Source organism: Prionailurus bengalensis, chromosome A3 (assembly GCF_016509475.1).
Source record: "Prionailurus bengalensis isolate Pbe53 chromosome A3, Fcat_Pben_1.1_paternal_pri, whole genome shotgun sequence".
In the NCBI taxonomy this organism is placed as follows: Eukaryota; Metazoa; Chordata; class Mammalia; order Carnivora; family Felidae; genus Prionailurus; species Prionailurus bengalensis.
In genome coordinates, this window is record NC_057354.1 from 79102551 (window position 1) to 79210187 (window position 107637).

The 107637-nt window shown below is 37.3% G+C and overlaps 2 protein-coding genes across 2 annotated transcripts; one reads left to right on the forward strand and one right to left on the reverse strand.

The window, feature by feature from the left end:
• Positions 1-3692: 3692 nt before the first annotated feature.
• Positions 3693-77532, reverse strand: PUS10 (pseudouridine synthase 10). Its single transcript, XM_043603452.1, has 18 exons — positions 77324-77532; positions 73482-73622; positions 70140-70403; positions 69316-69402; positions 42038-42072; positions 38185-38296; positions 35993-36054; positions 35702-35747; positions 33211-33275; positions 31772-31857; positions 30573-30698; positions 23953-24009; positions 23030-23106; positions 22881-22936; positions 21713-21830; positions 14693-14835; positions 11532-11631; positions 3693-9454 (listed from the first exon to the last, which is right to left on the reverse strand). The coding sequence occupies exons 2-18, from the start codon at positions 73605-73607 to the stop codon at positions 9416-9418; spliced, it is 1599 nt and encodes a 532-aa protein (XP_043459387.1). The 5' UTR covers positions 73608-73622; positions 77324-77532; the 3' UTR covers positions 3693-9415.
• A 331-nt stretch (positions 77533-77863) lies between these two features.
• On the forward strand, positions 77864-98090 carry PEX13 (peroxisomal biogenesis factor 13). Its single transcript, XM_043603453.1, has 4 exons — positions 77864-78031; positions 91069-91763; positions 92528-92653; positions 95212-98090. The coding sequence occupies exons 1-4, from the start codon at positions 77940-77942 to the stop codon at positions 95508-95510; spliced, it is 1212 nt and encodes a 403-aa protein (XP_043459388.1). The 5' UTR covers positions 77864-77939; the 3' UTR covers positions 95511-98090.
• Positions 98091-107637: the final 9547 nt, after the last annotated feature.

The window sequence follows — 107637 nt, forward strand, 5'->3', positions numbered from 1 at the left end:
CTGGCAAGCTTAAACACTGTTAGAATATCTAAGTGGATTTTCATTAAATAAGCAATTGACTTGTTTCGCAGTTTGGGATTTTTTTTCTGTGTAAGCCCCATTAAGATACTGCAACATCTGTGTTTAGAGTATTTCCAATGGATTTCTCATTTTTCAGGTGCTATTTACTGATTGTAGAATTTATTTAAAAAAAATTTTTTTTCAACGTTTATTTTTGGGACAGAGAGAGACAGAGCATGAACAGGGGAGGGGCAGAGAGAGAGGGAGACACAGAATCGGAAACAGGCTCCAGGCTCTGAGCCATCAGCCCAGAGCCTGACGCGGGGCTCAAACTCCCGGACCGCAAGATTGTGACCTGGCTGAAGTCGGACGCTTAACCGACTGCGCCACCCAGGCGCCCCTAGAATTTATTTTATAATTTAAAAAGAATTTGGCAGCCTGCTTCTCCTTGATCTCTAAATGTATTTATGCTCTCACACGTAGTTTCCAAGGAAAAGGTGCCCTTCTGCCTTTCTAAATGAACTCTACTTGTACCTTGGACTGTCCTCTATCTCCCATCTTGTTTTTGTGTCCTCATATCACCATTTAGTGCTGGTTTTCTTTGTATAAATGTGGTAAATGTCTTCTCTAGTCTAAAAAGAAAGGAAACAAAAATCTTTCCTACCAACTTCATGCCCTTTCCTTCACATCTGGGCTTGGGAAATGCTTTCAGCCTCCCATTTCCTCAGCTCCCATTCTTTGGCTTACTGTTTCATAACATTCTGGGGAAAGGGCCAGTCACTGTCCTTTTCAAATCTAGTGTCTTTTTGTCAGTCCTCACTCTGCCTGACCTATTCATAACCTTCTTCCCTATTGGCCACTCCCACCTTGGATGCTCCTCCCAGGCTTCTGTGGTAGATAAGATTCTCCAAGGCTGACATTTTTTCCAGAGTCTCATCCCCAGCCCTCATTTGGTGCTATTTTTCCCCCTGGGTAGCCTCATCAATGCCCATGATTTCAGCTTTCTCTCATGCTGCCCACACTTACCTTTATAAACTGGCTCCCCCTTTGGATTCTCTACTTTCCTTAATGGGATTGCCATTTACCCTGCCAGCCAGAATAGTTAATAGGAACTTCAAAGTCACATTTTATTCCTTTTCTCCCTCCCTCACACTCATACTTAGTTATCTGGTCTTTTTAATTCTGCCTCATAAAAATGACTTGCATTTTTCCCTCCTTCCTTCCTAGTGCTTTCTTAGCGTAGGTCTTCATTCCTTTTCCCCAACAAGAATCTTCTGTATACTGTGGTTAACAATAATACCACATTCTCCTTAAGCCCTATTATGTAGCTGGCATTCCTTGAAAAATCTCTCAGGCTGCCAGGCCTCCATGCCTTTAACATACTCACTTGGCCTCTGCTCTTCGGCAACAACACGTATCCTTTTTTTTTTTTTTTTAAATATAAAAATCTGTATTTATTATAGTTAGCATAAAACATTTTTTGCATCAATTATTGTTGTAATTTAGGCTGAATAACTCCAGCTATTTTGCTACTGTGCCGAAGTCCTCTTTTGAACCTACAACGAAGAGCCTGTAATACTTATGGAAAGTGTTACCATAGCAACCTATATTGATGTCACAAGCTCAGGCTTCTGACTTCATTGCATAATGCAGTAGCAACTGGGTTTGCAGCAGAAACACCCTGCTAAAGAAAAGTACCTTGGTTCACAGCAAAGGGGACAAAGGAAAACAGCAAGATATAGGGAGTTGAAAGAAAGGAATTACTAATGCCTTGTAGTAGGTAACTAGCTCACAAAGATGAAGAGGACACTTTGAAATTAAAAAGCATATAGGGGCACCTGGGTGGCTCAGTCACCCGGGTGGAACCTGGGTGGCTCAGCGGACCCGGTGGCATCCGGCTCAGGTCATATCATGGGTTGGGGAGTTCAAACCTTGTGTCAGTCTCCACACTGACAGTCCAGAGCCTGCTTGGAGTTCTCTCTCTCTGCCCCTCCACCGTGTGGGTGCCCTCAAAATAAACAAACTTTTTTTGAAAAAGCATATAGAGTTTTTTATTTTTTGAAATAGTAATGGGTAAAGGATATGATTGATGTCCTAATCTTAATTTTAATAAAAATGTGGAGAACTCTTACATCAATATGTCATATTATATAGCTAGATCTATTTAAGTGAAAGATTAAACACTGTTTATCAGTGAAAGATTATATCTGTTAATGAGTATTTTGCTTCTTATACTGGGTACATTAAATCATCAGTGTTTATTTTACCATGCAAATATTCATCCTCATTAGAAGACAAATAAGTGACATGGCTCTGCTCATTTAAAATAAAACAAAAATTTGCAATGATAACCTTTTTTAGACAGGCCTGATCTTTCCATTGGAGCCTAAAGCCTGTTCATTATGTCAGCTGGTCTAGATTTCTATCATAGAGTGAATTTCCGAATTGAGATTTTGGAATTTGAAAAGGCATTTACACTAATAAACTTCCTCACCAGAAACTAAGCAACACATATCCTTTAAGACTGGGCTTCTCCTCCGTGAAGCTGAGTCCTCCCCCAGTTGAGACACAGCTCGGTGCGTGCGCCTGTCGCCAAGATCCTCTCAGTCAAGTACAGTCCTTAAAGGTTTGTCTCATTTGGCTTTTGGACTCTCACTTGGCACCATCCGTGGCATCGTTGGTGTTGAATAAATGGTAGCTATTCATTAAAGAGGGAAGGATAAAACTGACAGAGGATTATAAAATGTGGACAAGGATATGATTTTTAAGGGGAAAGGTTAAGCTGGTAGGAAAAGCAGTGATGCCAAGATTACCCAGCTTGTGAAATACTTTACTGTCTGCTTCCTATACTGTCAACTGTATTAGGTAGAAACTTTAATAGTTATTAGGATTGCTTCACATCTCTGACCTGGCTCCTTTTCTCTGCTGTGTGTGGCAGTTTTAATCTTCTACACGTTTCTTCAACACCGTACCCTTGCACAGACACTCCAGTATTAATGTAATAAATCACATGGCACATTTTTAAAAGTTTATTTATTTATTTGGGGGGGGGGGCAGGGAGAGAGGGAGACAGAATCCCAAGCAGGCTCTGCGCTCAAACTCATGAACCGTGAGATCGTGACCTGAGGCAAAATCAGGAGTCAGATGCTTAACCGACTGAGCCACCCAGGCGCCCCTTTTTTCCCTCACAGAGCACATTTTTTTATGTCTAATGTGCAAAGCACAGTGTTAGGTGCTAGAAATGAAACAGGTGATGGAGATGAATCTCCTGCTCTCACAGATGTCAGTCTTTTTCTTTTAAGAGGTAAAATACTCTGCAAAGTACAGAAAGTGGACTAGTTTTAAGTGTACAGCTTGATGAATTTTTACATATGTAAACAATCATTTCCAGTATCCCAGAAGTTTCCTCCATGCCCTTTCCAATGTACCTATATCTCAAAACCACTATTCTTATTTCTGTCATCAGAACCTACTATTATAATGGCCTTTTAAATTGGTAACTGGGTTTCTCTAAAAGCTGGGTTGTCAGTTTTAAATCTAATGTTTCAGAAAAAAATTTGTCCATGTTAAGAGAGACTTGGAATTGGTGATCTAGGCTGCCCGGTAGTGCCCAATAACTTGTCATATAATAGGGGATTAAAGAAATTGCCACATGATGTTAAATAGCGTGGGAAAATGGAAAGAGTAGGGACTTTGTCGGAACATCTAGGTGTGAATTTTCAGCTCTGCAACTTACAGGTTATGCAATATTTAACAAATCATGCCTTCTGTGGGCCTCTCTTCAGATATAAAATGCAGATAATACCTTCTTTACCTACCTCACAACATGTGTTGTATTAAATAAATAAAATAATGCACAAGAAACTAAGTAGTGCTAATGAAATATTAATAAACCAACATCTATGTGTATCCTGTGGCCCTGAGTAATCTCTAAATCCAGACATTCCTTCTGTCTAATATATGGCAGAGTGAGAACTATGGAGTAGATTCCTTAGCAGGAACCCTGAGATGGGTTTCTCTTTAGAGTGACCATCTGTTGTGCCCAGATCTGGAGGCTGTTCATTTGGCCTTACTTTTAACAGAACCATTTTCTACTATATTCTATTATATAGCAAACCTAAGATCATTTCCAGTTCTGAAATTCTAGGATCCTTAATTTATTTGCCAAAGTTGATTATGAGTTGGGAGTTGTAGCACTATCTTCCTACAAGGGAGCCTCATCATAGCTAACGAAGTTGCCACTGAAAGATTTCTGATCGTTTCCCCACCCCGCCCCCCCAGGGGTTGAGTATGAAAAGAGCAAATTTAGGATGCTTTTCGTAGCACACAGAATAAAAAATTTCATGCTATTTAACATAAGCCCAGGAGTGGGCAGCTAATGAGAGCGAAATATATGGTCTGTGTCTGATCTTATGCCTTTGTCTAAGATTTAGTCAAATTGCTATTTTAACTAATACATCTTAGCAGAATTTAAAGCACAGACTTAAAGTCATTGGATAAGATTGAATTTCAAAAGTAATTGTAATATTTTTCATGATACAAAAGTATAGGTTAAGAAAAAACCTTTATGTCCCCACTACTGTCACTAATAAATAAAACACAGATAAAAATTTTAAACATTCATTTCTCCTAAAGATTTTCTAAATATGTTTCATTTCGAAATGTCTATAGCTTTAGGAAAAAATACCACCTGCTAGTAATTATCTATTTAGAGGGGGTAGAATTTATCATTTGTCACTTACCACTCATTTCCACTTCAGTTTACGATTGGACTTTCAAAAGTTTAAAGAATCTTAAAATTTTAAAGAATTGAAAGAATTTAAAATTTTTCCTTAAATAGTTATGTGTGAACAGTAATAATAATTAGTAAATAATGGTGCTTCAGTAAATCGAGTTTTCAGGGATATCAGCAGAGTAAATAAAATGTGTTTTTGATAAAAGTAAACATCTTGGCTGTTTTTCTTATTACATAATCAAAACAGTGTAGCTTTGCATAAAATGTAGTAATAGAGAAGATGGGAGTATTTGGGGATCTACTTATGGAATTTAGTCTCAGGAGACTTCATTGGAAGTACCATGTCTAGACGAACCCTTTATATGTCTTATGTTTTAAAAGACTGCATTAAAGCGGCACCTGGGTGGCTCAGTAGGTTGAGCATCTGACTCTTGATTTTGGTTCTGGGAATGATCCCAGCACCATGGGATCGAGCCCCACGTCAAGCTCCATGTTGAGCATGGAGCCTACCTAAGATTCTCTTTCCCTCTGCCCCTCCCCTGCTTGTGCTCTCTTTTGCTTTCTCAAAAAAATAATAAAATGACTTTAAAAGAATGTACTTAAAAATGGTGTTAACTAATGAATTACCCTTTTAAGGGCTCTAAGAAATTTGAAGGCACTGTAAAAAGTGGTTTTTGTTAAGTTCTCAGGTATTCAATTATTTATGTTAAATGTCACATCAAGATGTAATCATTTGTAAAATGTCAAGATGCTTTTTGTTGTACAGAATATTTTATTACCTTTGTAATATCTTTGTATACAGTGATTTTTTTTTTCGTGGTAATAAATGGAAAAAACTCAAAGACTTAAAATTTTGTTGTCATTTGACTTAAACTATTGATGAGATTTTGTTGTTTATAGCATCCTCCTTGGGAAAGGTAGTTGGGTTGCTTAGAAACATTAGGCATTTTTATGGAAAGCTATAACTGAATATACCTGCATATCTAACTGTTCTGTGAAATGATAATTTTTGTAGAGTACTAAAATGCATTTTTAAAAGATTTTCATTTTCTGCCTTCCTGACTTATTTCCTGCCTCTCTCCCTTTCTGTATAATTCAGGACAAAAGTCATTCACTTATTCTGAGCAAGGTACAGGTAAGTACTTTGCCACAGGAGGCAAAGGTGGTGTCCTAGTGTGGGACTGCTGGGTGGAGCTGAAGGAGAGCATTTGAGGGTGGTAGAGAGGGGACTTTCTGGGATCTGGAATAAGAAATAGGAGATTGGTTATTTAGGAGGGGGACTGATCTATCAAGTAAATAAATAAGGCTAATGGGAGCCAGATTTCTGTCAGAGAAAGGTATTACAAATATGAAAAGGGAGAAAACTAGAATAAGGTTGGAATTGGAAGTACTGGTATACAACTCCCAATTTTCAATATGTGTAAAGTAATGTGTTTGTGTGTGTATGCATTTGCATTCATAAGTAACAAATTATAACCCGTCAAATAAAACAGGAAGCCACAAATCCACAAGAAGGGAAACTTCTACCTTTCAGTGGAATGGTAACCAAGAAATGTAAAAGAAACGGTGAAATTAGAAAATCAGTATTTGACAAATCTTCAGTAAATGCTAAAATTAATAGATGAAAGTGTGATGATCTTATAAGATACTCATTAATTAAAGGGAAAAAAGAGTATAAAAGTGGAGGAGACTGGCAGACACTACCTTCATTAAGTGATTAAAATCCAGTCGTCAGCAACTGCACAAATCAAAATTGTAGAATACCTGATAAGATGCAAGAAGATAATATCTCCTATGGTACTCTTGCGAGGAAGGTACAACCTGAGTCTAATAATAAGGAAACATCAAGCAAACCCAGATGTAGGAGCAATCTACAAAATAACTGACCTGAAATCTTCAAAAATATTAAAGTAATGAAAGTCAAGGAAAGACAAACTTTTCAGATTAGTGGAGATGCAAAGTGTGATCCCTTGCCCGTGAAAGTCACCGTTGGGACAACTGGTGAGACTTAAGTGGGGTCTGTGGATTACGCAGTCGTAATATCTATGTGAACTTCTGAGTTGATGGTTCTGTTGTGGCGAAGAAGAATGTCCTTGTTTGTAGAAATTACACACTAAAGTATTCAGGGTGATGAAGCATCACTGGCTCAATGGTTTAGGGGGAAAAGGTTCTTTGTACTTGCAACTTTCCTGTAAAGTTGAAATTATTTCAAAATGAAAATAAATGAATATCATAAAAGTGGTATTTTTTTTTTTTCCTCCATAATAAAAAAAAACAGCACCTAGGGGGCTCAGTCACTTAAGCATTTGACTCCTGATTTCTGCTCAGGTCACGATATCGCAGTTCGTGAGTTTGAGCCCCATGTCAGGCTCTGTGCTAACAGTTCAGAGCCTGCTTGGGATTCTCTCTCTCTCTCCCTCTCTCTCTCTGCCCCTCCTGTATGTACTTTCTCTCTCTCAAAATAAAAAAACTTAAAAAAAAAAAAGGAGGGGGGTACCATTTCAGAAAATCCAAAAAGCTTGTGTCAAAGCTCATTCTTTTTACGTGGGCTTAATAATCAAGGATAAAGATCCAAAAGAAAAGATCAGCCTAAGTAAAATGTTTTTCTCTTTGGAAATGGAAATTTAACTTCCAAGTTTATTTCATATAACTTGTTAATGTCACCAGTTACCTTACTTGGGATATTTTTTTTTCTTTTTTTCTTTTCCAGGTATTCAGAGTTGTTTTTTCTCAACTAAATCACAGACTGTATTTGGAACAAAGAAATACTAAGAAGTACAATAGGCCCTTTCTTTAAGTGTTATTAAAGACTTCATTTAAACAAAGCTATGAGGGGAGATCACAAAACTAAAAATAATTTTATATGGGCAAAAGTGAAACTATAGCACTCATTACTTAATATTCCCAGCTCTGCATAACACAAAGACCTAACGTTAACTTTTAACAACCTGTGTCTCATAATATATGAACATATGGAATAAATAAAGTATAAACAGCTAATGTTTTTGCTTAAAACTTTGCATGTCAGGAATAGAAATTTAAGAAATAGAAATCTGTTAAGGAAGTTCTTAATTTTTCCAGTTTGGAGATTCCACTAAATTCAAGGCTGAGCCACAAGAAACATGCAAAAGACTATCTCCCAAATTATTTAAATCTTTTGTGGCAAAACTTCCCCAGAAATGGAGAAACACACAAAATTTCTTACCTGTTTATCAGAAGTTTATTTCCATTATCCCTTTCTCACTTTCTGGCATTGAAAATAGTGAAAAAAGTTTTTGCTAGTATTCACATACAGAACTTCATGTCAATTAAATAATTTTCCTGATTTCTAAAATGAATAATACATCTTGGTATCTATGAAGTAGGTTTAATGAAGAGATGGAAAACAATAATCCAATACCATCCAAGTCACATGTGTTTTAAAATAAGCTCAGATAGTTGAATCAGGGTGACAAATTATACTTAAATCTCAAATTTTAATGAGATTGCTGAAACATTCCTCTTAATGACCCATCCATTTTCTTTAGGTTTGGCTTATTTCCTGTTCTCTCTTCATAGTACCCACTTACTAACAAATGGTCATCATATGAGATCATATGAAATATACTTGGGCTATTTTTTTGGTAAGCTCCTTGATTTGGCATCTGAATTCTAAAAGTCAATTCTCATGGTTAGTGCATTTAAAGGACATTCTCAGGTGCCTCCTTTACACAGTGGGTGCTCAATAACAAGGTTTATTAAGAAAGGACCTTAAAGACCAGGACACTTCAGTTTTAGCCCCTCCTAAGGAAGTAACTAACAATTTTAGACAAATCATTTAACTTTCATTCTTTGGTTTTCATATTTATAAAATGGAAATGATGAAATCCTATCCACTTGATGCAAATGTGTGAAATTGGATAATATATTGAAGCACTCTGGAATATATCAGATTGTTTAGCAATCTTAATTTTTCAAAATCTTATCCCTGGGTTTGAAATTACTGAAGGCACTTGTGTCTCCTTATTTAAAAGATTTATGGAAGTCTCTTACCAGGGTACACCTCAATTCCTAAGTTTCACTTTCCCTCCCCAGGAAAGGTATTGATTTTTTTAGGTTGTCAAAATAGTAACTTGAAGTCATTAAGATTTGTGACAGATTATACCAAAGAGTACTTCTGTTGACAACGGCTTGCTTGAAGTTTACCGGGAAAAATATTAATGATGTCAGATTTACATTTGATATCTTAGGATATTAGAGGATACTGTCCTGTGTATCAATCTAGATCTTTTGTCAAGATCATTTAACAAATTTAGAACATGATTTTGAAGGTGGTATGTCTTGTGCAGGGAAATTGTGCTGAAAGAAATTCTAGCTTCTCAGATTATCAGAATGCATCCTGTTTGTGTACTTCTCTAAATGGAATAATTAAGAGAATGTTTCCATTATTCATAGTTTGGCTTGTGGGGGTTGGAGAGGGAACAAGAAAAATCATAAGATATCCTTAGAACATTTAACACAAAATATACACAAATATAGATCCTGAGATGTTACAACAAATGTTAAAATATATAGATCAACATGATCCAAATGGTTTCCAAGACACTGTTATGGTGAGTAAACAGCCATCATACAGTGTATGCTGAACGGATGTCCACATCGTGCCACGAAAACCCTACTCTGTGTTTCCAAGTTTGAAAGCTAGTCATCCAGAGCAGGGGGCCAGTCAACATCTACAGACTAGAAGGAAGAAAACAAGACATTAAAACATTACTGTTCCAGTAAGCATTTGCTGATAATGCTTCTAAACTTAATAGTGTTAATATAACACAACAGAAGAAACTGCATTTGAAGAACAGTCATTAAATACCACAGTTCAACACTCTAAAATCCACATGAGGCCTTGAGATTCTTGGGCCCAAGGTCTGTTTCTGAATTCACAGAGTATCTGATTATCAGCCAGTTATTAACTGTACCTTTGAACAGTAAGAGACTAGAGTACCTCTAAATTTTCTAAATGTTATTTATGGGTAAAGTAGCAAACAAACTCAGGGAGCAAGACCAACTTTCCCTCGGAAGTCTCAGCAAATTTTACTCTTCAGATCATTTTCATTTTCCCATCTTACATTTAACAAATACTCAAGCAGTTTATACACTTATAGTGTTATTTGTAACCTAGCAACCAAATGAAAAATAAATGAATATGAAAGAGCGCCTGGAACTAGAAAAGAATAAATGATCATTGAGTATCATTTCAGAAGTTTTGTTTCTTGAAAAATCAAATTTATCTATCTCTACTCACCTGGTTTGGCTCTTCTAGAACAAAACCTTTAAGTCATAGTGAAATTACAGTAGCAGACAATTTTTTCTCCACATAAGCAATCACTTCCTAGGCTTTACAAGTATGAAATTACACCTTGTCTTAACTACCCTAGAGGGCCTAATTTGAGAGAAAGTTAAAAAAAATCCACTGTACCCATGTCTTGTTTTGTTTTGTTTTTGAGACTTAAATTTTAAAACCCAGTATGATTTACTAGACATGATTTTTTTAAATTAATCTACAAGTTACTACCAGAATCAGGAAAATTGGGTGTGTGTGTATGTGTGTGTGTATTTTTTAGAAATCCCAAGATATTTTGGTTCTGTTTCAGAACACAGCCATGTACTTAACACCCATATATAAGTTCATGAGTTGTCTCTCATGCCTGAAAACTAAACATTTCAGACCATGATCTTGTATGTGTTGAAAGCAGGAGAGGTTTCAAAAGCTCCCTAGGTGATTCCAATGGACAAACAGGGATGAGGAACATTGGCCCGTGACTCTGATATTCCTAAACTGTTCTAAGAACTGAAATCAAGGAAGATGAATGCAGTTGAGATTTTCTCCAACTAAAGGTTGTCTTCCTCAAAATAAGTCTCATGAGAAGGCTCCCTGCAACCTTGAAGGTGCTGTCACTGGCTATACTGCAGGAGCTGTATAAAATCTAATCTGAAAGCTCTGAAGAAAACTGCCAGTAAGGTATTAATGCTCCAGTGATCATGTGATTACCATAGATGTTTTCACACTAGGCAGTTATACCCACTTCTTTTTATAACATCAATCCCAGGTGCAAAATGCTAGCCTCCTAAAATTGTTTTTGTTGGGGGGTGGGTTGGGAGAGGGACCACCTTCCTCAACAGGTATTTGTCAGAGACACAACTTGTGACTCAATACCTACTGATGCTCAAATGAGAAAAAATACTTATGGAGAATTTCCTGAACGACCTATTCATGCCACTCTTCTAAATACTTAAGAATTTAACCGTGTTTCAATTCAGACTTAGAGCAGAGAATTTGTACCACATCATAGAGGTCCCTTACAGAACTGCTTTTATAAATAATCGTTGGCTCATCTCATTTTCTATCCCTGTCCTGAATGTATGTTTCTGAGCAATCTGAAACTCCTGAAACAAAACAGGTATGGGAATTAACTCTCTAGAGTCCAAAGGACATATGAAGGGCTCTTAAGCATCATTTCCTCACTCCGTTTAAGGGTTTAAGATCTCATGCCACATGTAAAGCAACTTGGTTAACAAATTAGCTATATATTTGCAAAAATCACAAATGAGACCTTGTATTTTTTAAAAAGATAAAAATTCCAAAGAGTCCCTCCCTGCAATACAATGCTACTGTGAGATTTTGACTATTTTCAAATACCTATTACGGTGAATAGAGATAGGTACCTGTTTGGCTTAATGCCCCCCCGCCCCCCCCAAAAAAGCAGAACTTTGTTGAATTCAATGTACAAACAGGCATTTCCACAATAAAATGGTTTACCTCAACATCCAGCTCAAGAATGTCTGCAGTCATATTCATTAGAGAGCCAACGTTCGGCTTGGTTCTCCCAAAGTCTCCATGTACAAACTCTTTAATGTAGCTGGGATTTGTTTAAGGAAACAATGGAGATAGCTATGCAGCACCAACTGTTTGGTGAGATTTGATAGGTAAAAGGGAAAGGACAGACAAAAGCAGAAATGTTACAAGGGTGAGGTTATTTCCGAGCTGTGACCAGTGATGTGTGTCTTAGAAAATAAGCTCTGGGGGTGCCTGGGTGGCTCAGTCAGTTGAGCGTCCAGCTTCGGCTCAGATCATGATCCCACAGTTTGTGGGTTCGAGTCCCGTGTTGGGCTACGTGCTGACAGCTTGGAGCCCGGAGCCCGCTTCCAATTCTGTGTCTCCCTCTCACTCTGCCCCTCCCCTGCTCGCACTCTGTCTCTGTCTCTCAAAAATAAATAAATGTTAAAAAAAAAAAAATTAAAAAAAAGAAGAAAAGAAGCTCTGGCAAACTGGTTCCCACCAGCCTGGAAGCCAACAGCAGGACTCAGCACTAAAAGTCATGACTTTCTTTTTTTCTTTAGTTTACCTCCAAGTGCCAAAGTTTAGCTATGGAATTTTTTTTTTTTTTTTTTTTTAGTTTTGTTTGTTTGTTTGTTTCAAGTAATCTCTACACTCAGTGTAGAGCTTGAACCCACAAACCCAAGATCAAGAGTCGCACACTTCACTGACTGAGCGGGCCAGGCGACCCTGGATGTACATTTTTTTAAAGTTTATTTATTTATTTTGAGAGAGAGTGTGTGTGCATGCGCCTGCACACGAGCAGGGTAAGGGACAAAAAGAGAGGAGAGAGAGAATCCCAAGCAGGCTCTGTGCTGTCAATGCGAGCCCCAGGCGGGGCCTGAACTCACAAACTGTGAGATCATGACCTGGGCCAAAATCAAGAGTTGGACGCTTAACCGACTGAACCACCCAGGGGCCCATGGATATGGATTTTTTTAAGTTAACTGTAGTTCAATACTAAGTAAAACAAAACCTTAGCTATTTTTTCTCTGCCACAAATTCCATTTTGTCATCTTTTTGGCCTCATTTTTCAATAATGTCAGCTGGCATCTGCCAAATGATAAGTTTCCACAGGGTCACACACAGAGTAACCTCGATGATGGCTTTCCTGGTAATGTGACCCAGTGACACAATAGGAGTAGGATGGGAGGGACAATGAGAATATTAATTTAGTCTTGAGAAAGGTCCTTCAGAAGGATTATCAAAGGACCTAAGTTCTTGTTTGCAACTCTTGCATGGTTAACAAGAGAATTAGGTTAATTCTTCTTTTAAAGGGGCAATTTTGTGTTTCCCTCATAGGTCTTCGAATTTTGAAGTCAATGGTTAATCCTAGAATTACTTATTAAGATTATATTAATATTCCTTACACAGGACTCTACTACAGGCTTGAAAATATTTATCTGAAAGATATAATTTTGCTAGCATTCAGTAAAAACTCATTTAGTGTTATGTTGTGTTCTATAAACCAGCACTTAGTATAAAAACTTGATATAATTTGAATAGGAAAAGTAAGTTTATTCTTAGATGATAAAACACTTCCACCATTAACATGCTGATATGATGTCCTCACTTTCTGAAAGTTTATTCACTCTACTTTCACCAAATGTTTTGACTCAAGGATAAGACATATAATTATCTAGTCACTTCCTTCTTTACTAAATGCATAATTACACAACAGTTATAATTCTTTTTCTCTCACTTTCTTTAGAGAATGCTACTTCTGAGGAGCAGTGATGAGGGGACATGACCAAAAAGCCCCAGAATAACCAACTGGAAGGGCCAGAATGTTCTTATTCATATCCAGAAGGATGAGGTATAAGTCAAATGAACTAGTTCAGTGTACTGAGCAATGTATGTGAAAAATCCACATACTTCTGTGTATAACCACATGGTATCTAAAGCTTTACCAAGTAGTCTTTCTTGGCTAATCCCTTAAATTCAGGTACATGGCTAGTCCTAAAAACGTTTTAGTAAGATTGAAAAGATACTTGTTTCTTCAAAAGACCACTGCATTTCACCTGAGCACACTACACCTAAACTGGAATTAGGTAAAAAGAGTGGGAACAACAACAACAAAAAAGAAGTGATTTCTTTGACATTCCATCTACAGTAGGCAGATGTGCTCCAAACAACAGAATTACAAAGGTCTGCCTGCTGTCTTCTCAACAGATCAATCCCTCGATCTAAACCAAAAGTTGAAAAGATTTTAAGAGTAAATAACATACACCTATTTCACCTTTGTAAATTCTGGTTGCTTCTGGGATGTCAAGGGGCAGGGTGCGGGAGGAGGTTGGTGGGGAAAGAGAGACAGACTAATTACAGCAATATGGTGACAATGCTAGTTGGTGGTTAAAATAACTTTTTTTTTTTTTTTTTGCCTTCGATCCATAAGTAGATCGTTAGTTTTATTCTAGTTAAGTATTTTATCACTTCATACTATTGGATCACTAAATAATATAAAAACAAAAAGCAAACACACAAATATTAGGAGCACTTTTGAAAAGTAAACTAGAGCTAGGACTAAGGCAACTGCCAGATGTATTTTAACCAGCAGCTCAGGGTTAATACAAAACCATACAAGGCAGAGCCCAATATGAAGAAGTGATCATTTGTGGACTGTTCTCTTGTTTTGGGCCAGTGGGCAAATAAAGTGTAGATCAGTATGTAAAGTAGGGCCACTCCCATCTACTATCAGTGTTTAATAATCTGGGGCAAATGCTCCAAATACTGAAAGGACCCAAATGTCGTTATGAAAACGCGACTTGCAAAGTTATGAAGACACAAATCAATAAATGAATCAATCAGAACTGTTTCCTGAGTACTTACTATGCAGTGGGCATTGTGTGAGACACTGTGACTATTTTAAGGTTCACACTCTATTGGCTGCTGACTCATGGTTTAAAAAGTCATTTTGAAAAATACAAATTAAATGGGACCCCCCCCCACACACACACACCCCAAAACAGAATTTTTCTCCAACCTAATCCTTACCCTAATTGTTCCTAGATCAAGTTGAACCTATCTTCTGGGGCAGCGTGAACTCTTCCACTAAGGTTCCGCTTAGATTACTGCTGGGCGAAGGGCGAAAGGCGAAAGGATACGTGCCAGCTTGAGTCTTCAGGTAGAGGTGGAAGTGATGTTCATCCACATAGCGCGTCTCCATGGAGTGAATGATGCGAGTTCTCACAGCCAAGGGCCTCCGATGCAGGACTCGGAGGGGTGTTTTCTGATCAATCTTTAAGTCCTAGAGGAGGAAATGTTACACAACCATGGAGTCAGCTTTGCTCCCAGGGCACCCGGGGAAGCCCGTCTCAGTGTCTCCTTTGTCATCCATGGCTCACCACAGAGGTCTTCTTTGGTGGACCCCATCTATCACTGTCAGGGTAGATACTGGTACTATAATAAATCGTACCTCCAAAGGTTCAGGCTCTGTGGAACTTCTCATAACCTAGTCCATAGTTACTCATTTTCTGGGCCTCCGTATGCCATTAAAAAAGGATTTGGATGGGGCACCTGGGTGGTTCAGTCAGTTAAGCCTCCAACTCTTGATTTCCGCTTTTGGTCATGATCTCACAGTTGGTGGGATCTGGACCCATGCTGGGCTCTGTGTTGACAGCTCGGAGCTGGCTGAGAATTCTCTCTCTCTTTCTCTCTCTTTCTGCCCCTCCCCTGCTTGTGTGCACTTGTGCTCTGTCTCTCAAAAATAAATGAATAAACTTTTTTTTTTTAAGGCTTTGAAGTAAATGATCCCCAAGGTCTCTTTTACTCTAATATTTAACAAATTGATTAGGACCCCAGAGTTCTAGTCTATCCTTTACTTTAACAGAGCTCTTCTAGAAGATCTGTTCTTACCTTTTTTTTCCCCTGACCCAACAGATGATTTAACAGTGGGGTGAATGGCTGAGATGAGAAATGGCTTTCTGTAGAAGGTGAGACCTTGGCATCACTTGTGTGTATGTGCAGTGTGCAAGTTTGAAGGACAACCATATACCTACTCACTAGGTTTTTTTTTTTGGTTATATGAAAAGATGTATCTGGAAAATTAAGTTACATCACTGTTTAGGGTAGTATTTTCTTTTTTTTTTAATTTTTTTTTTCAACATTTATTTATTTTTGGGACAGAGAGAGACAGAGCATGAACGGGGGAGGGGCAGAGAGAGAGGGAGACACAGAATCGGAAACAGGCTCCAGGCTCTGAGCCATCAGCCCAGAGCCCGACGCGGGGCTCGAACTCACGGACCGCGAGATCGTGACCTGGCTGAAGTCGGACGCTTAACCGACTGCGCCACCCAGGCGCCCCTAGGGTAGTATTTTCAATATAATAACTACAAAGAAGTGTGTACAATAAATCAAGACCTCTCAGTATCTGTAAGCCCAGTTCAAGTTACTTGAGAATAACAATACTACATGCTTTTGACAATTTAGATTTTTTAGGGGCACAGCCTTGTTTTTCTTCAGAGATTTCCTTTTGTCACAAGACATAAAATAAGAAATAGAGATTAAAATTGTAAAAGGTCAACTAATTCTAAGTTTTAAAAATAGATATTGGATATAACCAGAAATGTAGGTTCATGAGAACTTTGAATCCTCTGCCATTTCTTGTTGGAACAACTCCTTCCTAATTTATACGACTTGGGAGTGCCTGAAGCCATGCTAAGAGAACAAAGATTTCTGTCTGGTCTCCCCTCTATCAAGTTTTCCACCCAGAAAGAAAGAGCAAGTTCTGACAAAGACTACACTTGAAATGGTGTGACTGTTTTGATCATAGCAGTGAGTCAATGGCCCCTCCTAACTTGTAGGTTTTATGATTCCATAATTCTTGGGTTTAGAAGCATGTTGTTCTGCTGAGATATGCTGTCTACATAAGGTCTGACATTTCTCTGGCCAAAGAGACAAAAAAAAGGACATGGCTGAACTGTTAAGGAATCTGTACAGATACAGCCTTCACTGTAGAATACAGAAATAACTGGCCTTTAAATGAGTGACTAAGGAATGCTCCTCTCCCTGTACTAGTACTCACTCCCAGTCCTAGTCAATGGAAGTACTGACTGAGCTGGGAGACCCACCACTGCTTCCAATATAACTCTCGTTCAGCACACACTCCTGTGTGTTTTGTGTCTGCTTGTTTTCAGTAGACAAAAGGAAACTATTTACTTTAACATTGCATTCTTCTGGCCCCATTCTGATGAATTTTCAGAAATACAGACACATATGCAAACAACTTTTTTTTTTCCTTAGAAATAGAATACTCTTAAAAAAGAAGAGACAACAGACTTCAAGCTGTATTAGAAAGCTGTAATCATCAAGACAGTATGGTACTGGCACAAGAACAGACACTCAGATCAATGGAACAGAATAGAGAACCCAGAAATGGACCCACAAACATATGGCCAACTGATCTTTGACAAAGCAGGAAAGAATATCCAGTGGAATAAACACAGTCTCTTCAGCAAGTGGTGCTGGGAAAACTGGACAGCGACACCCAGAAGAATGAACCTGGACCACTTTCTTACACCATACACAAAAAATAAACTCAAAATGGATGAAAGACCTAAATGTAAGACAGGAAGCCATCAAAATCCTTGAGGAGAAAGCAGGCAAAAACCTCTCTGATCTTGGCCGCAGCATCTTCTTACTCAACACGTCTTCGGAGGCAAGGGAAACAAAGCAAACATGAACTATTGGGACCTCATCAAAATAAAAAGCTTTTGGACAGCAAAGGAAACAATCAGCAAAACTAAAAGGCAACTGATGGAATGGGAGAAGATATTTGCAAATGAAATATCAGATAAAGGCTTGGTATCCAAAATCTATAAAGAACCTATCAAACTCAACACCCAAAAAACAAATAATCCAGTAAGAAATAGGCAAAAGACATGAATAGACACTTCTCCAAAGAAGACATCCAGATGGCCAACCGACATATGAAAAAATGCTCAACATCACTCATCATCAGGGAAATACCAATCAAAACCACAATGAGATACCACCTCCCACCTGTCAGAATGGCTAACACGAACAACTCAGGCAACAACAGATGTTGGCGAGGATGAGGAGAAAGAGGATCTCTTTTGCATTACTGGTGGGAATGCAAGCTGGTGTAGCCACTCTGGAAAACAGTATGGAGGTTCCTCAAAAAATTAAAAATAAAACTACCCTACGACCCAGCAATTGCACTACTAGGTATTTATCCAAGGGATACAGGGATGCTGTTTTGAAGGGACACATGCACCCCAATATTTATAGCAGCACTATCAACAATAGCCAAAGTATGGAAAGAGCCCAACTGTCCATCGATGGATAAATGGATAAAGAAGATGTGGTACATATATACAATGTAGTATTACTCAGCAATCAAAAAGAATTAAATCTTGCCATTTGCAACTACATGGATGGAACTAGAGGGTATTATGCTAAGCGAAATTAGTCAGTCAGACAAAGACAAATATATGACTTCACTCATATGAGGACTTTAAGACACAGAACAGATGAACACAAGGGAAAGGAAGCAAAAACAATATAAAAACAGGGAGGGGGACAAAACATAATATGGAGAACAAACAGAGAGTTACTGGAGGGGTTGGGGGGGGATGGGCTAAATGGGTGAGGGGCATTAAGGAATCTACTCCTGAAATCACTGTTGCACTATATGCTAACTAACTTGGATGTAAATTTTTAAAATTAAATAAATAAATAAATAAATAAATAAATAAATGTGAAAAAAACAAAAAAGAAGAGACAAATAGTAAATTTGAAGTGACTTTTTCTCAAAATGGGGTAGTAACTCAGTTTTTCTATTTTTTTTTTTAATGTTTATTTATTTTTGAGAGAGAGATAGCAAGAGCAGGGGAGGGGCAGAGACAGGGAGACAGAGGATCCAAAGCAGGCTCTGTACTGACAGCAGAGAGCTCAAACTCGTGAAATATAAGATCATGACTTGAGCTGAACTCAGAACCTCAACCAACTGAGCCACCCAGGCGCCCCTCAGTTTTTCTATTCTTGATGACAATAGGAATATTTGAAAGTAGTTTTAACCCCAACACAAAAAAATTATTAGAAGTCAGCTAGTCCCATCAGTCCATTTGAGCTATGAATCATTAAAATAGACCCTTTCATTGCTTACTCTGTACCTACAAAAATTATCTTTCACATTATTCAGCATTATTTCTAAATTAGCTGTGAATAGGGCTACCTTCAAACTATGAATGCATTTTTTTTAAGTAATCTCTATACCCAACATGGAGCTTGAACTCACGACCCCAAGATCAAGAGTCACATGTTCTACCAACTGAGCCATCCAGGTGCCCCAAATCTATTTTTTTTTTTTAATTTTTTTTCTTCAACGTTTATTTATTTTTGGGACAGAGAGAGACAGAGCATGAATGGGCGAGGGGCAGAGAGAGAGGGAGACACAGAATCGGAAACAGGCTCCAGGCTCCGAGCCATCAGCCCAGAGCCTGACGCGGGGCTCGAACTCACGGACCGCGAGATCGTGACCTGGCTGAAGTCGGACGCTTAACCGACTGCGCCACCCAGGCGCCCCCCCAAATCTATTTTTTAAATGAGTTCATCTTCCCCTCAGAATTCTGAATGACTTACATATGTGGTGAAATAGTGGTTTAGAAATTTGTTTTCCAATCTTAAGAATATCTGTCTAAACTATCATTCTAAAGGCTGCAGATAATGGGTTAAAAACCAAACGGCTTTTGATATAGACTCATGGAACATAAGATCTGGAGGCCCACTGGGGGTGATCTAGTCAACACCCACCCCCGTGTTAGGGATGAACGTGTCTAAACAGGTGAATGATTCATACTATAAACATTATTCTGCACTTCACTTTCTTTCTCATAATGTCATGTGTATTTCTGTGAGTCATAGGTGTGGACCTACTTCTATCCTTTTTTCCAACAATTTTAGGCATATATACACACAATAACATAAATGGGATCACATGCTGCTTTAGTTTTTTTTAATAACTTTATAATATTCCAGCTTCCTCTGCCATTTCCTTTTTTTTAATTTTTTTTTTTATTTTTTTAATGTTTATTTATTTTTGAGAGAGACAGAGACAGAATGTGAGTGGGTTGGGGCAGAGAGAGAGGGAGGCACAGAAGCAGAAGCAGGCTCCAGGCTCTGAGCTGTCAGCACAGAGCCTGACGCAGGGCTCGAACTCACGAGCTGTGAGATCATGACCTGAGCCAAAGTCAGACGCTCAATCGACAGAGCCACCCAGGTGCCCCTGCCATTTCCTTTCTGAAGGAAGTTCACTTTGTTTCTAGCTGTGTTGTTGTTGATTTTGCCACTTTGAATAAAGTCAGTAAACATCTTTGTGCACAAATCCTTAAGCCCTGGAGTTTTATTTCTTCAGGACAGATTGCCAGTAGTGGAAGTGCTGGGTAGAAGACGAATACGTTTTTAATTTTTAGAATCACTGCTACATTATTTTCCAAAAAAGGCTAAACACTTTACATTTCTACTGACAAAGTATGCAACTAGTCTTCTCCGTGCCAACCAATAGGTGCTAGTCTCAGAGGACTAAAGTGATGTCTTATTGTTACTTTAATCCAAAGTGGAACGTCTTTTCAGATGATCCTTGGCCATATGCAGTTGCTCTTTTCCAGCTGCTTGATCCTTTGTCTATTTTTCTCTATTGGGTGTTTGCATTTTTCATAAGTAGAAATCCTATTTATGGTATCTTTTGCCACACGATTTGTTTTCTACATAGTTGCATATATGTGTATACAGAAACACACACTCATGTATATGTTTTAATGTTTATTTATTTTTGAGGGAGAGAGACAGACAGAGCATGAGCGGGGGAAAGGCAGAGAGAGAGGGAGACACAGAATCTGAAGCAGGCTCCAGGCTCTGAGCTATCAGCACAGAGCCCGACATGGGGCTCGAACTCATGAACCATGAGATCATGACCTGAGCCCAAGTCAGATGCTTAACCGACTGAGTCACCGAGGCACCCTTCTCATGTGTATGTTTAAATCACAATGTATCACCCAATAAATACTCTTATAGCTTGTTTTCTTCCCCTGAGCATTTATCAGGAACATTTTCCTTTGTCAATAGTCATCTACCACATAATTTCTAACAGCTGGTTAGCAGTAGTCCATCATACAGATAAGCCATAAGATGAAGTCTGTCTCCTCTAGTAGGTCATCTAGATTATTACAAAATATTGCCCATTTTAACAACGTTGTGATAACTATACAGACCTCTATATCCATTTATGCTCATTCCTTGCATTTGAGAGTAAATTATCCTTACAGGAAGAGATGGGGATAGGTGGGAAGAAACATGCAAAGGAGCAGGCAGATCCTCTACAGTGCCGTATGCTCATGTGAAGGAAAACCTAGCACATGCCAAAATTTGTGCTGTACATATATTATCCTTCTTAAAAATTTATAACATGTTGGGGCGCCTGAGTGGCTCAGTTGGTTAAGAGTCCGACTTCAGCTCAGGTTGTGATCTCACAATTCATGGGTTTGAGCCCCGTGTCGGGCTGTGTGCTGACAGCTTGGAGCCTGGAGCCTGCTTCAGATTCTCTCCCCCTCTCTCTGCCCCTCCCCCACTTCCATTCTGTCTCTCTCTCTCTCCCTCAAAAATAAACATTAAGACAAATTTATAACATATTTTATTTATACACTTTATCTTAGCATCAATTCTATTAGACAATTCTATTTCATATTTCCTTTCTACGGATGGCCAAATATAATAATAGCATTGCTCACGTTTTCTATGTACCAGATACTGTTCTAAGTGCTTCACATGACAACTCATTTCATTCTTCTAATTCTACAGATGAAGGAAACAAAGCATAAAGAAGCCAAGCAACGCGTCCAAAGTCACACAACTAGGAAATGCAGATTCAGGATTTGCAGCCAAGCAATCTGTGCCCAGAGGCAGGATCTCAATCACTAGCAATGCTGCCTCTCAAACAGGTTCGATGAATTGCCCAGTCATTCAACCAGTAAATGGCAATGCCAGGATTTGAAAGCAGGTCTCACATTCCCCCAAGCCCATGCTTTATGACTTGCTACTAACAATCTAAAAGACAAAGAAATATTTTATAGGCAATCAGGAAAAAAAAAAATAGAGCATTTAACTACCTTTATGTCATTTAGGAATTCAATGTCTTTTTTCTGTATGGCTTTATTTGTCCATATTAAGGCACTGTAGGATTTGGTCTTTTCTTCTTCACCTTCTTTCATATGTCCTATTGCCTCTCTAAACAAAAACAAGAAAAGAAAGTTTGTCTAAACACACAAAATACACTTAAGCCTTGACCCAACTTCCCTTTCTTCAAAAATAGCTTTACCGAGATAAAATTTACATACAATTCCCATTTTAACTGTACGATTCAGTGATTTTTAGCATGTTTAGAGAGTTGTGTAGCTATCACCATAATCTAATTTTAGAATACTTCATCACCCCAAAAAAGAAACCCCATCCCTATTTGCAGTTCCTTCCCATTTCCTGTTTCCCCTAGCCCTTGGCAACCACTAATTGACTTTGTCTCCATAGATTTCCCTACTCTGAATATTTCATATAAAATGGAAGCATACAATACGTGGTGTGTGGTGTCTGGTTTCTTTTACTTCATAATGTTTTCAAGGTTCATCATGTTGGTGCATGTATCAGTACTTTATTCCTTTTTATTATTGAATAATATTCTGTTGTATGGAGATACCATATGTTACCCATGGACATTTGGGTTGTATCTACTTTTTTGCTATTATGAATAATGCTACTATGAACATTCATGAGCAAGTCTTTGTGTGGGTGTACATTTTCACTTCTTGTGGGTATATATCTAGAAGTGGAGTTGCTGGGCCATAATGGTAACTCTACATTTGACCTTTTGACAAACTGCCAACTGTCTTCCAAAGTGGCCACACATAATCTCACAGCAATTTCTTAGGGTTCCCATTTCTCTACATCTTTGCCAGCATTTGTTTTTTTCTGTCTTTCTGATTATAGCCATCCTAGTGAGCCACCCTAGTGAGAGTAAAGTGGGATATCACTGACGTTTTGACTTGCCCTTCCCTAATGGCAAATGATATTGAGCATTTTTTTTTTCATGTATTCATGCATAAACATAATATCCTCTTTGGAGAAATGTCCACTTAATCATCTTCCCCATTTTTAATTGGGTTGTTTTCATATTACTGAGTTGTAAGAGTTCTTTATATGTTCTGGATACAATTCCCTTAACAGATACATGACCTACAACCAAAACTTCCATTTTCAGTTCGTCTCCAGTGAGTCTACCCTTACCTTGTGACAAGCTGCAAGTCACGGACTTGGATTTTGTTAGACGAATTATTAATTTTCTGTAGTAGCAGAAAAAGAAAAACAATTAGTAACTCTAGTTCAGTTACAGAGTTGCAGAAACATGACGATTTCCATGTCATGAAGTGGTTTACCTGCTGAAGTTCCTTAATTTCTTGTGAAGTGAAATGTACTCTATGAGGATTCACCAGCTCAATTGCAAAGGGCCTTCCTGGCAGCACACACCCCGTCATGAAACAGAAACGTGTTGATGGAGTTAACATTTGGGCCAATGCAAGAGGGTTAGGAGGTGTGAAAAAACGAGTTGAGCTCTAGAGGACTGAAAGTTTAGTGACATGACTACATCCGGGGGAGGGAAGAATGTGTGAAAAGAATCAAGGGGCTTTTTGGGGGGCTGCTAAACCCCAGGACAGGCAACATGTAAAAATGACTGCTCTCCCAAAAGTCCATGAACAAGCCTGTGTTAATTACAAAATAAAATCCAAACAACTGCTAATTGATTTGGTTACACAAAGGTAACATTATTACACACAGCAATGCCCAGGTATACCAAGCTGAAATCCATCCTCCTAGCCTAATCCACTAGTGAAATGGAAAAGCTGTGATTCCATAAGGGGAAGGGACTATTAACTCTCAGCATCTTTCTTGTAATGCAACAATGCAAAATGAGAGAAATGAAGGCTAAGAGAACAGAATCACTTTTTAAATGAAGATGTGCATTTTGAAAACTGTACTGGTACTGCTGAAATGTTAGCAAATGGAACAATTAATAATCAAACTTTTGGAAAAACTTGGTTACCACCTTGTTAATGCACATAAAATTCCCTTAGAACCTATAGGTATGCAATAAGGATGGCTTCTGAACACATGATTCCTGTTAAGACATAATCATATAATTTATAAAGGTAGCTCCATAATTCGCAAAGCCTCCTCACTGGGAGAAGCTCTGGGCTTTGCCCACTTTGGTTTTAACTGAGCAACTACAGTGAACCTGCTGTCTGAGAAGGGTGATAGTCTGAATGTTAGTTCTAGTCAAGTGATGCTGTTGCAATCTTACCATTTCCTAATGTTCTCACATCTACATCTTCTCTTCCAGAGGAGGAAAAATTAAAACCTTTGCAAAGGAGATAAAGAAAAATAATCAGAAACATAATAGCCCTAAGACTTTCATTCCCACCCGTTGGTAGAAACCCCATTTGTCTGAAATAATCTACAGGAGAACTCCAAGGGATAGTCGCCATCCCACCTCTAATCCCAATCTCTAATAAAAATAGCAATGATAAGAAGTACCATTTATTGAGCACATATATGCTGGGCACTGAGCTAACATTTTGCATACATTATTTCATTCAATCCTTATTAGAACTTTATGATGTAGGTATTAAATAAAAGAATACCAAGCTTCTAAAAGGATAAGTACTTTCATCAAGGTCGCATGATTAAATGGCAGACAGAGCTAGACATTTCTGATGTCAAAGCCAGACCTTAACTATCACCTTATGCCACCATCCCATGGGAGACCAGAGGCAGAGCACTTTTTAGAGGAAGGCTCCACAACAACCCTGGTCACAGGCTTACGGTGAAAAATCTGTCATTTTCCTTCTTTTTTTTTTTTTTTCTTGAAACAAAACAAAGCAAAATCATTTATTTGAGAATTAAACTCTATGAAAGGAAGAGGAGTGGGGGGGAAAGGGTTTAAAAGTAAATTCTTTGTATCAAGCAAAGCCTAAACTGGGACCACAACAAAACTAGTGTTCATTCTAAGATAAATGGATCATCCTAGACTAAAAGCTGCAAATATTAGAATGGGAAATGGTGTAAAAAAAGGTGGGGGGGGGCAGCTGTTGCATCATAACTTACTTAGATACAAAACTGACAATTTCACCATCATTGCCATAGCAAACATTACCACAGGCAGGCATTATTCTAAATTTTTCATAGATGTTAACACTATAAGATAGGTACTATCATTATCCTCATTTTACTTACAAGGAAAATGACCCAGACAGGATAGGTAACTTGCCTAAGATGACATTATTGGTAAGTGGTAGGGCCAGGATTTGAACCAAGTGGTCTGACTCCATCCAGAGTCTCTTAACCACTGGTTTATACAACACCACCAAGAGATAGGCAGACTCCACCAAGAGTTCAGACTCATGCCCACAGGGAAAGCAAGACTGGTCTTCTTGGATCAGGGATTAGAAAAGGCTGGGACGTTTGGAGAACTCTGGTCAGTCATTAGAGTTTGGTAAAGTTTAAGATCTCTGAACACATACGTATATTAGAGGCTATACAAGGCACTGTGTACGAGGCACTGTGCTAGACACAGGGGAGATAAACAATATGGACACGGTCCTGATCCTCACAGGGCTTACTGTTTGTGGAGGGATAGGGACTGTAATATAGTGGGTAGGGCTATGACAGGAAGCACATAGCATTATGAACACATACAGCACTAAGAGCACAGTTGCAACATGAGCTATGAGATTTGTATTTATTCCTCAATGGTCCAGCTACTTTGGAGAGCACAAGATGAGGAAGAACAAGATAGCTGGAAAGAGCAAATGGGAAAGGCGGAATAGTGAACACCATTTAGACAGCCACTTTTTTCCCAGGAAAGAGTCTATATGTAAAGGTCCCACGTAGATTTTAGAAAAAGGAAGGTTAAAAGGCTTGGAAAGGCCTATGAAAACTACACTGAAGATTAGCCCTCTTTTTGAAGATACTTAGCTGGGAAGAAAGTAGGATTTCACCCTTTCCTCATGTCTAAAAGATCCCTTTGGCAAGCCAAGGTCAACACTTTAGGGAACATAGGTTCTGAACTATTGTTTGACACGTACTGTCAGGGTAAAGTGGGCTCCTCTCTCCCACAGGGCCCAAAGCTATGGGTCTCATAGAGAGGAGTAACCCAGTACTGGTTAGGTAAGGGCCAGACAGCCAAGGTAGGACTAGAATTTAAGCTGAATTTAGGCTCAGAAATCTGGGTAAATTGGGGCACCTGTATGGCTCAGTCAGTTGAGCATCCAACTCTTGATTTTGAGTCATGTCATGATCTCATGGTTCATGGTATCAAGCCCCACGTTGAGCTCTGCACTGGCAATGTGGAGGTCTTTTTTTTTTTTAATTTATTTATTATTGAGAAACAGAGACAGAGCACAAGCATGGGAGGGGCAGAGAGAGGGGGAGACACAAAATCTGAAGCAGGCTACAGGCTCTGAGCTGTCAGCACAGAGCCCGACGCAGAGCTCAAACTCACAAACCACGAGATCATGACCTGAGCCAGGGTCAAACGCTTAACCAACTGAGCCACCCAGGTGTTCCAGGTGTCCAGGTCTTGATCTCAGGGTCGTGAATTCAAGCCCCATGTTGGGCTCCACACTTAAAAAATAAATATAAATAAATAAAAATAAAAAGAAGCCTGGATAACTTGTGCTGCATTAATACCTAAGAACTGGCCAAGTAAGCAGCTATGAGAGCCACAGGGTCAGGCTTTTCTTGAGGTGGAGAATCAAGGCCAGGCAAGGAATAGGATTCTGTGGACCACTGAGTCCCAAAGAACCCTCCACTCCATGTTTAGACTCCATTGTTAATAAAACCCATGGTAACATCAGTAGCTTCTAGACAGACTCAACAGACTCAAGAGTAGCACTAACTAGGGGTGGATAGCTAAATGGGGAATTCAGAATGGCAACTGGGAAGCTGAAAGATACTGACTCCCTGGGGCTGTGATCTGTCTTATACCTGCCCACCTCCATCTCCAAACCAGCCATAATGTCAGGGAACCAGGGGATCCACAGTGACTGAGCCATAACCTGTGACTGATGGGGGAGAAGGGAAAGAACGGGACACAGAGAGGTAAGTCGAACAGTGACAGCTAAATCAGACCAGAATCTCCAATTCATAAATTAGCCCATAAAATTTCCACAAATTCCAGAGGTGTAGGATCCCAAGCTAGGCCCTTGGGAAGTCCAGAGAAACATTAAATCCAGACAAAGGAAGAAGCGATTATTTATTATATCTTTTAGGAAAATATCTCAAATTTGGACAATACATTGAGAAATATTTTTGGGGGTGGCACGCCTGGATGGCTCAGTCAGTTAAGCATCAGAATCTTGATTTTGGCTCAGGTCATGATCCTAGGGTTGTGGGATCGAGCCCCACGTAAGGCTCTGTGCTGAGCGTGGAGCATGCTTAAGATTCTCTCTCCCTCTCCTTCTGCCCCTGTCCCCTGCTTGCGTGCTCTTTCCTCCTTCCTTCTCTGCTCTAAAAATAAATAGATAGATAAGTACATAATAGAAAACTCACTTAAAAATACTTTTGGGGGTAACCTTTAAAACTTTATTCGTATGCAATTATGAATAATAGCTAACAACAAAAGGAAAAGGAGTTAAGTATTAACTCCTTAATACCTTAATACCTTAAGTATTAGGAAATACATGTTTAAAATTTGGGTGAGTTTTCATTTTTTTTTCTTTTTTTTTTTTAATTTTTTTGATGTTTATTTATTTTTGAAGGAGAGAGGCACAGCATACGTGGGGGAAGTGCAGAGAGAGAGGGAGACACAGAATCCGAAGCAGGCTTCAGGCCCTGAGCTGTCAGCACAGAGCCTGATGCGGGGCTCGAACCCACAAACTGTGAGATCATGACCTGATCTCTGAGAGCTAAAGTCGGATGCTTAACTGACTGAGTGACCCAGGCGCCCCTTTTTAAAAAAAAAATTTTTAAGTTGATTTATTTTGAGAGTGACAGAGACAGCACAAGTGAGGGATGGGCAGAGAGAGAAGGAGAGAGAATCCCAAGCAGGCTCTGCACTGCCAGCACAGCCTGATGTGGGGCTCGAACCCACAAACTGTGAGATCATAACCTGAGCCGAAACCAAGAGTCAGACGCTCAACCGACTGAGCCACCCAGGCGTCCCTTCTTTTCTGCTTTTTTAAAGATTTTATTGTTAAGTAATCTCTACACCCTATCAATGTGGGGCTCAAAACTCAGACCTGAGATCAAGAGTTATATGCTTCACTGATTGGGTCAGACAGGTGCCCTGGTTGAGTTTTCTAAATTCACATTATGCCCTGTCTTATCCCCATAATCCTGTGAGTTCCTTTTGCTCAAAGGAACAGAAATTGTAAAAACAAAAACAAAACCAAGTGCAAGAATGATCAGGAACTATCAGCAGTTCAGCTAGTATGTAGTGGGTAGTGGCCCTCATACGCAGAACACACAGATGATGGAACTGAAAAATGGGCAGAGGCCAGATGATGAAGGCCTCAGAAGATCAAGTTCAATAGTTTGGATTTTATCCTGCATGTAGTCATTGACAAGTTTTCAGTAGGGAAATAACATGACAGATATTTATTCAATAAGTGAAATAGCAAATGTATTAGGGGAAAGTTTCTTAGACACAGTGACTTTGAGAGTGTGTCCAAGCTTACTACTCATTAACCAGGGGATTAGCAAATGGATAATATGATGTGCCAGTTTGAAGTGACTGAGAAATCTCCCATTTGGGGGAAGGGACCTTTATACGAGTAGCTAGACTGCCTCATATAATACCACTTATTTTCAAAGAGTTGTAAAACATAGAGGTACATCAGTCAGAACCATCTTCCCAGAGTTGTCACATGTTATCTGCAGAAATGATGAGTAATATATCTGAGATACACAGGTTTAGCAAATTGATGCTATCAATCAGGCATTTCTAACAACAGGTTTTATCCCCTGACAAGGAGCCAGTTAGCACCAAGGCCCAGAGGTCTGCTTTTTCTCAAGCAGCTCTCAATAAATTTCCTCAGGACACAATTACAGATGCTAAACACACAGTTTGCTTCATTTTCAGTTTGGGGACAATTTCCCCCGCTCAAATGGAAAATGAAACCAAGCTAACTTCATGAAAGATTGCAAGGGGGAAACATACATCTGTTTCAGAGCCTCCTGACGGCCCTCTTGGCAATGGGGCCTTCCTTGAGACCCAAATAATCAAAACTGAAAGTTTCTTGAATCATCTTATACAAAGAGAGTCAGGTGGCTCCAAAAAGAGTTTGAAAGAAACTTTTTGTACTAAAGCTTAATTTTCACTTCTTTATAATTTGGATAAATCTTACAAGATACCCAGTATGTAGATATTAAGCAAGTAAAAGCTCATGGCAATATCCCAGAGTCCTTTTTTTTAAAAGTTTATTTATTTATTTTGAGAGAGAGAGAGACAGACAGACAGACAGACAGACAGAATACATGCACACACAAGTGGAGGAGTGGCAGAAGGAGAGGGAGAGAGAGAATCCCAAGCAGGCTCCACACTGTCACTGCAGAGCCCTACATGGGGCTTGAACTCACAAACTGTGAGATCATGACCTGAGCCAAGATCAAGAGTCGGATACTTAACTGACTGAGCCACCCAGGTGCCACTTATCCCAGAGTCTTTACTGCTGAGATTTTGGAAAATGTTAGGTTGCTAGGTTAATTTCTTCTTTATTCAGTAAACAATTCTTAAAGACCCTTAAAAAGAGAGTCCACCTACCTGGTAGGCAACAAATTATAAGAGGGATGTGTTTTATTTATTTTTTTTTTTAATTTTTTTTCAACGTTTATTTATTTTTTGGGACAGAGAGAGACGGAGCATGAACGGGGGAGGGGCAGAGAGAGAGGGAGACACAGAATCGGAAACAGGCTCCAGGCTCTGAGCCATCAGCCCAGAGCCTGATGTGGGGCTCGAACTCACGGACCGCGAGATCGTGACCTGGCTGAAGTCAGACGCTTAACCAACTGCGCCACCCAGGCGCCCCGAGGGATGTGTTTTAAAGTGCTTGTCTTCCTTCTTGACAAGCCAGAGAGGTGGAAGGAACAGCCATATCTCATCTCAATCATCTGCTTGCCATTCCTAAAGCAGTCTTGTCTCAAGGTTTTTCAGAGAGAAGAGTAGATATCTAGTTGCTTCCTCAAAAAAAGTGTTCTAATTATGCTAGGAGACCCACTTTAAAGTAAATCAATCATTGCTTATGGCCTACAGGTTTTCCTGTTGTACAACATGACTTCCTGCAATTGAAATCTTAGCCCCTTCCCTCTAGCCTAATCCTAGGTGAAATCACAGGCTCTATGTGGTCTGCGACCTGGCAGACCTACAGAGACAGAGAAAACCTAAGCCTGGCAGGATCTGACTCATCCCACAAACCTGGGCTCATTAATACCTGGAAAATTAAAATACAACACAACTATCATGAAGTCTTCATGAACTGGTAGCTGTTGACCTGCTTTCTCTAGGCTTGAACTTTATCCCAGGACATTTTAGCAGTTAAGGTGGAAGCTAGACATTTGCCAGTGATTATTCTTGAACAAGAACTGGATGTGCAAGTTGTGTTTTAATTTCCTCATATTCCCCCAAAAGAGGCCAAGTCTGAGGTGTCCCAAGGTCAGAACTTAAGTGCATTCCCTTAAAACAGTTTCAGTGGTTTTGAATTTGCCCAGGAAAGAATAGTCATCTTGAGAGACAAAAGAAATCCTCGGCTCAAATCCAGCCCAAGCCAGAGGTGCTCAGGACATGGTGACCCTTGTTCATGGGAAGCTGCCAGGCAAGGAGTCTAGATCTGGTGATTTACAAAATTTAGAAATCTTTCCCGCCACCTCAAAGAAACCTATTCATGAATGACTATGTATTTAAAATATGAATATTATAATACTTACTCTCTGCTTTGAATACTGCCAAAAGATGATCTGAAATTAATTCTTCCACTGAAGATTCCAGCTTCCTTTCTCCATCAATTATCCAAGGAGTTTGCGGTAGATTCCTGGAATATTTATTATATCTCCCTGTCAAAGAAACACAAGGTAGCCTGGATGGAATTATATAATTAACATAATAAGATAAAACAACTATACATTGAGTGCCAATATCCTAGGTGCCACGATACAAAGCAAGGCTTACCCTTCAACTAACTTACAATCTAACTTGGGGAGCCAGCATACAGACATATAAATAATTAAATTAAAAGATTTAAGGTAACAATAGAAGAGATGGTTAAAGACATGATATGAATCATCAAATGAGCTCTGAAGAAATGCTCAATAAAAAAAAAATTAAATGCTCAATATATTTATTAATCCGATTGGCTGGCTGAACAAGTTATATTATGGAACACACCAAGGGTCATTACCAAAAAACCCAGAAACTACTGCTTTTATGCCTGATTAATAATACTTTAATGCAATACTCATTGGTGATAATATATTCCAAAGAGTTCAAATACGGGAAATTTTGAAGTTTTTTAATTAAAAAAAAAAAAAACCAAACAGAAAATGACTCACTGCTTTATGAAGAAAGCTGCACTATGGCAGGTAGCTTTCATTCCCACAGGGCAGAGTATTATAGTTAAGACCACGAAACAATTTCATTTCAGCCATTACTATGAAATAGATGTAGCTTTCAAAACAAAAACTATCTGCTAGATTACCTCTTGGGAAGGTCAATGCAACAATTTTTTATTTTTAAGCAGAAAGTCAAATCTTCAGTCATTCTGCAGATAATAAAATTATTTTTTTCAAGTTTGCTTTTATGCTTTCTGTAGCTATGTTTCTCCCGATCAGTTTCGGGTCTCTGCATCTACCCATATTTCTATGGGTATTGGCCACCTCTGATGGAAACTATTAAAACTTAAGAAGTGTCATTTCCCTTTGGCATGGTATTTCAAATAACCATTATGAGTGGACCTTGAGAATACCTACAGAAGCTAAAATAAGCTTGACTATCAGTCCTAGTTCTCAAAAGAGTTAATTAATCAGAACCTGATAACAAAAATTAAAAGGAAACAGAGGAGAGGTGACTTGAGTTTTCAGAAAGGATAGTAAGTTGACAGCATAAGTATATTCTAGACTAAATATTTTACCAGCCACAAAAACAGCACCATGAGCACACTCAATTTCAAGAACAGTGCATACAGCCTTTGGTGAGTTTGGAGGACAAGGAAACTGCCTGCAAAACAAAATAAATTTTACAGCTACTATTTTCCAGAAAAGATATTGAACCACATAACTAGGATGAATCAGCATTGTCTGAGACACACGGAACCCGAGTCTCTCACAGACTAAGCCACTCCCTAACTTTAAATTTTGAAATCATAAAGATCTTTTACACCTCAAGTACACTTTAATACACGAGAGTGACACAAAGTGAATCAGGGCTCTGCTACTACCTTTCACTGAGGGGGCTGCATGTTCCCAGATGATAATTTCTAATAGCCTTGAGATCTGAGAGAAAACCCCATATTTATGAAGTGGAAGCCTCTCCAGGGTCTTTAGCCATCTTGCTCCCTATGAACAGTTGGTGCCAGCTTAAAAAATCATTAATCATTTGGGTAAAGCTGGTAAGTCCCACCTGTGGGGAGGGTCTCCACCAGTTTTCTCTCTTTCTCTTTCTCATTCCAACTATGACCTTGGGAATTAGATCACACACAGGGCCAGAAAAAGTGGAATGTGGCAGACTCTGCCCTTTAAACTAAAAAACTTCAATCTGAGGACAGAAAAGAGCAATGTATGGCTTTATTTTCTGTCTACCATCTGGGAACTTCCAAAGCCATGGACTGGAGTCTACCTGTAAATGACTCAATGTGGATGGACTCCAAATGCTTGGCTTGAAAATTTCATACAGTTTCCTAAGATGTCTTAACAAAAAAAATGACTTAGAAGTTCAGGACCTATTGCTTGCAAAGAGAGGCTGACTTTACTTTCTAAAATTTAGTGTAAGTATTTCCATTTCCTGAGACTCACTTTTAGTCAATAAAATATATAAAACCTTCCTCACAACTTTATTGTTTGAAATTTATTCAAGGATATTCTGGAAAGATAACCATGATATTTTACTGAACAAGATGAATACAATGAGAATTAAAATATGAGGTTTATTGTATTTCAGCATATTTTAACAAGTGAAGGGCCTTTTTCTCCCTCGTCTTCAGATGGACAATACTTAAAACAGGGGATGTAATGGGACCAACTCTGGGCTGGAGAGACAGGAACCCTGGCTCTAAGCCTATTCTATTACCCAGTTGAAATCTTAGGCAAGTCAACTCCCTCAACATGCTCTTCTAAAGATAAAGAAGTTGGATTTGACTCACCAATTCAAATACCAGTCCAATAAACATTTACTGAACACTAGTACATGCCAGGTACTGAGCCAGGGATTTGGGAATATAATAATGACTAAGACACAATCCTCATCCCTGAAATACATCCAGTCTTGTTTTAGAGACTGGATGTTAGATTATCTCTAACATTCCCTTTATTCTAAAATTCCATGATGCCGCCATGTTTCTATACTTCTACTCACTTGCGGAAATCCTCTTCTTTTATCTTATTCAACGCTTTCATAACTGCCATTCTAGTGAACACTGACTATATAAGGTAAAATGAAAAGAAAAGACATTTTATCACTCAGACAAGAAAACATCAAAGGTGAAACACAGAACATAGTTGGGGAAATTACATCATTTTAAAGGAGAGAAATACTTAATAGCTTCAAGAAGGTAAAACATAAGCATTTATTCCAGCAGTTCTCCCCACAGCCTTTCTTTTCAATCTAGTCTGCGTCCATAACACCATGTAGGTCTAGCAGAACAGTTCAGCAGTTGGTTGCCAGGCTAAGAGTAAATAGAGCCAACAAGCCCGCCCTGGCATCTAGCAGCTCAACACCACTCGCCAACCACAGAGAAAGTAAACAAATTCACTGTAACAGAAGGGCATCTATAACAAATGTCCCACTTAGGGGTTTTTTTTAAATAAGAAAAGTCAAACCATATGGTAGACATGCTAGAACAAATTAGTGTATATATACATGGCTTACTATGATAAATTACAATTACTTCTTCTGTTTTGTGAAATTACACTTGACTAAAAAGAGGTACAATGTAGGTCTCTCAACAGTTTATCATCAAATCAATGATTTTCTAAACCATATTTTGGAGAACCCCAAATTATAGAGTTAAAACTGAAAATTCAGTGCCTATTTGTTAAGATATGAAAACTTAAGCCTGAAAGAATCTCAAAAGGTTATTTAATTGGCTCTCAGCAATAAGGCAGGAAAACTATATACATTATACCACTGGCCAAATGATGTGGTATCTGTGATGCTTTGACAAAAATTTCCTTGTTCTACAATTTGGTGCTGGTACCTGTATATTTTCTCAAAGATAACAAACAATACAATGAGATCTTCAATATAAACATGGCTACAGGTCATTTGGGCAGAGCTTTCCAACTAGTATGGCAAAGCAATGAGCTACAGTTGTGCCAAGATGTTGAGCCCTCTAATTCACAAGGGCCAAAGAACCCCTAGACCAATTGCTTCCAGATTAGAGCAACTTGTTAACTTCAGGGTGCTGAAAAAACATGGTAATGTTCTAGGTGTATCATGATGTGAGAAAGGTGGGAAGCAGTGCTTTAGACTTTCTCACATTTAGACTTGCTGCACAGGGAATTTGACAAATGGTGCCAACTCTGTCTCCCATCCCTCAACACCCCCTCCCCCTACCACCCCCTGGTTCCAAAAGGCTCAGCAACCAGTCAAAGCGAGAGTAAAGACTAACAGATGTATCTTTGGCAATGAATACACACACACACACACACACACACACACACACACACACAAACACACATATATGTATATATACGTATATATATGTATATATACACCATGTATATATACACTAATTTGTTCTAGCATATCTACCACATACACACACACACACACACACACACACACACACACACATTTTTTAGAGCATGTACGTGCATGCTCTAAACCAGATAACCATGTTAGCAGGGTAGGGGCAGAGGTAGAGAGAGAGAGAGAGAATCCCAAGAAGGCTTCGCACAATCAGTGCAGAGTCCTACGTGGAGTTCAAACCCACAAACCTTGAGATCATGACCGGAGCTGAAATCAAGAGTCAGACACTTAACCGACTGAGCCACCCAGGTGCCCCAGGAGAGAGAATCTTAAGCAGGCTCCACGCTCAGTGCAGAGCCCAATGTGGGACTTGATCCCATGGCCCTGGGACCATGACCTGAGCCAAAATCAAGAGTCAGACACTTAATAGACTGCACCACCCAGATGCCCCAAGTTTATATTCTTTTTAACGACCATAAGGGTAAAATGGATGTCAGTAAAAGTAATGCCTGAATCTTCACATAAAACCAGGTAAGTATCTGTGGCATGAAAGCTTGCCAATATCGTTGCCTTGCCATTCTACCCTGGCACAGCAGAAACTGAAATGCATGCTAACTATTTTGCTCATTAACATGAAAACCAGCTCACATCAAATAAAGGGGAGTTTGTATAAAATGCCCTTTTGCAAATGTAGCCTGAAATAGGCATATTAATTCAGATTGTCCTAAGTAAAATAATTTATTTTGGATTATATTTCTTAAATACCAATTTCTAGAAAATGAGTATTAGACAAAAGTTTGGAATGCTAATAATTAACATGGATTTTCCCCAATGATGCAATTTTGGGAATAAAACCTCAAAGTTGAATTTCCCCAAACGGATAACAGTAACATCATTGAAACACTGGTTCTAAATTTAACAACACCAGGGAGACAACCTAGACAGTGAGACAAATATGAGATTGTTTGCGTTATGACTTCCTAGCTAGAGGCAAAGGTGTTCAGAGTTGAAAAAAAAATAACTGTAGCAAATGGAAATATTTAAAGAATGATTAAAAGATACATTGACAACATTTCTGACACATATCATTTTGTTGTTAATTTGAATATTCAGCTCAAATAAAACTCAATAAAGAATAAAAAGGAGGAATCTTTACCTGCTTGTTTTTGGCTGGCTTGAAGCAATCTGGGCATATTGCACGTCTAAGTAAAATCCAAGTTAATAAAGAAAAGTTAATGAGTTTATTTTGGGGTGAATATAACTCAAATATATTTTATATAATATTGCTGCTAAATTCAGGATATTAGGAACAGACAAAATGAATTTCTATACCAGCTGTATTGGTTTAATCTGCTAAAACATGACAAGTTACAAAGAGGACTGTTTCATGAAAATCCAAAAGCATTAACAATGTTACACAATTGACATTGTTTACGTAGCAACTTACAGGAAGTGGCAATCCTCAACTGTTTCTGGGTGAGCAAAGATCACACTCACTTCAAACAAGCTCTAAAAATTATAAAGACAGTTTAAAAATGAGCAAAAGGAAACCAACATCTAACCACTTATGAATGGAAATAGAAATTAACTCTCAAAGATTGGCTTCAGAAAACGAATGAGAAGGAAAACTGGAATACTACTGTTCTCAAATCAGCTTGTTCACAGGGCCATTGAAAAGGATATAATTTTGTTGGGTTTTTTGTTTGTTTTTTTGTTTTTTTTTTCACTTCAAAGCTCAATTACTAGTGATTCTACCAAAAAAAAAAATTTAACAAATTTTGAAATAAATTTGTATGATTTTTGTGCATGTATATAAATTCAATGTGAACATGAAAGAGAGTTCAGGGAACTGGAAAGAGACAACTGAAAGAATTGTTCCTGCCAGTATTATGATTAGGATTATTAGCAAGGCAAAAGCATTTTATTCACATACTTAAAATCTCTGTACAAGGCTTTCTTTTTTTATTATTTTTGTGTTAAGGCTTTATTTTTAAGTGCTCAAACTTCTTAATGGATTTGAATTTTAAAAGAGAGATCTTAGCTTCTTATCACAAAAATGATACATACAAATTATAAAATAATCAAACACAGAATGGATTTTTTAATCCCACACCACTGAGGTAGAATGTAGTAACCGTTTGGCGTGTTTCCTTTTAGCTATTTTTATAATATAAACATAAATGTATATACTTCATGGGATATTAAACATACTTTTGGAAAATTACTTTAATTAATATGCCAGGGACATCTTTTCAACTCTAGGGACTGTTGGACATTTAAGTTGTAAGCTTTTCTGTTATTAAAAAATGCTATAATGAACATCCTTGCATACAAAATAAGCACAATTTCATACTCTATATACATTAATCTCCACAGAGAACAAAAATTCAACATAGAGAAAAACAATAAATGCCACACCATGTAACAATTTATTCTTCTTTATTGAGTATTTCTATATTTATTGATTGCATTGAATCATCAGCAAGCATATTAGCTACTCTAGAATCACAATAATGAATAGCTAGGTTTTTTTCTCTCTCTAATCTACAAAGTAAAATTAAAATCACAAGACATTCCTTTTACTCAAGAAAGCTTCACTCATTCTGAATCTATTAGAACACTGGCATCTTTTTGTTTTCTATTTTCTGTTCTCACTGGTTCAACATGTAAAATTACTTATGCTTCAAAACTGAAGTTTGAGGTAAAAATATTTTGCATCAATAACTTCTCTAATTTCCAAAGTACTTTCATTACCTCATTTCCTCTCCGTATATGTGTGAAGTGGTTTTATTCTCTATTCTATCAGTTTATCAATTCTCTATTCTCTATTCAGTTTAAAGGACAGAGTTTATTCATACTAACAGAGAGAAACACAGCTAAGAATTTTTCTGAATGGTGAAAAAAATTGTTTAACTATTTAGCTTTGAAGGATGGTTTGGTGATTTTACTGGAATAAAGGTGTATCTGATATTCAGGGAATTTCCTTCAAGCAAAATGATAAAGCTATGAGGCCATACTATTAAAATCTAATTTAAGAGAAGCTGGTAATATGTCCTGTTTCCACATCTGGAAACCTGTCGAACTCTCCCCTAAATTCAATCCATTCTGGAGACTGAGGTGAGGTCTGTTCTGGAATAGGGCAGACAGCTAAGTGTTCTGGTTTCAAAGGCGGTGTCTACCTAAAATTGAAAAGGAGGGACTTGAGATACCAACAAGGTGGGATAGATTGGATCCTCACTCACTGTAGTTGATTGATTATATCTGAAAATAAGATTAGCCACAGATAACCAGAGTTGACTATTTAAGTTACATAAGTTACTCATAGTTACTTATGTATTGCTCTGTATTAATATGTGTCTCTCCAATTAAACTATAAATATATTAAAGGCATAGATTAATTTCTAATCTTTTAAAGTCAGTTAGGGTACACTATACTTGTTATACACATAAATGTCTTAGATCACAAAGAAGTCTTAAAAAAATAAAAACTTTCTCAATTTAAGACTGTTAGAAATTAATATGTTAAAAGTTTAAAAATCCTCTATTATTTAAAGAGAAGATTATTTTGACTAATCAAAACTCTGCCATATGATGATGTAAAACCAGCGAACAAAATTAACAGTGCTGATGATCAAATACCTTTCCATCAATGGGAACACCCAGTTCCTCTGAAAACAGGGGGTGAGTTATCCATTTGTAGGCTTCTTTTAGCTGTACTATATCGTTTCTTCCCAGCGACAGATTCTGCTTTCTGAATAACATAAAAATTAATTCACTGACATGAAAAATTTCACTTTTTCAACTAAAGGCAAAAATTTATGCAATTATTTAAAAATATTTATTGAGTGCCTACTATGTGCCAGGCGCTATTTTACATATTAGTTAGAAAGTAGAGAACAAGTAGACAAAAATCCCTCAGCTCGTGGACCTTGTCATCTAGTAGAATCAAAAAACAACATTTTAAATGGTATGAAATAAATAAATAAATAAATTAATTAATTAATTAATTAAATAAAATAAAATGGTATATAAGATAGTTTTTAAGCTTCAAAGACAAAAGAATACTAATGACCTTTTCTGAGCTATCATTGCCAGATTCCTAGATTTATACATCAGAAGACAGAAAGGTGTAATAGAAGGGATTATGTATTGCTCAGAAACAACAAAACTGTGTATTAGGATAACTCATCCAGACTAAAAATGTTTGCATCTACTCTCCTGATAATGGGGCTTACTTTTGGGAAATCAATGTACAAGCTGTATTTTACTGCTGAAGAAGAAACATTAAATTCTAAAATATCGATGTGCTGAAATGCTTGTCAATTTAATATCAGAAAAATGTCTGAATAAAAATCTGACATTCCCCCCAAATCTACTCATGAGCCAATAAATAGATTTGGGGAAGTCCCAACTATGATTTCTAGCTTTTAGTTTGAGTTTGAACAATTTTATAACTAAAGTTGTTATAGAAAGGAACTGAAGGGGGTGCCTGGCTGGCTCAGTCAGTAGAGCATGAGATTCTTCATCTCTGGGTCATGAGTTCAAACCCCACACTGGGCATGGAACCTACTTAAAAAATAAAAAGAGAGAAAGAAAGAGAGAAAGGAAGAAAGAGGGAGAGAAAGAGGAAGGGAGGGAGGAAGAAAAAAAAGAAAGGAACTGAAGTGAAAAGAAAAGAAAAACATGCATGCTATGATATTATTAAAACTGCTTTGTTATGCTGAGTATAATATTATATCACTAATACATTAACAAGTCCACTTCATTCAAATTATTAAAACTACAAATCAGTCTTACAGCTATATACGGGGCTTCTTTTAACAAAAGAGATGTTAGGGCCAACTTGTGAATCATTTCTTCTAATGTACAACTTTCACTGATAGAAAATGACTACTTATATCAAATATTCATTGTAATTTAATTCTTGAAGACCAAAAGACACTACTAACTGCAGGTAGAAAACAAAAAATAATTTAGCTAATGGCTAAATGTAATTGATCTAAAAAATATGTAAAGATGACTTTCCTCTAGAAATAAAGTTAAGAAATAATTGATGTACCAATTCGATATCCAGTTGAAAGTATAACTGATTACACAGAATGCTTTCATATGCTTTGGAATTGTGGTTTAACAATGAAATACCCTGATAAACTATATCTGACAAATAATCATATTATTTCTCTACATTTAAGAACTTATTGAAACACTAAGTGTTTGAGCTTCATAAACTGTTCCCAATTCTCTGAATATTAGAAACTTTTTAAGTATTTTAAAAGACTATTTGATGTTGTATCAACAGTTTAATGATATTGGCATAATATAGCATCACAGTTGAAAAGTAAATAATTAATGTATGAGAACACATTTTAAAGGATAAAAAGTTGAAACAAAAAAATACAAGAATAGAAAACCATTTAAACATTGTTTACACCCAAGAGAGTACAAGGGGTTACAGCAAAAACCAATCCTAAATATGAGTTAAAACATTACTCATGTATTTAAGAAAAGTGGCATTTTAAACCCTTCATAGTCTTTTAAATACATTTAGATATCTTAGTCCAGTTAAAAAAAAATTCCATTATTTTTTCCTTCTAGATTAAAGAGCTGTTAGAAAGGGTTAATAGACAGCTTGGAAACCTTAATATATAAGGCAAATAATTAACACTTAAAATGCCAGATTTCACTTTCTGCCACATGAATGTGGCTAATAACTTTTTTTTTAAGTTTATTTTTTTGAGAGAGTGAAAGAGGGAGAAAGTTGGGGAGGGGCAGAGACAGAATCCCAAGCAGGCTCCATGCTGTCAGCAGAGAGCCCGACATGGGGCTTGAACTCACAAACCGTGACATCGTGACCTGAGCCAGAATGAAGAGTCCGATGCTTAACCGACTAAGCCACCCAGGCACCCCATAACTTCTCTAACATAATGTAGGGTAAATGTTTTCATAGAAGTCCTTAGCATATGCTTGATGGTCCTTTAGAGGAATTAGTAGTCATTGAATTAAATTCAGTCCCAATTTAGTACTTAGTATCACGTTTCCCTCTCTCCTGTGTCAGATAACTACTGATAAGGATGTCAACTGCAATCACTTTTTCTATCAATACAACATGACAGCCATTCCAGAGGAAAGATGAACCAAAATATCCAAGCACAATTAATTTTTCTTAATTCATTGAATCAATTCTTTAATGGCAATTCCTCTACAATATTTTGAATGTAGAATGAACTATGGACACTGAGGGAAAAGATTAGTAGTTTATATTTTTTCTGTTCCAGTATCTCTATATTGAACAGGATCTTTTGAAGAGCTAAGCTTAGTTTAAAATTCTTCAATAAAGGATAACAACAGCAGCTCACAAGCAATGTGGATGGAAACTGGAAACATTTAGAAAATAGCATTCTCTGTGCTAAAAAATTTCTCAAACACAGGATCAAATTTTATCATTCCAGAAACACAAGCATTTGAGACTAATCTAACACAACCTAACTAAACGCCAAAACCTTTGACAGATATATTGCTATTACCCTCCCAGAAAAGCAGATATGAAAGAGGAAATAAATCAACAAACAAGCCAAATCAATTACTTTTTTTATAAATCACTTAACCAAGTATAAGATTCTAATACAGAAATCTATACTTCTCTCTGTGCTTTTCTCTCCAGAGTACACAGGAACCTCTAGTAGTCACATGGCCCTTTTTATATTGGTATAAAATTTTTAGTTTCAAAATCCAAGAGGGTCTGGAAAGTTAAAGATTTTTTTCTTAACTTGGTAAGCAAACACTGACTTGAACGTGTGAAGCTTTTTAGAAGCTTTGTGTATCAAACTTAGTGTGAATATTCATGTTTCACTGCAGAAATATAAATGTGTTTGATTACAGAGTACCACCTCAGACCATGAGGGGAGGGGTATGTTATATATGGTATCTAACACCATATTGCATTTCTAAAACCTAAAAAAATTCTAAGTTCCAAAACATATTTGGTCCCCAAGGGTTTCAGATAAAGGACTGTGGACCTATGTTTTATATGTTTTATCTGTGTATAAACTCAACTGTTTTTCTGCTTTAGTTAGGATTTTACTTTGTATCTTTTAGAGCATAGTTTTATAATCTAGTTTCTAAGACCAGTATAAAATTTATTCTTTTATAACAGCTTGCCAAACTACATTATATAAGTGCCTTATATAAATGTAAAATATGTATTTACATTCTTGTTAAATCTACAAAAAAATGAATCCACTTTAATAGACACTAGTAAGATGCCATGCAAATAAACTAATTAAATAAGGTTGACACCTAAGTCATACCATAAATTTGTTTTCTTTCTGTTAATTTCTCTAGGAGCTAGTGAACTCACTCTAAAAAAGGAGGCAGTAGTAGTAAAAGTACTTTAAGAATCAGGTAGCTTAAAATAAATAAACATTTAAAAAAAAAAAGAATCAGGTAGCTTATATTTAAATGGTAGAAAAAATTCCCTACCTAAATTACTTACCCCATTTCCTGTTTTACCAGCAACCATGCAGCATGCTGTAGGCAATTTAGTCACACCCAGAAGAAGAGAAAAGGGGGAAAAATGTTCATTGAAATGAAGTTCCAATATCATTACTAAAGTGCTTAACTAATTTGCTAATCAAACTCTTTTTAGGGGAGTAGTAAGTATTCAGAAATGTGGCAATGACCTCAATCTCATTTAAAGTCAGAAATGAGGTAAGATGCCACTTTGCAATGCTGGGTTACTGTGGCCTAGGAATTCAACAGGGGTATCTCCCTCCTCCCTACAGATTTCTATCTCATTAATGAGATACAAGTTTGTAGCATAAGGAGTTTACTTTTTTTCTTAAAATATCTTACTTCTTCACAGAGGAAGGCCCAAAGTAATGGAGAACAAACTATGTCCCCCAAACAGAATTAAAGGCCTCAGTTTTGTTTTTTTTTTAAAGAGGGCTACACATTTTTAATTCTATCTAATTAATGATATCCATATGTAAGTGTACCAACATCTGTAAGTCACTTTGGAATAAAACTAAAACTAAGATGGGTGGATGGATAAATTGATGACTAGATATACAATAAAGGAAATATAGAAAGAGTAATAATGATAGAATCCAGGTAGGTATATGGGAGTTCGCTGCACAATTCTTTCAACTTTACTGAACATTTAAAAATTCTCATAATAGGGGTGCCTGGCTGGCTCAGTTGGTGGAGTGTGCAACTTTTGATCTTGGGGTTGTAAGTTCGAGCCCTATGTTGGGTGTACAGATTACTTAAAAATAAAACCTTAAAAAATGCTCATAATAAAATGTTAGAGAAAATGTTCTGGGAAGAGTTAATAAAAACTGAAAAAGTTGCTAAAATGGAGACAATAACATTCACAATCATGGTTGTTATAAGGATTAAGTTCATGCAAAATGCTTGACACAGTAAGTGTGTGGCACTAAGATTTCTCAGTCTGCCATTGACATCCCGTAGCTGTCACCTTATAGAAAGCAAATGACAAGTCCTACCTCAGCAAATAGCATTTTGTGAACATGACAGAAGCACACGTGTATAAGTCAATAAAATACCATATGTAGTCTCTGCATCCACATGTCACAGGAGTGGCCATTCATTATTGCTATTAGACTAGTAGACCCGCCCACCTCTACACACATATTGTGGTTCATATGTAGAATCCTGTCCTTTTAAACTTCAAAAGACCAGAGGGACACTAGATACTTTTAAAGATTTCTACTCTTTCAGAAATCTTAGGTGAATTACTTTGTTCAGACATGAGCCAACTAGAACTAGAGCTGTTCCCAATGCCTAAACATCTCATCAGTACCTTCTGATTCAGTAGTTTACTTTGCTAGCTCAATCTAACACCTTTGATAGCACTACAAGTCCCCATCCTTCTTTCCTTCATTTACTCAAGCCCTCTTTCAAAGAATGTGGGCATATGGTATAACACACAAATTACTAGGAGTCCGGAGACCTGGCTTTAGGCATTACTAAATTGCTGGCACTCAGTTTCCTAATGTGCCAAATGAAACAATTAGACTAAAATGAATGAACTGAAACTTTTCTGGATGGCAAAAGTCATCATTAATGGGCATTAGTTAGTACACTGTTTTGTAACAGAGGCTATTAAGACTTAAAGGACTTTATGATCATAGAAAAAAGTGAATAATGGTCTCCCAAAGCTGAAACTTGCAGTCAATATTGCCCCACCTTCCTTTAGCCTTCATATTTTAAGAGGTCAATAAATACTTGTTTTTTCATCCATAAAGGGGTATTAATACTCCCCTTCAAGGGACACTGTGGGAATTTAATGAAGTTGTGTATGTAAAGAACCAAGTAAGATTCTTGGCATGTACTTAACAAATAGTAACTATTATTGTCATTTTTGAATTAAAACCTTAACTGCAATTCACAAATAATAAAATTATTATCCCTTAAAAGATTTCCATGACTTGATTCCCAAACTGCTCTGCCATAGGTAGTTCTGGAACTTCTCTCATCAATAAAATCCTCATGGGTATCTAAGCTATAGAGAACTATCTATCCCTTCTTTAAGGGGACTCAGACTCTTCTGTCCTTTTTTAAAAAAAAATTTTGAGAGAGAGAGAGCATGAGTGGGGGAGAGAAGGAGAGAGAGACACAGAGAGAGAGAGACAGAATCCTAAGAAGGCTCCAACACTCATCATGGAGCCTGATGCAGGGCTCAATCCCATGACCCTGGGATCATGACCTGAGCCAAAATCAAGAATTGGATGTTCAACCAACTGAGTCATCCAGGCACCCCCCTTTTGTCTTCTTTTAGTGAACTTTTCATCTCTGCTTTTAAAGCAAATCCTGTTTTCTACAGTCACTTTCAGGTGATGCCCATCAAATCTGCAACATGTCCTGCCATCCTCTGATTATAAAGTAGGGCAGAACTGGAGGTTGCCAAGGGAGACCAGATTACCATGTGTAACATATAAAATTAAATCAACTGTCTTCAGTACCTGAGATTTGCTAAAGGGTTTTTCCTTCCTAATCCTCTGCAGGCTTCCTGCTCAAGCATGCCAGCAGGTTGGACAGAACTAATCACACAGCAGGGGCTGGAAGACTGAATCCCAAAGAAGTCAGTGTTGCTCAATTATTCAATTTTTACTACGTGCTAATAATGTCCTGGACCTGCTTCTGCTGAGGAAGAAAAGTACATTTCTCTCTTTCAGGTCACCAAGATAATTTTAATAAATGTTCTATTCCTTAGTCAGTGGGAAAAAAATCATTCTCTAGAGTAAGCAATTTAATTCTTCCTCCCCAACAGAACCAAATGGCATTAAAGTTATCAAGTTTAATCAAATTTGGTACCAAAGGCAGTATGTTATCTCCTGAAAATTCAGGAACCACACAACTTAATCCCAGACTCTGCTTTAACTGTATTACAGAATTCTGGGCAAGTGCTAAATGAAGCAGAAGAACATGCTTGCTAAAGTGCTTGTATATTGTGGTAACCCCCCCCCCACACACACACACACCATGGGAAGTCTATGCCTCGGAATGGCTTTTGAGCTTAGGGTTCTGAGCTGGGGGTTCATCTAGCACCAGTGAGAGTGGGTAACAGTAGAGCCAAATTGACACCGATTTAAGTAGAGGTGGCAGGTGGGAAGGACAGAGAGAAAGAGAGGTGTTAAAAATGGCATGTTGGGGAGCTACAATTCAGTAAAACTGGTGCTCAGGTTATATATAACGTGCACATAAACGTGAGTAGGGATTCAACAACTAGAGATGAAACTCGAAAGATGAGCAGGTTTTAAGTGCCATGCTAGGGCATGACTCCGAAGCATGAAACCATAACAGAAGAAGTGCCACATTTACGTATGTACAAAGTCCCATGGCAGCGCAAAGAATGAACAATATTTGATCTTCTTTAATTAAGTCACAATAGCCATCATCTGCACACTATTATTTTTCTTACATGGTAACTTAAGAAAACAAGATAGTTCTTATACCAGAAGGCCTCATTATCCTACATGGGAAATATAGTGTGGGAATGGAGAGGAGTAAGCAGCTTTAAGAGGTAATGGAGAGAGACAGGCAGGACTTGGCGACCAGCAGTGATACTAGGGTTTCTAAATTACCACTAATGCCCTTTTTAAAACTCTAAAAATCCTTTGAATTCTACACATCTCCTGGACTCATTTATGACTCATAATAACAAAGAAAATGTACCAACAGGAAAATGACAAGAGTTGTGTGGAAAGCTGGAGGTATTCCCCCCATTCTCTCTTCTCCTAACACACACACACACACACACACACACACACACACACACACACACATTTATGTATGTATTCTACCTTCACACAAACAGGCAGCAGGGAATCAGGTTCAACGACGAGGTCAGTAACAACAGTAACTCTTCTTTCCTCTTCCCAGCATGCCTGCCTAACCTTTCCTTCTCCTCCTCCCCATTCCCCAGCTTGCTACAGCCGTGAGCATCTGCCTCACCGGGGCCTGCTCCTCACTTCGCGACAGGTTTGGTGTCTGGCGTAGTGGCAGAAACAGGAAGGTAAGAGAGGAGGCAGGAGAATACATTCTTATAACCATTGCTGGGCTCCCCCACCTGGCTGAGGTAAAGACCCCTCCTCACCCATGTCTCCTCACCTCTACCACCTCCCTGCCTCAATCTTATTCTTCTTCTCCGGAGTCTCTGATCTCACATCCATGATGTAATGACTAACAGAATGAGTCTGGGTGTCTCTTTTGATGAATAAAAGTTATGTCAGCTCTGTTTGAAAAGCCACTCATATCCTCTACATTATCTTTCCCTATAGGGTTGAGGGAGAAAAAAATGAAGTGGGGGATTAAACTTTCTCACTCCAGCCCTCCCTAACACTGCCGGCAATACAAGCTTTGGACAGCATTAAGAAGACTGAGCTTTTTATTTTTGACAAGACAAGAGGGAAAAGGCAAAGACAAGTCAGCAAAGACAGAATGCCCCAGAATCTGCGAGGCAAAATTAGGGTGTACAGCTCTACTGACCCAGTTCCCAGGAGAATCCTATTTCTAAGTTCTGAGGTTTAAGAAGGAGAATTCTTCTTGTATTTTCCAATATTCTAGGTGCTGATGTTTGCCTAGCTCTGAAGGACTTAATTGGAAATAACCACCAGAGGAAATTCTGTGGGGGTGGGAAGGTGGGGTAGGATGGAGGAAGGGAGATGACAATGAATGAAAGGCTCTGGGGTAGACATAAAGACAAATATCGCTCATGTGGAGTCTAAAAAACCCCCACAAAACCATATGAGTAAACAAATAAAAAGCAGATTCAGACCTATAAATACAGAAGACAAACTGGAGGTTGCCAGAGGGGAGGAGAATGAGGGATTGGTAAAATGGATAAAGAGGAGTGGGAGATACAGCTTTCCAGTTATGGAATGAAGAAGTCATGGGAATAAAAAGCACAGTATAAGGAACGTAGTCAATGATATTTAACAGTGATGTATGGCAACAGATAGTAGCTACCACTTGTAGTAAACATAGCATAATGTATAAACTTTCTAATCACTATGTTGCACACGTAAAACTAATGTGGCATTATGTGTTAACTGTATTCAAATTTAAAATTTTAATTAAAAAAAAAAAAGACAGATATGGCTCAGTCCTGTCCTTTAATGTCATATGCTAATGAGAGGATAACTTGGCAACTAAATTTCAGGTAACTCTGAAGTTAATATCAGTGAAGCGAAGCTATCTCAACAAGTATCTGTTAGCAACTGGGTGTGGCTGAGGGGATGCAAATATATTTCCCCCTAGAATGTGATTTTAGAAAAGTAGCATCCTCACTGAAATATCAGTTAACATAAAGTGAACTTGCAGATTCAAGAGACTTCAACGTATCAAATATAGCTCAATTTCAAGACATAAATACAATTTTACCTCAAAATTACTACCAAGAAAAACAGGTTTTTAAAAAAATTTAACGTTTATTTATTTTTGAGAAAGAGAGAGAGACAAAGCACGAGTAGCAGAGGGACAGAGAGGGGGACACAGAATCCACAGTTCAGGCTCCAGGCCTACACTATCTCTCTAAATAAATACACTTGAAAAATAATTTTTAAAAATTTTGGTATTACTTTATAAATATGCTAAAGTAATTTGTTACTATAAAATAAAGATTTATGGCTTCAAGGTGGTAGAATAAAGCCCTTTCTGTCTGCTTCTTCTTTGGAAAACCATCTCAACATAAGATGGAGAATGAGAAACAGAAAAACAAACTCCATCTACAATGAAACAAAAAAATAACTCATCACCCCAAGTCTCCATACATGAAGACAAAAAAGAAATGCAGGAATGGAAAGTAGCAGAGCATAGGAAGTGGATTCTTAAGTGTTGGCAAAAGGAGATACTTGCCCCTCCAAACCCAGCAAAACTGAGGACTGGACGTGTAAGACAACAGAGTGTGAAATGGGCTAACAGGGGAAACAGCTTACAGGTGGTATGAGGAATGAACAGAACCCAAGGTCCTCTCCCTGACACCATGCAAGGGCAGATTTATACTCTGGGTACCAAACTAGAGGTATTTACACTCAGAAGCCCCTGGCAAGAGGACGGCTGGAGTAAGGCCCTGCAAGGAAAACAGAAGTGTTCAGTGAGAGTTTACAGTCTGCATAGAGACCTGCAGTTCCCTCTCTCACCCTGCTCTGGGTACTGAGGCAGCCAAACTTATACTTCTGTGGACAGAAGATTAGAAGATTCATTGTTGAATGAACTAGATGGTTTCTGAGGGAAAAGTTTCAGAAAGTGATATGTGGTCTCTCCATATAAAAAAGTCAGTTTACTACCTGTTTTCCTCCAATAAAACCCAGTCCACAAGCACCACTGTCCTGCTCTATACAGACCTAACTTTCGATCGCTTTTAAAATGCCCTATGCTTAACAATGAATGAACAAAGATCACTTACTCATTTAGAGAAAATCTCCAACATGAAAGGAAGAAAATAAAACAACACATAAATAGAAAAAAGTAGAAAGAGTAATACCTGAATTCCCGTGTACCCTTTGAGCCAGCTTAAAGTTATCAACATTTTGCCAATCTAGTTTTATCTATCTCCATTACCTTTTTTTTGTAAAGAAATGACCTCAAGTTTTTATTTTTTTATTAAAAAAAATTTTTAATGCTTATTTATTTTTAAGAGAGAGAGACACAGAGCACGAGTGGAGGAGGGGCAGAGAGAGAGAGAGAGAGAGAAAGAGAGAGAGAGAGGGAGACACAGAATCCAAAGCAGGCTCCAGGCTCTGAGCTGTCAGCACAGAGCCTGACATGGGGCTCAAACCCATGAACCACGAAATCATGACCTGAGAAGATGTTGGATGCTAACCGACTGAGCCACCCAGGTGGCCCCATCAAGTTTTTTGTTTTTTTAAAGAAAATCCAAGACAAATCATTTCACCTGTGAATACTGTCCAATGGAAGCATTTTTAAAAGTGACATTCTTAACTACCAATTAAACTTATAATGGAAACATTTTAGACATTGATTTCAAAACATGTGAGGGAGTACATAGTTTCTCAAACTTCTTTTGGGGCAGCAGAAGGGTATATAAGCAAAAAAAGTCTGAAAATCACTTACTGCACCTTAGTTTAAGCAAACAATAGAAATGAAAAAGGGACTAGAACCACATATTTGGAGAAGGTTTGGGGTTTTCCCCTTCATTTTGTTTTATTCTTTTTAAATAACATGTTAGAAAGTACAGAATACACTGTCATTTATTTTGGAACATGATTTTCTCTGTCTCTTTCTCCACTGTATATTATCTCAACTTCAAAGGCTTTCTGTTTCTTCAGCAAAGAAAAAAAGTAGGAGGGCCCCAGGCAGGGGAGGGCAGTAGGGGAGAACGTAGGACCTCCTTCCTCCTACTCTCCATTTCTTCCTTTTAATCTGACCTTTGGACAGACATAAACTGCACTGCTGCTGCTGGCGACTTGGGCAGGACGTGCTGAATATGGTCCAGAGTGGCCACACCCAATGACAAGTAATGTTGTATGCCCATGTGTGTTAGGCATATATTAGTAAACAAAATAGGCATAAACCCTTGCCTTTGTAAAACCGATGGCCAAGAATCATAAAACAAACAAAACAAAGAAATCACACTATTTTATGTGATAAATGCAATGCGAAGTGATAAAGACAGTGGAGAAAAGTGAGAGGAACGAGGAATGGAAGAAGTGATCTGCAATTTCCACTACAGTAGTCAAGGAAAGCCTCACTGTGAAGGCAACATTTGAGAAAAGATGTGAAGGCAGTGAGGGAATAAGCCATGAATATATCTGAGGAAGAAACCTTTCATGCAGAAGTAACAGCAAGCAAAGGCCCTGAGGCAGAAGTTGTGCCTGGTGTATCCAGTGAATAAGCAGTAAGGCAGCCAATGTGGCTGAACAGTCAAAGAAGACAGAAACAGGTGAAGAAGTCAAAGAACTGAGGTGTAGTGCTAAGACAGGGCTGCTATAGGCCCTTTTAAGCAATTAAAGGAGTTTGATTTTACTCTGAGGGAGATGGGGACAATAGGAGAGTGAGCAAAGGAAGGACTCGAAATGATTTACTTTTTTTTTTTTTTAAATTTTTTTTTTCAACGTTTTTATTTATTTTTGGGACAGAGAGAGACAGAGCATGAACGGGGGAGGGGCAGAGAGAGAGGGAGACACAGAATCGGAAACAGGCTCCAGGCTCTGAGCCATCAGCCCAGAGCCTGACGCGGGGCTCGAACTCACGGACCGCGAGATCGTGACCTGGCTGAAGTCGGACGCTTAACCGACTGCGCCACCCAGGCGCCCCAATCCCAGTCAAAATTTAAGCCAAATTAATGAAAAAAATAAATTGATAAGCAGATTCTAAAATCTGTATGGAAATGCAAAGGACCTAGAATCACCAAAGCAAATTTTATTATTTTTTTTAATGTTTATTTATTTTTGAGAGAGGAAGAGAGAGTTAGAGTGTGAGCAGGGGAGGAACAGAGAGAGGGAGACACAGAATCTGAAGCAGGCTTTAGGCTCTGAGCTGTCAGCACAGAGCCGGATGTGGGACGAACTCATGAACTGAGTTCATGACCTGAGCCAAAGTCGGACGCTTAACTGACTGAGCCACCCAGGCACTCCTCACCAAAGTAAATTTTAAAGAGAACAAAGCTCAAAGATTTGCTGTTTTCAAGACATACTATAATGCTGGAGTAATCAAGACAGTTTACTATTGATATACAATCCACTGATGACATATCAATGGAAGAAAAACACACACATATATATACACACATATGGTCAGTTTATTTTCTACAAAGTTAGCAAGGAAATCAATGGGGAAACCAAGGCTTTTTCATCATATGGTACTGAAAAGAAAAACAAACATCAACATTTACCTCACAGTATATTTAAAAAATTAACTCAGGGGGCGCCTCGGTGGCTCAGTCGGTTGGACGTCCGACTTCGACTCAGGTCATGATCTCACGGTCTGTGAGTTCGAGCTCCGCGTTGGGCTCTGTGCTGACAGCTCAGAGCCCGGAGCCTGTTTCGGATTCTGTGTCTCCCTCTCTCTCTGACCTTCCCCCGTTCATGCTCTGTCTCTCTCTGTCTCAAAAATGAATAAATGTTAAAAAAAAATTTTTTTTAATTAACTCAGAATGGATCAGAGATATAAACATAAAAGCTAAAAGGAAGAAAATTTTTTATTTTATTTATTTATTTATTTATTTATTTATTTATTTATTTATTTAAAATTTTAGAGACAGAGAGAGGATGAGCAGGGGGATGGGCAGAAGGAGGGAGGGAGAGAGAGGGAGAGAGAGGGAGAGGGAGGGAGGGAGGGAGGGAGGGGGAGTAGGAGAGAGATAGGGAGAGAGAGGGAGAAGGACAGAGAGAGAGAGAGAGAGAGAGAGAGAGAGAGAGACAGTCAGAGAGACAGAGGATCCCAAGCAGGCCTCTATGCTCAGCATAGAACCTGACACGGGGCTTGATTCCACGATCCTGGGATCATAACCTGAGCTGAAATCAAGAATCAGAGGCTCAACCAACTGAGCCACCCCAACACCCCTGAAAACTTTTATAATAAAACATAGGAGAAAATCTTTGTAAACTTGCAGTGTACAAAAATTTGTTGGTAGGATACAAATAGCATGAACCATATGAATAAAAAGCTGGTGAACTGGACTTTATCAAAAGTAGGAAGTTGTCTTCTTTGACAAATATCATTAAGAAAATTAAAGAACAACCCACAACATGGTAGATAATATTTGCAACACATATATACATAATAAGGATGTGGATCTGGACTATATTAAGAACTGTTACAACTCAATGAAAAGAAGATAACCCAAATTTTTTAAATGGGCAAAATATTTGATAAAGTCACATGTGAAGAGACTTCACAAAGATATATGAATGGCAAGTAACTACCTGAAAAGATGCTCAACATTATTAGTCAGTAGAAAAATAAATATATAATCTCTATACACCCATTAGAATGGCTCAAATGAAAGAAAGTGACGATACCAAGTGTTACTAAGAATGTGAAGCGACTACAATGCTCACATACTGTTGGTGGATTATAAACATAAACTGGTAAATCTACTTTGGAAAATTGCACGGCAGCTTCTCATATGGTTAAACACATACCTACCATATGACTTAGATTTCCACTCTAAGGTATTTACCCAAAATGAAAATATACACACAAATGATTACACATAAAAGTTTGTATACACCAGCTTTATTCAAAGAACCCGAAAACTGTAATGCATGAATGTGCAGACGTGTAGGAATGTTAGACATGGTTGATTAATATCATTAAGATATTTCATATTGTTAGGCCTAACTGGCTTGAGGTGGAAAAAGCAATACTCTTTTTTTTTTTTTAATGTTTATTTATTTAGTACAGAGAGAGAGAGACAGACAGACAGAGTGTAAGCAGAGGAGGGACACAGAGAGAGGGAGAAGAATCCCAAGCAGGCCCAGCACTGTCAGCACAGAGCCCAATGCAGGGCTAGAACTCACAAACCATGAGTTCATGACCTGAGCCAAAGTCAAGAGTTGGTCACTTAACCAACGGAGTTATCCAGGCACCCAACGGAGTTATCCAGGCACCCGAGAAATAATCTGGTTTAAAGCTGAGCAATAACTTCAGGGTTTGAATGGTTATTCAGTGTCAGTTTGAAATAATTTTTTCTTGGCCCAATAAACAAATATTGTGGGATGAAGGCATATGAGATGATAGTTTTTATGCAGTATGGATATAGATTGCTTTCATAGATCTTAGAAGTGATAACTATGATTGGTAAAGTTAACATAAATAGTGAAATTAGTATAGAAGAGGTGAATAGATTTATTGCCTTTATTTGGAGTTGTACCAACTTTTTGGTTCTGAGACCAATGGATTATTACTTCTAGCCATTAAAAGTTTAAAAAAGCTGTTATTATTATACATGGAGGCATGAATTAATTCTTGCATATTTTCTCAGTAAAAAAGATGTTTTGGGGCGCCTGGGTGGCTTGGTCGGTTGGGCGTCTGACTTCGGCTCAGGTCATGATCTCACGGTCCGTGAGTTTGAGCCCCGCGTCGGGCTCTGTGCTGACAGCTCAGAGCCTGGAGCCTGTTTCAGATTCTGTGTCTCCCTCTCTCTCTGACCCTCCCCCGTTCATGCTCTGTCTCTCTCTGTCTCAAAAATAAATAAACGGTAAAAAAAAAAATTAAAAAAAAAAAAAGATGTTTTGAGTTTCTATTATTAGATTCACAATCTAATATTTTTATTAAAATATATTAAAATATATTTTATTAGGTAAAATATATTTAATTTTATTTTTATTAAAAATGGATGTCAAAATAATTTGGGGGTTAACTGATATAAGTCACAGGGCAGTAAATGTGGGGCTATGAGAGCATTTTCTCATGTGAATGATGGTTTGCTCTATTATGTTTTGATTAATATATAAAGGGACTATAGGGTAGTAATAACAATGTTAATTCCTATTAGGATAATGATAATGTTGGATAATGAAAATGATGATGTAATGAATTACAAATAGTTCTCCAATTAGGCTAATTGTTGGGGATAAGACCAAATTGGTAAGGTTCACTAGAAGTCAACATGCTGCTGTTAGTAGAAGGAGAGTCTGTTAATCCCTGAGCTAGAATTATAGTTCAGCTGGGAATTTGTTCATAGTTTGAATTTGCCAGGCAAAATAGTGTTGACGTAAGGCTGTGGGCAATTATTAGGGCTGTAGCTCCTATGTAACTTCATGGTGTTTAGATAAGAATGGCTACAATTATTAGTGCTATGTGGCTAAGAAAGGAATATGCAGTGAGTGATTTCTTTTTAATGTTTTTATTTTATTTTTGAGAGAGAGAGAGAGACAGAGTGTGAGCGGGGGAGGTGCAGAGAGGGAGACACAGGATCCAAAGCAGGCTCCAGGCTCCGAGCTGTCAGCACAGAGCCCGACGTGGGGCTTGAACCCACAAACCGTGAGATCATGACCTGAGCCAATGTCGACATTCAACCAAATCAAGAACTAGATACTGTTTCGGTTCAGGATTGAATTATTAGAAAGTTTAATGAACCTGTAAGATTTTGGATAAAGATTAGGGCAATGAAAAGTGGGAGTGATCCTACTAGAATATAAAATAAAGTCCTGCTTTTAATCATTCTATTTGGTGTCCTTAGTGGCTGATGATGATTAGGATTGGAATTAATGTTGCTTCAAATAAAATATAAAATAAAATTCATTCTATAGCAGTAAAAGTTGTAATTAAGAATATTTGTAGCATAACTAGTATTGTAATATATAGTTTCTAAGGAAGGTTGGTGATTCTTTCATCTAGTGATAGATGAAACTGACTGGCTATGGGTATTAGTGGACAAAGTCATATCATTAATGTTAATAAGGGCACTGACAGGGAGTCAGAAAATATTAGTGAAAAGTTAAGGCTGTTGTCATTAAGTTGATTTAGGAGGAATGAGCTAATAAAGCTGATTAATAGGCTATAAATTGTAGTGTTAATTCAGATTATATTATTTAAATGTATTCCCTATGACTCAGCAATTCCACTCACAGGCATATAGCCTAGATAAACTCCTACGTATGTGCACTAGAATACAGCTACAAGAATGCTTATGGTTTTACTGTTGGAAGTAGCCAAAAACCAGAAATGAACTTAATATCCATTTATAATAGTATAAATAAACTGCAGTATATTTATGCAACTGAAAACTGTATAACAATGAAAGTGAATAAATTATAGCTACACATAGCAATATAGATGAATCTCTTAAAAATAATACCAAATGAAGGAAGCCAGACACAAAAGATATATTATGTTATGATTCTATTTTATATAGATCAAAATCAGGCACACTTAAACTCTAGTTTTAGGGGCAAAGACAGGGGATAACTACTGATGAATATTAAAACAAAACTTAATAAAATGAAAATGAAAATATTTCTATTCTAGAATAGAGGGTAGAGTTCAACTTCGAGGACTCATCATGTAATCTGTGTTTTCTATAAGGCCATTACTTAAATATGAGAAATGAATGACTAATCAAACTAGAATAAGACTTTACCTAAGATGTCCAGTAAGTTAACCAACAGACATACCGTGTCTCAAGTTCAGGGGAAAAAAGGTCTATGTGCTAATAGAATATTGTTTATCCGGGGGGCACCTGGGTGGCTCAGTCGGTTAAGTGTCTGACTTCAGCTCAGGTCATGATCTCATGATTCATTTCATGAGTTGCAGCCCTGCATCGGGCTCTCCGCTGTCAGCAAAGAGCTGACTTCAGATCCTCTGTTCCCTCTCTCTCTGCCTCTCACCCATGCTCACTCTCATTCACTCTCTTTCTCAAAAATAAACAAGCACTAAAAAAACAAAGAGAAGACACATGTGGTACATCTTAATCTTAATTGCAAAATAACTCAGGTTACATCATGAATAAAAATTTTATCCAACAGAAGTGTCCTTAATACATACACGCATTTAAAAAAATCTTACCATTCATACATGGTTACTGATCTACTAAATAGGCTTGAAATGCATGTGTCCAATTCCTTGATAAGTAGAGGGTTTCTGTGATGCTTTCAGAGCTATGATCCAAAGTCTCACTAAAATCACTATCTCATGGTTTCTTTTTGTTTTAAATGTTTATTTATTTTTGAGAGACAGTGAGTGGGGGAGGGGTAGAGAAAGAGGGAGACAGAATCCCAAGCAGGGTGCACACTGTCAGCGCAGGGACCCATGTAGGGCTCAAACTCAAACTCTAAGAACTGAGCCTAAGTCAGAGGCTTAACCGACTGAGCCACCCAGGCGCCCCACTATCTCATGGTTTCTAACATGAATTTATAGTGACAATACACCATAATCTCCAAGCTTCAGAGAAATTTTAAAGTTTACTTTTTTACTTTGAGAGAGAAAGCACGTGCACGTGTGTGTGCGCATGCACAGGGGAGGAGAGAGAGAGGGAGACAGAATCCCACATGGCCTCTGTGCTGTCAGTGCAGAGCCCAATGCAGGAGTTGATCTCACAAACCAGGAGATCACGACCTGAGCGGAGATCAACAGTCACATGCTTAAATGACTGAGCCACCCAGGTGCCCCCTAGAAAATGTAAATCCTAGATATGAACTGAATTCTGAAAAGATTATGAGTCTTGATACAAGCATAAAAGGGCTACTACCTATGTTGACACCTTTACATCTATTTCATGATTTCATTTCCTTTTGCATGCTTCACGACTACCTTTAATTTAAATAAAATCCATTTTCTTTTTCCCCACCCAAGTTAGTTCCCCTTACAGTATCTCTGCCCAGATACAGCAACATTTTTAACAATCACTTCAGAGCAAACTGAGATCCTAGCAGAAAAAAACATCAAGAATTTCAGTTGCAGCAATACTTTAACAGTTACTTACATGAATAGCTTTTAAATTACGATGTAATGAAAACAATATATGCTTCTTTAACTTGCTATATATATATATATATATATATATATATATATATATATTATATTTGTGGGGTTTTTTAAAATAAAAAACCTAACCTCTTCTTTCTGCTAGTGCCTGCTCTGAGGACTCTTGCCACAACTGTACAGACTGACATGCATCCAGCTAATCTCTGACACACTAATTGTTAAACCAAAAGATACAAGCAGTAGAAAGGAAGTAGTTCTGAAAACTGACAACCCAGTGTACAACTGAAGTCTTTACATGAGAGTGTTAGAAATGATTAGAGTATCCAAATTGGTTGAAAATATTTATAGCATTAAAATTGGATAACTATGCACAATAAAAGTAGTGGCAAGGATTTTACTCATATGTGGAATTTAAGAAACAAAACAAACAAGCAAAGGGGAAAAAAGACAAACCAAGAAACAAGAATCTTAACTCTGGAGAATAGACTGATGGTTACCAGAGGGGAGGTGGGTTGGTTGAGGGATGGGTGAAATAGGTGATGGGGATTAAGGAGTACACTTCTTGTGATGAGCACTGGGTGATGTATGGAACTGCTGAATCACTGTTTTGTACACCTAAAACTAACATCCACTATATGTTAACTATACTGAAATTAAAATAAAAAAAATAACAACGGTAAAGAGAAAGACAGTTTTTCTTAGAAAAAGATTTCTCAGATAAACATTCCCACAAAGGCCTTGAATGGTATCTACTCTAGAAAGTGGATTCCATTAGTATTGATCCAGTATTAATATCAGTGAAGAAAACCAGAGCAGGTTTTACTTAAAAGGGAAGATTAATAAAGATAACTTCCAATATTTTAAGCACTACAACCTAAATTTTTAAATGTTTATTTATTATTGAAAGAGAGAGAGAGGGGCAGAGGAGAAGGGGGGCAGAGGATCCAAAGGCAGGCTCTGTGCTGACAGCAGACAGCCAGCCCAACACAGGGCTCAAACTCATGAACTGTGAGATCATGAACTGAGCCAAAATGAAGAGTCAGACGCTTAACAAACTGAGACACCCAGGCGCCCCAACCTAATTTTTTAAAAAAGCAGGAATAGCTGCAGCACTTCCATTAATCAACACTTTTTAACTGACTGACCTAATCTAAAACTATTTCGTTGATCTTGCCTTTTTCTAAAAGAAAAGAAAGTACCCGTAGCATTTCTTAAAAATGAGGTTTCTGACAAGTCAGTAATGAAGTTGGACGAGTCTGACTTCAGGGTGGCACCTGCACCCAGGCCCTCTTCTTGGACATTTGGACATATGTGTGACTTGGCTGAACACGTTACTGGCACGCCCACCTCCAATTATTAAGGGACTGCAACATCATAATTCATCGTGTCACACACACACACGTACCAGTCGTCCTAAGATCAAAGGAAAATCAAAAGTAGCTCCTCACAAAAATGACTGGAAATTCCTCTATTTTAAGATATCTGCTGTAATAAAATACTCAATTCAAAATGTCTTCTCCACCTACTCCAGTCATCTGATAACCAAACTTGAACCCAACTGTGGTGGGAAAGTCTTAAAAAATGTAATTTTAATTTTATTTTTAAAAACCATATTTTTAGAAAATCACCAAATAAACTGGTGATTTATCCTCATTCTTGTTAAAATATTACGAGTTCTGGTTGTGTGTGTGTGTGTGTGTGTGTGTGTGTGTATACGTATATATATATATATATATATTTTTTTTTTTTTGACCAAGTATCCTTTCTCTGACTTTGAAGATATTGTACCCTCTGAAGAAACAAAGTACCGGTGAAGGTCAAAACCTAGGCTAAGTCTCTCCTATAAACACAGCAACACAATAACCCACTTTTGAAATCTTACCAAATCACAATTTAGGCAGTGGGATATAGCAATAATCAAAAGCATAAACCTTAGAGTGGACAGATGAGCATTCAAATCCTAGCTCTGTTATTTATTAGCAATGTGATCTTGAGTTTCAGTTTCATCATCTGTACAATAGGGATAATAACACCATCTACTTCAAGAGGTTGTGGTGATTAAATTACATATATTATATATATATCAAATTATACATACCAAAAACAATCATAACTTCATAGGTTAGAATTAATAAGTCTAAAACATGGTGGTGACATCAGAAAAAAAGGACAGTTGACATGACTTCTCTATGTAACAAGAGAAACCCAAATCTGAAATAGGCAGAGCCTAAATTAGAAGTTCCCTTTTTCTGAAACTTAGTTTACTAGGCCACAAAGTCCTAAAATTAATGAAAAAAAAAAAGTTTGATAAGGAACTCAACAGTTGGTAAGTAGCAACGTGATAATATGTTGCATTTGATGGGGAAACTGACTTTTAAAGAAAAACAATTTGCTTTACTTTATATTCCTTATTGTATTTATTTCTTGTATTTCTTCTTGTAAATTTTAAATATGCAAAAGTATAACAATTCACAAGAAGGGACCATACAAATTAAAACAATAAACTTCAAAATGTAAAGGCTGCCTCATATTCTTACTGCACCCTACTACCTCTCAATGACCTGCATGGGTTGATAAGACATAGCAACTCTTCTTTCTTGCTGCCTTCTCCACCTATACTTAGCTAGTTCAGACCAAGAAAAAAACAAAGCTAGGAAGTAAGCATATGCATATTCAAGTATTTAAACATATGTGTGAATACCCTGCCAACTTCATTCCTTTTTTTTTTTTTTAATTAATTTTATTTTAGAGAGAGAATGTGCATACCCAGGGGGAAGACAGGGAGAAAGGGAGAGGATCTTAAGCAGGCTCCATGCTCACCATGGAGCCCAACTCAGGGCTAGATCCTATGATCCTGGGATCATGACCTGAGCCTAAATCAAGAGTTGGACACTCACCCAACTAAGCCACCCTGGAGCCTTGCCAACTGCATTCTTGAATTCAATATACATATTATTACTGTGATGGTCTTTAGAATTAGCCTTGTTTCTATCCTACTTCACCATGACATCTCCTTCCCAGGAATAGGATCCATTCCTCTTTGCTACATGCTGCAATGACCTCAGGAAGAGGTTTTTGTTTTACATATTGGGCTCCCCTGGGCCTGCATCCCTAACAATGGGTTATTAGACCTCTTCAATACCTGCTCTGACTCCTTGACAGCTGGACTTCTGACTACCCATTCTAACCAGGACTGGGGTTCTGTATAGACTTTGACTAATTGCATATTACTCAACATTTCTCCCTTGGAACACATGTCCCAGATAGGCACTGAGTAACAGAATCCTGAACCTACTACCATGTCAAGTCCCATGTTCCCCCTAACACAGCACCTTTGACTAGATTCATCATTCTGGTGAGCCCTTGATCCTTGTTTGTGTTCTTGAGTGGATGGCTTAATAAGTGGAGTAGTTTAAAAAAGTAATTTAAAAAAGGCAATGCCCATAGAGCATTAGGTAAATAACCACACCTGAATGTAACAAGATGAAAAGATGGTATGGTCTAAAAACAAAAAAGAGCCACCCCAAATTCCAATAAATATGCCACATTAGGCAAGCTTTGGTTTTTCTCCTCTTCAAGTGAGGATAAGTGAGATGATTAGTGAAGCAGTACCAATCTGTGAGGCAAAAAAAAATAATCCAAGCGTATCTTTTTTCTAAATCACAGATATAGGGGATTCATTGAACTGTGAGAGATTAAAAGGGGATCACCTTATACACAAAGGTTGGGAACTCCTGGATTCTCCATCAGAAATTCTGAATGGATTTATTTACACTGAGGGTGGGGCATGGTCAGAGCTCTGACAAATCACAGCTATATACACATCATCGTTTTTCAGTGAGTACCATAAAAAGCTAGGAGTTTTGTTCTAGTTCACCAGGGTCTCCTACAGATCTATGATTCTGTGATTCTACTTACTTGTTGTGCTCACAGGGACATGCTTTGGGAGTTACTTTTTATAAGGAAGATAGGTTGAAGTTGTTGCACGTCCTCTGAAGGGTTTTTAACGTTGCAGCCTGTGTATCTAAAACATAGCAAGGTTACTATCCCCCCCAACCTGTCCATAAAGAGTCTATTGAAAGACACCTAAGGAGCAGAGACAGTGATCTCTGTAATTTCTGCATGTTTTTCAGTGTCTCATTCAGCAACCTTATAAAAACACATTCTGGGGGCGCCTGGGTGGCGCAGTCGGTTAAGCGTCGGACTTCAGCCAGGTCACGATCTCGCAGTCTGTGAGTTCGAGCCCCGCGTCGGGCTCTGGGCTGATGGCTCAGAGCCTGAAGCCTGTTTCCGATTCTGTGTCTCCCTCTCTCTCTGCCCCTCCCCCGTTCATGCTCTGTCTCTCTCTGTCCCAAAAATAAATAAACGTTGAAAAAAAAAAATTAAAAAAACAAAAAAACAAAAAAAAAAACAAAACACATTCTGCATGATTTAGTGGACCACACAGGGATTGAAGCAAGTTCTAACCAACTAACCTAATAAAAAAAATAGGGCTACAAATTCTGAAATCTCCTTAGTAAGCTCAGAAAAAGTTTGTTAGTCAAAGTGAACCTTGAGTTGCTCTTAAATGGTAGGTGAGAGAGAACACAAACTGATTTAGGCCAGACGCCTGTCATGCAAAACAACAATGTGAGAAGTCATGGAACATGAACAAAAAGCTGAAACTACATATGCTAAATCAGAGTCAGGTTAATGAATGAGCCTGCATACATAATATGAACTTGAAAGCATAGTCTCTGTATTTGAAGTCAAAGTGATTTCAACATAATTAGAAAAAACATTGCCCTTTAGAAAAAGTAACTACATCAATCAGTTGGAGGGGGGAGGTTCTGGAGTATTTGATCAAGAAAGATCCTAGATTAATGGCTAGGAGTTTAAGAGGCCCTATAAGTATATGCAAATTTTTGAATATACACATGTCTAGGAAAGGGATTCAATTGCTTTCTTTAGATTCTTAATGAGATGATGATCCCAAATTGGTTATGAACCCACAGATTTAAGTAAAAATCCAATCTTTTGAATATCCATTTGTCATAATTTAAGAAAAAATTGTAAATATAAACTGCCACCACAGAAATGGTACTGCTTTTATTTTTGGTTAGTTTTCTAGAGCTGTGTATAATTTATAGTACTTAGTGCAAAGCATGAAGATATTACAAGTACAAAAATGAAAGTGTGGGGAGATCCTGGGTGGTTCAGACAGTTAAGCATCTGCCTTCAGCTCAGGTCATGATCTTGTGGTTTGTGAGTTCGAGCCCCGTGTCAGGCTCTGTGCTGACAGCTCAGAGCCTGGAGCCTGCTTCGATTCTCTGTCTCCCTCTCTCTGTCCCACCCTCTCCCCCGGCCTCCTGCTCATGCTCTGTCTCCCTCTCTCTCCAAAAAAAAAAAAAAAAAAAAAAAAAAAAAAAATTAAAAAAAATGAAACAAAAAGTTTTTGATTTGACAAATGCAACTCCCAACAAGCTGCATAAGAGTCAATTAAGTGAGCAAACTGTTTCCACACACTACCAAAAAAAACCAAACTGATAGTGCAATATTGCCCTCTACTGGACCACACTAGTAAAGATAAACCTAAAAGAACAGGACTTTAAAGAGTTTACTTTTAAAAGGACTAAATGGAATGCTTTTTCCCATAAATGTCAGTTTAGCCTAATATTAGGGTAAGTCTGGATCATTCATTCTCTCATAATTTTAGTGTGGCACTAATTTGAATGTGGTGAAGAAGTTTAGAGGACTCAATCATGAATATAAGGTAACAAAAAAATAACTAATGTAATAAATATTTTTCTTAAAACTATATAGGATCTTAGAATTGAAAAGCCTGAACAAAGTTTCTAGTCTAACCATCTATATGGCGTACACTTTCCTTCTATATATCTCTGCCAAGTAATTGCCCAGCGTTGGCTTAAATATTCTGGTGGAATATACCATCTCTGAAAAGTCTATCCTGTTCTGAATAGTTCCTTATAGCTGAAAATGATCTCCCTCCTGATTCCATCTCTGCAACAGAAAACCCCTCAAATATTGAAAAATGGCAAATTCATCCCACTACTCATACATTCTCCAAATTAAACGACCCAAGTTCCTTCAACAGTGGCTCCCTGACCAGGTTTCAGATGTGTCCACCATTTGGAATGCACTCCTCTTAATGGGTATTTGTTTTCTTTTGCTACTATAACAAATCCACTACAAAGTGGTTTAAAGCAATATGAATTTATTATCTTATAGTTCTTTAGGTCAAAAGTCCAACATGGGTCTCACTGGGCTAAAATCAAGCTGTCAACAGGGCTGTATTCCTTTCTGGAGGATGTAGGCTAAGAGAATCCATTTCCTTGACCTCAGACAAGAAGGGTACTTTTAAGGGCTCATATAGTTATGCTGAGCTCACTCAGAGAATTCAGGATAATTTCTCCATCTCAGGATCCTTAATCTTAATTACATCCATAAAATCACCTCCCCCCCCTTTTTTCCCACGTAAAGTAACATATTCCCCGGTTTCAAGGATTAGGAGGTGGACTATCACATAACGCCTTTCCATTTGTCCCTGTTCCTCCTAAAGTAATATGTTCCATCTGCATATGGCAGTCCATGAATGGTCAGCACTGAGTAAAACCAGACGGACCATCACCTTCATCTCTCCAGATACTACACTTTCATATCTGTACTGAAGTCCAAAGAGGTTATCCACATCAGTCCCCTAATTCTTACCAGGCTATTAACTAAAACACCCACACCTTGTCTATAAACACAGCTTTTAAGCCATTCCTGCTCTGTCCTTTAGTTCGCAGTGGTTTTCTAAACCCATGTATAAGAACTTATGTTTACTCCTGTTAAATTTCAACTTGTTAGATTTTCCCTATTCTTGAGATCTTTCGGATCTCAAGTCTAACACTCAGCCTATCTGCTATATTTTTAACTCTGTGTCATGCACATCTGCAGTGCTACCATTATAGCACCACTAGTAGAAATCATGAATGAGACATCTGAAAAAAACCTCGCAGCACATCAGAAATCTCTCTGAAGTTGCGTGATTCTTGAATTTCGGTGTGTACTTTAATTGTAGAAGGGTTTCTATGCCCTATATCTGGAGATTCTGATTGAGGAGGTTTAAGACAAGGCCCGGCAATCTGCTTTCAACACCTTTCTCCAAGTGGGTTTCAATCAGCAGAGTACACTCAGAGAAACACTGTCCAGTTTGAAATCAGTTACTAATCAGTTCCTTTTGGGTATGTCCAGCCACATACAACCCACCCAATTGTCTTCACATTCTGTTCATGTTTCCTGCCACAGGAAGTTATCATGAGAAAGAAACCTGGTCTGGGGCGCCTGGGTGGCGCAGTCGGTTAAGCGTCCGACTTCAGCCAGGTCACGATCTCGCGGTCCGTGAGTTCGAGCCCCGCGTCGGGCTCTGGGCTGATGGCTCAGAGCCTGGAGCCTGTTTCCGATTCTGTGTCTCCCTCTCTCTCTGCCCCTCCCCTGTTCATGCTCTGTCTCTCTCTGTCCCAAAAATAAATAAATGTTGAAAAAAAAATTTTTTTTAAAAAAAAAAGAAAGAAACCTGGTCAAATCACTAGCTAAATCCCTTCTATAGTCCTGCTAGCCTATAAAAGGAAGAAATGATGCAGACATAATTTGTTCTTAATTTGTTCATAATTTGTTTATAATTTTTTCACATAATCTGCTTGGTGTGTTCACCAAGTTTTCCTTACCCTCGGTGCCCACAATTAACTTTTTAGTTCTTGATCTAGAATACTGCCAGGAGTTTAGGGTCAAGCTCCCCAGTTAGTAGTTAACAAAACCACCTTTAGAAAACTGGGGCTGCCCTTCTCTGTCTTCCAGATTTTGGAAAATCTGCTATCTTTTAAAAGCTCTCAAAGATCATGGACAACTGCAAGTTCTTTCTCAATCCACCCTGGAACGTCATCCAACCAGGCCCAAATACCTGAACCCATTTAGAGCAGCTTCACCATGTGGAGCTCTCACTCTCCCTCACCAGGCAATGATCATTCTACCCATTTAGGTTGGACATCATTTTCCTTCATAGGAAGGACAGAAGCAAAATAAGATTTTCAGAAGTTCCACTTTCTCTGTATCATCCATCAGCAATATACTATCAGTTCCAAATAGCAGACACATCCCCTTTTTCATCTCTTTCTTCCTATAATCATAAAGTACCCCAAGTCTTCCTTAGCAATTCTTGCAAGCTTCTACTCATTAGATTTTATTTTCCAGTTGCTATTACAGACCTAAGCCTCCTCCTTATATCTGCATTACTCTGACTTTACCTTTCCCATCTCTTTTTTTGGAAACTGACTTCAGTATGGCAAAAAAAATTGCAACTGGAGTTGGATGATATATACTTAAGGGCTCATTAGGCTAGCCTTGCTACTTTTGTAATTTTCTACAATAAAAGATAAATACATATAAATGTATAAATACAAATGTTTATATAAATACAGAGAGAAAGAGATCCCCCAATTTCTTCTTCGTTGAGATGCATTTTTATCCTTAAACTTTCTTTTATTGGTTGGCATAATTTGGTTTTAATTAAAGTCTGAATTGCACTTTCTCTGAACCTCTGAATCCTTTTATCTTCCAGCCCAGATTCCTCTGCCATTTTTCTCTGACTCCCTTTTCTTTGGACTGTTTGACATCTACCTATCAAAAGTGTAGGATTAAAAAAAAAAAGTGTACAATATATTCTCATTATGCTTGTTTCTCTCTTCCTGTCAAGAATATAAATTTTAGGGGCGCCTGGGTGGCTCAGTCAGTTGAGCATCCGACTTCAGCCCAGATCATGATCTCGCAGTCTGTGAGTTCGAGCCCCACATCGGGCTCTGTGCTGGCAGCTCGGAGCCTGGAGCCTGCTTTGGATTCTGTGTCTCCCTCTCTCTGCCCCTCCCCCACTCATGCTCTGTCTCTCTCTCTCTATCTGTCAAAAATAAATAAACTTTAATTAAAAAAAAAGAATATAAATTTTAAAAAGTTCTCAGTTTATTATCAGACTAGATTATTTCTGCCATTATCCTTTAGGACAGTGGTTCTCATGGTGTGGTCCTTTGTAGCAACACCAGCAACACCAACACCCCCCATGAACTTGTTAGAAACACAAATTCATGGGTCCAACCGACCTACTCATCACAATCTCTAAGGATGGGGCCTGGGAAACTCTCCAAATGAGTCCTATGTACATTAGAGTTTGAGAACCACTACTTTAGGAGAAGACACTGTTCCAATTCAAAAGCCACCAATGTGCTTTTAACCAAATGTGATTTGCATCAAGTGCCTAGACACTGGGAGTCCCTGATACTACTGTAAACACTAACCTTTATGACTCTCTTATGTTTGCAACTCATCACCTCTTCTTTGGCCATACAACACACTTCCATGCCTGTGTCTATCCCATCTCTCTCCTTTTATTCTCCTCTGGATGGTGTTCAGCATTCTTCCACTCACAGGATCTCTGATCTCAATGCAGGTATATAATTTCTTGCCATATCACACCATCATATCTCTCCTCTTAACAAATCTGATTCTCATAAAAAAACTCATCCTTCCTTTGTTACATTCAAGTGGTGAGCCCAAATCCACAAAGTCATCATTATGGTAATGATATACTTATAAATGATATACATGATATACTATCCCTTATAATCTCAACCTTATCATTCGAATTTTGTGTACTGTTATAAAGACTTTGGAGCCTCTAAGTATTATATCCAGCTAGGTTCAAGATTTGTCTTTTGTGAGTCCCTGAATACTGCTTCCATTTATTCTGCTTACCATGTATTACTTGATGTCTAACAGGGTTTTACCAGTTAATTTGCTTGTTTTCCTCCTCTTCGGCACTATTCAGTCTAAAACTGTCCCAACCAGATAAGACAGTTCCTAGGAAAACACACACAGATGTATTCTACCTCTCCCTCCATATTCTCCCAAACTCAGTGCAAGATGATGATTATATCAACTGCAAGCTTTTCTTCCTAAGCTTTTAAATTAGTGCATTTATAATGATGATAAATAAAAACTATAGCTGTAGCCAGAAGGGATTGATAGGGCCAAATATGGAAGAGTTATTATAAATTTAATACTTTGATTAAAAAAAAAACACCTTTAGTTGAGCTCATCCTTTCCCTTAGTTCTTTAGTAAGGAGACATACACTATTACCATGTTGATAAAAAGTTATTTGTTTTCAACTCAATGTATCTGTGATCATAATTTTTTTCTTTAGAAGTGGAAAACACTGAATCATTCAAATTCACTCAATTGTGTATTCCACTCTGAATTATGAGATAACTAGCATCAATCAATTCCACACATATTAATGTTTATCTTACACACAGAAAAATAAGTTCTAAGCTTTACAAGCTCTAAGTTGAAAAACTACAATGTAGAAGAAACATGTCACTAGAGAAGTCAAGAATTTATATTCAAAATGCAAGAATACACGAAAAATGTGTAATTTGTTTAAAATGGGATATGTAACACATATGTTAACTAGTTTGAATAGCAATTTATATCCACTCTGGCCTACAGATCATATCTTAACTCCAAAGAAGTAATAAAAGACAGCAATACAAGAAAGTGACAACACGTAATAATGAAAGAAAATCACAAAATGAACCATAAACACAATTTGCTGAAAAAACCTGCATAGTATACAGCATGTAGGACTGCATACTTTTTGAATAATTAATATTCTTAAGAAAAGAATGGGTAAAAATGTATTACTCAATATAAAGGAATACAACGAGGCGCACCTGGGTGGCTCAGTCAGTTGAGAGACCGACTTCGGCTCAGGTCATGATCTCATGGTTTGTGAGTTCGAGCCCCACGTCAGGCTCTGTGCTGACAGCTCAGAGCCTGGAGCCTGCTTTGGATTCTGTGTCTCCCTCTCTCTCTGCCCCTCCCTCACTCATGCTCTCTCTCTCTCTCTCTCTCTGTCTCAGAAATAAACAAACATTAAAAAAAATAATATAAAAAAAAAGGAAAACAATGAGTCACTGAACACACTATTCTGTGGAAATGTATTAATTCTGCAATAACTGGAATGCTCACATATTTCTGCTAAATAGTTTTGTGGTTAAAATCAGTTATAAAAAGTAAATAGAAGTGTTCTTGGGTGCCTCAGTCGGTTGAGCATCTGACTTTGGCTCAGCTCATGACCTTGTAATTTATAAGTTCGAGCCCCACATCAGGCTCAGTTCTGTCAGGGCAGAGCCTGCTTTGGATCCTCTGTCTCCCTTGCTCTCTGCCCCTCCCCTGCTCATGCTCACTCGCTCGCTCTCTCTCTCAAAAATGAATAAATATTTTTTAAAAAGTAAATAAAGTTTAAGCAGAATTAGAAATATTCTGTTTCTAATATGGAATATAAATACTTCATAAGTATTCAATAACTATTAAATGGATATGTTAAAATGATCACTTAAGTGATAAAAATGGAAAATACAAATTTTAATGTCAAAATATAAACTTTGAGATGAAGAACTTGGTGGTAAGATATATAACCGCACTTAGAAAATATGCTCATATTTCTATTTTTATTACTCAAACACTGCAACTTTTTATGAGTTACTTAGCTTTCGGAAGTCGGTTTCTTGCTACCAAAACTGGATTCAGAAAATGACCTATCCGTGAAAAACGCTTTGATGATTCACTAGAAAATGATTTTATGTGTTTATAAACCTCTGTACCTCATCATCATCCGCTTTATTCTATTAGTTCAGCCATCTTGTCATCGACAGAGATACTGTTTAAAAACACTCTACTCTTTTTCACCTCCCAGCTCTTTGTCATTCAACCAGCTTCAACAAGTCGTAAGTTAATCTTCAGCCTTTTGGAAGCTAATAAACATAGAATTTGCTACAACATACTTTGCTCAACCAAGGAGAGTGATGGTATGAGATATAATGTTCTGCTGACACTTTTAGATTCTTAGAGAAAAGACACCTTACACCCATAAATGAATATGTTTAGAACTCATTGTTATAATTTGAGATTACAGGGGTCATTCTCCCTATAATTCATTTAACAGTATTAACAAAGATAGTTTTATGTTTTCATGTCAGTTTTGACATACAAGAATGTTACAGTAATGACTACTATTATTTTTTTCACTTAACAAAGGAAAAAAGTTAAACATGAGGCCATTTCTCTCCCTTTTTCCATGGACTCCAGAAAATAAGAAGGTTCATCATAACTGAAATGATCCCATCCCAAGACCATTATAAAATGTATACAACTGCCCCAAAACATTTCTGAAGTCCTGGTCAAATCTCTTTCTCTGATCAACATGCCTCACAGAGATCTAAAGCTCAATGAATATCTGCTACAGAATGAGGACCTTTAAAAAAAAAAAAAAAGACAGTCCTTTTAATGGCACAAGGAACACTGTTCTCTTCACTAAGTCTTCAAAAAGTGACTTAAACTAGTCACTTTACATATTGAAATGAGAGAAATTCTCTGAAATCTCTACCTTTCAATTCCTTTAGAGGACTCCTGGCCTTTGGGATGTTTTTCATGTTTAAAGGCGCCAGGCTTTTGTTATATAACTTCCCACAGAAGACTGAAACCATGTGATATTCTCAGCCCTGCTGACACAATAAATATTAAAAACTAAAAAAATAAATAAAGAGAGACAGTCCTATGATAAACTAACTTAATCAATAATTCCTTTTTTTCATCCATTCATTCAACATTATTAAGCAGCTATAATAATGCCATGCTTTCAATCATCAATTATTCAATAAGTACACAACAAGTAGAAAATATGGTAAGGCATATTTTTACATCTCCATTTTTTGAGAAATTTCTAGCATGCATTTCACATATAGTTTCATGCATTTAAATGACCTTACCTCTCTTACAGATAGCTGTGGTGGGAAGGAGACTGAAAATACCAAGTTGGTAAATTCAAAACCAGAGGCCTCAACTTTTTGGCACACCTAAAAAAGTATTACATAAAAGCATTTTTTTATTACATAAAACAGTATTCTATAAATTCTCAGGAATTGCTGCAAGTTTTACACTAATCTTCATAACGTGGATTTTGGTCTAGGAGATCACACTACACTTCTAAACTTTCACCTTTGGGAATTCTCAGAAACATCCTGAAATCAAATATTTGCTAACTATAACCTGAACAACTGATATCACAAGGTTCAAAACAGCCAGGATTCACTTGCAGAACAATCTGTGAAACGTCAAAATAGTTTTCTATTAGATCACCTCCTAATTTAAAAAATATTTTTAAGCAAAATAAAGCCAAATTTGGCACTCCTGACAGCTAAGAAACAAAAGGCCACCCCACATTCAATCATGTACCTTCCACAAGACGGTAACACTTGTCATTTCAAGACACTAATAGGTATGACTAAGAGCTTTTCTCTAACTCCTAACTATGTTAAACAGCAGAAGGAAACTGCTATATTTTCTTCAGTTGAGTAGCACTCATGACAAACACAAGGACACATATTTCATTAATTTTCAGATATCTTGTTAATAACGTAATTTGAAAAGAGTCGGCTTGTTTTTTCAAAAAAATGTAAAAATGTTTTAATGATCCATTGGTGTTAAACAAGTTGAAGTGAATGGTATTGCTCCTTTAGATTCAAGAATTCTAGGCCTTAAGACTGAAAATTTCTACATAATTGCACATATAATAAAAAAACAGATTATTTACCTTTTTAATGAACTCTTTTTCACAGAATTCTTGAAGAATTCCTAGACATACATTGCATACATTTAAATTTGAGTTCTTAGAAGCAATGCTACCATCTTCCAAAATGGAGACCCTCCCCTCTCCATTTTGACTCAGATTATCAATCCCATCAATCCCATCTTCTAGTTCTTGTAGTCGAATTTTCTTGGGAGGTGGGTTTGGAACATCCGAAATTAATTCCTCTTTTTCAGTTTCCAAAAATTTCTGTAGTTCATTGAGCAACTCCTGGAAAGTTAATTTGGAAAAAAGTAATAACCTTTTGACAATGCCCTTAAGGTTAGGATGAAAACAGGAGTGAAATTACTATATATCACAGACTTATACAATGTTGATTTATATCAATTTTGGAGAAATCAATTAACCTTACTATCCTGCATTGGCTTTCTGGGGAATTTAAAAGAGAATTATCTGTAACTCCTCCAATATATGTGTGAATATTTTTCCAAAAGAGTTTCATATATCAGTGAAGCTAAAGTCCTAAATCTGACGCAGAAAGGTTCCATTAACAAATTTATTACAGGTGTAACCCGTTTTACTGTGTTTCAGTTTATTCTGCTTTGCAGATACTGTGTGTTTACAAATTGAAGTTTTGTGGCAACCTTGCATCAAGCAAGTCTATCAGCACCATTTTTCCAACATTTGCTCACTTTGTGTCTCTGTGTCACCTTTTAGTAATTCTCACAATATTTCAAACCTTTCCATTATTATATTTTTTATAGTGATCTGTGACCAGGTGTTATGACTCTCTGGAAGCTCAGCTGATGGTTAGCATTTTTTAGCAATAAATTATTTTTTAATTATGTACATTTTAGACATAATGCTATTACACACTTAAAAGACTACAGTATAGTGAAAACATGAGTTTCATATGCACTGGGAAACCAAAAAATTAATTTGACTCACTTCATTGTGATATTTGCTTTAGTTCGGTAATCTGGAACCAAATCTCTATATCTCTGAAGTATGCCTGTAATTTGGTTTGTAGTGATGTCATGAGGATCATTCACTTGCTAATTTTAGATTTTAAAAAAGCTTCGCTTCTAATTATTAACAAATAGAAATACAAACTGAATTCTATTATTGCTAGGTTATTTAATAATCTCACAAGCACTAAAACCTCATTTGTACAATATTCATTTAATATGAGTTCTGAAAAAATAGAGATTATACGTATATTAAGTAAAAATAATTTCAAGACGAATTACTAAACAAAGGTAAACAACAGATGCTGGCAATGCTGAAATTAGGCACCATAATTACAAAAACCATGTATGCATTAATTGAAAGAAGCCTTCTACTACACTCTGGTTTGCCTAATTTCTGTCACCCTTTGTAGTAGAATGTTAAAAGTTGCATTTCTTTGAAACTGTTCTCATATTTCAGGCATTCCATTCATCTAAAATCGCAGAGGACTTTCTTTCTGTTTTGCCTACATTAGACAGATTTTATTATTCAGTTGTTGAATAAATATACTTTTGAAATTCACTCAGGTTACAATTTACTGGCTCTAAAGAATAAAAAATCTTACACTCAAACAAATCTAATTTATTTTATTAAGACATTAGCTCCCCTATTTCATCTTTAACAGAAATATTCATATATACACACACATATAGGTATATTGTGACCTACACAAATGTTTATTACCTAAATTCTATAATGTCAGTATAACATAGTACATGTGTATGGGTACATAAATAGTAATATGACTAGAACAGATCAAAACCTAAGTATATTACAAAAAAAGTCTTCAAATATTTTCATATTTACATAAAATGATACAAATAAAAGTTGGTAAGACTAAGTGTCTTTATAAGATATATTTTTTAAATCTTACGACAAATGCATAGAACGATAAAATAATGTGTCTGAAAAAATGTGTAAGGAGAGTTATACAAAACCAGTCTTATTACTTTATAGTCACAGTGTGTATAAACGAATATACACATATATATTAATCATCATAGCATATGTACCATTTTCAAAGTGTTTTCACATACTTTATTAGATACTGTCCCTTAAAATCCTGTGAGGTGGATGTTATCATCAATCCCATTTAGAGAGGAGAAAACTGAAGCTGGAACTGGGATTCAAATCCATGTCTTCTAGCTCCAAATTCTAGGCTTTGGATTCAGACAGATAGTTCATATCCTAGCTTGCTCACTTAATAGCTGTGTAAATTGGGCAGGTTGTTTACCTCTCTGTGCCTCAGTTTCTTCATCTGAAAATAGAGACAATCATAGTATGTACTTACCTGATAGGTTATTATTAGGATTAAATGAGAGCTTGACATATAATAATGTTATATGAACACTGGATATAATTATTATTTCCAAAATAATAGAAACAACTAATACATAAGGGAAATGACTTATATTTCTAACTCCTGAACAATTTTTAAAAACTGTAAAATGGGGTGCCTGGGCAGTTCAGTTGGTTAAGTGTCTGACTTCAGCTCAGGGCATGATCTCCAGTTTGTGAGTTCGAGCCCTGTATCAGGCTCTGTGCTGTCAGCATACAGTCTGCTTCAGATCTTCTGTCTCCCCTCCCTTATCCCCCACCCCCCACTCTCCCTCAAAAGTAAATAAACATGTAAAAAAATCGTAAATTGTAAGAAACAGAGTGTGCGTGTGCATATTACTGTTAATATAGGTATATATTCACATATATATAATTATTGTCCCTAAAAAGACCATCACTAGTAGAATCAAGTATATTTCACAAAATATGTTACATATTTTATGTGAAAGTATTGCTAGTCAAACCTCTGTATATTATCATAAAAGTCAAAGATCCCTGTATATTATTTTTGTTGTTATTAATAGTAAAAAATGATGATGGTAAGCATTTACTTCTAGAGGGTTACAAATACCTATTTGTAAGTACAAATGGTAATACAGAAAACATAAAAAGAAAAAAATGCAGCCAAATCCACACTTAATAGATCTTTCACTTAATAGAAGATCTCAGGACTGTCATTCTCCTGTCACATATATTACTAACATCTGGTTAGAAGTACTGTTTTTTGATATCTGTCTACTCTTTGGGAGAAGTATATACAAACATTACATACACCAGGGATGTGCTTCACAAAGATCCCACTACATTAAGTGTCAGATATAATCACTTAAGAAGGAACTTACACTTTTATGGTCTAGTGGAAATTCCATAATTACCATTATCAGGAATTACTTTATTATAGTTTTTTTTTTATTTAATTAAGAGCTATGGATACTTTCCCCCAAATGTACAGGTATTCATTTTAGAATAGAGAAACTTTCTTTAGAAACAAAATGAAAGTACCTTGTAGGGACGTTTGTAAGGTGCATGAAAATCCACACCACAGAATCTGAAGATACATCTTGGACAGGTACCAGTACTGAGCAACAACTGGGCCACATGCTTATTTTCCTCAGTCAGTGGAAACATATTAAATAATTATCACTAGAAAGAAAGAAAAAGTAATGAATATCTTTCGTGTTTTACTTTCACAGACAAATCTGTCACCTTTAGGGATAAAAACTAGCTTTAATTTGAAAACACTATTTCATACTCTTCAACAATATCCCTCTCATTTTATGCATATTTAAACATAAACTTGAAAGACATTTATTAGATGGATCAGGTAAAAGTTTCTAATTGTCAAGGAATTTAGCTTAGCATTCTGGATTATTGATAAAGTACGTCAATTTAACTAAATCAATCAAAAGAAATAAAAATAATCAAGAACAGTTGTCTCTGAGGAGGGTAATTCAAACAAAGAATGCAGAGTGAAATTTTGTTATTTTATACCATTCAGGGCTGTTTGGGAACACAGAGTAGTAAATTCAATAAATTTTCCCTATTAGAAATTAAAAATGAGTTTGCTAGGAAAAAATAATCGGAGCAGTCTATATAATATTTTACTAGCCTTACTGATAGCTAAGCAGTCAAGTATTTAAAACAAATTGACCAGTAGATCTAAAAATACCAATTATAGTTTGATGAAATAACTAAATGATAACCATTAGGAAAATGAGAAAAACCTGCTCCTCTGATGCACAAGTAAAACCTCCCCCCACCAAAAAAAAAAAAAAAAAACCCACAAATTACATGCAAAATAATTTAGAGTAACTATTATCTACCACAAGTTGCTACTTTTTGCAATTTGAATAAACTCCCTTAGAAACAAATACAAGAGAATGGGGTAATATCCAATATAAAACTCTTACTGCCAAATAAAATTAAATTACTAAAATTAAATTACATAATCATTCTGTTTCTCAAATATAGATATTCTGATTATTGTACCACCTCATATTACTTTAAAATGAGGAACTGGCAATATTTTATAAAACAATAATTGCATGGCAGTATTGTGGGATGGTATAACTATGGTCATGCAGATAAAAAACAGTAGCATTTTTTGAGAGGCGCCTGGGTGGCTCAGTCAGTTAAGCATCCAACTTAGGCTCCAGTCATGATCTCACACTTCGTTGGTTTGAGCCCCAAATCGGGCTCTGTGCTGACAGCTAAGAGCCTGGAGCCTGTTTCCATTTCTGTGTCTCCCTCTCTCTCTCTGCCCCTCCCCCACTCACACTCTGTGTTTGTGTGTGTGTGTCTCAAAAATAAATAAAACATTAAAAAAAAAACAGTGGCACTTTTTAATTTGTGCAGTTTTATAATCCAAATGAACTTGCTTAAAATTTGTGGGAAGGTAAAGCTCTTACCAACTCCTTACTCTGAAGATGTGATTCTTAGAATTAGCTTGTTTTCCAACCCTTTAGAACCCACTCTTACTTGCAAGTTTTTAAATGTTCATGGACACTTAACAGCATACCCTTCACATAAAGAGTGAGGAAGGCAGGTAGAGTGTATCTTAGACAGAACCCTTCACCATAAAAATCAGTTCAGCAGCCAGGACTACAAAAAACAGACTCCCTCTGGCTGAGTTCTAACTCAGGTGAATACAATATGGGAGCTGGTAGGCAGAAAGAGAAGAAACTCAGACATGCCTGGATACACCAGCGAGAACTTTGAGACACTGAGACTGAAGCTCTGATTTAGGGTTGCCTAAGTACATTTGGGCTCGAGGCCATTTTCATGAAATGACACAGAGTATTTGGAGAACACTTTGTACATAGAGAAGCTCTGTGTGGTCATCATCATATAAGTGATATGAACTCCTTCCGCCAGTCCATTTAATCTGCTAGTTTGATAGTGACAAGGGGTGGCATTCACTGAGGGGCTGATTATCAGCATTTAAAGTATGTCCCTGATTGCACTCCCTTCCCAGAGAAACTATTTCTGTCTCACTCTTTTTTTCTCCTTTCCATTAGTTAAGGCCAAAGATTTCATTTAATTCAGAATTAATCTTTAACTCAGAAAGAGAAACAAAGCCTCCTCCCTGATAAATAAGTGGATGAGTAAGTTCTTTAAAAGGTCACTTTGTATCAAAGATTTCCCTGGGGACTTAAGTTAAATATTTTTATTAAAATGGATGCTTTCTTAGGGGCACCTGGGTGGCTCATTCCGTTAATCTAACTCTTGATTTCTGCCCAGGTCATGATCTCACAGTTTGTGGATCAAACCCCACGTGGGCTTCTTGCTGACAGGGAGGAGCCTGCTTGGGATTGATTCTCTTTCTGTCTCTCTCTCAAAATAAATAAATAAACTTAAAAACAAATGGATGCATTCTAAGGATAAGATCGTTCCATTTGCAACAACATGGACAGACCTAACAGTTTATTATGCCAACTGAAATAACTCCAACTAAGAAAGATAAATACCATATGATTTCACCTATAAGTGAAATTAAAAAAAAATTTTTTTTTAACAAAAACAAAATGAGAAAAGAACAAATTGATGGTTGCCAAAGGGAAGGGGAGTGAGAAATACAGGCTTCCTCCGGTTATGGAATAAGTCTATGAAATAAGTCACGGGAATAAAAGGCAATGATATTATAATAGGTTGTCGGCTGACAGATGGTAGCTACACTTGTGAGCACGGAATATCAACATAGAGAAGTTGAATCACAATGTTTTACACCTGAAACTAATGTAACACTGTCAAGTACACTAAAGTAAAAACAACTTTTTAATTGAAAAAAAAAGGGGGGGGGATGCTTTCTTTCCTTTGGCTCAAAGACTGTTTATTTCTCCAATAAGCACACTTAAAAGTAGCATGCAAAGTCAATACATGACACATTACAATCTTTTGGCTCTGAGAAGTTCCCAAACCTGTTCCAGAATTAGGAAACCTCCTGCCCCACGTAATTTGAAGGTCTTAAAAGAGAAAACAAAACCCTCTTTGGCGTTTATGTGTTACTAATGGAGCAGTCTTCCAAACCCTCTCAAGATTATTTTCATTTAGCAACAATCTAGCAACTTCTCAAGCAAGTTGGCATGTCAACATTAAAAGGAGGAAATGCGTTATGCCTTAAGGTTGGTTGTTTTATTTTGATGTACAGCACTGAAAGGATTTCATAAGACATCAGAAATAAGTTGTTTCATATAAGGTTTATTATCTTTGAAAGCAAGCCCTGAGAAATGTATCCCATACTGTACGGTTTTCATTGTTGGTTGCCTTTCTTAAGATTTTTTTTTTTCTTTTCGCTTGTTTTACAGACAGAATCGGAACAAGTCATTGCAACAGAACTTCCTCCCACGTGTCAGCGTCCCTGCGGGTTTCGGGTCCCTTCTCCACAAAACAATGATACCTGGAGAGGACGATGGACTTTATTTTCACCTCTTGGACGACAACTGCAACCATTCGTTGCAAACAGAGAAGGGGCAAGGGCGAGTGAAAAAAACACCAAAATGGCCAGACTGAGTCTCACATCCCGTGATCTTTTAACACTCATTTCCACAGAGAAGGGTGTCATTCGTCTCATGGGGGTGGGGAGAAGTGTATTTTCAGAACTTCATTGCTCTACCGTTACACTCAGCTGCAGAATGTACTCTAGTCTCGGAAATTCATCCAAGATCTAACCTCGAGTCTCTCCTTCGGCCAAGCAAGCCCTTACCCCCTTCAGTCAGGTCCAAGAAACTTCCCACTCACCCCTCCTTGCTAACAAGGTCGCTCCAGCAGAAAGGAAACGACCCCCTCCATACAAACCTCTCCAGCGCCCAAGCCGCACTCCCACCCCTCGGACCTTCCAGCCTCACCTTCTCCCGCGACGCCGGAGCCTAAGGTTTAACCCCTTCCGGCTCCCAGAGGGAACGGGGAAGACTAAAGACAACGCACCTACTGCGTGTAGCAATTCTGTTCCCCGAGGAAACGAGAGCTTTAGAACGAAAGTACCAGGTCCTCTCGCAGGGCCTGAATGAACTCTCTCCCCTTCTCGTTTGTAGGGAAACCAGAAAAATTGCCTGGTGCACCGCCCCAACCCCTCACCCCATCCCCACCCCTTCTGGGGTAGGAGTCGGTGGGATCCAACACCCCGCCAGAGCCAGACTAGTCCCAGAGAAGCCTCCGTGGACTCCGATGTCTAGGAAGTTGTAGTCGCTGTTAGAAATATCGATGAGCCCTTAGCCTCAGGTTTAGAATGGAAATTCTTGCTTAAGCAAATAAAGAGAGTGTTCCCCACCCCCGTGGATTAGCCGCATCTTCCTATCCTCAAGTCCCAGCCAGCAAAGCACCACAAGCGACGTCCTCCTGACTGCAGGGGTGGGCGGGGTGGAGGGCTCGGTATTCTGCCCGTTGCGCCTGGCGCGCGAGGTACTAGTGTACCCGGGCCTGGAGCGTCCCAGCGCGGACCAGGAGTGAGCGGAGGCGGAGGAGATGGCTTCCCAGCCGCCGCCTCCCCCGAAACCCTGGGAGACCCGCCGAATTCCGGGGGCCGGGCCAGGACCAGGACCCGGCCCCACTTTCCAGTAAGTGTGGGATTCTTCAGACCGCGGGTTTGACGGGCTGGAGCGGGAACTTGGCAGGAGACGGTTGAGGCCGTTGTTGGGCTGAGGTGTCCCCTCCCCCCCTCAACCAAACCCCAACGGTGAGGGTATCAAGGTGGGGACAGGGCGCCAGTGTGGGGAATTTCGATGTCAAACAGCTGTTTCTGACTTGACGGCTCTTGGTAGGGACACTGTCCAGGGAGCCTCTGGGCGCCTCACTGGGTCCCGGTGCTTGGAAGAAAGGGGGCGGCTTCCAGCCCCTTGCTGTTAGCGGGACGCCGTGACAAAACTGCTAGACCCCCTTTAAAGCGTTAGACTTTTCGGTCTTCCGCAGATGAGAGTGGCTGGCACTTGCCCAGCCCCGGCTCGACTGGGAACAAAGTCTCTCCAAAGCTTTTAACAACCTCTCAATAAGTTGGTGAAAGCCCAAAAGGTCGCTTTTACGCAACTGGAACCCAAGCCTATACAACTTTGAGTTGTTTTCTAGCATAACCCAGCAACGTTTTGGATAAAGGTTTGGAGAAGCAACTTCTAAGCGGAGTTCTAAATCCAAGGCCTATGGATGGCCTTTGTGTGCAAAATAGTGTGTCATTTTTCTAAGCCCTGTGTGTTTTGTATTTGTTTTTAATCAGTGTTAAATGGATAAAAAGTTAAAATAGAACGAGAGAAGAGTTTCACAGCCTTGTCTGTTTCGTGTTGGGTGGATCTGGACATCCAAATTTAAGTGGTGACATTCGGATGTCATCACCTATCATACAGTAGGTTTACCTAACAACTAAAAATCCCCAGTATACTGGAATGTATTTCTACTGTGTTCTAAAATCTTGTAATCCTTATTTAAACGTCACGATGCTTGAACATATTAGCAAATTAATTTAATAATGACAGTAATAACAAGTAATGAGCCGTAATTATACTGTTAAGATGAGGCCACACTTTCTGCTACCTTTTTTATGAGCGATTTGACTTTTAAAAAAAAGTTTGGACAGCTATTTGGAAGACAGAGTTTATACCTGACATCCTGTTAAAGTTCTGTTTATGTAAAATTAACCATTTTCCCACTTTTTCTCATTGTGAATTTTAAACACGTAGAGACCAGTAGAGAGTAAGATAATGAATACTTGTGTATTCACTCCTAGCTTTAAGAAATGTTAACATTTTTCCAGATTTGCCTCATTTTTTCATATTTTTTAAAAAATAAAAATTACAGAAATGGTTAAGCCTCTCTTTCTTCTTTCCTCCTGTAACTACTGTCCCTATTTGGTGTTTAATGTACCCAATTGTGTTTTCATACTTTATTTGATACTTTAGTACCTAGGTTTATATGTTATATATATGTGTGTGTACAGTATTCACTATGTTTTTAAACATCAAATCATATGTGTATCATTTTGCAAAATGTTTTCCCCTTAAATATTCTTGATTTTGAGATTTATCTTGTTCATACGTAGAGCTGTAGTCCATTTTAATTGCCATAGGATATTCTATTATATAAAAACAAACTATTCTGTTGTATTAAAGTATTATATATTAAAAACTACTTCAGTGACCATTCGTGTGCCTTTCTCCTTGTCCACATTTCCAAGAGGCTTTCTAATAATGTTATTGGGAATAGAATTGCTTGGTAGAGGGTATGCTTATCTTTAAGTACTAACTGTTGCCAAGTTGCTTCCCAAAGTGGTTTTATACCAGATTTTACATTTTCACTAGCAGGGTATTCTGTTTCTCTACATTCTTTCAAACACTTGATGATGTTATTTTTTAGTTCTGTATTTGCTAATCTAATGGATGTGAAATGATATTTTCATCTTTAATTTGCACTTCTCTGATTAGTAATCAGATTGTCTTTTTGAAAGTTAATTAGACATTTGAGATTTTTCTGTTGATATCTTTGGCTCACTTTTTAATTGGCTATATGTTTGCTTCTTAACTTGGTAAGAGTCCTTTATTCTAATTCTATACTAATTCTATTATGTTTGTTTCTAATATCTTTCAGGCTGTGGCTTGTCTTTTTGCTTTATATTTGTGTTCATTTTTGTTGTACAGATACTTTTTAATTTCAATGTAGCCAAAATTTTCATATTTTATTGTTTGTGTTTTTTGTGTCTTGGCTAAGAAACCCTTCCTGTCTTAGATCAAGAAAATTTTTCTCTATTTTCTTTTTTTTTTAAGCTTATTCATTTTGAGAGGGAGAGAAACACATCCAGAGAATCCCACACAGGCTCCACACTGTCAACACAGAGCACTGGGGGAGGATGTCTGGAGGTGGGGGCGTGGATCTCACAGACAACAAGATGATGATGTGAGCCAAAATCAAGAGACTGACCCTTAACTGATTGAGCCACCCAGGCACCCCTCTCTCTCTATTTTTTTTACATGTTCTGCATTTCACATTCATATTTTTAATCCACCTAGAACTGACTTTGTTGTACAAAATCAATGTGAAATAGGTAATCTAGTTTTTTTTTTCCATGTGGATAACTGTCCCAGTACCATTAATTTATATATTCTGTGCTAGTTTATAATGTCATCACATTCAGTTTTCCTAAATGTGTGGTTCTGTTTGGGATTCTATTGGTCTTTCTAACCGCCACAGTTTTTAATAAGTTTTGATATCCGGTATGTCAGTTACCTCTCCACATTGCTGTTCTTCATAATTGCCTTTGTTACATTTAGCCATTATAAAAAGACTTACTGTGATTTTTACTGAAGCTTTATATTTTATGAAAATACGGACTTTTTGCCTCCAATTGTGTTTTGTGATTGTCTCCATGAAGTACTTTTCCATCTTTTATATCCAGCATAATTCAGACTTAATTTGTTCTGGTGGTTTGGTTGAAATTCTCTTTGTTCCATGTTGCAGTCCTGTCATTTACAAATAACCCAGCATAGATAACCAACAATCTTGTATTGCTCTTGACTTTCATTGGAATGCTTCTCAAGTCTCACTATTAAGTTTGATATTTGATTTTTGGTTTTGATAGTTCTCCTTTTGAACTTCCATCTCCTTGCTCAGATTTTTATTATGAAGGAGTATTAAATATTATGGATGACTTCTATGAATTTGTTGAGATAATCGTTATATATTTTTTAAAATTTGAAATGTGATTTATTTACATCAATTAACTTTCTAATTTAATCAATCCTTAAATTTCTGGATGAACTGCTTAATTGTGATTGTTTGTAAAATACAATGCTGAATTCTGTTCTAATATTTTAAGATATTTGCATGTATATTTCTAGGTGAAATTAGCCTATAATTTTCTTTCTTTGCACTATCCTTTTTTAGCTTTATTTCCAGGTTGCATAGGTACAGAAATTTTTCTTTTGAGTCTTATTTTTATTCCTTTATAGGTAGATTATTTTTTCCTTAGTAGTCTTTAAGATTTTACCTGATACCTTGGTCCTCTGCAACTTTATTATGCTCTGTTCAGGTATGAATATACAGACATGTATATTTTTTCCTCCTGCTCAGTAGCTACAGTGTTCATACTCATAATCCTTCACTGTAAGGATTCAATCTTTCTTTTATTTTTTCTTTTCTTTCTTTTTATTTTATTTTTTCTCAATATATGAAGTTTATTGTCAAATTGGTTTCCATACAACACCCAGTGCTCATCCCAAAAGGTGCCCTCCTCAATACCCATCACTCACCCTCCCTCCCCCCATCAACCCTCAGTTCTCAGTTTTTAAGAGTCTCTTACGTTTTGGCTCTCTCCCTCTCTAACCTCTTTTTTTTTTTTCTTCCCCTCCCCCATGGACTTCTGTTAAGTTTCTCAGGATCCACATAAGAGTGAAAACATACGGTATCTGTCTTTCTCTGTATGACTTATTTCACTTAGCATAACACTCTCCACTTCCATCCACGTTGCTACAAAAGGCCATATTTCATTCTTTCTCATTGCCATGTAGTATTCCATTGTGTATATAAGCCACAATTTCTTTATCCATTCATCAGTTGATGGACATTTAGGCTCTTTCCATAATTTGGCTATTGTTGAAAGTGCTGCTGTAAACATTGGGGTACAAGTGCCCCTATGCATCAGTACTCCTGTATCCCTTGGGTAAATTCCTAGCAGTGATACTGCTGGGTCATAGAGTAGGTCTATTTTTAATTTTTTGAGGAATCTCCACACTGTTTTCCAGAGCAGCTGCACCAGTTTGCATTCCCACCAACAGTGCAAGAGGGTTCCCGTTTCTCCACATCCTCGCCAGCATCATAGTCTCCTGATTTGTTCATTTTGGCCACTCTGACTGGCGTGAGGTGATATCTGAGTGTGGTTTTGATTTGTATTTCCCTGATGAGGACCGACATTGAGCATCTTTTCATGTGCCTGTTGGCCATCTGGATGTCTTCTTTAGAGAAGTGTCTATTCATGTTTTCTGCCCATTTCTTCACTGGGTTATTTGTTTTTCGGGTGTGGAGTTTGGTGAGCTCTTTATAGATTTTGGATACTAGCCCTTTGTCCGATATGTCATTTGCAAATACCTTTTCCCATTCTGTAGGTTGCCTTTTAGTTTTGTTGGTTGTTTCCTTTGCTGTGCAGAAGCTTTTTATCTTCGTGAGGTCCCAGTAGTTCATTTTTGCTTTTAATTCCCTTGCCTTTGGGGATGTGTCAAGTAAGAAATTGCTGCAGCTGAGGTCAGAGAGGTTTTTTCCTGCTTTCTCCTCTAGGGTTTTGATGGTTTCCTGTCTCACATTCAGGTCCTTTATCCATTTTGAGTTTGTTTTTGTGAACGGTGTGAGAAAATGGTCTAGTTTCATCCATCTGCATGTTGCTGTCCAGTTCTCCCAGCACCATTTGTTAAAGAGACTGTCTTTTTTCCATTGGATATTCTTTCCTGCTTTGTCAAAGATGAGTTGGCCATACGTTTGTGGGTCTAGTTCTGGGGTTTCTATTCTATTCCATTGGTCTATGGGTCTGTTTTTGTGCCATCAATCTTTCTTTTAATTCAGGAAAATTTTCACTAATTATATCTCTATTGTTGAAGAAATATTTTTTCCCATCTCTTCTTCTGGGGGACTCCTATTAAACGTTGTATCAGGAATAGTTTTCACTACAAGTGATAATATGTGACTTACTGAGTTTTGGACTATAAAGACATTTCTTGTTTAGTTAACAAAAAGTCTAGAGATCTCCTAACTCAACATTGTCATTAGGAACCTATGTTTTTCCTGGCTCCCTTTTTAAATTTTTTTCTGTAAGCTTTCTGAGAGTTTGGGCCATTTCTGTATTAGTCTTTCTTCTTTGAAAGGAATCTCTTTTTTTCCTCCAGTGCTTTAAAGATTTTCCTCTTTGTTTTTGGTTTTTAGCGATTATACTTTGTTGGGCCTCAATGTAAACGGTTTCGTTTGTGTTATTTTGGGTGGGATTCATAGAGATACTTGAATCTGATTTGATGTCTTTCATTAATTTCAGAAAAGTTTCAGCCATTATCTCTTCAAATATTCCTTCGGCCCATCATCTTTTCACCCCTTTGACTCCAACAGCATATATGCTCTGTATTTCACTGTACAGCCGGTACCTTATACTCCTTTCTGTATATATTCTTTTGTTACTCATACTTCATTCTGGGTATTTTCTTCGGAATTCTCTTGTAGTTCACTGATGTTTTTCTTTCAAAATGTCCAATCTGGTACTGAACCAGTCATTAAGTTCATAGTTTCAGTTATTTTAAATTCTTCAGTACCTTGTTCTTTCATGTTTTAAACAGGTAATGTTGTATGTTTTTAGCTTTTCTACTTTTTTTTTTTAGTGGCAGGATTAGTCTGATTACCTAGAATGCCATTGCTTGAAGTGGAATTCCCCAAGTTCTTTCTATATTTTCACTGTTCCTTAGTCTACAACTAATTTTCTTTTTGCCTCATAGTTGCAAGATAATCCCTGTGGCTGTGAGCATCATGTCTAAGCTTTGTAATGGAGTTTTCTTCATATTTACATGTTTTTATTTCATTTCAATTTTTATTTCACAGATGTCATTGCTTCATTGATTTCTATTTTAAACATATTTGCAGGGCACCTGGGTGGCTCAGTCGGTTAAACGTCCAACTTCGGCTCACATCATGATCTCGTGATCTGTGAGTTCGAGCCCCGCGTCGGGCTCTGTGCTGACAGCTCAGAGCCTGGAGCCTGTTTCGGATTCTGTGTCTCCCTCTCTCTCTGACCTTCCCCCATTCATGCTCTGTCTCTCTCTGTCTCAAAAATAAATAAATGTTTAAAAAAATTTTTTTAAACATATTTGCAATCCTTGTTGAGCTGTTACATGAAACTTATTTTTCCTTGAATTTTCATTCTAATTGTTGATTTTTGTTAGTTTGGTTTCTTAATGTTTTTATTTCTTCTTGTGTACGGCATTTTTGATATGTTTGTTTTCAATAGGCATTTTTGAGTTCTGTTTCCTCTCCTTTCCCTTCCATTTATCTCTCTGTGTCTAGTAGGTTTTCTATTGACTCTCCCTGCTCCTTCAGCATGCACCCTCCCATGTAAGGATCAGGTGTAAAAATGGTGGCTTAGATTAAGGATATCAAAGATGAAGTCACTGAGTCAGTAGTTGTTTCATTTCCTGGTCTTGAGGCCTAGTCAGAGTCCTACCCTTCTTAGTTCTGTAACTTTCTAAAAATCTTAAACTACTGTCAGCAAGTTTCATAATCTCTTTTTAGAAGCCAAAGTGATGCATCCCAGGCCACAGCTTCAAGCAGTGAATTATTTCCATTAGAAAGGAGCACCGTTAGTTCTTGTTACTTCCTAGAAGTCTAAGTCCTGGTTGTCACTACCTGATTTCAAACCCAGAATTGAGTAGGCCTGTAGCATCACCCTTCCAATCATTTTACATTTCTGCTTGGTTTCTGTTATGTAAATCTAGATATGCTATTTGTTCTTTTTGTTTTATCTATTATTGCTCCTACTTTAGAGCAGAGCTGCTTTATGAAAACCAGGAAATAACTACACTGTTAGTCACCTGACCCTTTTTAAAGTTTGGTTCTACTTTTTGTGATGTGATACAATATGAAGTAAACATAACCCATGAATTATTCTTGCCAAAAATGTTAACATGATTCTAATTAAACCTTTAGATGCAATGTTTAATTTAACAGGAAATGTAGAGGATAGAGATATATTTAAACAACATTTTGGGAAAACACAGATTTAGAATGTAAGACATTCTAAAAGAAAACTGGCTGGACTCTTCAAAAAGTCCAGGGCATTCCAAAAAATGGAATGATTCTAATTTAGAAGAAATGAGGAGACAAACAACCAAATGCAGTGTGTGAACCTTAATTGAATTTTTGTTAAAAAAAACCCACAACAACCTAAAAGACATTTGACTCTTAAAACTCAATGATAAAAAGGCAAGTACCGTAATTTTTCAAATGGGCAAAATATCTAAATACACATTTCTCCAGAGATTATTTAAAACTGGCAAATAAGGGGCACCTGGGTGGCTCAGTCGGCTGAGCGACCGACTTCAGTTCAGGGCATGATCTCACGGTTTGTGAGTTCGAGCCCTGCGTCAGGCTCTGTGCTGACAGCCTGGAGCCTGCTTCGGATTCTGTGTCTCCCTCTCTCTCTGCCCCTCCCCCACTCATGCTCTATCTCTGTCTCAGAAATAAACATTAAAAAAATAATAAAACTGGCAAATAAGCACATGAAAAGATACTCAACATCATTAACTGTCAGGGACATGCAAAACAAAATCACAATGAGATACCACTTCATACCCACTAGGTTGGCTATAATGAAAAAGATAAATAATAACAAGTATTGGCAAAGATGTGGAGAAATTGGAACCCTCATGCACTACTGATAGGAATATAAAATGGTACAGTTGCTTTGGAAGACAATCTGGCAGTGCCATAGAAGGTTAAGCATAGTTACTCTATGATCCACCAATTCCATGCCTAGGTATATATACCCAAGAGATATGAAAGCGTATGTCCACACAAAAATTTGTACATAAATGTTTATGATAACATTAGTCACAAAAGCCAAAAAGTGGAAACAACACTATATCTATCAACTGATGCATAAATAAATATAACTCAGCAGGAAACAGGAATAAAGTGATAAATACTACAATATGGATGAAACTTCAAAACATTACATTAGGTAAAAGTAGCCAGTCACAAAATACTATATGTTGTATGATTCATTTACAGTAGATTCTCATTATTTGCAGATGCCAAATTTGCTAATTCTCCTCACTAAAATTTATTGTAACCCCCAAATCAATGCTCATGACGCTTTCATGATCATTCACAGACATGGATAGGGTGGCAAAAGATTTGAGTCATCTCAGATGAGATGAGCTGAGATTGAACAAAGCAACACTCCTGCTTCTTGTTTTAGCTTTAAGCTTTAAGCAGGTGTCCTTTTAACAACCAAATGGATGCCACATTTTTCATATTTTTGTTGGTGATTTTGCTATTTTAAAACGGCCTCTAAGTATAATGCTGAAGTGCATTGTTTCCCCCGGGAACAATGATTCTATTTGTTAATTAGATGTTCATAGCAAATTTATAGACTATGACTATCGCAAATAACAAGAATTAACTATATGTGAAATCACCAGAATAGACAAACCTATAGAGACAGAATTTAGATTAGTCATTGCCTAGGATAGGGAATAGAGCAAGAAATAGGTAGTGACTGCTAATGAATGTGGGATTTCTTACTGGGATGCTAAAAATGTTCTGGAATTACATAGGTTGGTAGTTGTACACCTCTGGTATCTCAATAAAACTGTTTGAAGACACTTGAGGGTAATGGATATGTGTTGAATTTTAATTGGATAATGATATGGAATTGTTAATTTTTAGAGATGTGAAAATGGCATTATGTTTTGTCTGAAATATCTTTGCTCTTAGGAAATAACATGTTGAAGTATTTAGGAGTAATGTATCAAGTCTGCAAGTTAATTTCAAATGGTTCAAGAATTTTTAAAAGACTAGACAGTGAGAGAAAGAAAGTTCATGTGGCAAAACAATAATAGTTGTTGAATCTAGATAGAAGAAATGAGGGTATTCATTGTACTTTCAACTTTTTTTTCTGTTTGAAATTTTTCAAAATAAAAAGTTGGGTTGGTAAGACTTTTGGCACGTTCAGCACAGAATATACATCTTTTGTTATAAGTTGTAGGTGTGTTGGTTTCTCATTTTGCTGGTTGTAACAGAAGGCCGGATGGAATGTGGACACTGAATGTACTTGTATATGCCAAAAGTAGCATTACAACCAGAGAAGAGTTGGAAGAAACTTTCTTTTTTTTATTAAGTATTTACATTTAATTCCTTACAATTTTTAAACTAACATATTCATCAAAACTTATAAAAGAAGGATATATAAAGAAAAAATAATCTGTATTAGTGATCTGTGTGATATATGTGTTTTAAATATTCACTAAAAAGAGACTTCAGCATAGTGGTTGTATCAGTACCTTTTATATGCTAAGCACTGTAGTAGTTGATGGAGAAACAAGGATAACTCCTGCACCTATGAGGAGCTCACCTTGTAGAAGAGGCAGACATGTATACAAATGTAAGATACTGTACGATGATGGACAAAGAATTGTGGGAAGGACTTCTGATGACAGTAGAATAATTTAAGGGAAAAAAAACAACACTATTAAGGACAAATAGAAAAGCTAGGCAGAATATAAAAACATCTGCTTGAATGCATTATAGAATAAATAAGGTAAAGATTTATGGAGCCCAGATCCAAAAGATGGAAAAAGAGAAAGATGGAAATCCACAAAGGTGAGAGTAGATTCTCATAGAAGCTGCTGCTGATTCCAAAAGAAGCAGTTTAGATGATGGGAAGCTAGTTGAAGAGCACCTTCGACAGATTCTTGGAGTATGGTTAGAGTCTAGTAGTCCTCCAAGACAGGGTGCTGATAAATTACCCATACCTTGTGTTATGACCCTAAAAAGATACATCTATCTAGATATGAGAGTATAAAAGAAGCAGACACTCCCTTACAGGAGCATAAACCCAGCTTCAGATCATCTCAATCCCTGAAATTAGATTAGGGACAATCATGGATTGATAATAGCTTTAGCAGGCTAGTTTGCCTGAAGCAAACTAGAGGATAGTTCAGAAAATAGTATCCAGAATGAAATACACCTAGAGGAAGAGAGCATCATCCAGAGTCTCAAATTCTTGCCACAATTCTTCATGTATGTCTCATGCATAAGCAAAATCAAATAGCAGGACCCAGAAGGATATTAGATAATATAAATTGAAACTAAGTGAAACAACAGATGAGAAAACAGATTTCAAAGGGACTCTAGAAATTGGAGTTACTGAACAGACTTTAACATAAATTTAAAATGTTTAATATGTTGAAGGCAATAGAAGAAAACAAGGAATTTTGGCAGATAATTGGAAACTATCAAAAGGAAAAGGAATATGTAGAACAAAAATGCAGTAACCAAACTTAGTAACTCATTGGGTTTAGCAACAGTTTAGACACTGCTACAGAGATAATTAGTGACTTAGAGCAACGTTCTAAGTGTGTTCTGTAGCTACCAAGACTGGCTGCTGTTTTCAAACTATAAATTAGCAGCCCACAAAAAGATAATGAAACTTTGTCCAGAATGTAAAGCAACATTAATACTAAGCACACTATTTAGTTCAGTTGGCATTAAGAATTCATTGATAAAGAGGCACCTGGGTGGCTCAGTTGGTTAAGCATCTGCTTTTGGCTCAGATCATGATCTCACAGTTTGTGAGTTTGAGCCCCACATCAGGCTCTCTGCTGTCAGTACAGAGCCTGCTTCAGGTCCTCTGTCCCCCTCTCTATCTGCCCCTGCCCCACTCACACACACTCTCTCTCTTAAAAATAAATAAGCTTAAAATTTTTTTTAAAAAAGAGTTCATTAATTCACATTATGGTACAAGATACTTATTTTGTGATGTATTGGCCCTTTTGAATAGCAGGACCTAAAGGATAATTAGGAAGAACATATCCAACATATTTTTGCACAAAGAGACAAAAGGGCAGAAAATGCAGAAAGGATGGGAAGAGATTTAGAGGATTAAGCAAGGTATAATTTAAAAACAGAGAAAATGAGGGGTGCCTGGTTGGCTCAGTCAGTTAAGCGTCTGACAGCTCAGGTCATGATCTGATGGTTTGTGGGTTCGAGCCCCATGTCAGGCTCTGCTGATAGCGCTGAGCCTGGAGCCTGCTTCAGATTCTGTGTCTCCCAGTCTCTCTCTCTCTTTCAAAAGTAAACATTAAAAAAAAATGTTTTTAAATAGAGAAAAGGAGTAGTCTTATAATTATACAGCAATGCTTCTCAAAATATTTGTGCTGATACCTAATACCTTTATAAAATACAGTAAAAATATAACAATGTCAGATTGCTTAAACAGTCTCATTTGTTGTACTTTTCTCATTATAGGTCAGTGCATATGACTCATAAATTAGCACTGATCGACAAACCATATTTTAAGTAGCATGATACTAAAGAAATTGAATTTGTAATTAAAATCATAATCATCTTGATGTTGAGAAATCATTTGATAAATTCAATGTTCATGGTAAAAACTCTTAGCAAATAGAAATAGAAAACAAATTACTAAATTTACAATAACTCTACAGTAAACATAATAATGGTTACATGTTGAGAAATTTCCCTTTGAGATCAGAAATGAGACAAGAATGCCTATTAATCACTTCTATTCAAGATTGGACATATGTCTTAGGTGCAATACCTTCTTTAATAAAACTGTAAGAATTGGAAATACACCTATCATTCACATACAGTATGACTGCAAATCCTTAATTGAAAATCCAGAAGAATCAAAAACAAGTTTGTTGGATATAAGCACCATATTTAAAAAAAAATCCATTATTTCTACATAACAGTATCAAAGTGAAATTTTAGAAGACACCGTTTATAGTAGCATCAGAAAATATCAAATATACAGGAATAAATCTAAAGAAAACCTGCCACAAGGAAACTATAAAACAGTATGGAAACTTAAAGTTATTTTTAAAAACCATTATTCAGAAAAATCTTTAAAAGATCTGATGGGGCCGCCTGATTGGTTCAGTTGGTTTAGTGTCTGACTCTTGATTTCTTGATTTCAGCTGAGGTTGTGAGATCCAGCCCTACATCTGGGCCTCCATAGAGCCTGCTTGAGAATTTCTTTCTCCCCTCTCCCTCTCCTGCACACTTGTGCTCTCTCTGTGTCTCTCTCAAAACAAAACAAAAACCTAATAAATGTGGGTTGAAACTCTAAATATTATAAAGATATGGTTTATCTCAAATTAACCTACAGATTCATTGTAATCCCAAACAATCTCAATAGGGTTTTTTTGTAAGTATTTTTTTTAATGTTTATTTATTTTGAGAGAGAGAGAGAAAGAGAGTGCACGCACTTGGGGCAGAGAAAGAGGGAGAATCCCAAGCAGGCTCTGCGCTGTCATTGTGGCTTGAACTCACAGACTATGAGATCATGAACTGAGCCGAAACTAAGAATCAGCCATTTAACTGAGCCACCCAGGCACCCCTCAATAGGGTTTTTTTGAGGGAGAGGGTGTGGAACTTAAAGCTCTGATTCTAAAATGTATATGGAAATTCAAAGGGTCAAAAAAGCTAAAACACTCTTGAAGATGAAGAACATTGGAGGAGGACGTGTTTTATTGAATACTGCTAAGACCTATTATAAAACTATAGTGATTAAGATAGTGCCATTTAGGGGCAAGGATGGACAAATACCTAGTTGTAACTAACCCTGAGAAAATAGGTTGAAGATACTGCTAATAATGCTAGCAAGTAAACAAGAAAATAGCAGAGTTTAGTCAGCTCTTTTATCTTGTTCATTTTAACACTGAGATTCTAAGCATGTAGGTATTAGAGACTAATCCTTATTCTTACCACCTCTTCAGTAGATCTGTCATTAACACTGGGTATGTAAGAGGTGTTTAATAGTTACTTTGAATTGAATTTATTATGTGCTTAAGATACTATTTCGAATCTTTTTTTTTTTTTTTTTTTTTTTTTTTTTTTTTTTTAGATCTGCTGATTTGGGTCCTAGTTTATTGACAAGACCTGGACAACCAACACTTACCAGAGTGCCCCCACCTATTCTTCCAAGGCCATCACAGCAGACAGGAAGCAGCAATGTGAATACTTTCAGACCTGCTTACAGTTCATTTTCTTCAGGATATGGTGCCTATGGAAATTCGTTTTATGGAAGCTATAGCCCTTATAGTTATGGATATAATGGGTTGGGCTATAACCGCCTCCGTGTAGATGATCTGCCACCCAGTAGATTTGTTCAGCAAGCTGAAGAAAGCAGCAGAGGTGCATTTCAGTCCATTGAAAGTATTGTGCATGCATTTGCCTCTGTCAGTATGATGATGGATGCTACCTTTTCAGCTGTCTATAACAGTTTCAGGGCTGTATTGGATGTAGCAAATCACTTTTCCCGATTAAAAATACATTTCACAAAGGTTTTTTCAGCTTTTGCATTAGTTAGGACTATAAGGTATCTTTACAGACGGTTACAGTGGATGATAGGTTTAAGAAGAGGCTCTGAGAATGAGGACCTGTGGGCAGAAAGTGAAGGAACTGTGGCTTGCCTTGGTGCCGAGGACAAAGCAGCTAATTCAGCCAAATCTTGGCCAATATTCTTGTTCTTTGCTGTTATCCTTGGTGGTCCTTACCTCATCTGGAAACTTCTGTCTACCCATAATGATGAAGTCACAGGTAAGAGTAATAGAATAGGTTCAAAAACCACATAACAATCTCGAATTTTAAGAATAGATTTGTTAAATTAACGTTCTTTGTGTTCATTTGTGTTTAATTTTTTTTTAATTTTTTTTTCAACGTTTATTTATTTTTGGGACAGAGAGAGACAGAGCATGAACGGGGGAGGGGCAGAGAGAGAGGGAGACACAGAATCGGAAACAGGCTCCAGGCTCCGAGCCATCAGCCCAGAGCCTGACGCGGGGCTCGAACTCACGGACCGCGAGATCGTGACCTGGCTGAAGTCGGACGCTTAACCGACTGCGCCGCCCAGGCGCCCCTGTATTTAATATTTTGATCCAATTATATTTTCAGTTAAGAACTTGAAAACTGGAAAATGAATATATAGCAAAAACAGGCTTACTGATTGGTTTATTGTTTGTTTAATGTAAGAGTACACATTGCCTGACTACTGTTTACAGGGTACTGAACTTGATGCTGTAGAGGCTACAGGTATGCATAGGACATAATTCCCTTATCTTTCTAAAACTTACTGGCAGGGATGGATAAGACAATATACAGGTAATTGTAATTTTGACCTTGAAAAAAAGGAGAAGGTTCATAATATATATCCTAGTGAGCATATTTTTGGATTTTGCGTAGTGTTAATTATAGAATTTACTTTGGTGGAGGGTGGTGCTTTTCTCTTGGCAAATAGATTTATACAGTTTACACCATAGCCAGTGAACACTAACCCTAACTTTAATTCTTAATTTGGTTTGTAGACAACACCAACTGGGCAAGTGGTGAGGATGACCATGTAGTTGCTAGAGCAGAATATGATTTTGCTGCTGTGTCCGAAGAAGAAATTTCTTTCCGTGCTGGTGATATGCTAAACTTAGCTCTCAAAGGTAACAAAACATGAATAAATTGAAATTACCCATGAATTTTTTGAATTTGTAAATGTACTATTAAAAACTGCAACAAAAGATCTTGGTCCTTGTTCGTTAACTCAGAAGTAGTTGCTAGTATTTCTCTTTTGTGTCAGTTTAGACCTTCCAGATCCAGGGATGTGGAAGAAAAATGCTCAACAGGGTTGTTCCAATAGTATTTCACTGAGATAAGGAAAGATTTTGTTTATGTATATAATCACTTATAAACTCAAAACTTGAATTCCAAACTCTGTTAATCCCCACACAAAAACATGAGATTAACACTACATGTAACAAATCTAACAACCCGAAGAAATTCTCCTGTGACATAAGTATCCCTGTCAGTCTTTAATTGCTCAGACTGGTATTGCTTTCTTTTTTATTTGACTAGTTTACTTCAGAAACTCCCAACATGAATATTTTAGGAATTACTGTCATGAAGTATTAAAGAACTTCAGCAAGGAATTTATACACATCACAGGTTTATTTTTGAACCAGGTCACTAATAGTTTTTAATGGTTCCAGGTAAAATGGCCTTTTCCCTTAGCTTTCCTCAGTAAGGATGATCAGAATTTTTATGGATTTGCAAAAAAAAAAAAAGATTTTTGTGTGTTTGTGGGGATTCAGGTTTACTAGGAAGAGTAACATTTTGTTGGTAAAAATACTAGTGACAATAGTAACAGCTATCCTTTATAGGACAAGGCACTATATATCTTTCATTTAACTCTTATAATAATGCTGTGATGTAGGTACTATTATTATCCTGACCTTTTTTTACTTATGAGAAAACAGAGACTCAGAATAATTAAATGGGATCACAAAGCTAAGGTGTGATGGAGCTGGACTATGAACCTAGGTTTGTCTGACTTCAGAACCTGTACGTGTAACCACTTTGGCTGTTTTCCATGTGATCTATTAATGGAAACTTGAGCCTTTAATTGGTTCTAGTCATTACATAGGGAAAAAATATCTTCCATGTTCACATAATTTATTGTATAAATAATTGAAAATTTTGGATCAAATTTGCTAAATCTCTGCCTCATCCCTCATACACAAAACCTAGGCTTCTAAGTATTAGATTCATATTTTTCTTCTAGTGAAAATAGCACTTTCCTATTTTGGATTACAAAAGAGTGATTTCTTTTTAAGATTTATTGTTAGACCCATACAAATAATTAGTTTTAATCTAAATAAAGTATAAAGAAGATCAAGTGTGGTTTCTTTCAATTATAGTATTTCAGGAAAATTTTATATCTCATATTATTCTTCCACTAATGACACTTCTTAACACTTTAGCTTTGCTTCTTTGTTTTCTTCCTTTGCCCAAAATACATTTGAGCATTTAGAACAAAATCAGTCACAGACATGGTTGATTTTAAGTGTTTTATTTATTCTCTATTGTAGAGTATTAAACATAAAAATGTTATATTGTGCCTAACTTATAGTGTTGACCTAAAACCCTAACAGTTAAACAGCTTTTTTTTTTTTTTTTTTTTAATTTTTTGTCAACGTTTTTATTTATTTTTGGGACAGAGAGAGACAGAGCATGAACGGGGGAGGGGCAGAGAGAGAGGGAGACACAGAATCGGAAACAGGCTCCAGGCTCTGAGCCATCAGCCCAGAGCCTGACGCGGGGCTCGAACTCCCGGACCGCGAGATCGTGACCTGGCTGAAGTCGGATGCTTAACCGACTGCGCCACCCAGGCGCCCCTAAACAGCTTTTTAAAGATATGAGTAATCTTTAAAATACCAAAAAACAAAATTGAATATATTAAATAAATCTTTCCTACTTTAAGCTTAGAGTACTGCCTTACCTTTTTGTCATGTGCCTAGAGATAACTGAGGTCTTTATTTTTGCCTATCTTGGATTAAAGTTAGCATTCAGTATCTTCAGAATTATTCATCACAATCACATGGAATGAATTTTGTATTTTGGCCAAAAGTTACGTAAAGAAATTTGGCTTGTATAAAGGTATGTATTTTCTATACTTCCCTGTAACTTCTATTGAGAAGGACTGAGAAATTCATTTCTTAAATTTCAGTTTAAAATATGAAAGACATGGGAGAGAGCCAAAGCATAAGAGACTCTTAAAAACTGAGAACAAACTGAAGGTTGATGGGGGGTGGGAGGGAGGGGAGGGTGGGTGATGGGTATTGAAGAGGGCATCTTTTGGGATGAGCACTGGGTGTTGTATGGAAACCAATTTGACAATAAATTTCATATATTGAAAAAAATATGAAAAACAGTGATGTTAGTTTTAGCTTTTAGGAGAATTGAATCTCCTTACTCTATGAATGGACCAACTAATAATAAACTTCATGTTCTTCAAGGCTGAAAATATAGTAAGTATAAAATAAAAAGTATAAATTGTAAGAAGGGACTCTAGAACTGTTAAGGCTACTCATTTGATTTTGAATATATGTATTTGTTTATGTATTTTATTGTGTAAGTGTAACAGATATTAATATTTTATTATTAATATCTTGATGGACTCCAAAATGTGTTATAATTACAAGGCTGTCTTTTCTTCCATCAGAACAGCAACCCAAAGTGCGTGGTTGGCTTCTGGCTAGTCTTGATGGTCAAACAACAGGACTTATACCTGCTAATTATGTCAAAATTCTTGGTAAAAGAAGAGGTAGAAAAGCAATGGAATCCAGTAAAATTTCCAAGCAGCAACAATCTTTTACCAACACAACACTAATTAAAGGAGCCACGGCTGCTGATTCTTTGGATGAACAGGAAGCTGCCTTTGAATCTGTTTTTGTTGAGACTAATAAGGTTCCAGTTGCACCTGATTCCACTGGGAAAGGTGGAGATAAACAAGATCTTTGATATCTTTCATGTTTGCCTGCAATTGAACTATACTTTTTAAAAATTACTTCTTACAAAGAAATTAATCTACAATCCAATGAACACATTTGTTAATGGCTATTCCAGGTGTTTTGCTGCTAGAAATTATTAAAGTTGTACACTAGTATGTTGGTCTAGTGACCTGGTTACATTTTACGAGTTCTTAGACCATGAGGGTATTTGTTTCACCTAGCTTTTAAGATTATGGAGACTGCTGTCATTTTCATCTTATATAAAATCCTGTGTTTATTGAAAGAATAAGTTTAATGAACTATAGAATACACTGTTTGCTACAGTAGGGGTCATTAATGCATTTTAAAGTTAGAGATTTGGAATTGATTTGGAATCCTCAGATAAAGGGTGATAACACACAAATATGAGAACAGGCAAAAGGCTAATTTTTTTTTAACAACTTTAATTAAACTGAATAATAAAAATTTTCTGATCTGTGTTATATGCAGTCTTGGGTTTGCTTTAGGCAGTAATATATTTTTATCTACTAACAATTAATACTTTTACCTTTTATTGTATTTTTAAAAATTCATCTTGAAAAGGTCTTGAAAAGGTCACTAGAAGCATGGTTCTAGAGTGATATTTAGCCCTTATAGTTTTTCCTGCTAGTAAAAAAGGCTGAAAATTCTCTTTCTTACAGATTATTTCCATTTCTTCTGATGATCATGGAATGTTTTATCCCTTTACAATATGACTAGTTTTCATCCTGGATAAATCAGAATATATGAAAGATTTACTTTATTTTTCTCCAGCCAAGACTCAAATCCTTCAAATTTACACATTACAGTATAATCATTTCCAGCGGTAATGATTTATATCTTTTCATGGATTCTCTGCTTTTCCCTCATATAATTACTTTTTAAATTCCATATTCAGGCTGTTCTGTAAACATTGAAAACGTGTCACATTGGATACACATTCTGTTAGGTTTAGTTTTTACTACTGAGACTATAAACGCAATGCCATTTAGCATATAATACGATACAACTTGTTTTATATTTAATAATGACTTTAAATGCAGTTAAACTTCACTGAATATTTAGCCATAAAATTGGAAAATCATACAAAATTGGAAAACCTAAACGTTGTGATCATAGTACAAAATAATACTTTCAGGAATACAGGTGTACAAAAATACATTTACAGATACTTGCTGAAAGCCTGGGACTATTTGATAAAGATTTTGATTTAGTATTTTCATCTTCTTACAGACTTTATGTTGTCAATAATTCTAGAACAGTTCACACTAAAACATAGAAGATCCAGATATATACGTATATACAAATATATAGCATGGAACTTTACTAAAGTCTTTTTGGGAGCCTCTCCTTTGAAATGACAATATAATAAGTAACATATAATTTAAACATATAATTTAAAATACAAATATTGACCCTGTGCAGAAAAAAATAATAAGATAGTAAAATTTATTTATCTTAAGCCTATTTTTCAAACACCGAGATACTTAGTCTTCAAGTTGAGATAAAGTTCCTTCCATATTATTTTCCATTTGTGTTCTACAATTAGAGGTTCTGGTTTTGTTAGAGTAATTTATGGAGATTTTGTCCTTGAAACAATTTTTGATAAAGCAAATTATTAAATTTGGTGTTCAAACATGTAAATTGGGGGTGCTTGGGTTGCTCAGTGTGTTAAGCGTCCAGCTTTGGCTCAGGTCATGATCTTACAGTTCATGAGTTCAAGCCCTGCATCAGTCTCTGTGCTGTCAGCGCAGAGCCTGCTTCAGATCCTCCATCCCCCTCTCTCTCTGCCCCCCACCCCTGCTCTCTCTGTCTCTCTCAAAAATAAACATTTAAAAAAAATTTTTTTAAAGAAACATCTAAATTGATTGCTAGAAGTCAAGTAGGGGTGAAATGCTGAGGCCTTAAGGATAGAATTTGTGACTATTAAAGGTGCCTAGGGAGAAGAGTATAGCACAGAATGAATGACAAAAACAATTTCACTTCTCTTAGGGTATTTGTTTTTTGGTTAAGTATGCTAAATTGCAATATACGTTATCTGGTAACTATTTGTTTCTGAAAATTCCTTTTCGATTAGAATTTTGTAAAAGGAATTTAGGAAAATAAGCAGAGAAATTTTGTAGCCTTTTTTATCATGATAGTTTTAGTGTAATTTTTTAGTTGAGATTAAATGTAATGTTCACAGATCTATTGTTTTTAGAAACTTATTTAAGGAGTACTACTTTACAGAAATTACTAACTGAAACCAAAACATTTTCAATTAAACAGAACAATAAATCACAAGTTACAGTAAGAAAACAGATTTCATTTAAAAAAATTTTCTGATTGTATTTTATCAGTTTAGAAAGGAAAAGGTAAGAGGACTATAAATTTTCATGTTTTAACATTTTATGTAGGTACTTGATTCAGTCTATCTTTATGTCATCATTATATGTTTACTTGAATATAGCTGTCTTTTATCTTCTGCTTTCTTTGATGGAAAAAAGAACAGAAATTGTTCTTCAGTTAAAATTTCATTTTGAATAGATTGTGAAGTTACTTTTACTGGACAAATAAAAGTATATTAAACTTGGTTGACATTTTTTGAAGATAAACTGTTAACTCTTTGCAGGTTGAAATTAATATAAAAAGTCTCTATTTTTCTTCATATCATTGTATATATTAACTACTGCAAACCAATTTGTTCTATTTCCTTGTGATGTAAAGAAAAATATCAGATTTACAATTATATAAAAATAAAAACCTAAAAGGTTATAAATACAAGACCACAAATCTAGGTTTTGGGAGATCTATTTGCTAGTCTGGTTACCACTATGAACTTACTGCAAGATTTAGCTCACAGTATTTTTCAGTTTCCTCACTAATAACATGGGGCATAGCTGCTACATCTGTCTCACGTGAGAGTACTCCTTAAAAAATGTAAAGCAGGGGCGCCTCGGTGGCTCAGTCAGTTAAGCATCCAATTTTGGCTCAGGTCATGATCTCCCAGTTTGTGGGTTTGAGCCCCACGTTGGGCTCTGTGCTGACTCAGAGCCTGGAGCCTGCTTTGGATTCTCTCTCTCTCTCTCTCTCTCTCTCTCTCTCTCTCTCTCTCTCTCTCTCTCTCTCTCTCTGTCTCTCTCTGCCCCTACCCCGCTCACACTCTATCTTTCGCTCTCAAAAATAAATAAACATTTTTAAAAATGTAAAGCAAAATCAAAAGTACAATGTTACAGCAAGTATATGTTTTGTAAATTTTTCTGTGTATATTGAAACTTTTTACATTGTGTAAAAATGTCACAAAGGATTTATATCCATCTAGAATTTCAGAATCACATATACTTAATTAAAAATCAAAATTTGCAGGGCGCCTGGGTGGCGCAGTCGGTTAAGCGTCCGACTTCAGCTCAGGTCACAATCTCGCGGTCCGTGAGTTCGAGCCCTGCGTCTGGCTCTGGGCTGATGGCTCAGAGCCTGGAGCCTGCTTCTGATTCTGTGTCTCCCTCTCTCTCTTCCCCTCCCCCGTTCATGCTCTGTCTCTCTCTCTCTCAAAAATAAACAAACTTAAAAAAATATATTTAAAAAAAAATTTGCTTGTACTTATAACTTTGCCTAAAATGCAATTTAAAATTATTTTGCTGAATACTAGAACTGCCTAACTTAGAAAAACATTGGAATATTTATTCAACACAAGAAGTTTTGTTTTTTCAGCATTGCCTTGACATGTTCTTTCGTATTAGTTTTTTATTGAGCTTATCTTATTTGGAAGAATGAACTGTTTCTTTTAAACTCAGCAAATGCATGAATCCTTTGGGATACTTATTATGCTTCATGAATAGTTTTTCACATTTAAAGAAATAATGTTTAACTTAAGGCTTAATGTTTCTGCTCATGTAAAATGAGTGTTTTGGTTTGTGAGGATCTCAGGTGTTCAGAATTGAGTCAGTCATTGATCATACTCTTTATTAATGACACCAATATCATTGGTCTAGAAAGGCTACACCTTTGTTCTGTTTTATTTCACCTTTATTTTCTTCCTCTCCTACCTGCTATTCCGTACTCCTTGTTCCCTACTAAATGTTTATCCTTCCGAGCCATTTTCCAAATTTTGTATATATTTCCTTAAAAAACTATGTTTTTTAAAACTATATATTTAATATGTGTTCTATATAAATGATAATGTGGTATGAATCTATTTTGCTTCTAACTTTCTTAAAATATTAAGTTTTATGACCTACTCATGTTACCTTATATGACGTGCTTCTGACTGGTGCATATCATTATACTGCATTCACATACCACAGCTGATCTTTTCCTCTAGCCACAGATACTTAAGCTCTCAGCTGTTTCCCCTTCTACAAACTTGTACATGTCTTCCTATGAAACTGCCCTGTCATCTCTATGGGATATATGTCCTAGAGTAGAATGCCTCGGGTTGGGGGTATATGCATATTTAATTTCAGTTAAGTAATGCTGCATTGTTTCAGCAATGGTTGCACCATTTTACACTTGGACCAGCAAAACATGAGGATTACATTTTATCTGCCTCTTCAGCAGCACTTGATATATTTGATTTTTTGTGAAGCTGATATGTGAAACTGTGTTTTTGTCTTAATCTGCATTGTCTGATTACTAATGAGGGTAGGCATATACTTTTTTGGTTTTCTGTTCTTTGGAAAATACTATATTGTACTTATAATTTGCCCTTTTTTTCCTATTAAGTTTTATCTTTCTTGCTGATTATATAGTACAAGAAACTGTTTATAGAGTCTAGACGTGTTATTGTCAGGTTCAGACATTGGAAATAACTTGGTCTTGTCATTTGTTAATTCTTGTGTTTGGTGTCCTTCATGGAATAGAAATCCTCAATTTTCCCAATTGTGCTTTTTAGGTCTTGTTCTTCTCAGTTTTATAGTTTCACCATTTACATTTAGGCCTTTAGCTTAATTGGAATTTATCTTTGGATGTAGCATGTGGTATGAATCCAACTTTTTCTCCAGCTAGTCATAAAAGGGAATGGGTTAACAAAATCCCTTCTCTCTATGTATGGGGAAATTATTTTGGTTTTACCTTCTCCTTAGCACAATTTCCTTGGAAATCTATTAAGATAAATATGGAATGCCAACTACTTACCCAGCAAGATTTTTGTGTTGTACCAAAAACAAAAAAACAACACAGGCTTTGAGAATTCTCAGAGAAAGGGAAGACTGTAACTGAGCTTGTTCCTCATTGCAGAGACCTACCATCAGGGATTTTTACAAGATAGTGGTTCCTGTGGCACATGAGGCTTACCTAAGGAGAATGCCCTTCTCTACATGATCTATTTACTATGGTATATCCTGCCAAGCTAAGTGACCTTTGTGCTGAGCTATATCCTTTTGCTTCTTGTGAATGTCTGCTGGGCATGCAGGGTAGGATGGTAGTCCATTTTTCTAACCATTACCAAATAATCCACATCTTCCCCCATTTCATTACATACCAAGTTCCTATAAACATGAAACTTTGAGGCTCTATCTTCTGTTGATATATATCAGTTCCTTTCTTTCCCAGTACAACACTGTCTTACTTAACATTACTTGGTAATATGTCCTAATATATGATAGGTGAATCTATTTTGCCCTACTTTGTGAAAATTACATTAGCCATTTGTGGGTTTTTATTCGGCTTAAGTTATAGTATCAGTTTATCAAGTTCCCTTTTTTAAAAAAGCTGCTGAGATTTTGGTTGGAATTACATTGAATATAGAGGTTAATTTAGAAAAAATTGACATACGGTTAAATCATCCCATTCATGAACATAATTTCCCCATTTATTCAGGACATTATGTGTATGTGTGCTTGTTGGGTTTTTGTTTGTTGTTTTGGCTGTTCCTAGGGATTTTATAAATTATGTTGCCATTGACAATGGTGTCCTATTATTTCTGGTACAGAGAAATGTACTGAACTGGGTATGTTGATCTTGTATTTGCAGCTTTGAAGAATGCTTATTAGTTCTAATATTGATTCTCTTGGATTGTCTATGTCAATGCAAATAATGACAGTCTTATCTCTTCCTTTTTAGTCTTTGTGCTTAGCATTCTCTTTATTGCCCATCTGTTTTTGACAGTGGCTGTGGTAGCAGGCATTTTTATTTTTTTCTACCTCAGATTCTAAAGTTGCTCTATTAAATGTGATGTTTACTGTGAGACTTATGCTAGTCTTTTATCCAAAGAAGTTCCCTTTTATTGCTGTTTTAAATCTGAATTTGTTTAGATTGTCTTTTGACTTTTCACCTCTAGTAATAGTAATTGATGAATAATATTGATTTTCTGATATCAAACCATTCTTGCATTCCTTCTGGGTACTATTTTTTTTTTTCGATGAAATAATTTGTTTTACCAAAAAAATACATTTATATATGTATGTATACATATATACATATACACATATACATATATATGTGTGTGTGTGTGTAAGATGATTAATATAAAAGTGAGGTATTAGCAGGGCACCTGGGTTGCTCAGTGGGTTAAGTGTCCGACTCTTGATCTCAGCTCAGGTCTTGATCTCAGGGTCGTGCATTCAAGCCCCACATTGGGCTCTGTGCTGGGCATGAAGCCTACTTAAAAAAAAAAAAAAGTAGTAGCATGCAGAAATCTAGCTGTATACAGAAGGTACTATTGCTGCTGTTTGATAAGGTGTCCCGGGAGAAGATAAGCTAAAAAGACGCACTGGATCATAGTCTGGCTTCACTTTCTCTGAGAATTTACAAGAACCATTTCTGGAGAAATCACTGGGCAAGGTCTGAGCAAATCTTAGGAAACCCAGGGTTATCCACAGTTAGTGTATTTTGGAAAGTACCAACTACTAGAACTGAATATCTGCCTGTAACACAGTCCAGGGGAGTGGGGTGCTTAGGCTTTTCTGCTTTTAAGTTCCCTGTGGCCATCCTTCAATCAGGAGTAGATCACTTGTGTGTTCTCAAATGATCCAGGGAACAGGACTTGAAGGAAAAGGGCAAGGACTTCATCACCATGCAGTTTAGCTAATCACATACAGCTAATAATCTGGGCCAGGATTACCCAGGCTCTATCACATTAAAAATAAGCTGTAACATGGGGTGCCTGGGTGGCTCAGTTGGTTGAATGCCTGACTTCGGCTCAGGTCATGATCTCACTGTTTGTGAGTTCGAGCCCCACATCAGGCTCTGTCTGGGCTGGCAGCTCAGAGCCTGGAGCCTGCTTTGGAGTCTGTGTCTCCCTCTCTCTCTGCCCCATCCTTGCTTGCACTCTCTCTCTCAAAAATAAATAAGCATTAAAAAAAATTTTTTTTAATAAGCTGTAACAGAAAGCAACATTATGTTTCTCTTGAGTCATTCCACATAAGAGAACTGGTGGTTCTGTTTCGAGATTTCCATTTTCCTACATGGTCTTTTTCCCCCTGTTGTATATCTTTGGTCTTTCATGACAAATCTTTTCCTCAGGTTTCTGCTGAATTTTGGTTGTTTGCTTATGTTTAAGAATAAGAGACCAGGGGCATCTGACTGCCTCAGTTGGTAGAGCATGCAACTCTTGATCTCAAGATCCTGAGTTCAAGCCCCACATTGGACATAGAGCTTACTAAAAAATAATAATAAGTAAACAGCTAATTGAAGATCTTGAACAGGCAGGTCGGGCTGGTTTGCGAACTATGTTAAAGCTAGTTTGGAGGGCATGCATAGGATTTGCTATTTACCTGAATTCAACTATCCATCCAGTCTCAGACAAAGTAAACTACCAAACTTAGAGAATGTTCAGAAAAACACCAGAAATCACCTTCACTGTAGGTAAGCAATCCAGTGAGAGTGGAGAGGGGCTGGAAAACTACATGTGTATAATTTTTTCTTATAAAATCACTAATCGGCTAACACTCCTTCCCTGAGAAGCAGTAAGAGAGGAAGGGAAGGTGGGAAAAAATAAGCACCAGAGGGTTACTCTTGAGAAATACTTCCATGTGGAAACGTGGATTAGGGAATTATGTTAGACTGAAAAGTACATTAGATTGAACTTGTATTTTTATTTTATTTTTTATTTTTAAGTAATCTCTGCACCCAAGGTGGGGCTTGAACCTATAATCCAGAGATCAAGAGTCACATGCTCCACCAACTAAGCCAGCGAGGTGCCCCTGAACTTAGATTTTAAATTTGTCTTTACATTTGCTTTTTTTTTTTTTTTTTTTTTTTTTGGTCTCTTTGCTCTAAGTGGACTATGTTTAAAATCTCCATTTGATAACTTTTCATGGTTTTATCAGTTTTTCACATATTTCCACTACCTTACTACAAGTGTTGTACTTAAAATTTCTTTTTTTATAGATCACATTTTTTTCTTCAGGTTTTTTGTTTTGTTGTTTTTTCTTTTTAATTTTTGCTGCAAAAAGCTTTATTGTTGGTCCATGGCTTGGGACAGGGCTCCAGGGTGGTTAAAAAGCTACCTGGTGGCTGCAGGGAGAGGCTCAGGCACAAGCCCTGGTCCGGGGGTTGCAGGCCAGAGAGGTCCTTCAAAGGCTGCCAGGCTTCAAAGGTTCCTAGTCGCGCTTGAGGGCCAGCCTTTAGAAGAGATACTCGCCCAGCCCAGCCTGGGGGCCATCCCTCCTACAGGGGTGAGTCAGGTGGTTGCCCATCTTCTTGATCCCCTTCTCATCTTGGTCCTCCAGGAAGTCACAGAGATGGGGGTCTGCGTGCGCAGAAACGAGGGCATGCAAAGCCAAAAGGGCCTGGTTCAAGTTTTCTCCAGAACCGGGGCGGCTTCCTTGGTGTCTAGGGTTTCATTACACGCTTCCTGGAACAGCTTCTACCTGGTCCTGGTCCTGGAAGAGGGTACAGCTGCCTCGTTGACTTTGCATCTTCTGGGGACACTCCGCACCCTCGCACTTCTCAGCCAACACTCGGAAGTGGCCCACGCCCTCCAGAGCCCCACTGTCGCAGTTGAAATAGAAGACCAGAGAGGTAGGTGTAGGAGGCCTGCAGATGCATGTTGACCAGGAGGTTGACAGCCCCCTCCACCTTGGTGAAATAATTCTGAGGAATCCGGGGAGCTCACAGTTAATGAGTAATAAAGAGCTAAGCTCAAAATAGGGTGTTGGCCAGTCCCAGAGGCAAAGGATGGCTGAGAAGATGGCTCCAAAGGTTGTGACTGGAAAAAGGGTTGGAGGGTGGTCGGGAGGCTGGTAGAAGGGGCGTCCCTGCATCCATTCCATCCAGACACTGTTGAAGCAAGAGACAGATCCTTGGAAACCGCCAGATGCGTTGTCTCTTCAGGTTTGAAACCTATACATTTCTATTTTTATTCTTGTTGTGGTTACTTTTTAACCCCTAATTATGCTTGTTTCTCTACCAGTGTTTAAAGTTATCAATATTGAAGTCTTACAACCACACAAGAATGTTGGCACACTATCATCCTCCCTGCTTTCTCCTCCAGACACTTCTCCCTACTGGTCCCCTGCCCCTATTCCTTCACCAATGTCAGTATCCCTTGAAGTTTTATTCCAGATTGTTATGGTTAATTTTTCATATTTAATATTTGCCTAGTTGAAGAAATAACTTGTTTGAAGTTACTATTTTTCCTTCATATATATGTTTTATCCATTCACTTGTATTTTTAACTATGAAACTAGTAAAATCGCATGGTTTTAGAAAATCAAATTGTGATTTAAAAAAAAAAGGAAATAAAGTAGTCCCCTACCTCACTCCAGGTTCCCAGAAGCAAACACATTTAGCTTTTCTGCTACTCTGTTTTTACCTTATTTCTAAATAATTGCACTACTATTTTCTCTGCAGCCATTTCAGACTCAGAGATGGAAGTTTTGTGTCAAGATTGGCAAAGCAGCCACACCAGTTCTGGAGCACCCACCTGTACTGTAATTTGAGAGAGAAATAAACTTTTATTGTGTTTAAGCCACTGTATTTAGGGTGTCTTTGTTAAAGCAACTTAGTCTGTACTAAAACTGATAGAGGGATGAGCTTCTGAACATAAAAGGGTTAGACTTGGTGAGGAAGGGGAAGTAGATGAAAGTTTTAGATACAATTACCCGTTCTGCATAAAAGGCCTTAGAAAGGAACATCTGTACAATGCCAAAGATTCTTCCTTGGGCAAAGGTCATTGAACCGAATGAGTTGACCTTGGGCAAGTCACTTGAACTTTCTCTAACCTTGGAATAAAAAGATTGAAGAAGCCCATCTATCAAGGATTCTTTCTTGCTCTGTCATTCTGTAAAGGGATATTGTTCTCGAAAAGACTAGAGAGTGAAGAGGAAAGCTTCAAACATTAAGTTCCTGAATTGATCATTTAGAGATGGTATAGTAGTATGTGGATCTACAGCAAGAGCAAATGTTGTGAATGGGGTCCAGGAATAGAGCTTTAGTCTATCTCCGCTTGCAAACTGGTTGATTCTTAACTGACTTCATTCCTTTTTATCGAACCTTGCTAAAAGCAAAGATTGTCAACCAATATAAACTTAGATTTTGACCTTTTCTAAACTCCTTTCCTCAGAGCTGTAGGCTTGATAATCTACCTTTCAAGTTAACACAAGTGACACTTCCCAATACACTCGGAGTCACCAGCCTTCCAGCCTGCAATGTGCTTCTACCTGCCAATGCCATATATAGCTTAGATCTTTGTAATTATAGCACACCCCTTTCAGGGACCAAGTTTTCCCTTTTAGGGACTACTCTAAGCTTCTGTAACAGACCAAAAAAACAACAGTAGCTAAAGAAAGATAAATACTTTTTCTCATATAACAGTCTAGGGCCTGTTAGGCAGCTTCTCTTCACAAGGTAATTAAATTCAAGGCCAAGGTGCCTTCTATGTTACTGCTCTAAAAAATCTCATGAGTCCTTTTTTTATTTTTAAAGTAACATTTACTTTTTAAAGTTTATTTATTTTGAGAGAGAGAGAGAGCACGCTTGCATGAGGGGCAGAGAGACAGGGAGGGAGAGAGAAAATCCCAAGCAAGCTCCACACTCAGTGCTGAGCCTGATGCGGGCCTAAACCCACAAACCATGAGATCATGACCTGAGCTGAAATCAAGAGTCAGACACAACTGACTGAGCCACCCAGGCGCCCCTCTCATGAGTCTTTCTAATCCTCATGGTTTAAACTGGCTCACCACCATCACAACTGAGTTCAGGACTAGGAGAAAGAAAGTCAAGGGCAAGTAAGAGAAGCAAACAGCTTCTCTTTAAGAATTTACCTAACTAGGCGCACCTGGGTGGCTCAGTCGGTTAAGCGTCCCACTTCGGATCAGGTCATGATCTCACAGTTCTTGAGTTTGAGCCCCGTGTCAGGATCTGTGCTGGCTACTCAGAGACTGGAGCCTGCTTCGGATTTGGATTCTGTGTCTCCCTCTCTCTCTGCCTCTCCCCCGCTCAGGCGCACGCTCTCTCTCTCTCTCTCTCTCTCTAAAATAAACATTAAAAAAAGTATTTACCTAATTAAATACAGAGCTTGCCTAACTTCCGTGTCTCTGTGGAATAAATATAGTAAAAGATTTAATAGTAAAAATAGCAAAAAGTCAGAGTTGATACAATTAGAAAAAAACTGACAGCCACTCAATCATCAGATCTCATTATAGTAATTTGCCCATTTGAATAGAGCTTTATTTTTCCTGTCCTTTCTAACATTTAGTTTTAGTCCTCAGACTAGACACATTGTGAGTGAAAATTAAAAGTAATTCACATGGAAGCACCTGAGTGGCTTCGTTGGTTAGGCCTCTGGCTTGGGCTCAGGTCATGATACTGTCCATCAATGGATGAATGGATAAAGAAGAGGTGGTATATATATACAACGGAGTATTACTCAGCAAGCAAAAAGAATGAAATCTTGTCATTTGTAACTACGTGGATGGAACTAGAGGGTATTATGCTAAGCGAAATTAGTCAGAGAAAGACAAATATCATATGATTTCACTCATATGAGGACTTTAAGACACAGAACAGATGAACATAAGGGAAGGGAAGCAAAAATAATAAAAAACAAGGAGGGGGACAAAACATTAAGAGACTCTTAAATATGGAGAACAAACAGGGTTACTGGAGGGGTTATGGGAGGGGGGGGTGGGCTAAATGGTTAAGGGGCATTAAGGAATCTGCTCCTGAAATCATTGTTGCACTATATGCTAATTTGGATT

Coding starts and splice junctions, on each gene's coding strand:
- PUS10 (XM_043603452.1), bottom strand. CDS start 73,607: ATGTTTCCACTGACTGAGGAAAATAAGCATGTGGCCCAGTTGTTGCTC. Junction 35,748..35,992: donor GTTGAGGATTGCCACTTCCT/GTAAGTTGCTAC, acceptor GATTTTACTTAG/ACGTGCAATATGCCCAGATT. Junction 33,276..35,701: donor AGCCAGCCAAAAACAAGCAG/GTAAAGATTCCT, acceptor TACCTTATATAG/TCAGTGTTCACTAGAATGGC.
- PEX13 (XM_043603453.1), top strand. CDS start 77,940: ATGGCTTCCCAGCCGCCGCCTCCCCCGAAACCCTGGGAGACCCGCCGA. Junction 78,032..91,068: donor GGACCCGGCCCCACTTTCCA/GTAAGTGTGGGA, acceptor TTTTTTTTTTAG/ATCTGCTGATTTGGGTCCTA. Junction 92,654..95,211: donor GCTAAACTTAGCTCTCAAAG/GTAACAAAACAT, acceptor TTCTTCCATCAG/AACAGCAACCCAAAGTGCGT.